The sequence below is a fragment of the Mauremys reevesii genome, linkage group 3 (assembly GCF_016161935.1).
Source record: "Mauremys reevesii isolate NIE-2019 linkage group 3, ASM1616193v1, whole genome shotgun sequence".
Classification (NCBI taxonomy): Eukaryota; Metazoa; Chordata; order Testudines; family Geoemydidae; genus Mauremys; species Mauremys reevesii.
The window spans coordinates 185,927,159-186,046,946 of NC_052625.1; the positions used below are offsets into that span (position 1 = coordinate 185,927,159).

General features: G+C 42.0%; 1 long non-coding RNA gene across 3 annotated transcripts; it reads left to right on the forward strand.

The window, feature by feature from the left end:
• The first annotated feature begins 14,106 nt into the window (after positions 1–14,106).
• On the forward strand, positions 14,107–71,254 carry LOC120400687. 3 transcript variants are annotated; one of them, XR_005595975.1, is made up of 4 exons: positions 14,107–14,412; positions 15,257–15,393; positions 55,887–56,019; positions 70,359–71,254. It is a non-coding gene; the product is annotated as an uncharacterized LOC120400687 (long non-coding RNA). The 3 variants fall into 3 exon arrangements; XR_005595974.1 differs by having other exon boundaries at positions 70,362–71,254; XR_005595976.1 differs by lacking the exons at positions 55,887–56,019; positions 70,359–71,254 and adding an exon at positions 22,283–22,418.
• Positions 71,255–119,788: the final 48,534 nt, after the last annotated feature.

Sequence of the window (119,788 nt, forward strand, 5' to 3'; positions counted from 1 at the left end):
TTGCTGGGTGTCTGAACAGGATGTAGAGGAATTTGGTGCGTGCAATGTGGTTGGTTATATGTTGGAGGTACAGTGCAGTTTGTTGCAGAAGTGAAAAGTCTCTGAAAACTGAGGGTACTATGATTGTTTGCATTTGGCTCACTTAAAAAGTTATTTCTAGTTCTATAGTTATTACCAGGTCTAGCAGCTTCTCCCATTTTAAGATTGGGGAATATCTCTGAAACATCTAATGAACCAGGTTCACAAGCCCAGATGCAGCTTCTTTCCACCACTCCAGTGGCATAAGGAACCATAACCAAGTTGCAAATGTTGAAGTGGAAATGTCCTGCATCTGTCACTGCCTTGCAGGGCATCTCCTCCACCCCCCGTTACAGAGTAATGGGCATGGTAAGGGCATGAGGGGTGTAGAGGAACTTTATTACATTACATAAGTCTTCTACTGGCACAGTGTCCATAATGCCCTATTCCAGTGGTGTGACTAACCCTAAGTATCATCAGAATGGATTCCCTGATGCCCCTGATTCCCTGAGCTCTGACACAGGAAAGAATCTTCCCCTTACATGTGGTATGTCTGCAGCAGGCTAACAACACGCACCAGGGGTAACTTGGAACCAGCAAGTTCTACCCATAGCTTGTCTATGTAATTGCATGACCTTATTACCATTACCTCTGACTCCTCGTTGTTTGTTACACTCATTTGTTGCATCTTCTTTCAAAGTATGAGCACATCAGGCTAGGGACTACGACTTCTCAGATGCTTGCACACTGCTTAGCAGGATGGACCCCACTTCTGACTGGGCATTTTAGGCAGTAGTGCAAAGCAAATAATAATGATAAATGAATTGCAAATGGTATAGATGACTACCAGGTTGCAAACTAGGCTTCGATCTTTGTTTCTGTTTGTGAGATTCTCTCCACTTTGTGTGCTCTTATAATCATTTCAGAGACATATAGGAAATCTCTCTTTTAGATTTGATCCATATAAATGCAAAACCAGATAAATGTTCATTTATAAGTAAAGAAACATTGGCAACCCCTGAGAAGTAGAAGAAAAACAGCATTTAAATCAGACCTTGAACCTATGTCATTGAATGATTTATGGCAATGGGAATTCACTTCTGGAAATTCTGAACCTTCTTAAAGTTTGTGAGTTTCAAATATCCCATTGGAGCTGGCCTATTAATGCTTCTGCTCCGCTCAAGTTCTGCTGGGCTGTTCCTGGACTCATCTAGCCACCAGGGGGAGTTTAAATCAATATTCCCTCATCCAGTCCCAGCCCTTCAACTAAACTGTAGTAGTGGTCAGACAGTCTTTATCTGTCAGAGACGGGGGGGTGGCAGAAGTAAAGTAGAAGGCAAGCAGAAGTGGCAAAATGTTGCATGGACAAGTGGCATTGAGCCAGAATACTAGCCTGGGTTATATACAGTAGAACAGTGCAGCAGTGGGGTATGAAGCTAGCATAGACAGGCAGCAAAGACAGGCCAAGGTAAAATCCATAGGAGGAGGCTAAGAGGTAGCCTCCATTGATGAATCCCTTTGGCAGTTCCTCCATGATCGTTCTAACAGGGTGCAGAGCTCCCCTCCATGGAATAAAGAGAGGGGCAGGCAGCCTTGTAGATATCTTTGAATCCATTTGGAAGATCAGAGTGAGTCCCAGGCTATTCAAACTGATGCCCTGTACCTCTGTGCTGATCCCCCCTCCCCTGGTTTTCTGACCGTGCAGCTCCAATGGAGCTGAATTACAAGGGACTCCTGTCTGAAGCTGTCCTGACAACCCCCATCCCTCAATGGAGGGGCTCAACGTAACAAGTAACACTGTTTAGTCCCTTCAACCTCCCTGGCATGGATCCTGAGCCCACAAAGGGCTCTGCATAAGTTCCTAGAATGTGGGATGTTGCTACTGAAATGGTTGATTCCTGTTCTGCCTGGGAGCAGGGCCAGCTTTAGGAAGTGCGGGGCCCAATTTGAATAGTTTCAACAGGGCCCCAGCAGGGATGACTATTAAAAAAAATGTAAAAACAAAACAAAAGACGTGGGGCTTGTACTCACCGGGCGGTGCTCTGAGTCTTTGGCGGCACTTCGGTGGCGGGTCCTTCACTCGCTCCAGGTCTTCGGCAGCACTAAAGGACCCGCCGCCGAAGTCCCGGAGCGCTGCCAGGTGAGTAAAAATTAAAAAGGTGCTTCTAGCCAGGGAAGAGATTCTCACTGGGCGCAGGGCCCTCTTAGGTGAAGGGCCCGATTCGGAGGAATTGGCGGAATTGGCCTAAAGCTGGCCCTGCCTGGGAGGAATGAAGTTTGAGTGGTAGGAAGTAGATTCTGTGTATCCAGATTCGGGGAGGGGAGTTGCAGACTCTGGCTTGAACATCAGAAGGTTTGAGGTTGGTCCCCCCCTAAAAAAACCCAGCTGCAGAGAAGTCCTAAATAGATGTAAGCAGAGTCAGGATGAGCTCTACCCTGACATCTGGTGGTAAATTTTGGGGAGTGCAGAAAGAAGTTTTGAGTATTCGCATTAGCATTTCAATTATTTGCATTGGCACTCCCACCCCACTTAGCAGAGAGCACAGCAGCCTGGGATGGTTATTTTCACAGCTGTGGGAGCCCCAATTTCATTGTTATTGGGGCAGGAGCAATAAAATGTTGTCACCCCGATTAAGTAAATGAGGAACTACAAAACTGTCTTATGATAGAAGGTTTCATTGTCAGCTGGATAGCGCTTGCTAGACGGGGGACATGGGTTCCAAAACCCATTGAAAAGAGAGAGGCTGGGGACAGATATCTGTACTTGGTGGTGCAGGCTCCTTGTGTGAGCCAGAAGCACCAGTTCCACCTGTGCCTCTCTCCACTGTGGAATGTCAGAGTTAATGTTTGATTCCCTTAAGAATCTAGATACAGGTTACTGAGCTGAACTCACTGGCACGGGGGCTCCCCCACTATGAGCTGGAATCACTAAGAGCTGAAATCACTGAAGAGCTGGACTTGCTGAGCTGAGAGCACTGAGTACTGTGCTAATGAGTGGGGGAGCCTGAAGCAATACTGCAGAGCAGCTGGCAGAGCGGAGTGGAGCAGTTTGTGCAGCCACTGGGTGAGTGGAGCCAAGCAGCTCGCGAGGATGGCTGGAGTGGCTCGCAGGACAGCTGGTGGACCAGAGCAGCTGGCAGAGCGGAGCAGCCCACAGAGCGAGCGGAGCGGAGCTGTTTGCGGGGATGACTAGTGGAAGCAGAACCCCACGAAGAGGCAGGGCAGTTGGCCCCGAAACCACGTAAGGTGCCCCTTTCTACCCAGGCTGGGGAGGGGACCTCTGCAGAGAGACACTTGAACTCTGGGGCTGCACTGACCCGGGACAGAGACTTTTGGATTGTGGGACTTTTGGGACTGTGGGTGATTTGGGGGTTGCTGGACTCAAGGGCCCCGAGAGAAGGACACAGCCCAATTTGCTGGGGTGGGTCTTTGCTCACGGTTTGACCTATGAACTCTAGCTGAGGTATTTTCCCAATTTAATGCTTGTTGTTTATCATGTAATTAAACCTTTTCTGCTACACCAAGACTCTGTGCTTGCAAGAGGGGAAGTATTGCCTCCTCGAGGCGCCCAGGGGTGTGTGTAAGATTTTCCCAGGTCACTGGGTGGGGGCTCGAGCTGGTTTTGCATTATGTTGTGGGGAAGAGACCCCTATGTATTGAACCCGGCCCGTGCTGCTATCATTTCGGCCCGGCAGAAGGGTTACATAAAAGACAGAGGCTAAGGAGGAACGTGAAGCGATGGAGTGGGGATGAGAGACGAAGAACAAGACTGATCAATCTAACATCAATGCCTACCAGAAATCTCACTTAAATCTTGGCCACATGAGATTCCCAGTCCACTTATTTAAAAGTCTGAAGGGGACTAAGCAGATAGATAATGCGAGTATCTAAACCCCTGTGTTCATTTATCTGAAGTGAACCTCCAAAAACTTGTTCAGGTCCATGCTTCATCATCGAAGATTCAGTATCCTTAGGATGCTTTTTCAATCATATGAACAATATATTATACAATTGCAAACTCCTGCAAAGCCCCACATTAGACCCAGACTTTACATTTCTGCTCAAGTCATTTGCTTTGTAGAATACAATCTATCTTACTGAAAAGCAGTGTCTGAGGGAACATATCACCCGTACGCACAGGCCAGGAATATGAATATTATCCTTCAGAATCAACTTTAGAAACTGAAGTAATTACAATGCACTGCACTAGAATAAGATGCAAAAAGATACTTGATATGTTAAAATTTCCTGTGTCTCTTCAGCATGGAGAAAAGCTGCCAAGAATAAGCAGGACAGCATAAGACATTTAGGCTGCTAACTGTGCCTATTTGTCAAAGAATGCTGATAACAGCTGAGTGGAAAAGAGCCAACAGAGATCACAGCAGGGGGCTGGCACAGTGATGATGGCACATGGGTCTGCCGTTTGGTTTTGAAAAATCTTTTCCTGAAGCAGTTGATCATGGTAGAAATGTACAATTCTATCTTCCATGGTATAGTTTTGCCTCCAAGAACCTACTTGACAAGACAAGTGCCTTATGCATTATTAACTGTCGGACTGTTTGGTATTTGGAGAGTGCCAATCGCTATAGTACCAAGGCAATTAGATAGTAAGAGAGCATCAGATTTAAATGTGGCCTCAGCTTTCATGTTTCTGAGATTCAGTTGCTTGTGTGTAGAGGTGAGGTGGGGGGGGGCATAATTTCATTATCTCCATAGCTTCTGTTATTGTGGGTCTGCTTTTGTGGAAACTGAGTTTTGCAGTGGGCCCTGAAGGAACAGATTACTTTCCAAGTTCCTCCAGGAAGGCTGTTCTACAGCCTAGGAGCTTAGGGACCAGCATCAAAAACACCCTGTCTCCAACTCCCCATAGTCTGGACAGATCCAGTTTCTATTTCTCTTTGGAAAGTATGGAGGTCTTGAGGGTCACAAGCAATGTGTTATCCTGATCCTATCTCATTAAAGACTTTGGAGATTAGGAACATGGCCTTGAATTGGAGGCAGCATATGATGAGGATCAAGTGGAGGGTGCAGCGCTAGGGTGATACATGTACTACATGAGGTATATGTTTCTAATGGTGATGAGTGAACCTCAAAAGACTGGCTAAACATCACTAAAAAGTTTGGATACTTAGCCAAATCTTAGATGAATCTCAGGACTCAGAAATGCAGGGCTGGAAATCTCACAAGAATGGGCTTTCTCACAGTATTTCAGGAACATCCAGACAGACCATAAATACTCATGGTATTTCAACAACTCTAGTTCCAACTCTGGCTGAAACCTGGTAGTGTGGAGAGGCACAATCTGAAAATCAAGGGGGAGAAAGGGTACCTAAAAAGATTAATAAACTTAAACACATATAGCTCAGGGAAGTAGTGGCTAAGGAGGGGACATGGTGCATTCCAAGGGCAAAGACGTCTACATGGGGAAGAATTATTTAGGGGAATAGAAAGGGAGTAAAAAGACAAACTTAAGAGAGGAAATTTTAAGAGAAACATTTGGGAAAAGAAAAGACATTTTCTGACAATGAGATCTGTTTGATTGAACTATCATCTCCCAAGGGAAGCAGCGAAGGCTTTATAGATTAAGACATATAGGACTTAATCCAAAATCCTTTGAAATCAATGGGGGTCCCATTATAAAGATATTACATATAGGTAGTAAAAACTCTGGCTGTTAGAGTAATCAGTCAAGGTTAGCACTAGCAGAGCTAGATAGAATGCTAGGCTGCTTCCCTTAAGATGGGCAAAGCTATCTATATGGTGTATCTATTCCCTGCATTATAGCAACAGGGACCACAGTAGTTAAGGCTGAATAACACTTTTCATTTCATTCTAATCCTTTATTTTCAGCCACTAGCAGTTCTCATCTTCGAGGCTGAAATTTGCCATATTTGGTCTCTGCTGGACAATGTATTTATTTTATTAGTTTGGAAAGTCTGAGCAGAAACTGATGAACTGATCGAGTACAGAGAGGATGGGAAAAATACTTTTGTCTTGAAGCTCTGTTCCTGCATGGCTCAAAAGCCCAACAGGATCAGAGCTCTTTTGAGGATTTCAGCTTGAGAACCCTGCAACACTGCAACTCTGTCCTCTGCTCTGATGAGAGCTCGGTGAGCCCATTGTCCTGCAGAGATAAAGATACCCACAGGATTTACATTGCAGCCCTGAAAAACTCAGACCAAGTTGGAACAGTACTGGCCAACAGCAACAATTGCAGTGGTGATTATTAAAATTGTTGTTGTTGTAAGCACTACCCCCATAGACCCATGCTTTCCATGAGCCTTAGAAAAGCTGATTTCTGATTACAGTTAACTGTGCTAAATGTGTCTTACACATTTCTGTGGTCTGATTCTTCACTCTTTCAAAATCATTATAAGTAAGTAATAGCACAACAGAGTGTGTGTGTTTTCCCAATCGATAGACCCTTAGTAGAAGGTACAGCTGAATGGCAGCATTTTAGTGCACTCATTTCTCCAGATCACCAATCACTCCATCTCACTGTAAGTCAAACAATTGGCCTCTGGTATGTTCAGCAGATGAATCAGCAGCGGTGCACATACAGCTGGTTCATATTTGATGTACAGGTACAGCATGTTTGCTTGTAATTACTAGCTAGCCAGCCAACAATGTATTTTTGGCAGAATCCTCAACCAGATGTTCTACAGTGAGAGAGTGGTCTTCATAAATTTAGCTGTCCACATTGCCTTGCAAGCCATCCTCATCTGCTGTGTCTGCCTAAGACAAGCAAAGATATAATTTGGTACATTTTAAATTATTGGTACATTTAAATTATAAAATCAGAAGATGGCTGTACTTAGAAAGCTTCTTTGGCCTATACCCATGCTGCCAACAGAACAGCCATGCTTGGAATATAGTGCGACTGGTGACTATACACTTTGAAAACAACATTTTCCCACAGATGGCCATCGCTGGTTCTCAGTAAAAGATGCACCTATACATCAAAAAGGCCTTGCATTAAAAAAATCCTCTTCCAATGACAGAAAATCAGACTGAGAACAATCTTCTCATACTCTACAGAGAAGACAAAAAATATATATCTCCATGGTCCAAAGAACCAAAAATTGACATGAGACACACTAGGGCTTGATTCTCATTTACACTAAGGCCTCCACTCAGGAAGTGTAAAGGGACCTCAAAGTAGGTACAAATGTAATTTCCATTGATATTAAGGCCCCTTTGCACTGCCAGAGTGGTGTAAAAGTGGCCTTAATGTAAATGAGAATCTACTAATATCTTTATGCATGAACTGTTTCTGATGATCTCAATGTAGCTATCACTGTTACATTAGTATTTTTCCTCATGCCTTTTTATATCTAAAAGATAGTTGGTTCCCAAGAGGTAGTTCTTAACTTAGATGTTGTGGAGAAAGAAGACATGATAGAAGCAGATATTGGAAGACGGAGGTTATCAGGTCTGTGACACTCCAGTTTTTCACTGGTTTGGCTCTAATGAATTTAGGTCAGTGGACCTTCATCAGCATAAAACTGGCATCACACAATGGTAAACCAGGGCCTGATTTAACATTTCTGCATTTAAGAAATATAGATCAATGTTGCTAATTACATATTCTTCACTTTCATCCAACCCTTTGGTTCTGGAGTTTGTAGACAACTCGCAAACTAACAAAACAACTAACTGTGTAATTGCAGCACTTTCTTCAGAAGACACAAACGGAGAGAGCATGGAGCTGTAACATATTGCAACCTCCTGCTGAGCTTGATTTTCCCCCTGCTTTTGAATCAGGAATCGCTAGTGAAAAGTGTCAGCACATCTTAATGTATTTCCAACGTTTATCATGCAAGAATTCATTGAGCATCAAGTTCAGTACAGTATGGTAAGTGAGTGAAACCACTGCCCTATACTGACCAGAATACTGTAGATCACCACAAACATGAATCCTGTACTCAGACTTAAAGGTAAGTCAGCCACTTAACTGTACTACAAATGCCGCAATAGGTCATCTAAACCCCCTCTTACAAAACTTCTCAGACGTGGGTTCAGTGTGTTTCCCACTGCTACTATTTAGTTTGGCAAAGCTGGCAGAAATCTGGAAGGTTTCCAGATGCACTGTGATGGGCATGTAACCAGCCCTAAAACCACTACTTCACATATCTGTGGTAATGTGAACATGACCCTGCTCTTGTCAGGGTGTTTTAACTCATGCATCACTCTGCCGAGTACAGTTTCAGAACACTTAGGAACAGTATTTTTCAGTGGTGGTCAACAGCAGCCATGAATCTTGGGGAAAAAAAAAGTTTTCCTAAACAGCAACATCAACCAACAGATAAGATCTGAAATATCCTTACTCCATGCTGGGAGATATTCACTGCAATATTGCTTTTATTTTGCACTAACCACTCTCACCAAGGTTCAAACAAACCATAGATATTTTAAGTGGTTGATATGACAGATGCAGGCACAAGTAGTTGGGTGTACAGTACATTAGTCACACTTGAAATGCTTCTACCAGTTTGAAAGTATACAGGTTTGAAAAATATTTCCCACACATATTATGGGGAATACCAATAGAATCAGTACAAATATTTAAAGCAGTAGAAAGACATTGTATGTGCATATACCTGAAATCTTTTTTATTATTTGCAGTGTTGTTGTAGCCATGTGGAGCTCAGGATATGAGAAAGAAAATGGGTAAGGTAATATTTTTATTAAATCAACACATTTTGCAAGGGATCATTCAAAATGAAGTGGACCGTTTACTAAATGGTCCCTTGCAACGTGTCAATGCCTATGCTTAACAATCTGTTCTACCTTGTATTCATCTGTGACACTCTGATTACCTTTCCCAGACCTGAAGAAAAGCTCTGTATAACTCAAAAGCTTGTCTCTGGGCTTGTCTACCCTTAAAACACTCCAATGGCAGAGCAGCACCACTGTAGCACTTCAGAATTCTCCCAGTGGCTTAGGCAATGTACCGCCTTGAGAAGCCATAGCTAGGTCAATGGAAGAATTCCATCACTCTAGTGCAGTCTCCATGGAGACATAGGTCGGCTTAACTATGCTGCTCAGGGGTGTGCATTTTTCACACCCCTGAGTGACGTAGTTATGCTAATCTAATTTTCTAGTGTACATCAGGCTTCAGTCTCGTCCAGAAACCTTATTTTTTATATTACAAATTCTAGGTAGGTCTGAAGGTAGGAGTCTCATAGTAAACCTGGGAGACTTTTTCTGTATGTGAAAAAAAAAACAATGGAATATAATAATCTTATGAATAGCTCAAACTCACTTGGCTAGCAGATGAACAGGTAGAAAAGCAAACATTATATTTTACTGACAGCTAGTACATAGTATTTAATAGGGAGGATGGCCTTGTTGGTAACACATTGGACTGGGTTTATTTCCAGGCTCTGCTACAGCAATTCCTGTATAGCTCTAGAAAGATGACTTAACCTTCCTGTGCCTCTGTCCTCACCTGTAAAATGTGTATAATACTTCCTTTTTCACACCCTTTTTCTGTCTTATCAATTTAGATTGTAAATTCTTAGAGAGAGACAGCTCCTGCCCCAATGTGTTTGCATAATACCTAGCACAGTGAGGGCCTGATCTTAGTTGGGGTCTCTAGATGATATTGTAATACAAATAATAAATAGTAGTCCCACAAGCGTCAACATATTTATGTGTTTTGTTGGAATGGGGTCATAAATAATGAAAAAGTTTAAGGATGTAATGGGTATAGGGACTGCATTACCTGCTAGCCCTTAGAGACGGCACTGGCATATCTGCATTGAGACATTTTGACAGGGAACAAGGAAACTTGCATTTCTGCTACCAGTGCTATATATGCCTGGTACTTAGAAGCTCAATCCAAGACCTATAAGAAATATTAAAGCAACTTTAATAAAATAGTGCAGTGCAGCAAAAAAATTATTATTTTAATTTGTTTGCCCTGTACATCAGTGAAAAGACCACCTGGTTGAAAAATCCAAAACAAGTGCTGTGAAAAATGTTGAGGTTGTTTTTTCACTGTGAAAGAATTCAAACAGGGCACATTTTATTATTTAAAAAAAAAAATCAAACTTTTAAATCAAAACCATTATGAATCATTGATCATTGCAGTGACATATTTTATTTACCAAACATCCAGCTTTTGTTATATTAATAATGATGATACAGATGTCAATAATTTAATAAAACTAAATAAAATTTTGCCTTAAACTAAAAATTTCAACCAGTTTTTGAAAAAAGGTTTCTAACAAAGAAGCTGTAATGAAAAAACAAAGTTAATATATTATGTGTCCATGCCTATTTGATATTTACAATCAACATAGTACACTGTTTTCACACAACCATATCAGGGAAAATCCACAAATGGTAGCCTGACTTAATTGGATGATAAAGTGTCAAAGACAATGGTCAATCACTCTAGATCTCTTAGCCTAAGTATAGAAAATTATAAATGTGATGCTATAGCATTTGAATGGGCAAGCCAGCAGTACATAAAGGTTAGAGGCATGTGAAGTCACTGCTTCTTCAAAAGCCTAATCTTCACTGCTTAAAAAAAAAAAAAGTGTATATTTTACCTCAGGATAACTGACATACATGAATCATCCTGAGGGAAAAACACAGTGATGACAAGGCAGTTCTAGTTTTACCTCAAGGTAAATGAGGTGAGCTCAACCCCAGGTGAGGGTATGGTGCTCACCTTGTCTAGTTTACAATGCAGTAAAACTAGAGTGCCTTCACTGTGTTTTGCCTCAAGATTGCTCTTACACGTTAGTTACTGAAATACAAAAAACTACATTCTTCAGCAGTGAAGACAAGATCTGAATTACTGTTTGAAGAAACATCTTAAGTGGTCAAATAAACATCAACATTTCTTAGCATTGCCTGGTTTGCCTAAGATAGTACCTCACTGAAAAGGGGCTGGAGGGGTGAAATGTATTAAGGTTTTGACTTCATAATGGGACTACTGTTACAGTAGTTTAAATGCTCATTCCATTAGGTCAAGGTTTCCTCCAGCATCAGTGGGTTTTTTTCACGCTATAATTTCAGCAATATACCTTGTGAGGCATGTTTTTAAACTACCCTTATGGACCAATTCATCTGCAATTTGCTATACTGTGAATGTTTAAAAGCCCCCACCTGTCTAAACTGCAAGAAAAGACTTCTGGGCACATCAATGAAGTAGTAAAGTAATCCAAAACAGCTGCATGTAAGATACCATTACATAAGATGTTACCATATTTTACCCCCATTTTTCTGTGATTATTTTAATCTTCAATTCTGACTGTAAACTTTATTACCTAAAGAGCAAATGTACAAAAAATTCTTGAATAAATGAATCTCAGCTACTGGCCTGAAATTTGCTTTTCTGAAACATTTATATGAATAAAGCTTTCTCAGCACAAATATACCTAAACGGTGAATAATAAAAGAATATTAACAGGCTGAATTGAAGCTCAGTTTCTAATTCAGCAAACTCACGGGAGAAATTATTTGAATTCTACCTCTAGTTATTTCTTAAATCAACAGATAAGTTTTCTATGCAATGTTCTTTATGTACATAAATAATAGTATTTAGAGACAAAACGTATGTTGTTGCATTCTGTCAAGTGGTAGCAGATGTACAGGGCCTTACAGATCAGCTTCCCAGATGATGAGAAATCAGTAACAGAACCTGGGTATTTACAAAGTGTAACTTGTTTTATTTACAAGTGTACACCAGTTCTTGAGCAGAGGTGGTCAATCAGCATGCAGGCAATCCTCTCTTTTAGGAATCTCAGCCCCAGGCCAATGCCTAGTTCCCAGGGAACAAATCTGCCTCAAGAATGGACGGTAATCAGAGACCAATGCAGAGAACAAAATTTTTGCTGCTCGCACAATTCCCTCTTCAGAAGTTGCCTTTAAGCAGAACCTTGTGTAACCTGAAGCTAACAACACAGCATGTCTTCCGTAGTCTGAACATTTGCTCACATGCAAACAGAAAGAACTTGGAGGATTATGTGTAACAGTGCAACCTTCCAGCTCCTGCCATAACACTATAAAACAAAATCATGTAACAATGTCAATGTTCTGTGTATTTTCCTCTAAAAGATTTATTTGAAGGGAGGGTGGTATATAAAGAGAACCCAAGGTAAGACACAATATTGTATCATGCCATAGATAAGCGTGTATTAGGTTTTAACATCACAAATTGGCATTCAGACAGATCTCTTAATTCCCCATTGCTCTCATACTCCCACGAGCAGGGCTTTGTGTAGATTTTGTCCATTAAAAATATTAAAGCAATATACTCTTTTCCCACCAAAACCAGGACCAGATTAACACAGGGGATTTAGGGGCTGCACCCCTGGGCCTCAGGCTAAGGGGGGGGCCCCCACAAAAATAAATCCATAATTATATACAGTTCACCAACCCATTGATTGCAATTGACTGGTTGATCCTGGAGTCTCTGCCAGTTGATCGCAATTTCCGTGCCGCTAGAAGTCCAACGGCGCAGCAGGGCTCAGGCAGGCTGCCGCATGCTGTGGCACCATGCCGCTCCTGGAAGCGGCTGGCTACTAGCACATATCTGCGGCCCCTGGGGGAGGGAGAGGTGGCTCCGCACACTGCCCCTGCCTCCAGAACCAGCCAATGGGATCTGTGAGGGTGGCACTTGTGGGCCCGGGCAGCACACGGAGACACACAGTCACCCTCCCACCAGGGGTGTGCAGAGACGTGCCAGCAGCTGACCACTTTCAGGCTACAGCATGCAGGCAGGCAGCCTGCCTGAGCCCTGCTGCACCATTGGCCAGGAGCCACCTGTGTTAAGCGCCTCCCAGACAGAGCCTACACCTTGCACCCCCTCCTGCACCCCAGTCCCCTGCCCCAGGTCAGAATCCCCTCCTGCACCCAAACTCCCTCCCAGAGCCTGCACCCCTCACCCTCTCCTGCACCCAAACTCCCTCCCAGAGCCTGCACCCCTCACCGTCTCCTGCACCCAAACTCCCTCCCAGAAACAAACTAATACAACAGCTGTTCTAAGGTAAGAAGTAGGCTTTTTTGAATTAACGTAACTGTATTCTACATGTTTTAAGACTGAAATGTAACCACAGAACGGCTTTATGTTAATGAAAAGGCAAGTTTAGTGTAGTGTTAATAGCCTCGATGCCATCATTGTGATCATTTTGTTTTAAATTAGGAAAAAGACTTGTATACAGGGACCCCACAAAATCTAATAGCCCCAGGCCCACAGGAGAGTTAATCCACCCCTGACTGAAACATAAAAAGGGTGGCAAAGAAGGGAACTGCATTTCAGAAATGCTCCAGCTGTTCCAGGCAGCCACTACTCTTTCCTTTTTCAAACGTATCCTTCCCTTGTTATGGAGAAAGAAAGGTTTGCATAGCACTAATGTCGCTATTTTTCATATGCATGCCTATCCAACTGCAAAAAAACCAAAACCCAAACCAAAAACGCATCCACTCTTTTGCTGTCTTTGGAAAGCCCACACTATTTCTAGAAGGATTACAGCCATCCCTGGAACTTCTGGCTCTCAGAAACTTGTATTTCTTCATATGACATGCCTCGACAGCCACCCTCTATTGTGGAGACCTCCCTGCCATCTTTAAACTCATTGTCCACATTATCTATAAACACTATGTGGAGTTGCTTTCCTCCTGTTTCTTACTAGATCTATCCCAGCTTCCACCCCTTGCACTCCACTGAAACAGATCTCAGAGTTTTTAATGACCTCTTCCTGGCTACAGCTCAGAACCAGTACTCCACCCTAACCCCTGTCAGCTGCCTTCAACACCATCAACCATGCTTTTCTTCATATCTTCTCCTTCATTGACGTCTGTGACTCAACCCTCTCCTGTTCTCCGACCAGTCTAATTGTTCTTGCAGCATGTCATTTGGAAGAGCCAACTCTTCTGCCCGCTCACATCTTTATGGGGGGGGATGCATGGGATTCCACCCTTGGTCCCTTCTCTTCTCCCTCTGCACCTTGCCTCTGGGTAATTTCAAGTAGCATGCCAGAGGGGGAATTTTGTCCAGAATACTGACATCAGCCACACACAGAACATTGCTGACATCAGCATCCGAAAGGTTCCGAACAGAACCTCTGACCACAAAGGTGCCATGACAGCAAATTGACGTGTATGCTAATAGGGTAACATCATATACACACACGCACGCACGCACGCACACTAACCTATAGAAAACGGACACCTTAAGGGGAGGAAATACAAATAAGGACCTCTACTGAATATGCATTGGACATGGCAGCGTCAGCATAACCTACTATAAAAATAACATCCCAGGGGCAGCAGTTAGGCTGGAGAGCTGTAGACCTTGGGAGAGGCCAGAATGATGGCCACCGGGGAAGATGAGAACAATGACAGTGATGAGAAAGATAATGGTTAACATTCCAGGGCGTAAGTATGATCGTCCAAATGTAGTTTCTGTATTATCTCTATCTGCTTTGTTCAGTGTAAGTGTGTGTATAACTTTGCTAAATTATATATATTTACAAATATATAATTTATTAATAAAGAGTTCCTATGGTGTGAGTGTTGCACCTGTGCACATCCACGTTCCCAAGTTATATGATAATTACTGGGCCTGATCTTGGGACAAGAACCTGTTAATCCTCAAGTTACAGTTACATATACCCAACTTTGGGTCAGGCTACAAAGGGCTACTGAAATACAAATAATAAATAATAATTTAATTGGCTCAATGATTTGCTATGAGTAGTTCTAATAGTTCATATACTAGTTCTTATTTCTAAATCCTCCGATGAAGTGCAGTGACTGGAGAGAAAAATAAAAACAAAAAAGAAAGTGAAAAACAAATTCAAACTGAAAACTGTTAAAGGAAAATACCGCAAAAAAAAAATCTCTTTACATATTCCCTTTGCTCTTTATTCTGATTAATTCTTTTTGGTTTTGACCCCAAAAAGTCATGGAAAGAATTCGTTAATGAGTCTCTACATATTCTCCTCTGTGTTGTTCATTGGTATTTCTTCATGTCTATCCAAGACAGATATTTTTGAATCTATAATTGAAAAAAAAGATATTTTACTCCCTCAGAGGTTACTGGGAGTTTAGCATGGTATAGTAAAGAAGCATCAGCTATAATGCTTACTCTTTCAGAAAAAAAATATGGATTCAGGGAGTTTAGTCTGATGTCTCAGCTGGTTTGTTATTGCCTTGGCTACATTTGAAAAAATACTGAATTCACAGACTTCAGTAAAATAAAATCTTCTTTCTCTGCCAGATATAATCAGAGCCGAATGAAAGGGTCAGTTCCACTTGGTCTATTTTATAAACTAAGCTAAATCTTAACTTACATGATCAACAACATGAAGATTCACATTGGAGAGGACTTGGACAGAGTTGAGAAATCATGTAAAGGTACAGCAAAATGTACTCTTAATCTGCTACAGCTGGCTAAATAAGTCTAATTTTCAGTTGTATTTTTTGTTGTTCAGACTGGAGAAGTTTGAAGTTACATTGTCTTCTTCAAAAAAAATAAATGGGTTGTTGTTAGCAGGCGAGAAAGAATGTTGTATTGATGAGAAGGTATTTATATTATTTTTGTTCTTCCAGAGAAATCCAGTAAAAAAATAAAATTAATTAATTAAAAAAAAGCTATAGCAATGAGCAAAAATAAAGGTAATTAAAAGTTTCAGGGATCATCATCTGGATGTTCCCATTAAAGCTGGGGACTTAGGGACAGGGGAAAATAGTTATTACAAGACAAGCAACTTTCTTTTCGGTTCCCAGAGTTTCAAGAGGCAACAAGGTGCGTCTCTGAAGTGTTAAAACATCAGCAATGTCACTGAAACAATGACAGCAACAGGTTTAACTACTGTATCCCCTCACAGGTAGGGCACTGGTGATATTGTTACAGGAGTGTTTGCAGTGGCAGTCCCCTCTATGGCCACATATATTGGGCCTGATTCTCCAGTCACTTACGGCCATTTTGCATGGCATAAGCAGCACAAAGCAGGCCTTAACTGTTTGGCAAGAGCTGGTGGAGAATTCTGTCTGCATAGAGAAACTATCTGCTGGTAGAAAGCTATTGGAGACAGTTCCTTCACCAGCTGCTTCCCTACTCCCAGTGTAAGAAGGAGGGGTTGTAACATGGGTAAAAAAAAACACAGGGAGGGAGGGTGCATGGCAGAGCAGATCTCCACTACCCCCAGTCCTTCATTGATGTAAGTGAAAGACCTTACACCAGTGACATAAGGGCTACCCCTGTGCAGCCCTGTTTGCAATAAGGCTGAGAAGCTCTGAATCATGGTCCCCTGCCTTCCACTCAGTGTAAGCAGAGCTCGGACGAAGTGGAGAATCAAGACCATTATCGTCTTGATTCATATTTCAAGGTGATTCATATTTCAAGAAATCTGGCCACAGATATTTGAGTAACAGTTAACAAATAGAGTCAGGGTAGAGCAACCAAGAACTCAGAATTTGCAACTTTTGTAATTGTATTGTAAGGTGGGGCGGGGGAGGAAGGGCTTGTAACCACTATCCCTTTTCAGGACCCTCTCTCCTCCAACATTTTTTTTTTAAACTTGTAAGCAGCTCCAGTAGGCAACCCTCATCTCTTGTACTCATTCAATATTACTGGCAAAAGGTTTAAAATATTGCTGAAGCAGCAAAAAGACCCAAGATTTAAATTGTATAAGAGTCTAGTGATAATAGCTTCTTCGGTATTTGGTCATGAAAAAATCTGAAGCATAAATCAAACACTGTCAACAGCTAATACAGCCTGATGAGAGTAAGAAGAGATAAAAGCTTTCATAAAAAGGCTTTGATAAATGCTTTGTTATTTATAAACTTGGTAGGCATCACTAGGAGTTCTTTAATTAAAGATTTAGTGCTTTTAGCCCCAGCCCTCTTGCCCTTGTCTCATAAGATGCAGAAACATCTAAAACCCACAAGTACTGAAACATCATTGCATGGTTTTAAATTTAATGTAGCGGGATAATTGGGTTATTGATCGCTGTTACACATCCACATTCTCAGTTACTGTACCTTCAAGTTCATTGCACGGTATAGCAGGAAATTCCTTAAATTCCAGAGAAATAATGCACATTATCAACATTACTTTGAGAGGTGGACAAATAAGGAAACAATTAGTGAAACTGCTCACTAGGAAATTCTTACCTCAGGACTATCCCCTCCCTGAAGCTGTCGACCCAGCTCTGCTCTTCTTCTGAGATCTCTCCTTCTCTAGACTGGTTCCTGAACTCTCTCTTGTCTTTGGGGTCTCTCCCATTTACAACTTCCAGGGGCAGCCCCACCTCCCATCTTACACCAAACAAGGGTACATCTGACTGGGAAAGGAGATCTGGGCCCGATTTCATCTAGGGCTATGTCTATACAACCCACAGAAACAAGCCTCCCAGCCCAGCTTGACTGACCTGGGCTAACAGGGATGGTGACAGTGCTTTGAAGTTGTGGTTCAGGCTAGAGCTTAAGCTCTGAAGCCCACCCACACCCAAGGTTCAGAGCTTGAGCTCTAGCTCAAGCCACACAGCTATTTTCAGAGCACTAGCACAAGTGGATTCTCCACTTCGTCCGAGCTCTGCTTACACTGAGTGGAAGGCAGGGGTCCACGATTCAGAGCTTCTCAGCCTTCTCTGCTAGCCCAAACCTGCCAAGCCAGGTAGGAGGCTCACTGCTGCGAGATGTGTAAATACACCCTGTGACAGATTTGCCAGGCTGGAGCCCAGCCGAGAAGAGACAGGACACAGAAGCAGCGAAGAGAACACCAGGCTGATCAGGCAGCCTGCTACAACAAAGGGGTCAAGGACCTGAGGCCACTATGCACTGATGGGCAGGTCTGAGGTGAACAATCAAATAGTCACAAAAATCAATGACAAAAGATATGGTGTTAGTTGGGAACATTTAGAGCCATTATTCAGTGTGGCCATTATGAGACATATAGCAAAGAGGTAACAATCTGTGTAAACAGGAAATAAAGACAGTCTTCATTCACCCTGACGATAGGGTCCTGAGGCTTTGCAATGTGAACAAAAGGAACAAACCGAGGCTGCAGTGGGACACAGGACATATGAGGTGGCCACAGACTCAGGGCAGCAGTGGAGATTACACTGAACACAATTGAGGATTAGTGGCAGACATAGTGGACTGAGACTACATAGTGACTACAGTCCACTATGTCAGTGTGGGCAGCCACAAACCATGACACATATTGTTGAGGACTGCAAAATGAGTTAACTTCCGGGAGGCCTTTGTGCCTTGAACATTGTTAAAACACTGTGGCTTGGCTTGACCAGATTGCATACGCCACATACATAGCAGCAGACAGCTGGTACTTCTGAACAGACCGAGCCAAGGCCAGGACAAGGAGGACTTAGAAAGATCCTCAGCCACCATTTGGCCTGATGAATGGCAGCCAGAAGAAACAGGGTATGTGAGGAGTGCAGAGCTCTAATAAGATACCAACCAACAGAATGAAGACAACAACCGAGTGGAAGCAAGTTCCCACCAACAGTGGTTGCATAAACAAGAAGTGGGAGATTGGTCTGAAGACCAGCATAACTGAAGGAATATGAGGCCTGCATCGGGCTGGTGGTAAAGTCTATGTCTATATAGTGAGCTACATACTAGTAACCTGTGGCCACAGCAAATCAGCAAATGGTGGCACAAAAGACACAACAAAAAAAGAAACTATTAAAAGAAAAATGTAACAACTTATATGGAATTTGGAGAGAGAGGTTCACAGGCTGCAGGAGGGAAGAGTTGGGAGCTGACACCAGGAATCCTGAAAAATAATTTAAAAAAATCAATAATTGATTTTGACCATTTTGAAGTGAAATAGTTTTAGCTTCTTAGTTTGAAACGACTTTGTTTTGAAATTACCTATAATTTAAAAAAAAAAGCTTAAACAAATGAAACGTTTCATTTCAATTCAGACCATGTTTCATTAGAGATTAGACAAAGTTGTTTGGGATTTCTTTTTCCAAACTTTTTGGTTTGCTCCAAATCCAAAACAATTTTTTTTTAATTGCCAGTGTACTGAAAAATCTGTTATCTGCCCAGCCCTAGATGAAACACCTGCCTCCCAGCGGTATTGTGAACTCAGTCTTAAAACTTTAAGCAGAAGAGTTACTGCTTTGCTGAATAGGAATGGACTTAAGCATGTGCACAAGGGCTTTGCTGGACTGGGAATTTGGAGTTCACAGCAGAAGCTAGCACTGAAAGACTTCCGTACAGATTGCCTACTGTGCAAATTGAACCTATAAATGTACTAAAGGCTTGCAAAACACCCATCTCCATTTTTACATACTCCATTAGTCAAATAGCTCTGATTCACCCTACACCCAGAAGTTGGTTGATTTTTGGCTCGGAGGAGATCGGAAGAGCCTGAAAATAAAAAAAATAAGCTAACCACATTTTGTGAGCAATCAGAAAAGTTTACGGTTGACTGAAGGCATTTCTGGGTTGCTTTTTCTGAGCTAGTTCTCCCAACCCTGGTTTGTTAGCTAAACATGTAGACCTTCTAATCCTTCTCACAGAATCACTATACAAATATTCATGTAGTTTGCTGTAATAAGATTATTACTTTATTTCTATTTTATTTTCTAGATTAAGTCTCAGATTCATAATTCCCTCAAGATGGGTCTTTTAGGATCGAATGTGTTAAAAATGTTGCACGGACTTAGCTGTGTTTCTTCAAATTCCCCTCTTTTTCTGGTTCATCTTCCTTCATTCTCTTGTAAAGCTCCATCTCTTACATTCTCTTTTGATGAAGTGAAGGTAAGAGGACCTACCACCACTAACAGGTAAAAGGAGCTTTTGAAGATGCAGGACCTGATTTCTAGTCCCAGGTCTCCAGTTGAGTGTGATTTATACAGTAATAATGTCTGTTTTCTGCAGCACATGGATTCATTAAAAAAGTGTGAGATGCTCTTCCTAAAATAGTGTAGGAGTAACAGCATACCATACATTTCTTCTTTTGTTAGTAATGTCCAACAGGCAACCAGGCATCTGTGCAGAGAACATGCAATAGCCTGTCTATTTATGTGCAAATAAGGTCTCTCTCAATGGCTCCTGTAAAGTTATAAAACTTTATTTATCCAGATATGCTAACCACTTCCCTATGGATACCTCTTTCTGAATGAAGCCAGTTGTAGGTAGACTTTCTGCAACAAAATAATCATATTTTTGCTACCATATGCATTTTTAAGGCTCCAAAATTAATCACAGCATTTTTCACTGTGACTAAAGTTTGATCTAAACCTTTTTTCCATCAAGTAATAATAACCCTTTAAAATTTAGTTAACATATTTTGAATTCACAGAACCATTTGCTTTGTCATAACAGAGACTTTTATAACCTTTTGTGTATAAATGGGGGAAATTAATTGCTTCTGGCAACATCAAAGTGTTGTTTTATTATACATTTAATCATTAGCTCTAAATGCTCCCAAACTGAAGGTCCAAGACATTGTTGATAGGTAATAAGTTCAAAGCAATATGAAACATAAAGCAGGACTCGGGAGTGAGTTGAAGTGCATTTAAAGAAAATCCTAAGAGCTTTCAAACCCATTATACAAAACTGCATAGGAATTTTGGCCAGAACTAAAAGAATCTTACCCTCATATTTGAAAGAATTACCAGATCCACTAGATACTGTATGTGCTGCAGTATCCACTAGATACTGAACAATCTGTCGCCAAGAAACAAAAGTCCAAAAACATCTAATTGATTCTGAGACGACATGTCAGAAGTTGTGCTTGTGATACATTGATGAATTTGATTAATTTTATGGTAATTTCATCCGAGGTCTGAAAACATTTGCTGTAATTATTAAGATGTAACAAATGTTGAGAACTGTCAATTTTAGCCTGAGTTTTTAAAAATGGTTATAGACACATTTTTGCAATTGTACATGAAGCTACATATTTACATAAAACATTTTGTATCAAAAATGTTTTCTACATATTGTACATCCCAAGCCCTCAAAAAATAATGCCCTGTTTGGATTGCAAGCATTCAGAGTACTGTAAAGATGTATGTACTAAGGACAGTCACAATAAGGTGTGGTGTGATTATAAGTCTACAGATAGTAGTCAGCATTGGAAAGTGTAATAGCAGCAAGCTAACAACAGTCTCATGTGCTTTTCATAGAAAATTAATGCCTCTTCCAAAGCCCATTACAGTCACTGGGAAACTTTTCACTGACTGCAATAGGCATGAATCAGGGCCTTAGTGCCATATACTGTCTTCAATCCATAGTTGGTCACATGAGAGAGAGACCAAAAGCTCAGATTTTTAAGAGTTTACATGCAAAACTGTACATGCAGGAGTTTCATGCTGAAAACATTTAATGATGGTGCATAAGTCAGGGCTTTGAGAGTAAATATATCTTTGCACATGCCAACCCCAAATTGAACATGTGTGCACATTGCACTTCTGCATGTGCAACTTTGAAAGTTGCAAAAATGACTTGCGTAGAGGGCATTGTGGTCTATTGAATGAGAAATTAAATTTGGAGCTCAGCGATCTGGTTCTAAACTTTGTCCTAATGCTAACTGGTTGTGTGATCTTGGGAAAGTCACTTCACTTTTCAGATCCTCAGTTTCCCCAGGTGTAAGAGAGTAGTAATGATGTTTACCTGCCTCACAGGGCATTATGAGTATTGTTAACTAAAGGATCTTTGTAAGGTGAGAGGTATTAAGGCTTGCAGATCTGGTAGTTCAATGTCCATATGGGAGCATTTGAGACCATATTTCATTGCAGCTTCTGAATTGTGCTTGTAAATCTACAAGACAAGTTGATGCCACTTCCAGAAATATTTCTATTGATCTCTAATGTACTCTTCACCATGTTATCTAGCCTCCAGTTTGACACTTAGGACTTCTCAGCCCAAGTAAGAGGACTGTTCCTTGGGCAGATTTACAGGGAAAGGGTTAAGGAACTCATGTATTGGTGTATAATCTAAACCCGCCTGCTGACAGCCTATACCCAACTACACCTGAGCACTGCTACAAAGTAAGTCCCCATGAAGGGGGCTCTGCATCACACAGAGGATATGCTCCTCCTGTGCTACCATCCCAAGCCCTGCCCACCTTTGCATAGCTGAACTGCACCTACAGCAGAGTGAATACACTCTTTAATACCTTCAAAGAAACAACCTATTACTAATTAAATAGCTCTCAGGAGCCAAAAGGAAGTTCTTTCCCTTGGCTCAACCAAATCAATTCACATTGTTATAAATTAAGAAATAAATCTAAAGGTAAAATGTTCTCCATATAAATCTGCAGAAGATCATCTGAGATAGACAGCACAGCATATGTTTGTAGTTGAGAATCTGGCAGCCAGAAGATGTAGCAACCGATGGTCACGATGTTCTGGTTCAGAACTGGAAAGTAAATAATTCCTGAGAGGAAGGATTCTACAGTTCTGGGCAGCTGATCCGGTGATAAAATAAATAAGCAATAAAATCCACTTCCTGTTTTGAGAGTTCACATTTCATACTGGCAAAAATTCACCTATTAAATTCAATTTCATGCTTCCATAAATAAACCTGGCACCTTTTTAAACACTTTCCCATCTGTTTTACAACTAGAAGTGTATTATTTAATGCACTCTCGGGATTCACACCAATGGGAAAAAGGACTACTTGTGAAGAACACAACATTTTAGTTGGAGAGAGTACAGAAAAATAATCACAAGCTTCCCTAAATTCTCAAACAATTCTATCAGGACCCAGATATAATCATTTTTACCAGGAAGGAGAGAGAGAGAGTTCTTTTTTCTTTCTTGTGTGTGTAAATGTTATTTTTGTTCTCCATAAAATGTCCTGCCGTGAGTTCAGGGGACTGGATTAGATGATTTCTCAAGGTCCCTTCCAGATCTATTATTCTATTTTGAACCCAAGGGGAGGCACCTCCCTTTTTTGTATATGAACCAAGATAGCATTCTCCTTTTCTTAAAGTGGCCTATACTTATGGCTTAACAGAGAGGCACCACATCAACTGAGTTATCCCCAACAACTCAGCCACTCAGAAACTGTCTTTGTTTATAGAGAACAATCATAGTAATAATTATAATACTTAGTTCTTTATAGCACTTTTTATCCATAGATTTCAAAGTGTTTTTCAAAGGAATTAAGCATCAGTATCCCATAAGAACACAAGAATGGCCATACTGGGAAGTTCAATGGTCCATCTAGTCCAGTATCCTGTCTTCCAACAGTGACCAATGCCAGATGCTTCAAAGGAAATGAACAGAACAGGGCAGTTATCAAGTGATCCATCCCCTGTCATCCAGTCCTTGCATCTGGCAATCAGAGGCTTAGGGACACCCTGAACATGAGGTTGCACCCTGACCATATTGACTAATAGCTATTGATGGACCTTCCTCCATGAACTCATCTAGCATTGGCCTGCTAAACCCTAGGTTGTGAGTTCAATCCTTGAGGGGGCCACTTAGGGATCTGGGGCAAAATCAGTATTTGATTCTGCTAGTGAAGGCACGGGGCTGGACTCAATGACTTTTTGGGGTCCCTTCCAGTTCTATGAGATAGATAAATAATATAAGGAGATATACCTATTTTTTTAACCCAGTTATAGTTTTGGCCTTCACAACATCCCCAGGCAATGTGTTCCACAGGCTGACTGTGTCGTGTGAAGAAATACTGTACTTCCATTTTACAGATGGGGTGATCAGAAACAGAAGAGTGAAACAATATGCCCAACATCATGCAGCAAACCAGTGGTAGAGCTCAAAGTAGAACTCAGGTTTCTTGAGCCCCAGTCCAATACCCATGGGTGATGTAAGGTCCTGAATATTCAGAAAACTTCAGCTTTGTGGACTGATCGGTGTATGGGTAGGGGTAATTAAATATTCACAGGGCCTCTCCCAGTTCCACCAACTCTGAGCTGAAATATTGCCTCTGAGATGAGAGAGCATTGTCCATTCATCTCCATGTTCATTTAGTCCTTGGACTGCTGTGATTGCTAGTAATTATTGTGAAGTATCATTTATTTGGAGAAGTGAATGAGGATAGCAACAGGTAGCATTATACCTGTTGGTGTGGATGGAGGCCTTGTTCTCTTTCCCGTTCTGTAGAGGGGCTCGGCTGAGGATCATCCCTCCGCGGGACTGTGGGGTATCCCACCACCTCGCACTAGTTCACTCTGGGCCCAAGCCCTGGGTCAGGGTGGGCTAGTAAACAAAAGTCAGGAGCTCAGGCTTCTGGGCATCGGGTGCGAGGGGGAGACGGCCACCCGTGAGTGGGGTGGCAGGGGGGACGCAGGCCCACTCGCTGCACTGCGTCCCAGCCCGGGGCCCTAGCAGCAGCAGAAGACTCGCTGCTGCATCAGTGGGGATCCTGACCGCAACACACTGACATTGGTTCTGGCCCTGCTGCGGCCAGGCCAGGGTCGACTGCCCCCGGGCTACTTCTGGACTCCCCCTCATAAGGTACCTGGGTTTGGCCAGTGTCCTCGGCAGTTCCCAGCACCATCAGTTTCTCCAGGTAACTAGCGAAGAGTAGGCTTGGCTCCTCCTCGGGGTAGCTGGCGAGGGGTAGGCGTGGCGGGCCCGGCCAGTCGTCGGGTCAGCCGCGGCCTGCCGGCGTCCCCTAACCCAGAGCTAGGCCACAGGCATCTGGCCTCTCCAGCAGCTGGCTTCCAACTGAGCTTTGCAGTGGGGCTTTTCTACTTCCGGTCCTGTGCCGTGACCTCTGGGGGGCGGGCGCAGGATCCACTGGCTCCGCCCACATTGGTGCTAGGAGAAGCTCGTCCCTCAGTGGGGCATCCCACCGCCTCACTACACCTTCCCAATACTGTTCAGAAACTTCACTCTCCAAATAAATACAGTCCAAATATTTAATGAGCCCACCCCTCCATCTGCAGGTTGCAAAATTGCAGTGCAAATCCACACATCCTCAGCATATTGCCCTCTACCTGATACAGGAAGGAAGAGTGGGTGCCATTTGTGTGTCATAATACATTGAAAGACCATGGTGCTGTATTTCATAGATATGCAACAGAAAAGGATTGGCAGAGGTTGAAGCAGGAGAGCTGAGACTGTTGTAAAACCTCAACTGAAATAGTGTCCTCATTTTACAAATACAAGAAGCTCCCTTGGCAAAGCAAATGCACTGAACAACAAAGGAGGCATGATCTAATTAAATGGATTTATGCTGCATGTTCTTGAATATGGACGTTAGAGAGGGTTAACTTACACCTTGGACGTATAGTAAGGGCCACTTTCACTGTTGGCAGCAATGCACAGAGATGAGTTCTGTTATATCAAATAAGGAAGATTGTATGGCGCCAGGCAAAGGATTATTCTGCTACAATTGTGAAGACACAGACTGTTGCCACCAGAGAGGAAATGCCATCTGCCCAAATGAACAATCAGGAAGCCCATAGAGGTGCTCAGGTGGTTCAAGGCACAGCCTGTGTCCAAATGGCTTCATAAAATGTAAGCCTACATGGACTCAGGCAGCAGAGAGCTTTGATCCAAAGCACACCTGCTTGGAAGGGACTTATGCAATTGATACAGTGAACCAATGCTGGAGAGCAAAAGGCATCTGCCCTGATGTCAACTAAAACATGCCAGAGCAACAACAGACACCTATGTTTTCCATCTGGCCCCAGGTCATTGGTACACAAGTATGTCTTTAGAAATACACTACAGATAAGAAGAACTCATAGGCAAAGAACACAAACTGCAGCAGGGTGGCAAAGACACTTATGAGCAACCAAGGTGACCCTATCTCTCCCGTGGCTACCTAGCACACCCTAGCCAGTACTAGTTACAACTACAACCACCTGCTGCTGCAGGCTCACTGATTACCAGTTTTACACAGGGACCTAGCACCTGTAGGCTGCAAGTCTTGTTTTTGGTGTTGTTTGGAGTTCTTTGCCTTCTCTTATGTAAAAAATAGGGGGTGGTTGGTCCCATTCAGTGTGTGTTTGAGTGTGCGCATGTGTGACTGTATAAATAAAAATACCATATTCAAATAGTCAGGGACATATCAGAAAGGATAACATGAGGATACAGGCATGAATAGTCACATTTAACATATGCTGTAGATGTCCTCATCAATCAGGGGCCCTAATCCATATACCTTAGACTTCATATGAGTTTGACACATTTTGGTCAGGCATCAAGAGGCATCACTACAGAAGTTTCAAATAAGATGCATTTCCTTGGCGTGCTAGGTCCAGATGATTTTCTTGTTGTTACACTAGAGAAATTCTAAATCAATCATGTTTTCCTTTATCAATAGCCAAGAAAACTATTTACTATTACACTTATTTGGCATCATCACACTATGTAGAATGCCTCTTGGCCAGTTCCAAAATTCATTCCTCAATTATAAGAAAAATGGATGTTCTTTGGTTTCATATAATTTTGTCCCCACCCGTCCCCATGCTTTTTTACCCTTCTTTCATGTCAACAAGCAGCCCAAGATGGCATCTTTAATGAGTATTGTGTGTTAGGTGCTTCTCTGAACCAAACCAAAAAGCTTGGTTACTTATCCAAGATGATTTGAAATTTTGAATGTATTCATCTTCTTCAATTCTTCTGAGTCTCTCTGGCTCCCAATTTTCTATTTCCCATTCTGCTGTTCAAATAACCCAGCAACACTTTCTTCGGATTACAGCCTCCAACCATTCCCTAAGCCCTAAAGGCTTCCAGCAGGCAAATTCCTCTGCCTTCTAAATTTGTTTTGGTGATCCCAGGAAGGACTCAGTGGATCATGCCATTTTGCTGGGTCAGAACAGGTTTTCTGACTAGATAGGGAGCTCTAAGGGGTACGCCAAAGAGATTTTTTAAAAAGATAGTAAACCAGCTGTATGAATGAACTGCTATGTAGGCCATCTGCCTAACCAATACTCTATGAATATAAAGTATCAGCACAGCTAATGCAGTTCTAATAAAGTTCTTTCAAACTATAGAGAGCAGAAATGTATTTAGAGCATTAAATGCTGATATTCAATTCATAGCTATGCATACAGCATTTGTTTTGAATTACCTCACATGGCTCAGTACGTGATGTAGCGACTGCCATGTGAAGGTCTGTTCAACCACTGGCTTTCACACTGTCACTGAACACCACTGTATTTCCAGCTGCAGTGTCAGTGGCAGACATGGCGTCGCTACCAAAAGTTACTAGTAATGACAATATAAGAAGAGGAAACCATTTTCCAAATATTTTGCCAGTGAAAACACGGTGCGAGTAATAATGTTGCTCTTGATGATGATATGATGAGAATGCAGTGTCATCTGTGATTTTCTTTTCACATTTTGGATCTCACTGTATTCTTCACTTCCATTTGGGACATAATTTACAATATTACACACACAAACTAGGTTAAAAGACTGCAAAGGCAAGCATTCAAAAGTTAGGAAATGCCAGAATTAAAGTTGCTTGTGCAGCCTTTGCTCAACCCCCTTGTGCTTATGCATTATGATAGTATGTGATCATATAATTAAAGACTTTTTCCCCAAAGGACCCCTGTCTCATTCAGCTAGACACCTTTTTGGATAGGCAGCCAACAAAGCTGAAAACCAGAGGGAATAGGCGTAAAGAACTAGTTGACGTATGGCAGCAAATAGTACTCATGAAAAAAGCATTTTAATCAGGTAATAGGATTTAAGGGAAGGAAACTGTCATTTTAAGTCTTTAGCCATTTACTTGTGGGAATACAAAGTAAGAGAATCTCAAGGTAATGTTTTATAAAATATCTAATGTATCTATAAGGGCTAATAGGCAGAGTATCTTCCAGCCTACAGAAGCCGGGCAATCATAGTGCTTGATGATCAAGAAAATAGATCATGAGATGTTTCACAGGAGGATATATAGTTACAGGATGCTGAACAACATGAAAATGTGATAATAAACACCTTTTGATAAGGGATTTTGTATTATTTTGTTTGCTATGTGAACATAAGTGCCTTTGGGCCAGATTTTGATTCCGTTACATTGAGTGATACCTTACTCTACCAGTAGTTCCACTAAAGTCAGTGGAGTTTCTTGTGCAGAAATTTACATCTTAATATGAATAAGGCTATTAGAATCTACCCCCTTAAAACTTACAGGCTATACTTATATGAACCAGCTACAGAGTTGTACAAAATGTTTTTTTTTTAAACAAAAATCAAGCAATTAAAAATTCACATGCTTCTTAAAAAAATGAAACTCAGCTTAGATTAGCTGAAAATTTTACTGAGATTTGAAAACTCTCAAATGAATTTGGGTCAAATTACCGTTTTCATTAAAGCCAGGTGGAACTCTGACCAGATGATTTTTGCTTTGATTGTTAACTCAAAACTCCAAGGTGAAGCACAGTGGCAGATACAACAACAACATCCTGTATTCTGATTGACTAGAGCTGATGAATTTACTATGCATCATCAATGTATCAAAATTTCAGATTGTTTGGTTATTTGAGCTTTGTCTGACAGTTTTACAGAAACACAGTATTTGACATAATGCATCACACCCTGAGTCAAAACAGTGGTTGGCAACCTTTCAGAAGTGCTGTGCCGAGTCTTCATTTATTCACTCTAATTTAAGGTTTCGTGTGCCAGTAATACATTTTAACATTTTTAGAAAGTCTCTTTCTATAAGTCTAACACATATAACTAAACTATTGTTGTATGTAAAGTAAATAAGGTTTTTAAGAAGCTTAATTTAAAATTAAATTAAAATGCAGAGCTCCCCGGACTGGTGGCCAGGACCCGGGCAGTGTGAGTGCCACTGAAAAAATCAGCTCATGTGCCACCTTTGGTACGCGTGCCATAGGTTGCCTACCCCTGAGTCAAAACAAGCCATATGGTCGAGACGATCCATGATCAGGGGCGGCTCTAGACACCAGCGCGCCAAGCAGGCGCGTGGGGCGGCCCTTTCCCGGGGGGCGGCATTTGGCTCCGGTGGACCTGCTGCAGGCATACCAGCGGGAGCTCAACCGGAGCCGCGGGAAGAGGGGACTCGCCGCGGGACCGGGGAAGGGCGGCGCAGCGCACCGCGCTGCTTGGGGCAGCCTACTTTCTAGAGCCGCCCCTGTCCATGATACACCATGAAAAATTATAAATAGTCAAAGTGAACAGTTCATGAACAACCCAGAGGATTGAAGTTTGTTAATGTAAAGTATTTCATGAACACTTGTGAACAACAAACAAGTTTGCAGGAAACAGGATCAATCAGAACCACTGCCTGAAAAAATTTTTTTAAAAATTGTCAGATAATTTATTCATAACAAATAACTTCAAATTTATCCATGAGTGTGAAACTTTTTCCTTAAAAATAGAAGTTGTACAAGTTTACATTGACTTTGCACATGGATGCTATGAGAAAATAATGGGTGGCATACTTGGAGCTCTATCAACCTAGACAAAATTTCTTTGTAACTTTGCTTGTAGAAGCTACATGCAAAGTTAGTTTCCTTTGTGATTTTGTATGAGAGAGGAGTGGAATTCAGTGAATCATCATGATTTGATGACCCCAGAGAATGAGACAGTTAAAGGGAAAATAAACTACATCCAACAGGCAAGACAAAATTTTGAGGTTGCTAGAAAAATTTGGACAGGATGTTATGCTTATATTGGTCCCATGAGCAGGTGTGAAATCAGAAGTCTGGCATCTGAATATTGTCTATATATTATAGCTTTCATACACCGGATATACCGAGTAGAGAAAATGGTTGAGGGAGAATTATAGTAATCAATACAACAAAAAGTGACCCCTTGTACTGACATTTTATTACCTTTCTGAGACATGCAGGAACACACATGAGCAATAATTCTTATAGTTCTTTTATGAAAATAATTACTTAACCATATTATCAACATGGGAATTTCAAATCACATTAGAATTAGACATAACCCTAATGAGACTTATTCTGATCTTGCTTATACCAATTTTACTATGCTTTAACTCCTTGAGTCAAGATATTCCTGATAATACAATGGTGTAATTGAGTGCAAAATAAGATCTAATATTTTTTAAGAAGGATTTAGCAAGACTAGGTCATTTCAGTGACAACCAGAAAGTATTATAGGTTGCAATTGTGCTATTCCCCTTCCTGATATGCCTCTAAATTAGAATGGATAAATGTTGTACACTTAATATACCATCTTACTGTGATCTCTACAGTAATCTGTATTATGGTTCATTTATTTCATTACTAAGATCTGGGGAAAGAAATAGCTTAAGTGGTTAATACAAGTCTGGAATATCTGAAAAAGAGTGAAAGTATAAAAATACTAAAGATTGCAGAACTTTTGAAACATCAAATCTGCATAACTCATTCATACTGGAAATACCAAAGGGTAGCCTGAACATTTAAAACTATGCACTTGCTACCACCACCATTGCCACAACTTTGTGTATTTAGGAAACACTAATCATGGACCACCTATAATTCTATAGGGAAGTTAATAACAGAAAGGTAGCGGAGGTGTCATTTGGTTTGTAAAAGTCTACAGAATCATAATTTCAAATGAAGTCAGCCTCTGATGCAAGAGTGGGGAGTGGGAGGGGCTCGCTGCCCCTACAGCTCCCAGCCTTAGGTCATCTGGTTGGTGGAAATTTTGATAATACAGTGTCACTGGAAGTGGGCTCAGTTGGGTATCATTCAAAAGCCCTTTCTCCCATGAACACAATACCAAATATGAAAAAGCTAGAACAAATATGTAGCTATCCATTTGAGAAAAAAAATTTAAATGCTTTAACACTGATTTTTGGTAATTCTGAGGAAGATTGATGAATAAAAGTCTTGATGTGTAGGAATGGAAACAAAGTCATCAGCAGTCTCATCTCCATTTGAGGTATCACTGCTAGACATGTCACGCTGATCATCATCCACTCCACACTCTTACATTTCTGTACAAGGCAGGCTGCTGGTCAAACATTTGCAGGGAGGTGAGCATCTGTTTTTTTTCACATAAGTATTTGATTAGCTGAAGGACTAATTCAGGAGTGCATGGTATTTTGCACGACTGGTGTGATCAGTCCATCCTCCAAGACCCATCCATACCCAATAGGAGAGGGTTTTGCTTAATCTGGGAGCCATTCCACTGGCTGATAGTTTGTGCCCTCTTGATAGCAGGGCTAAATGCTTTGTCTAGGTTGATAGAGCTCCAAGTATGCCACCCATTATTTTCTTATAGCATCCATGTGCAAAGTGAATGTAAGCTTGTACAACTTCTATTTTTAAGGAAAAAGTTTCACATTCATGGATAAATTTGAAGTTATTTGTTATGAATAAATTATCTGACCATTTTTTATTATTATTTTTTCAGGCAGTGGTTCTGATTGATCCTGTTTCCTGCAAACTTGTTTGTTGTTCACAAGTGTTCATGAAATACTTTACATTAACAAACTTCAATCCTATGGGTTGTTCATGAACTGTTCACTTCAGAACGAGGAGAGAGTCTTCAGAGGCTCAATCAAAAGACTTCCAGCAAGACAATTAGGTCTCTCCAGCCAATCTTCCAGTAGCATCACATAAATCAAGACTGGATAGTTCTCTAAAAAAAAATATGCTCTAGTTCAACCACAGCTATTGGAACAGATGCAAGAATCAGTTCAAGGAAGTCCTATGACCTGTGTTATACAGGAAGTCAGATTAGATGACCTCAATGGTCCCTTCTGCAATTAAAATCTATTAATCTAAATAGCTGGTGTGCAGCGGATGGTGTAGTCTGAGTATAATGCAGTAAAATCTCATTCCATGGGCATGTTAGTGATAGAAAGGCAAGGGAGGTGTCATCTGAGGCATAAAAATCTAGAGAACCAGCTACTGGGTTCTCATCACACCTTTGTCCACTATAGCTCAAAGAGCCCTCTAATATCAGATTTCTGTATTCCTTATCTGTACTTATCGACTCTGATCAAGCCATATCTTAACATTCTCTTTGATAAGCTAAATAGATGGAGAACCTTGACTGTTTCACTATACAACATAATTTCTAATCCTTTAATTATTCTTCTCTGAACATCCTCCAATTTTTCCATTATCTTTCTTGAATTCTGGACACCAGAACCAAAGACAGTAGTCCAATAATGGTCACAATAGTGACAAATACAAAAGGTAATATAACCTCCCTACTCTTACTAAATATTCCCCTCTAAGTATTCAAGGATTGTGTTAACCTTTTCGTCACAGTGTTGTTCTAAGAGCTTGTGTTCAGCTGCTTATCCACCATAACTTCCAAGTCTTTTCGGAACCATTGGCTTCCCAAGATAGAGCCTCTCACCCTGTAAATAAGGCCTGGCCTATATTCTTTATTTCTAGATTATGAACTTACATTTGACTGTACTGAAGATGCATATTGTTAGATTGTGCCCGAGTTTACCAAGAGATCCAGATCACTCTGTGTCAGTGTTAATTATTTATTACTCCTCCAATCTGTGTGTCATCTGCAAATTTAATCAATTATGATGATGTTTTCTTTCAGGTCATCGATAAAATAGTGTAGGGCCAAAATCTGATCCCTGCAGGACCCCTCTAGTACCACACTTGCTCAGTGACAATTCTCAGTTTACAATTACATTTTGAGACCTAAGTAGGTGAGGGAACGTCTTTTATTGGATCAACTTTTGTTGGTGAGAAAGACAAGCTTTCAAGTTTACACAGAGCTCTTCTTTAGATCTTGGAAACATACTTGGAGTGTCACAGGTGGTACAGATTGTTTAGCATACGTAATTAACATATATTTCAAGAACCATTTGAGGTGAAATGGCCCATTAACACCCCTCCAGTCAATGGGGGAGGGGAGGAAGGTTGTGCTAAACTATCTGTTCCATCTTGTATTTAGCAGTAACACCCTGAGTCAGGCCTGGTCTACACTAGGCGTTTAAATCGGTTTTTTTAAAAAAAAAAATTTTTTACAACCACCACCACACTAGGAGGGGAGGCATATCGATTTTATTTTTAATTTATCTTTTCTTGTGTTTCCCTGCCCGGCCCGAGGAGAGCGCTAATATCGGTATTAACATAATCGAATAATGTTAGTGTGGCGGGCATTGGCCGGTATTGGCCTCCCCATCCCACACACACACCACACCACTGAGCGCTCTTGGACAGCGGATGCACTGGGGATGCACTGGCCAAAAAACCCCAAAAACTTTTGAAACTTTTTTCTTTTCATTTCGACCAGCGTGAGAGCACATCACATCATCACACACACAGCTCAGCAGCACAGCAGCAACAGTTAACAATGAAGTCTCCTGAAGAAGAGCCCCAGCCCCAGCATGGAGGGGGATCTGATGGATCGAGGAGAGGGATCAGGAGAGGATTCAGTGCTCTAAAAAAAGCGAAAAAAAAAAAAAAAAAAAAAAAAAAAAAAAAAATTTCTAAGCTAAGGGCTAAAGGCAGCAGGCAGTGCAGGCAGTGCAGAGTGAAAAGGGAGTCAGACAAAAAAAGAGAAAAAGAAAAAGCAAAGCAAAGGGAAGAGGGTCGGGCATGGTCGAAAAGCATGCAGCTTTGCTGCTGAGCTGGGGGATTTTTTAGGGGCTGCCCACCTGACCCCACCCTGACCTGTGGATTCCGAGGGGTGGTGTCTCTGCCTATGCTGGAGGGGAAGATGGAAGAAGAGGAAGAAGAGAGAAAGAAGAAGAAGAAGAGAAGAGCACACAGCACCCCGTGCCCCCCCCCAGCAGCCAGGAGCCCTTTATCCTGATGGAATTATCACCCTGCTCCCAAGCAACTATTGCAGAGATTGCAGAGAATGAAGCCCTGGAAGGGTAGAAGAGTGTAGTTTGCAAAACTTTTAATTTTTTTTTTTTTAAATTTTTTTTTTTTTTTTGATTGATTTGCAGGGATGATGATGTATGCAGACAGAGTTTAGTTGTTTAGAAAGAGAGGTTTGTGAGTCTGAGAGAAGAAGAGAGGAAGCTCCAGGACATCTCGATGAAGCGCTCCTGTAGGTAAGCCAGAAGAGCAGTGCAGGGTTTCTGGGCATCAGGGCATCACATCCCCACCCAACTTACCATGATGCATGTAAGTAATCAGGTGCATGCATCAATCAGGTCAAATCATGCGGCAAGGGGTCATCTGATGGCATCCATTCTGGCATTCAGAAGCATCTTCCTGTTATCCTCAGCTTTATGATATAAGTCAAATTCAATTCAAATAAAAATGTAATAATCAAAGGTTTAAAAAAGGTTTTTTTCTTTTTGGTTTTTCAGGGGGTTTCTGGGTGAAAAAACACTTTCCTGCACGTAGCGAGGGGAGGGGAGGAGGGGATTTCTGTTTGGTCACTTCTGTTTGATCTTTTCTAAGCCCGGCTCTACCAGACAAGCGGGGGGGGGGGAGGGGGGGGGGGTGGGGTTGGGGGGTTGTATAGCCAGCTTAGCGGGGGGGGGGGGGGGGGGGAGGCAAATCACTGGGTTACCATGTGTGACAGCTGATCATGTGATGTGAGCCCTGGGTGTGTGTCTGTGTGTGTGTGTAACTGATCTGTAACCCCAGAGATGCAAGCAAAAAAAATTAAAATGAAAATCCTGTGTGATGTAAATGGTGAATATGTGCTATCTGTGTGAAAGTATAACTTCAGTGTGAAAAAAATAATCTGTCTCTGTAAATATATCTAATGCAATAAATATCATCCCAAAGGCAGCCTCCCCCATCCCCAAGCCAAAGCTCCAAGGCAAGAGAAGAACCAGATAAAAAGGAGGAGAAAGGGAAAGAGAATGAATGAAAGATGAGATATTAAAGATGAATGAGAGATGAAAGAGGAAATGAAAATGAAAGAGGGGAGGAAAGGGGTGAGAGAGGAGAGGAGGGGAGGAGAGGAAGAGGGGGAGAAGAGGGAGGGGAGAGGAGGGAGAGGAGAGGGGGGAGGAGGGAGGGCAGGAATGGCAGCGGGCGGCAGGAGTGGCGGAAGCGGAGAGTGGCCGCAGTGCGGCTGCTGCGCATGGCACTGCACCTCGCTGCAGAGCTCAGCAGCTGCAGCATCCCGCCAGAGTGCCTCACAGCCCACAGCCTGTATACCCACCCCTCCCTGCAGCCCCCCCCCCCCCCTCCCCCCCCCCCTCACCCTCCCCCAGGGATGCCCCACTCACCCCACGCCTCCCCCTCCCGCCCACTCCACCCCCCACCTCCGTCCACAGCCCCTTCATTTACTTTTCTCCTCTCCTTCTTTTTTTTCAATCCATCTTTTTTTCTTTTCCTTCTCTTTTTAATTCAATCCCTCTTTTTTTTTTTTAAATTTAAAATAAAAGTTCTTTTATTTAAGAGTGACTCGAAGGGGATAAGTTGCATAGAGTCAACTGGGTGGGGGGGTGGGGAGTGAGTCAATCAAGGGGTTGGGGTACCACATCAGTGTGTCTGCAACAATGAAGCTCTGGCCACTGTGTCTGCTTCCTGTTTCTTGTCTCTCTGCCCCAGCTGCCTCTCCTGCGCTCTCTGCTGGTTGCTTCTGCTCTCTCCACTCCCTGGCAGCTCGCAGCCTCAGCCCAGGGTCCCCATTCCTCACTCCATAGAGATACATAAGATGCAGCAGCAGAGCTGGAGATTGTGGCTGGCCAAGGAGCCAAACAGCTGCACAATGCGCAGGCATTGGCGCATAGGGCCTTTTGGTCAGCCTGCATTCTGATTGCACTTGCATTCTGCACCACTGAACCTGTGTACACCACTGTCCAGGCCACCTGTGTATGGCTCTGATGGCCATCACATGTGAGGCAGGCTGGTATTGGCTTCCCTGGCCAGGCCAGGTAGCATGCTCAACCACCCCCCATGTTAGGCATTGTCACAGGAACACGTCCCCACTGAAATTTTCTGGGAAATGAGTGTAGTGCTTCTGAATCGTCGTCATGAACGCCCCCTGGCCCCATCCGCGCCAATGAACCCTCCTCCTTTGTGGATCAGATTGATAGCTTTGAATCCACCCCTGCAAATTGGAGTTCCGTGCCACGTGCTGGTGCCCCCTGGTGCCTGGGTGCGTATAGGGTGCCCTGGTGCTGCGGTGCAGGGTTAGGGACATGGCCCCCATCAGTAAGTTCCATCCCCAGCAACAGTGCACATCAACTTTCCACTGCACGTTTCCAGCCCACAGCCAAACGTCCAGTTGCAGCAGCTATTGCATTGGCCTGTTGCATCACAGCAGCCCCCACCACAGATTTTCCTGCAAACTCAGGTTCTTCCCATGAGGGCTCTGTCTGTTTCGCTCCTGTCGCTTCTCTAGCGCTCTGCGCTCTGCTCTCCAAAGTATTATTTGGCTCATCCACAGGGTCAGAAAAGGCATCCAAGTCACAGCCCATGAACACAGCCACCAGGATGCGTCCCAGGCAGCAGCCACAAACCTGCCCACCAGTCAGTGCTTGTTTCCCCCACATCCCCGCGGTCCATCAGGGATCGCCCAATGGGCCCACCAGAATCCAGTGCCTCCACCATCATCATCCATGTCCATCCGTGCCTGCCGATCCGCCTCTCTCACTGTCCCACTGTCATCGCCGTCCCACTGCGCCGCGCCGCCCGCCGCGCCTGGCGTGTCCGCCTGTTGCACGGTCCTGGTACTGGTGCAGCTGCTTGCTGCACGCGCGTGCGGTTGGCTGAGCACAAGGCGCGCAAACTGCAGAGCTATGGCGTGCAGAGGCGCTGCTAGGGGCTGCGGGAGTCTGAGCAAAAAGACCGCGGAAGGGAGGGAGGTGAGGTGGTGTTGCGGGAGGGGAGGGAAGGATGGGTGAGGGCGCCCCCAGGGGCGGAGGGATAAGAAATTTTGGGGGGGGGAGGCTGCGAAAACAGTGGGATGGAAATGGGATAGCTACCCACAGCGACCGAATGGCTCACCCCAGAAATGCTAGTTGAAGATGCACACTAGCCTCCTACCGATTTGTTGTGGCCACCGATTTAATGTTGATTTAATTGAATGAGTGTTGCCACAACAAATTGTTTAAAATCTGTTTTTACCATAGTTTCCCAGACCTGTAGAATAGTTCTGTGTAAGCTTGAATGCTTGTCTCTCTCACCAATAGAAGTTGGTCCAATAAAATATATTACCCCACCTATGTTGTCTCTCTAATATCCTAGGAGCAACATGGCAACAACACTGCATGAATTTTGAGACCTGTCAGCTAATTTTTAAATCAATTTAATGTGCGCCATTATTGACTTTATCATTCTAGATTCTAAAGTGTCATGTGGTACCAAGTCAAATGCCCTATAGAAGTCTAAGTATATTTCATGAACACAATTACCTTTATCAAACATGTAATCTCACAAAATATATCAAGTTAGTTTGACAAAAATCTATTTGCAATAAGCCTATATTGATTAGCATTAGTTATATTATCCTTGTTTAATTCTTAATAAACAGAGTCCCATATTAGTTGTTCCATTATTGTGCTCAGGATTGATGCCAGGCTGACAGGCCTGTAATTACACTGGACTTCCCATTTACCCTTTTTAAATATTGGCACTTTTTTTTCCCCTTCTAATACTCTGAAATGTCTCTAGACAGCATCTTAGCCAGCTCTTTTAAAATTTTTGTATGCAAGTTACCTGGACCTGCTGGTTTAAAAAGGTGTCTAACGTTAGTAGCTGCTGTTTAACATCTCCTTTGTTATTGCTGAAATGGAAGTTATTTCATTATCAGTGTACATCATCTGGCTCCCCCCCCACCCCCACAATACAAGGTGAAATATTTTTGAACACTTTTCTGCATTATTATTGACAATTCTACTACACCTCTACCCCACTATAATGTGACCCAATATAACATGGGTCCGCATATAGCGTGGTAGCAGCGGGGCTCCGGTGACGCTTTAAAGGGTCTGGGGCACTGGTTGCTGCGGGGATCCCTGGGCCCTTTAAATCCCACTGCTACCCCGAGGCTGTGGCAGCGGGGCTCGCTGGCGATTTAAAAGGCCCAGGCTCCCCACAACAGCTGGAGCCTGGAGATCTTTAAATCACCACCAGAGCCCTGCCACCCCTATCCCCAATATAACGGGGTTCAGCTATAACGCGGTAGGGATTTTTGGCTCTCCACGACCGCATTATAGTGGGGTAGAGGTGTATTTTCATCTAATGTAATGGACTAAAGCTATTGTTAGGGTTCCTTTTGCATCCTTCTGCTTCTCTTGTTTCTGAATCATCTTCCTTGTGTCTATATATCTGGAACCCATTTCTGCCTTGGTTCACTCTGCCTTCAGCACTCTCCTCTGAGTTCCTCTTTAAAATACACCTTTTTCAAAGAGCCTATAAACCCCAGTCATTCTCACACTGAAGAACACAGAGCATAAAAAACCCAAAACACACCTTAAAATTGGTGAACTGAAGATACTAACTAATAAGGCACAGGTTCAATTGCATTATGGAGCCTTTATTCCAACCCTCTTCCTCCATCTCTGTGATTTCTGGAGCCCAGTCCTGCATTTACATCACTACAGTATATCTCAGGCTTAGAATTTCACAGCAGTCAGGAGTTTTTGAAGTGAACTATTTGGGGCCAAATCAGTTACACAGTGTGAATCTCGAGTAACTCCACTGAGGTCAATGCAATTACTCCAGATTTACATGTGTTACCGAGAGCAGAATTTGGCCTTCAGTTTTAATGCTTTGAAATCACAATATATATATATATATATATATAAAAAACGGAAAAGCACAAAAATACTGACCAATGACCAAGTGCTGTGGCTCATTCTGGAGAGAAGCATTAGAGAAGTAATGTTGGTATAGTGCATTTGTTTTTGCTCCATTATGCAAAAGCTCTTAGGACAGGTTTGTAGAGCTCTCTTTTATTTTACTTTATTTTATTTTAATGTAGGACAACAACAAGCACCAATCCACAGGCTCTAAACATCCTGCCAGTTATTTAAAAGTATAATAAACCAAATGCACAATAAAGCCAGCTCACCCTTTTGACTAATAGCGCCGTGTAATCCAGTGGCAACACCAAGCTGTTGCTTTATGTCAGACCATCATATCTTTCGGCTTCCCCCCACCCCATTTCAAAGACCGAGTGATTATAGAAAGTGGAAAGACAATCCAAGTCTCTAAACAAGTCTCCCTTATGAAGACACACATTGGCCTACACTTCAGTCCCCCTATCTTCAAAGGCCAGGTGAAACAAGTGGTATGCTGAAAAATCAATAAACTCCGGCTATTTTGGTCAAGAGGGCCCCGGGCCCCTTAAGGAAAAATCCCTGTCATTCTCATCTATTCTAGCTAGGTGATCTAGCATCAGCACTACTGCAGACCACAACTGTGGCACTGTATCATGGGAGGCAAGGAGCTGTCTCCTGAAGCACGCCATGCCACTTACCAAGTGGGCGGTCACCTTCTGCAACAATTCCAGCTTCCAGATTGGTTTAAAGTGGAGAAGACAGAGAAAAGGTTCAAAATAAGGCCATGAGGATTCTTTCCTTTATTTACCATACATGTAAATATCCTACAAGATGGGCGCAGGTTTGTTTTAGACCATAACTTGAACACCTTTTGTACTCAAGCTATCTGAAATTGCTTTGCAGTGTAATGATACAGCACCTATCGACAAATACAACAACATCTATCATCCACTCAACAGTACCTCATACACATCACCAAACAATAGAACCTGTTTTTAACATAAAAGGAATGCTGGCCAGAACATCAAGTTATCCCCTAATCTTTTCAAAATATGCTTCAGAATCATTAACTTCTATCTTGTCCCATCCCTCTCTTTCTGGTGGTTGTCATGTGTAGAATTGTTAGTGTTTCTTCTGAAGCAACACAGCACATAAGCATTAAATTCCCATCATACAATTTGAAACATTTTAAAAGCATTTTGTTTTTCTAGGATATGGTTCTTTTTTGGATAGCATTCCCAGTAGGGATGGTACATGTTACTTCTGGGAATAGCATCACAGCTGGTCTATCTCTAACAGTCTCCTGCTTTGGCTGAAATGAGTTTGCTTTCTAGTTCATATTTAATAAAGCTTCCTGAGTGTTGTTTTTTTAATTCTGTTTTTTCTGTCGTTTATTTCTAATCTGCCTTCCAGTCTTCACTGACTGCTCTCACAGATCTCAACCATTTAGTCTTCTCTTACTTGATGATTTTGTTGATCTGTGATTGAGTTAGCTTTTCTTTACGTCATTCATTATCAAATCCTCATCTTCACTTCCGATAGCCTTGATCCATCAATCATCTGCTTCCTCCAGTTTCCCCAGCTGTTTTAACAATGCCACCTATAATATTTGCTAATGCTGCTCATTGTCGTCCTTAGAACCTTCTCTTCCAAAAGAGCTTGGAAATCTTATGTTTTCTATTTGTCTCAGATCTGAGTGTTATTTAACTTGTCAGTGCAACAAGAGTCAGACATTTTTTGCTTGACTTTGGCTAATCTCGCTTGATGTTTCTCAGTTACAAGCTTTTTAATGATTACTGCTGCAGTATCTCTGATTTTATGATTGGCACAGCACAGAGCTTTTTAAATTAAAAGGAGCTGTACAAACAAGCTTAGCCTTTTCACTTCCACCTCAAGACTGTATATCGTTGGTATCATGCTATCTGGTTGCTTCATTAACTGCACTGACTTCTATACTAATAGGACAAGTTCAACTTTGTCTTAGGATATCTACAGTTCCATAAGACTACACAGACTATAATAATTGTACTCCTGTCCATGCACCTTAGAGTCACATATTGCATTATCTGTAGGTTCTGTCGATATTTGGTTTATAAATTAAATAATCTATAAAATGGTGTATAATTTAGAATTGTATTTTTGCAAATATTTAATTTTGTTACCTAGAAGATATTCCTAAAGAAATTGAGTTTTAAGAAGTTGAGGCCAGGAGCTAAAGTTTGTTTTTATTTGCACTAGTGAGTGAGTCACACTTTTATTATATGGCATCAAAAGTAAACTGAATGGAGCATAGAGCACCTTCTGAATAACTCTGTCTGGAAGGTTTCAGAGTCTGGTAGGAAACAGAACTGGGGGAGTAGTTGCAGTGCTTATATTTTGAGACAGACCATGGCATTGCAAAGAAGGAGGAAAGGATGGCACCTTCCACACTTTGTGGCCAAGAGAGATAATAGTCAGTATGCACATGAAAGGGACTGCAAACTACTAGATAAAGTCATTCAGGAATTTCAATAATTGTGATGTAATGCACCAATATCATTTGTAAAGAAAAGGTGCCTTTCACAAGAAGCCACCTGCCAGGTGAGACAGCTGAGCATTATGTTACACATTTACATAAGATGTCAGGTGAATTTTTTATTAATATTAGTGGACAAGGAATGTCTGAACATCTAACCCTTAAACAACCATTTCTGCACGTGCCAATTATGGACCAGATACTCAGATGTGTAAATGAGCACCAGTACATTGAAGCTGTGCCCAATAATCTCTGAATATCTGTGCTTCCTATAAAATACTATTTTTAGGAAGGGACAAGGCATGGGTGTACATAAGAAGCTGAATGTCTAAAGTGACATCAATGGTTGCACATAATATTAATATGGCAGACAAAGCATTCTAAAAGGCAGAAAGCATTTCCTCAAAGACATTCTGTGTCATGATCAATAAACAGCAAGTGTCCTAGTATTCCAATTATTTTAGTATTAGAACTGGTGATAGCCTAGCAAGACGAGAATGAAATCTTACAGACTAGGATAAACTTGACCTAAAAGATGATGGGCCAAATCCATCCCTAGTGAAGTTTCACTGGCTTTAAGAGGATTATACCAGGGCTGAATTTATTCCATTATAATTTTTCGTAATCTGGCATTCACCCATTCTGCTGTGCTTTTTCATTCAACTTTAAAAGTGACAGCTTTTTACATTATAGCCTTCTGTTGGTGATAAATGCTTCTCCAGGACTCAGAGTCAAGTCCCGGACCTTCTGGGATTGTTGTACATGGAAGATTCTTCCTCCTGCTTCCTTCTTCCTGGCAGCAGATGCTAGTTTTGTTCTTTGTCAATGTCCTGTCCTGCTGTGAGTGAGACTCTCTTGTAACATTCATCACTACCATCATTGTGAAACATCAGGAGTCCCACGTCAGGACCCTCTTGTCTTTCAGTGTTGCTTTGTGTTTGTTTTTTTTTAAAATAACCCATCAAATAGTTAAAAAAAAAAAAAAAACCCACAGGTTCTAAAAATCTTCTACAACTCCTGTAACTCCAGCACAGCCATGAGTGCCTCATAGGTCTGGCAGAGCAGTCACTCACATTACATGCCACTATACATAGACACACACAGAGTGGTAACACCATGCTCTTTGCTGAGGGCTATACAATTATATGCAAAAGACGGTTTGAGAAATTACAATTCCTTACAGCAAAACTACATTTTAAATAGTATTTCCATAGGTCATACTTCTGGGACTGAACATACAGACACAGGGAGTTGCTAAGTAAGTGGAATGTTGAGTAACTATTGTAACAATGCAGAATTCTCAGTGCAGTTTTCTGGTGATGTAGACCTCAGTACTCCTGCCTTTCCAGGTGATTCTGTATCTGCACTAGCAGCAAAGAATCCTGTGGCACCTTATAGACTAACAGACGTTTTGCAGCATGAGCTTTCGTGGGTGAATACCCACTTCTTCGGATGCAAGTAGTGGAAATTTCCAGGGGCAGGTATATATAAGCAAGCAAGAAGCAAGCTAGAGATAACGAGGTTAGATCAATCAGGGGGGATGAGGTCCTGTTCTAGCAGTTGAGGTGTGAAAACCAAGGGAGGAGAAACTGGTTCTGTAATTGGCAAGCCATTCACAGTCTTTGTTTAATCCTGAGCTGATGGTGTCAAATTTGCAGATGAACTGGAGCTCAGTTTCTCTTTGAAGTCTGGTCCTAAAGTTTTTTTGCTGCAGGAAGGCCACCTTAAGATCTGCTATTGTGTGGCCAGGGAGGTTGAAGTATTCTCCTACAGGTTTTTGTATATTGCCATTCCTAATGTCTGATTTGTGTCCATTTATCCTTTTCCTTAGAGACTGTCCAGTTTGGCCGATGTACATAGCAGAGGGGCATTGCTGGCATATATTACATTGGTGGATGTGCAGGTGAATGAACCGGTGATGGTGTGGCTGGTCTGGTTAGTGTATCTGCACTAGAGATGGTCAAAAATTTTCCATCAAAAATGTAGTTTTTTTGGAAAACAGGATCTTTGATTAAGTGAAAGGAGTTTCTGGTTGCAGATAATGCCTGTTTTCCTAGGGGGAGCGGGGAAGAGGCAGGGGAAATACCTTTTGGTATTTGGTGAAAGCTTTTCAGTTCTAGGGGTTTCTATTTTTCAGCAAAAACCCCAACATTTTTTCTGAGGAAGAAGTCAACAATTTTTCTCCATTTTAATTGAAAAATTTCCAAACAAAAACAGTTCTTCGACCAGCTCTGACCTGCATCGCTTTGGAACACCACACCCTGCGGGAGAGTACCAGTCATTTATAAGCTTTTTGGAGCAGGGACCATCTTTTTTGTCCTGTGTTTGTACAGTTCCTCCCTCAATGGGGCCCTGTACCATGACTTGGGCTCCTAGGCACTATGGTAATACAAATAATTAATCTTGGAAACAGAACAAATGAGTGATGGGTTGCCCTGCCCCCGTCCCACCCATTCATATGGAAGTGGGATTTCTATAGGTGTTTTACATCATTTTTAGGATTATCAGCATAAGCACTTCAAGGAAGGTTTCTACACACAGTTTAGTGTGTGTGTCATTGCATGCCCCTTTGTAAAGCCGTTCACATGCCTTATACATTTAACGGTAGAAATGTTCTATGAAAAAATCTCTTCATTACTTTTATTTTAGCCAGTAGGTGTTTACCTATTGCCAAGGTACCATGGTGAGTGAAATATACTTCGAGTTCATTAAATATCGTAACATGCAGTGAATACTAAGTTATAAAAACATTAAAAAGCAGATTTAAAACACAGTCTGGTGGCAATGTACCTCCACAAGATGTCAGCAAAGCACTCTCTGTACACTAGCCATCAGTAGCTTTTAGTCTTCCATAACCATACAGAGATCATAGAAATATCTTGCAACATGTTTAAGCAACTTGAACAACACTGTCAATCACTACAATCCCTTCAGATGCCACAATACACTTCAGATGAACAAGCCAGTCTTTACGTAGTTGGGGAGAAGATTTTCTGACATGTTAGAATGCTGATCACTGCTTTATCTCATACTTTCCCGTATTCTCCAATCAATTGCACAATGCTAACTTAAAATGCTGATGACATTTCAGAAGTGTTGTCATTAATAACTTTGGAGCCAGATCACACAGAAAAAGGGAATACTTATTATACAGAAGACAGTATAGCTTCTATGTTGGTCTACCTACTTGATACTCGTTACTACTGACAGCCACCTAAAACCTCATATTCCTGCATTCCATATGATTCAAAATGTCTCTCTGTTAAACAACTTTAATCATATGGAATGCAGGAATAGCAGATTTTAGGTGGCTGTCATTTTAGTAACATTTAGAAATTCAGCCTTCACAAGAAATTCAGCCATGCCTTCCAAACCAAATGTCATTTGCTTTCACTGGACTTCATCAGGGTTAGGACCGGCCAGGGGAAAAAAAAAAATCAGTTTTGTGAAAATTTGAGGTCATTTATTTAATTGTTTTGGTTTAAAAACAAAGAAAGGCAGAGATGCAGCCATGCCAGAAGAGCCAATGTCCCAGTGGTTAGGGCACTCACCTGGGATGTGGAGGTTCGGATAACAGAGCAGAGATACCCGGCCAGGACTAGGAGGAGGAAGAGAATGACGAGCCCTGGGCAGTGGTGGAGGCCACCCTGCTGCTGAATGGCTCCTGTGGCAGTGCCAGGAGCCCTCTGCAGCCCTGCTGTCATGGGAACGAGTGAGTGGGGCCATGACAGCAGAGCTGCAGGGGGTTCCCTGCACTGCTACAGGGACAGTGACATGTCATCCCTGCAGGTGCAAGATGCAGGGAAGGTCCAGCCATGGCTCTCTGCTCTGCCCCGCACCCTGTGCCTGCAGGAATAGGGGTCACTGGCCCTCCAGCAGCAGGGGGAACCCTCTGCAGCTCTGCTATTGCATGAGTGAGTGGGTCAGAACAGACTCGCCCGACCAGAACTGCGAGGAGTAGAAGGAGAATGACAGGCCCCCAGCCACAATAGAGGTCACCCTGTTGCTGAATGGCTCCTGCCCTCTTGATTAGCTGAACTCCCAGTTATCCAAATAAAATCCGCATTCCCTATGCTGTCCAGATAATCAGGAGTATAGTGTATGCATGTATGGAGAGAGAATCCTCCAAGTCTGTCAGGCTCCCAAGCCTAAAGCTAAATTAAAATCAAGAGACCAAGGCCTAAAGCACTGATTCAGTTTTTACTCAGTCCTTGTTCATCCCAAACTCCCTTTGACTTCAGTAACAGACGGGCTGGTCAGAACTGAGTAAAAAACACAGCAAGAACTTCAGAGTTTGGTTCAGTGTGTGGAGGCAAAAAAAATGAGCTCTTAAAAATGGCAGTCATGGAACGTGCATAAATCCAGTAAGTCAAAGTATGAAATATTTAGAAATTCATGGCTGGGTGGGTTTTTTATTAGGGCTTCTCTAAAACAAAAGGGGCTTGCTTAGCAAGGATCCAGGCATACTTTTTTTTTATTTCAGGCTCCATGGCTTAATGTAGTCCGAGTTTCACTTTGAACCTTGGGTATCAAAACATAATAAAGCAAGTTTTGCATCAAGCTCAGATGATGCCATAACTTTTGAAGGTCTGTAGCATCACTCAGATCTGGAAGAGAAACTACCAGATTAACTTCCAGCGCTATGTGGGTACAGAGGTTATGGGGAACGAGTAAAATGGATCTGGGGACTGAGTGTGTAACTAACTGACTCAAAGCAGGGAATGAATCAGAAGTTTCCAGAACTGAATGCATGGGCCTTTATAGCTTGAGTTAAAAAGCCAGGATTTATACCTGGGAACTATAACAGATTTTTCCTTTCTGCATGAGAAACAGAGGTGAATACTTAACTCACACTGAGCAGGGGGGTAGAGCCTACCACTGGACACAGAAAGCTGATCCTGAGAATGAGGCCCACAGCAGTTTGAATGCTGGGTAAGTTCTCAGTTATGTAACAGCCACCATCTTAACTAACACTGGGGCTTGAAGTAGGGACTTCTCAAGCTAAGCAGCCAGCCTCTACAGGTAGCAGCTGTACCAGATTCACATCTTGTGCAGACTGAGCACACCTACTAACCAGAGGTTTACATTTTAAGGGAGACAGTTTTCTGACCTGCTTGGGGTTCAGTTATAGGGCTGGATCAAGGCTTAAGCATATTCTAATGAGTCCTGGACCAGTTCCCCACAAAAAGTTACTTTTAGGTAGTATGGTGAAAATTGATCCACCTAACACCTTAAAATGATTGGCCAGCTAGGGATCTCTACCACATCAGCATTAAATGCCATTGCTGTAAGAATCAAGGAGAAATACCACAGCTTCTCTTCAACGTCCTGAAGAGAGTAGCGAGAAAAACAAAGGTTGACAGTGTTACAAACCTTTTCCTTCCTCACTGTCCTCTCCGAGTAAAAACCAGAAAACACCCTGGCCTGTTCTCAAATTGATCGCTACAATAATCTGATCCAAATGAAACTTTCCTACATTGGTCCCCTACTACTAATGGTTCTAAGACCTTCCATTACCTGAAGAGTCACTGGGTGTTTATTTTCTATTGTTTTTCTTATGTAAACTCTTTACAGGTGTCACTATTTTAGTCTATGCTCTGTAAAGTTACATATACACTTATTGTGTTATTTTAATACAGAATCAGATTTTTGCTCTCTTCTATGCTGCTTCACGTGCTTAGGAAGAGCTCCCCATAAATATATGCAAAGCTACCTTATTAACCACCTTCAAATCCCTCCTTTCAACTCTCCTTTGCTGTAATGCCCACACAAAAAACTTGGCAATGGTTAGGTTGTTGGTGTGCTGAGGCCACTGCTTATCATGGCTACCAATGGCATCTCTTTGTTTCCTTTTGCTCCCCTGTCTGGGTCTGTATCCATTTGTCTTCTCTTCTTTGATTGTATCCTTTGTAGCAGAGACTGTCCTTTTATTTTGTATTTGTACAGCACCTAGCACAATGGGGTCCTGGTCCATGACTGGGGGTCTCCTAGGTGCTACTGCAAGCACTATAATATCCCTCTTCACCTTTCATTTTCTGGTATAAAAAACTTTTTAGTTCCTGGGTCCCTGCCTGCTTTCCTTATCTCCTAGATGTGCTCTTCAACCTATCCCTGGGACTCAACATTTCCACATAGAAATTCCAATGTCTTACCAAGCTTTCATTCTACTCAAGGGAAGTGAAAACATTTTGCTCTGTGATGTGTTTCTGATTTGACTGAGAAGCTTGATCCCACATGCTTTCGTCATAATTACAGTACCTAAATTTACAGTTGCTTTGTTGGAACAAGTGCAGCAACAATACCATCTAAAGCAGTGGCTCTCAAACTTTTTTACTGGTGACCCCTTTCACATAGCAAGCCTCTGAGTGCAACCGCCCTTGTAAATTAAAAACACTTTTTATATATTTAACACCATTATCAATGCTGGCAGCAAAGCGGGGTCTGGGGTGGAGGTTGATAGCTTGCAACCCCCCATGTAATAACCTCGCAACCCACTGAGGGGTCCTGACCCCTGGTTTGAAAACCTCTGATCTAAAAGGAAGCACCAATATCATCTAAGGAACCAAAAGAAATGTAGTTGTCCAGCTTAGCTCAGATTTGGGTTAGAAAATGCCTGCAACAACAGGAGAAACTCAACCATCTCCTAGATCAGTGTTTCTCAAATTGGGGTCGCCGCTTGTGTAGGGAAAGCCCCTGGCAGGCCGGGCCGGTTTGTTTACCTGCCCCATCCGCAGGTCCGGCTGATCGCAGCTCCCACTGGCTGCCATTCGTTGCTGCAGGCCAATGGGAGCTGCTGGAAGCTGCGGCCAGTATGTCCCTTGGCCCACGCCGCTTCCAGTAGCTCCCATTGGCCTGGAGGAGTGAACCGCAGCCAGTGGGAGCCGCGATCAACCGGACCTGTGGACGGGGCAGGTAAACAAACCAGCCCAGCCCGCCAGGGGCTTTCCCTACACAAGCAGCGACTCCAGTTTGAGAAACACGGTCCTAGATGGTCACGAGATGGTGCATTTGTATGATACTTTGTGTGGTCAAAACATTTTAAAAATATTTGAGCCAGATTCTGATTCTCATCATTCCTAAGTGTAACACCTTATTGTGAATTCTCAGGCTTCTAAATGTTCTTTTTCTCCTGCCACCTCTATCCCACCCGATATTGTAATTAAATGATTTTCAATGCTATGGATTGGTCTTGGTTGGTAAGATACAATAATTGGTATTATTTTAGAAGTACTTATTGTGAATAGTGTGATGTTCTTGATATCTTACTTCTTAACAACTCTAGCCTGCAGCTGGCTGAATTTAACTAATCAAAATTTGATAAATTTGTGATATCCCCTTTTTTATTTTTTACTGTCTCTAATGCTATTTTACTAGTTACTCTGAATACTGTGGTTAAAATGTCATGGTATCTTTGGGCTGGTCTACACTACGGGGGGAAATCAATCTAAGATACGCAACTTCAGCTACGTGAATGACGTAGCTGAAGTCGAAGTATCTTAGATCGAATTACCTACCGTCCTCACGGTGCGGGATCGATGTCCGTGGCTCCCCATGTCGACTCCACTACCGCCGTTCGGGTTGGTGGAGTTCCGGAGTCGACAGGAGCTCATTCGGGGATCAATATATCGCGTCTAGATGAGACTCGATATATCGATCCCCGAGAAATCGATTGCTACCCGCCAATACGGCGGGTAGTGAAGACGTAGCCTTTGACTACATTTTGCTGCATGCTCATTTGCTGGCTAGTTTGAAACACTGTTTGAGACTTTCTTCTGTTATCAAGGAGTCGGACTTAGTGTGGAGGATGTAACAACCTAAATTTTTATATAAATGTTTGACACTAAGTATAATCCAAGCCTTTACAAAGGGAGTTTCACATATAGATTGGGAGCTCTCATGAATGAAGCCACTAGGAGCACTTTGGGGGGAGGGGGAAAGAGAGGAAATACACAATAAGTGGCTTTCCAAAATTCACACAGAAAGTTTGTAACAAAGCTAGGAACCTAGATGCCCTATTTCTCGTCACTCATAGGCTAAAGAGGAAGTTTACCAGGTGAGACTCGGAATGATGAAATGTATCAGTGGCTGGAAGAACTTTAGACTGATGGGGTAACACTAGTGCAAGAGTGACTCACAGTTATGGAGAGTCATGTGCAACAGAAACAAGGAGAAAAGGGTAGAGTTTTTAGAGCTTCGAAGGTGGCAAGCTGAGGGCCTCAGTACAACAGAGCACTTACCTTCAATTGCTTAAAACATGGGGTTACTCGTGCTTAGAACTAGGTTACTTATATGAACCCATTGTTGAGGTATCTGAGCTCCTCACAATCCCTAATGTAGTTATCCTCATAACAACTCTGCTCAGCTGCCAACTAACTCTGTAAGTCCCTAGATTTTTGCTTGTTGAGCCTGATCCAGTGGGCATGTTCTGACTGAGCATGCTTAAAAAAAAAAAAAATCACACAAAATAGCCAGAGATGGACTCCCAAGTGATTAGAGTACTCCACCAAGATGTGAGAGACCCGAGTTCAATTCCCCACCACGACCAACTGATGTGAAGGAGTTTGAACAGAGGTTTCAGGGCATTTACCTGAGAAGTGGAAATCCCCTGTTCAAATTCTTCATCGTCATCAACTAGAGAGGGGAATTGAACTGGGGTTTCCCATATCCTAACCACTGAGCTAAAGGTTATAAAGGAAGCTGCCACCCCTCCTCCATTGTTCTGTGTAGATTTAGGCATGCAGTGCCACTGTTTTTGCAAGAAACAGTTTAGACACAGTGGAGTCAGCCAGGAGAGGGCTCCCAACTGTGGATCCAAAGAGAGAGGTGCCTCCCTCCAGCCTGGACTTATATCCTAAGCCCAACCCCTTTCTGGGACATACCACTCATCAGCAACTGCTATTGGCAAGCTTAGGCTGTTTCCTGCCTAGCATGCTGATTGTTATGGATTCCACTCTCAGGCACCTCTCTCTCTCTCCCCCTGCATTTTAGAGGGAGCCTAGACACCTAACCCATGGTTTGTGGTTTCATGGGTTGGATAGGCACCTAAGAGTTAACTGTTGAAATGCTTAAGTGGCTGCAATGTATATGGATTGAAGGAGGCTACTCCACACGTCTTTTGCTTTCAGAAGCCTCTAGCACAATGGGCTCCAGAATAGCACAGCAAAAATTTTTGTGCCACCCTTTGTTCAATATAAAGTTTTCCCATCTGATTCCTAAACGGCAAAGTACTTTCTTGTGCACCCCAGGTACACACAGTCATGCAATATATGCTGGTAAACTATATAGGAAGCAAATAGTAAAACATAGCCCAGTAACACACACAACACAACACGGTGTTGTGCTGTGAAGTATAGAAAAAGCTACTACATTGTTGCATCTCTTCGGGAAATATATATCAGAAGGTAGGCACTTAAGCTGAGATGCAGAGCCTTTGAATTATTATATTTATAAGGTTTATTTGGGGTGGGGGGGGACAACATTATCACAGATGAAGGTTATTTTTCCAGACAGCTACTTAGAGTTAATTGAGAAGATGAAATATAGAGAAACACACAAACTATAATAACAGACTATAATTGAAATAGAAAAAAGTCAATATACATAAATATAAATACAATGAAGTGGTTTCCAACATCGCTCATATTTACAATCTTATACTGTGTATACTTCCTTAATGGAGACCATTGGGAACAAAGATAGAAAGGAAAGTAAGTGGAGCCCATCAGAAGGAAGTTCCAGATTCAGTTTACACCATCTTGAGAACCAGATAAACCCAAGAAATGAGAACTGGGTGTGGTATTTTATACCATTCTTTACGGTTAGGTATGGATAGATATCTATATTTTATCCTGGTTATAATAAAAGTCAATACCTGCCTCCCAATCCACATGTGGTCTTTGAACTGCCCATAATTAAGCATCAAGCATTAATATTCATGATTAACATCAGTCATGTCTTAATTCCTATACATAAACATAATTTAAGTGCCTAGATGCTGCACAGCAACCTGATCGCTAAAGCCCTATGACCACAAACTCCCTTCTTGCAAAATTCTGTGTGCTGTACCCTTTGTGGTTACCTGTTTGTTTGCCCAGAAAGAATGAGAAGGCATAAAATGATTTAGGCCTGAGGACATAACCTCAGGTCACAATTTAACTCAAAACCCCAGCCTAGCATGACTATCACCACACCCCTCACACTAGGCTCCACATCAACAAGTCAGGCTTTTAACTATAACAAATCCTGCTAACCCAGTCATTTATGTTCTCCTACTTCCTAGTACAGCCTTGATTGCTTCCATTATTATTTCTATAAGCATGCTTAGCAAAGTCATGTTACCCAAAACTATAAATCCTCCAAAAACAGTTTGAGACAGGTTGGATCACAGAAACCCCCCTGGGAGCTGCCAACTGATGTGCCAAGACTACCTCTGCTTCTGTTTTCCCTGCCAGCTCAGGATTCCAGCACCCTGTCTTGCTGAGCCAGACACTTCCGTCTGCTCCAACGGAGACCCAGGGTCTGAATTACTTGCCCTAAAGCTGCAGGTTTACCTGAAATCAGCTAACAGAAGTGTGCTTGTCTTTAGCACTCAGATAGCCAACTCCCAATGGGGTCTAAACCCAAATAAATCCATTTTACCCTGCATAAAGCTTATGCAGGGTAAACTCATAAATTGTTTGCCCTCTATAACACTGATAGAGAGATATGCCCAGTTGTTTGCTCCCCCAGGTATTAATACATACTCTGAGTTAATTAATAAGTAAAAAGTGATTTTATTAAATACAGAAAGTAGGATTTAAGCAGTTCCAAGTAGTAACAGACAGAACAAAGTAAGTCACCAAATAAAATAAAATACTTAAACCTATGTCTAATCAAACTGAATACAGATAATCTCACACTCAGAGATACTTTGGTAAGTTTTTTCCACAGACTGGACACCTTCCAGGCCTGGGCACAATTCTTTCCCCTGGCACAGCTCTTGTTCCAGCTCAGATGGTAGCTAGGGGATTCTTCATAATGGTTCCTCTCCTCGCTTTGTTCAGTTCCACGCCTTTAGATATCTTTTGCATAAGGCAGGAATTCTTTTGTTCCTCTCTGGGTTCCCACCCGGAAAGACACCAGGTTAAAGATGGATTCCAGTTCAGGTGACATGATCACATGTCACAGCAAGACTTCATTGCCCACTTGCCAGCACACACGTATTCAGAAAGACTTACAGGTAAAACACACCCATCTGCAGACAATTGTCCTGGTTAATGGGAGTCATCAAGATTCCAAACCACCATTAATGGCCCACATTTTGCATAATTACAATAGGCCCTCAGAGTTATAGTTCATATTTCTAGTTTCAGATACAAGCGTGGTACATTTATACAAATAGGATGATCACACTCAGTAGATTATAAACTTTGTAATGATGCCACATTAGCATATTTTATAAAACCGTATAGACTGCAACTGTCACACAGGTCAGGTGGGTCAACAGACAACAGCTGCTAGCACAGTGTCAGCAATTCAAGGTAAGAGAGGCTAAGCTATCTTTTCTAGGTATATAGTGTTTCAGGTGCTATGGGCTGATTATCTAATCCACCACTCCTGTGCTCTATGGAGGCACCCCTTGTACCAAAGACTATAAGGCTGGGCAGGGTGGGGTCATTCTGCCAGCTCTCTGTACCACCTGGGGAGCCCCCTTACACTAAGGTTTGTAATGGGGCCAGGGCAGAATAAAAATATCAATCCTATAATTCCCTTTGAGGGCAACAGTTTCTACAGACAGTAGTACAACACACAGCAATGCAGGTACAAGTATGGACTTTCTGTACTCTAGTCAGTTTGGAATAGGCTGCATTCCCTCCTTAGAGCTGGTTAAATAAACTTGAAAGGTGGTGGGGGGAGTTTAATCAAAAATCAAGTTGGCACTTAAAATGTCATTTAAAACTTGAAATTTGGAAGATTCCTACCAGCTCTACTCAATACATAGTTCAGATATTGCAAAGTACAGTGCCTCCCCACTAGAACAGCCATCCAAGAACTTACCCACCATCCAGCCAATCTGCTTGTCTTTTCTGAGTGTGGCCAGGGACTGGTATTATAGAAGAAGGAAGGGTGGGGGGAAGCCTCCCTGACTGCACCCAAATATAGAAACAATTTCCTTTCAGATTTATCTTCCTGAACCCAGCAGCTAATCAGTAGTTTCCCTGCAGAATGAGGAATGCTAGCTCTTCTCATTTGTATCCTAACTAGTATAACTACCTGCAGATGCTGTTCCGGTGCATGCATTTCCATTTCTTCTTTTGAAATTTAAAGGGAATAATCCCAACCTGCTGTGCACGCATATGCTAGGGTAGTGGGGTGGGCGAGAAGAACAGCAAAACTTTTCTCCCTCATATGGATTATCCAAACTACAGACCCAGCATGGTTGTTTTTTTCTTTTTTATAGCTGGGGACCTGATTAATGAAGCATGTGTTGCCCTGTGATCCTAAGGTGGTGTGATTAGTGGGCTTGGGGGTCTGGGTGTGGCCAAGCCCCCAGTGTGTCTGCTTGCATGTTATCATTGATAGCAGATAGTAGGATAAACATACACTACTGTTTTTTTGGAGCAGAGTCAAGAAACACTTGTGTCCTACTTCCTCTAAGCAATCTTGCCTGGCATAGGCAGGATTATTAATTGTTTGTATTGCAGCAACATCTAAGTGCCTCAGACAATGTTGGAGCCCCATTGCTCAAATCAGACCTAGTCAGAAAATGCACCTGCCCCTCCTACCATGGAACATTTCAATATGTTGTCAAGAAGAAAAAAAAATAGTTTAAGGCCAAGTTTTTTGGGTTTCCCCCTTTTCCTCACCCCAGGCAAACACTAAGGCAGATATTTTGAGGAAATCAGACACTTTCCACACAAATTTCCATTTAGTTGGAAACCCAATTTTCCATTGATAAGGAGTTCATGGAAAGTTTTTGAGCAGCCCTAGTACAAACACATAGTGAGAGACAGCTCCTGCCCTGAATAACTTAGAGTCTATACAAAGGAAGTATGGTCAGCCTCATTTTATAGATGGGGAACTAAAGTAGGATAATTTAGGGAAGCTGCTACTGCTCTGCTTCCACCTCTACCTAAGCACAACATGCCTCATGCTACATGGGCTATGTTATTGGCTCTTTTGAAGCCAGCAATATGACACTTGCAGCTGAATGAAGCTACAGGACTCATTTGGTTAAATGTGTTTTAGCATGTTTGAGGGTTCTACAATGCTCCAGTTAGCCTGTGTTTTTGGCCAACACAAAATACGTGAACAAGAAGCATATGGAATATCACCAAATGCAGAGCATAAGATGAAGGATCATATGTTCCAGCAAAGCCTAAGTTATAAATTTAGTCAATATAAATTGACCTAGAGTATATTTCATCACCTCAAAAATCTCATTACTGACTGCAGCAAAAACCATTCATGGGCTCAGGTATGCTGCTTTCCTGGGGAAGTTTATTCAGTATTTACACCAGATGCTGTATAATCTCCATTTTCAAATGTGTCTGGTTTTTTGCTTCTTTATTCTTCACGTTTTAATTTTATTTATTTTAACTGTTCCTTCCCTTCTTCCAAACACAAAGGAACTTCAGAGGTGTGTGGAGAGAAAGGGCGGGAGAAGAGAGCACATTTTTTTCCTATGCACTTCTGGACATGTCTATCACTTGGTCAACAGCAGGGAGAGGCCTGATTCTCCATTTGCATCTTGTGCTCATTTATGCCTGTGTAAAGTGGCTGTAAAATGTTACCATTCTGATTAGGTAACACTTTAGACCTGCAACCCATGAGAGAGAGAGTGTGTGTGTGTTTGTGTCAGTCCCCTATGGGCCCACTCCACAGAGGATGTGAGTCTATTACAGCCCCCAGCTACAGAGCCTAACTTTTTATCTCAAGCTGCAGACTCATGGCTTTAGCTCTGGAGGTTCCCCAGTTCAAAGCTTGGGTTAGCCACGACAGTGGCAATCTCATACATTGGGACATCAGAGGCAAAGCAGTGACAAATCAAGCCTGTGTGGGTAAAGTTTTCAGAAGCATTTAAGTTCAATTTTTAAAAGTGGCTTGAACACTTTGAGGCACCTCAGGGTATGTCTACACTGCAGAAAAAACGTGCATGGCTCACCAGGGTCAGCTGGCTCAGGCTTGCAGGACTCTGACTGCGGGGCTGTAAAATAGCAGTGTAGACATTTGAGCTCGTGCCAGAACCCAGGCTTGGGGACCCTCCTCCCTCGCAGGGTCCCAGAGTTCAGACTCCAGCCCAAGCCTTAACATCTACACGGCAATTTTATAGCCCTGCAGCCCAAGCCCCATGAACCTGAAATCAGCTGACTTGGGCCAGTCACAGGTGTTTTATTGCAGTGTAGGCATACACTTGGTCTTATTTAAAGTCAATGAGAATTAGGCTCCTAGGTGCTTTTATAACATTTTTATCCTGTGTACATACTTCACTACAATACTTGAATGAGAGCTACTCAACCTAGCTGGATCACTCTACTTCATCTCCATGAGCCCAAAGACAGCTATTTTGTGAAGACCAGGAACTGTAACCCATTCAAACTATTCATTTACCACCCACAGCCCAAGCAAGTTCCTCTCCAGGCAACCTAAAGCATTTGTTCCTTTTCATAGGTTATGAGATTTTTCATTTGTTGGATCACATCTCAACCTTCACTCAGTTTTGAGAAAAAAGTTACATTAACTGTACCATGGGGGGGAAATTTTACTCTTGGGGGGATTCTGTGCCACTGCACATGTGCAGAATTCATGTCCCCTGAAGATATTTTTTTCTTTGCAGAAAATACATTCTGCTGGAGCGGTGCTGCAGTTATGCCTTTCGCTCACCAGGGGCTGCTGTGGCACCAGAACAGAGGGCCACCAGCTCAGCCAGCTGCAGAGAGACTGCATTCTTCACAGTGTACTGCCCACAGGTGAGGAGACGTGGGATGGGGGGGAAGGGATGGACAGAGCAGGGCACGTAGGCTGCTGGGGGGTCACATAGACTGGGGTTCAGAAGAGCTAATGGGGGACGACTGGGTGGGGGCTGAATGGTAGTTGGGGTGCAGAGACACATGGGGGTAGGAGGAGGGGTGACTGAGTGGTTGTGCAGGGACACATGGGGATAAGTAGATGTGCCTGACTGAATGGGAGAAGCTAGGGGTCAGCCAGGGTTTGCATGGGGGAGATTCCCCAATTCCCTAACAACCCCCCGCCCAAAAAAATCCCCATACTTCTCCCACTCACACCCATCAGCCCTCTAGGTTCACTCCCAGGCTTCTTCCCATCAAATACTTTCGTCTCTCCCAGCTCTTCCATTACCCCTGACTCCTCCAAGCCTTTGCACTGCTTCTGAGGAATGCAGAAAACATGTACCTGTATTGTAGTTTAAGTGAATTATTACTAAAAGTTCTGTATTAATATTTCTAGTAAGGAATCTATTTGTCAAAAAAACTTTTCCAGAATCTCTTTTGTTATCGATATTGTTACAGAAATGAAATACTTGAAATAAATTACCAAAATAAATGAAACTGGTGTGATTATATGTGTTTTTTGACAAATAAAACATGAAGAACTTTGCAGAATTTTAAAATATTGTGTGCAGAATTTTTAATTTTTTTGGCACAGAATTCCCACAGAAGTAAAGTTTGTACCCCAAATGCATTGAGAAACCAAGAACAATTCTTTAATATTTCAGGACAAAAAATTGTTTAAAAGTCAGTGTCATGGGACAGTTACATGAACTGTTCTTTGGGGGACTAAGAACAACTAAGAACAATTCTTCAATGTTTTAGAAAAATTATGTAACTAGCAAATCGAAAGAACTAGCAGGAGTCTCATTCAGTGTGAGCCTATATGCAATTTTCACACAACAGCATTGATATGGAGTGGTCAGTGCATACAAATTCACTGCATTCTCTACATTGCTGGCAGCTCTTCTGGTCAGCTGACCTGGGGCAAATGTGGTAGCAACCACTGCTAAGTTTGCTAGGTGTTTCTGTGGTGGCTGGTTTTTGATGGCAGCCAAGGGACGAATGTGCTGCTTTGATGGGCATGGTGAGATGATGGGTATCAAGGATTCTTCTCTTTATATTTACATCTATAAGTTGTTCTCCTAGATTGAGAAGGAACAAGCACCTTCTTTATCTTGGTCGAGTGTGGTGCCAAGAAGGGTTGTTGCTGGCCCAAATGATGAAACTTGTTGCTGCTATTGCAAATATGTTGAAAAAGAACCATTGGCCCCCTATTTATCTCACGCCTGCAGGAGTATATTCTTGCAAGATGGTCCATGCTATCAATACCACTTTTAGTGTAATTGTAGCAGAGAATTGTGTGGGGTTTCTTTTCATTTCCTTCTACAACCTTACCATGATGCGTTGTCAATAGTATTATTATTTATTTGCCCTCCTTTGGAACATAGGAAACCAGGGTGAGGGGCCCAACAAATGTGAACACTGATGACAATTTCTCTGTATTGTGATGTAGATGAATCTCACTGGATATATCAGGCTTGTTTCATTGGCTTGAATGAACATATGTCAAATTTACATTGAGTAGATCTTGACCAAGCTGAATACCGGTTCAGAAGTTATCCCCAACTACATTTCTTCCAGTCTTATACCAGGGCTGAACACGAGCTCCTCACTGGCCAAAGACAAACTTGATGAACAATCAGCAGAAACATGGTCTTCCTGCTCAGAGGAACTTTTGACACAATCTGGCACAAAAATGTTGTCATCACATGACAACTTGCTTTCGGAGTTTCAAAATTATTTGGATAAGGTCAGAAGCAGAATATCATGCCTGTTTGTTTTCCATCTTGAATTGCATAACACAAAAAAATCCCCGTAAGTCTCCTGAATCTGCGGTGTTTGAAGCACAATGCCTAGAAAGACAATCCCCTCAAGGGTGTTAGGCAAAGGGAGCCAGCATCAGTCAACTCTGTGTTGAGGATACCTAAAAAGCCTGGATTTGAAGATACAAGCTTCCATGGAACACCTTCTACTTTAGGGTGACCCTATGCAGCAACCACTGTCACTGCAATGAATTGTCAGTTATATATGCTAACTATTACAATACAAGATACTCTTACAAGAAGCAAACGTACATAGAACTACTAAAATATAGGGATAACAGTGCAACATGTTTGGGGTATATTTGTACCCCACATACCTTTTTGATACAGAAAAAAATATTTTTCATGCTAAACTAAACCAAAAAATAAAATAAAATGCTGAATTGTGTACATGTGCCTCGATGTCCTGAAACAGCACAGTTGGTGGACCATTCGTTCACAAGCTATGCTTGTGTGGTACAACATTACACCACAAATGTAGGGGAGAGTTAAGATGCTCTTCCAGAGGTCAGCCCCTCTTTCCATCCCCCTGCCTTGACCTGCACAAAAACCCCACGCTGAAATATCCTAGTTCTTGTCCACAATGTTGACCCCTTATTACTACTGGTAAGTAGTTACTCACATGAGCAGTCCCATTGAAGTCGGCAGAATCACTCATGTGAATAACTGTGAACTACTTACTCCCACGGATGAGCAATCTGGCCTGTCAGGTTTCACTCTGTTCATCGTCATTTTGTCCCTCTGGGCTCACTGTTGAGAAAGATATTATCACAAGAAAGGCAGAAATCTTGCAAATTTTGAGGGTGTTTCTGCTTCATATCACTGTCAGGCAAAATCATTTAATTCACCTCTTGTATACATAGTGGGCTAGCTCCCCAGCTGGAGGGGTAAACTAGCAATGTTGGTGGTGCTACGTTGACTTACACCATCTGAGGATCTGGCCCAGTGTAGCTAGCATGTAATATCATGCGCACTGTATATACATAGAGGTTATACGTTTGAATCAATTAAATATTAAATTCATCATGTTTAGCAGCTACAGACCACAGTGAACAGTTGCTCTCTAATGGTTAAATGCCCTTTAGATTTGAAGCCCTTTGATTTATTGGAAGAAACCTGCTGGGCAGAACATACTGTGGAACTGATTAATGTCAGCTTCTGTCATCAGTTTCCACTTAGATTCTTGGCCAGCTCTGACATCTCCTCCCTTAAGGATCCAGAAGAATTCAAGGACTGATCCAAGAGCTTTGCTGGCATGGGATTTGCAGAATGTGGTGCTTGCAAAATAAGAAAGATGAATGGAAGTAAAATTCCGTGTTCTCTACTGGGCTTGTTTCTTTAACTCATTTCTCTAGAGAAAGAGACCAATGCCAGGACCACACCAGCAAGGGAAACAAATCAATAGCATGTTCACTGGTTTTGTTACAGATGTCTTGCATTTCCTTTGCTGCTTTATATGCTCCCTCATAGCTTGTCAAACTGGAAAATGACTACAGCAAGAATGCAGAGCTACCATAGCTGTCTAGATTTACATTTACCATTGCACGAGGAAACTTACAAAGTACAAATCAGTTGTTACTGCATACAATGAGGGGAGGATATTCCATTATCTAAACTAGGTTAATAAAATATGTGGCATCCATTGTGATTAGCAGTTCTGATTTCACCAAAATTGTGCACATTTTTTCTCTCTCTTTATAATAGAGAAAGGGAATATCTCTGCCCCGTCTCCCAACAATAATTATGACCTATTGGATTCAAATTTAAAGCATAAAGTCTCTCTTTATGTTTGACAGACTTCTTTTGAAATTTATTATTTTGAAGACATTATAGTTATAGTTTTGACTAAAGAATCCTCCTATTCTCTCTCTCTCTCTCTCTCTCTCTCTCACACACACACACACACACACACACACACACACACACACACACACACACACACACACACACACACACACACCCTTTGATACAAGATTCATACGTTTTTATGGAAATCCTAAAAGGATCATACCAGTTACCTAACTGATGTAGCACTGGCCAATAAAAATAACCTGAACACTCTCTAATTCGCCCACAGTTTTATATAAATAGCCAAAAAAAAAAAGTTTCAAAATATCAGTGACTTTGGTAATTTTGCTATGAGAAAATAAACTGCCTGAGAAGACTTATATGAACATACTAGCTTCTAATAATCCAGAGTACAAAATTCACTTAATCTCCTGATGCTGGGATTTCTCATCATGCATCACACCAATGCCAGTAAGGTGACATGACAAAACAGCGGAGATTAAAGGGTTACGTGGATTAAGAATAATCATATTCACTCCCCCTTCAACCAACACAAGTGTTTTACTCATAGTAATCCCTTTCATAAAGGAGTCAACCTGTTAAAAGTTCTCTCCTTCTCCCATGCTCACAGTGAATGTAATGCTTCTTGAGATAAGATGTAGAGCAGAGCAAAAAGTTCTGGCAAAGTCTTCCTCAGTTCCTCGATTTCATTTAAGTCTCTCTCATCATCCTTTCTTTGACTAGTGGGAGAAAGAGGGTAGGTTTTTTTCTTAAGGATAAAATAAAGAGATAAGATCCTGTAGTATTATTCAAATTTTCTTTAAAAATCAGGTTGTGGGTTTTTTGATCCCCTGTTGACGTTCTCAAATCTTTTCAGTCATGGAGAAACTGGCTGACTATATAGGGCAGGGATCTGCAACCTTTGGTACACAGCCCACAGCCTGCCGCGAGTTGAGGCACGGGCTGAGGGATGTGCTGGTCCCTGCTTCCTTGCCACCCCCATTGGCCTGGAGCAGCGAACCGTGGCCAGTGGGAGCTGCAATCGGCCGAACCTGCGGACACGGCAGGTAAACAAACTGGCCCAGCCCACCAGGGGGCTTACCCTGGCGGGCTGCATGCCAAAGGTTGCCGATCCCTGATATAGGGGAAGATTAAAATGACCTCTCCATTTTCCCACAGACTGTGTGTTCCAAAGGCAATGGAAGTCAATGCAAAGATTGCCTTTGACTTTAATGGGCTTTGGATCAGGCCCAAAATAGTGTCAAGTGCACAAAGTAAACACATTTTTAAAAAGAAAGAGTTAATTGCTAACTTCTCTCAGCAATAGTATTCTCAGGTGCCTCTTATAACTATGGTGAGTAGAGAATTTTCAGATAGAAGTGAGATGTTTTAAAAGTGGAATAATCACAGAATAGGGTCTTCCTAGTGGGGTTATGTGGGGCTTGGTGTCAGGCCTGATGCTATTCATCATTTTAATCAATGATCTGGAAGGACTGGATCCCCAAAGGGACTTAGGTATTGTGACATTGAGTATTGCAACACCTAACTTTCCGTGCCTTGACAACCACAGGAACAACAAGGCCTGATTTACAAGGCCTGAGTTAGGCACCTAGACTCCCAAGGAAGAGCCAGAACACTAGACAGGGAGCCACACAGGTTAGCCAATGGGAGATGCCAATGAGACGGGTGTATGCAAAGCCTTGCCCCCCTCATGGAGCCAGGTGTCTAAGTCCAGGCTACAGGGAAGCACCTATTTCTGCTTGTGATGCATAACCAGGAACCACGTGACTCCAGGAGGGGGACTTGGGCACCCATGCCATTTTTTTCTGAGAATGTTAGGTGCCTGCCTCCCCCTACAGAAAACAACTGAAGAAGGTGGGAGTGGTGCCCACCATTTGATGTTTAGCCCAATGGCTAGAGCACTCATCTGGGATGTGGGAGAGTCAAGTTCAATTCCCCTTCTGTGTGATGGGGAGAAAGGATCTGAACAGGGCTCTTCCACCACTCAGCTATGGGATAGTCTGATGTGCATCTTTTTCAATCTCTCCTGTTGAAGATGTTCTGCTTTGGATAAATCCTTAAGGAATGATTAAGCCAGAGAGAGCAAGAGACAATTATCTGTAGCTTGGTGGATAGGGCACCCTGGGGAGGTGGGAGACCCACAGTCCAGTCCCTCTATTCCAAATGCTCTTTAATTATTTATACACAGTGGAACAGCATCAGCAAGAGAGACTGTGCAAGCACCACATCAGAATATTATCAAATACTGTGTCATTAGAGCACTCTCTGAGATGTAGGAGACCCCTGTTCAAATCCTCTCTCTCAGGCAGATGGAGAAATTGAACCTGGGTCTCCCACATCTCATGCGAGTGCTCTAACCATTGGGCTAAAGTTATAAGGTGGACATTGGCACTACCACCATCTTTTCCCGCTCTCGCCCGATTCTGAATGGGACCTGATTCAGTAGGCTTGCTTAGATGCGGCCTACTGGATCAGGTCTCAAAAATGAAATAGGTGGTTATTCTCCCAGGTCATGGATTGCTCTGGGGTTAGGCAGGAGACAGGTGTCCAGATGCCTAGAGTGAGGCAGCAGTGCACCAGCCCAGAGACAGAAACATAGTCTCCTAGGGACTTATTACCCCAAAAATGTAGTTGCTGAGCAAGTTTAGCCACTTACAGTGGTCACTGAGAGTTTTGTAGATTGCAGTGAGGCCTAAAATTGGGAGTTAGGCACCAAAACCCTAGAAATAGGTTGCTATGTCTGGGGCATAGGCACCTAAGTACCTATGTGGGTCTAGGCCAAAGTAAATAGAAATTCACTGCTGGTAAAATTTACAGATGACACAAAGGTTGGTGACGTGGTAAATAATGGGGACAGGGTAGTCATACAGAATGATTTGGATCACTTGGTAAACTGGGCCTAATAACATATACATTTTAATATAGCCAAATGCAAAGTTATACATCTAAGAACATGATATTTATGTAATGGAGGACTGTTTCCTGGAAAGCAGTCATTTGTAAAGCTCATAATGGACAAGAAACTAAGCATGAGCTCTGTGATTGGTGTACCGGGGCCTTTGAGGCCCGCTGCTGGAGGCCTCATGGTCCTACCACACCCCATCCCAGAAAAGGAGGAGTGAAGGTGGCGCCTACAGGCCTGCCTAAAAATGCTGCTGGAAAGCAGCCAATCAGAGCCCAACCTGATGAGGTTAACAGCCATGTGGGGGGTACCAGGAGCAGAGAGAGAAAGAGTGCAGGTCGCACCCAACTGACAGGAGGCACTCACGAGAAGTGAGTGTCCCCCATCACAAGTTCTCAATACAATGCTGTGACCAAAAGGGCTGATATGATCATTGGCTGTATAAATGGGGGAAGAGCAAAAAAAGGAGTAGAGAGGTGATTTTACCTTTGCATATGGCATTGGTAAGCCAGATACTGGAATACAGTGTCCAGTTCTGGGCACCAAGTTCTAACCACACTTTCACAAAGGATGCTGGGAAATTGGAGGGTGCAGGAAAAAAACAACACAAAATAAATTGAGGGCTGGAGAAAGTGCCTTAGGGCAGGTCTACACTAGAAGCACTACATCAATGCAGCTGTACCGATGCAGCGTCTCTGGTGAAGATGCTCTATGATGACGGGAGAGCGCTCTCCCATTGGCATAATTACTCTCCCTCCACAAAAGGCAGAAGCTATGTCAGCGGGAGAGTGTCTCCTGCTGAAATAGCGCTGATATGGACTGCACTTAGGTTGCGTTGCTCAGGGGGTGTCCTTTTCACACCTCAGAGCAATGTAAGTTAGATTGACTTTAGTGGTAATGTAGGCCTGTCCTTAGAGTGAGAGAAGAGTTCAATCTGGTTTGCCTATCAAAATGAAGACTGAGAGGTGACTTGCTTACACGGTGTAAGTACCTTAATGGGGAGAAAACACAAGAAAACACATGCTTTCATCTAGCAGAGAATGGAACAAAAGGAGCCAATGGCTGGAAGCTGAAGCCAGACAGATTAAAATTGGAAATAAGGCACACATTGTTAGTAATGAAGGTTATTAGCCTTTGGAATAATTTGGAATCCACCACTACCAAGAGAAGTAGGAGGGTAGGGATAGGATACAGAGGGACCTAGACAAATTAGAGAATTGGGCCAAAAGAAATATGATAAGGTTCAACAAGGACAAGTGCAGAGTCCTGCACTTAGGACGGAAGAATCCCATGCACTGCTACAGACTAGGGACCGAATGGCTGGGCAGCAGTTCTGCAGAAAAGGACCTAGGGGTTACGGTGGATGAAAAGCTGAATATGAGTCAACAGTGTGCCCTTGTTGCCAAGAAGGCTAATGGCATTTTGGGTTGTATAAGTAGGGGCATTTCCAGCAGATCGAGGGATGTGATCATTCCCCTCTATTCAGCACTGGTGAGGCCTCATTTGGAGTACTGTGTCCAGTTTTGGGCCCCACACTACAAGAAGGATGTGGATAAATTGGAGAGAGTCCAGTGGAGGGCAACAAAAATGATTAGGGGGCTGGAACACATGACTTATGAGGAGAGGCTGAGGGAACTGGGATTGTTTAGCCTGCAGAAGAGAAGAATGAGGGGGGATTTGATAGCTGCTTTCAACTACCTGAAAGGGGGTTCCAAAGAGGATGGATCTAGACTGTTCTCAGTGGTAGAAGATGACAGAACAAGGAGTAATGGTCTCAAGTTGCAGAGGGGGAGGTTTAGGTTGGATATTAGGAAAAACTTTTTCACTAGTAGGGTGGTGAAGAACTGGAATGGGTTACCTAGGGAGGTGGTGGAATCTCCTTCCTTAGAGGTTTTTAAGGTCAGGCTTGACAAAGCCCTGGCTGGGATGATTTAGTTGGGTTTGGTCCTGCTTTGAGCAGGGGGTTGGACTAGATGACCTCCTGAGGTCCCTTCCAACCCTGAGATTCTATGATTCTATGATAAGTGGTAGATTCCCCATCTCTTAATGTCTTAGGATCAAGACTGGAGGCATACTTTCCGGAAAGGCATTAACCAAACACAAGTTATTGAGCTCAATGCAGGGTAACCAAGTGAAATCTAATGGCCTGTGATATACAGGAGATCAGACTAAATGATCTAATGGTCTCTTCTGACCTTAAACTATGAATCTATGATAAAGAAACTGACAGTGATAAGTGAAAACTGGATAGCTAAAGCTGTGCCACTGATTATATATTTAAAGAACATAAATAGAAAAAATGCTATTGGACTACATTAAATTAAAAGGACCAGGTGCCCAATATTGCTCCCATTAAGGTCGATGGGACCTTGGCCATTCACTTCAGTATGAGCAGGAACAGCCCCTTAACCACAAACAACTTGTAACACTAACTCCAACTTCCCACTTTAAACATTTATTGAATTCCAACGTGTAGTTTGTTAACGGCCAGATTCTGATCCCATTATTCAATTTGAATATTACATTACTCCTTGAATGGTCCCATTGAAGTCAATGAGTACTTAAGTAAAAGGATCAGAATCTGGCCAACATGAATAGTGGTATCTAGCCCCAAATTATCAGATAATGGCGAACTGGCCATTGGGCTAAAGGGAAGTGTCACACATGTAATATTTGCATGATTAGGGCTGATGGTTCTGACAGCTGATTCTACTGGGTGCAATGTGTAATCTAGATTTTAAACGTAAAATGATTAGAATACCACTGAGAGAGACTTCAAGACATCATACTGGGGGCATTAATTCTCCGGAAGTGTCCTGTCAAATCTTCATCATCAACAAAAATTATACTATGCCCATACTTTTAAAGCTTATAATAGCAATAATGACCCTGGCACAGAGCATTTTGGGAGGGATTAATGTCTAGTTGAGCTAATGGCTCTCGGCTGAATCCTAGGCCCCAACTACTCCCAGGCAGTCATTAATCTTCAGGAAATAACCTGTTCTTCAATCATGATTGCTTACATATCTCTGCATTTTTAACTGCATTTTATGTGCCATATCTGACTTCAGCTGGATAGCAAAACATCTGGTGGGTTTCTAAAATAACCAGGAACTGACTGAAAAAAATATTAAAACTCCATCATTAACTCATTCCATACTCACTTTCATACTTGCAAGCCTGTTCTCTTAAGGCCCTGCTCTGCAGTCGTTACTCCTGAAGAATTCTCATTGACTTCAGTGGCTGGCCCCCTGGAGGAGTTCTCAAAAATTAAGCTTTCAAAATGTGCCCAGAATTGGTCTAAGTCTGTTCTCACTGAAGTCAATGGGAAAACTTCTATTGCCTTCTGTGGGAGCAAAGTTGGGCCACGGCTGAACACTTTGGGAGAGAGGAGGGGAACCAAAATTATGCTCACAATAAATCAGAGTACTCATATAAAACCTCTAATATTCATAGATTTTAATTCTGGGGTATCCTGTGCTCTCCCCATCATTACCCCTATGAAATCAGATGATTGACTCAAACAACACTCCCACAAAAAATACCCAAACCCAACAGCCATGCTTTTTGTCTCATTTGTTATGGCCCTCAGCAGAACACACAGGGACTTCAGGGACATAAGAGAACCATAAAGTGTTATTTTTCCATCCAGCATAGTGCCCTGAAAATAAGTTCTGGGAGTTAAGGAGAATCAGGAATTTATCATAAGGCAGAAGAGGCATTTTTGAAAATTTGCTATTTAAAAGAGAAATGATAAATGAAAATCTGAAAAGTTTTGATACAAGTTTGATAAAAAAGTTTCCTAAATTGAAATGTTTTGTATATAATTTAAATTTTAAAAGGGCTTTTCTTCTTCTTCTTTGGGGGGGGGGGAGGGCGGAGGATGACAAGAAAGCATTTTCAATTTGAAATATTTCAACCAGCTAGTATTATTTGCGTTGTCACTTTATAAAATGAAAATTCATAAAGTAAAGGATTTACTTAAATAGAAGGAGAATGTTTATACTGAAATCTGCTGAAAGCAACCATCTTATATGTATCATACTGTAAATTAAAAGTGAATGCCCGAGGCAGCACCAGCTATCACCATGCAGCCTACCATGGCCACCTCTTGCTGTGTCGGCCTTGTCTATTTAGATTGTAAGCCTTTCAGGGTAAGGACAGCCTACTATTGTGTTTATACAGTGCCTAGCACAATGGGGGCCCACTCTTGGTTGTCTCTTAGGCAAATCATAAAATTGCACTAGTGAAGAATCTCCTGTAGTAGCAGTATTATTAGAGCACATGGTACACCTGAGAAGATCTGATGTTCCAGGCAGCAGAAAGGCCAGTAATGCATGTAACCAGTTTCTTGTAAAAGGAACGAGATATTGGAGAGGGAAGGGCACAGGAATTTCAAAGGCACAAATGACAGGCATTTAACTCTCGTTGACTTTCAATGACAGGTAGGCACCTAACTGCCAGTGATCGTTTTGAAAAATCTCCCCATAAGTAACCACTTGTTGCATATTAGTCATATTAATTCTTAAAAGAAGATAAGTTGAGGTTTTTTCCCCTGTGGCTGTTAATGTACCGTTCCTTACACAACTAACTGTTTGAGAGGAGGGCATCAGAGAAGAGAGATTGCCTCTTAGTCTCAAACCTCCAGCCTAGAAAGTTTGAGCTAAATATAACTAACTGCATATATCAGTTCAGTATTTATTTTTGCTTCTTCCAAAATTATTCATGGTTCTCAGGGCAGCTCTCACTGAATGACATACGCATTCATTAGTCCAGGCAATGGCCAATTTTAAGGGAATTACCCCTATCAAAAACAGTAATCCATGGTTTACAACAGCAATATTTTTTAAAGGTTGTGGAGGGAACAGCTGCTTCATAAAGTTATTAATTTCCTGAGGAGAATTCTGAATACTTAGCAATCAGAATACAAGACAGGATGTAGTTATAGAATCATATTATGTACATAAATGCTGTATGGAACTCCCATTCCTTTTAAATGGTAGATCTTAGTTCTGCTATCAGGACCCGTATTTTTGCTTAACTGGGCTCTGTATATTGTAAGTCTGTACTGCACAAGTCCATATTACATCACAGCCAAAGGTAGTTAGTTTGGGTTGGGGGGAATATTGGCTGAACTGAGCTATATTTTCAGGTTGGTAAATATGATTGATGAGAACTTGTTTTCACAGCAGTCAGGCCTACAAACATGCAGCCATACCACCTCAGACTGATTATTTTCTGATCTCACAAGCTAAACTGGTGTTGCTGTTCTCAGTTAGGCTCAAATCCTGCCCTGAGTACCTGGATCAGTGGACCGGTTGGAATCCTCTCCATCCCCATAAACCATGGAGAGTCTGTAGAGCTGCTTCACAGAGGTCATTTCAGTTTGAAGGTTATTGGAAACCTAAACAGACCTTTATGTAGACAAGGGCTGTAAGATCTGTGCAGCCGCCCTCCCCCTGCGTGTTCCCATATGCACCTGTGATGGGGGCAGCCTTCCTCTCCTGAGGCTTGTGCTTGTGCATTCACATCTAGGGTTGAGTCTACACTACTTGGTGGATGCTCATTGATGGGGCTCCTGTACATGGCCCACAGTTAATCTCTCCATGGTCTAAATTTAGCATAGCAGTTCAGTCCTCATCCAAAGTAGTTTCCACAAATCTTGGACACTCTTCCCTGTACCATCAAGTACATTCTCTGTCTCCATCCTATCTCTTTTCCACCATAGAATACTGTATGTGGAAACGTATGCATTTAAATAATACATTCCCCTCACTTGCTGGCCCATTCTCTTGGCAGAGGATTACCGCCAGATACCTTCATCCCAAATGAGTATGACAGCCACTAGCACTAAAATAAAGGTAGCTCCTATCTCCCCTGGTATATTTATGGGGAGCTGTGGGAGAAAACGTTCCCATTTGGCCCTTCTGATGGGAGATCTGCTCCTCAGCCTTGTAGTAAGTGAACAGTTCTATTGCAAGGTTCTGTTCCCACCTGATCCACTAATGAACATTCCACTCCTTTTCCTTCTAGCTCTACTTGCTATTTACAATGGGGGACATGCAGCACTAAAACATGGCGGAAACAGGCTCTGTAGTGCCTGGGCCATCAGGCACTGACCCTGGAAGGGATATTGCTTATTTGTTGCATTGCTGAGGATGGGCATGTTTTTTTCCTGCAGAAGAGAAAGTGTGAGCACTATGAGATGGAAATTACAGCTAATAAGAACATGGGAAGGGAAGTAAGGCAGAGACTGAGATTCAGAGAACTGAAAGGGGAAAGTGCTCAAGAACTCATGAAGCGTTCTAGATTGAGAACAGAATTTGGTACTGTTTAGAAACTTGAATTGAGTCTGACTGGGTATATTTTCCACACCATAATGCCTTCTTATTCTTAGAAACAAAGCAGGACTAATTTGTAAACATAACTTTATTGTTTGCACGGAACCGACTTCTGTTTAGCTAGGAAAATATGTGTTAATTAAAATTATATTTCTGTTGAAAATAATGGTTTAGATTAAGGGAATCAGCTAGAGAGATTAATTCAGCTTGTTAAACCACAAATCCTAGATTGCTAAGGCTAGATTCTCCTTGGTGTTCCATCTGTTGGGTGCTGTTGTAACAGGACAAAGAAGCTGAAAATCAGTCAGATCTGTCCACTTAACAAATCCTCCCAGTGTGGGAGCTCTCAGTGGGCACAAAGGCAGCATATATGGCTCCTGCACCACCATCATCCCACTTAGACCTGGTGTAGGACATGTGCCACAGATGGGGAGGAGACATAGCTAACTATGCCTCTAAATATATTGACTACAGTAAGGTGCATGAGGTGAGAGTCAGAGCAGAATTTAGCATGGATTGTTGGCCTGTGATTGTTTTTCTTTTCCAAAGTAAGTTGAGCCTTTTCTATGGTGTATCTGTAATGGAAGGAAGAGTGTTATGTGCTAGTATTGGATAAATCAAGCAAGCATGCTGAAATAAGCACTATGCCTGGTCCCTCTGTTTCCAATTTCTCCTTGCAAAACAGAAAGGGGCCCCATCACGTCACAGCACCATAAACATGTTTTAACACCGCACCCATAGCTATCATTGCAAAAATGCCTGGCTCAAAAGGACAATTCTAAAATGAGAATGGAATTTATTGTAGACATGGCAGTAAAACACCCCTACTAATCTAACTTGTCAGTCTCCTAGAAGTGCGGCTCTCAAACACACATAGATGAAAAGATATGTGAAACGTGTAAGTATGTAAGACTAGTCTGGAAGTGTGAAAGGCTATTCAGCATAATTGTATGATTATCTGATCAGGGTAAGTGAAGGAGAGGTGAGAGGAAAAAACCTTAACTTTAATATTATGTATTATTATTTAATAGTGACATCTCAAAACGCCTTTTCCTGCTACCATTGAAGTTCAAGGGAATGTTGCCACTGACTTCACTAGGAGCAGGACTGGCCTCTAATTATGTATGAAAACTAAGGGGTTGTTTTTGAAAAGCAGCAGGGCTATTAATCAGTTATTTTCCAGACTGAGAAATGAAGTTGACTTGAAATTTAATCAGAATTAGACTCACCCAGTGTTGTTTTTGCACAAACATTCATGCCTGTGTAACTCACCAAGTTTTTATAACCACCATCTTGGTCAAGTTAAACATCCACAACTTAAAAAAAAATCTGTGGTAGCTTGAGCTAATGAGTAGCTTCTTTTAGCAGGAAGTTGCAGCAGACTCATATCTTCTGTGGATTGGACACACGACTGGATGGAAGCATAACACACCAAACAGCGGGTTACTTTTGTGTGATATTTCACATACGTGTTTTCAAAAGTCCAGAGGGATAGATGGTGCCAAGTCAACCCTGATCAAGAGGTTATGCATTAGCTACGCCACTTCAAGAACTGCCCAGGAGGTGTTGCGACTCAGAGAGACTATTCTTCCCCTGCTTCCTCCTTGCTTCTGAAGGGTAGGAATGTACTTCTAGGAAAGCCCAGCAGTATGTACTACCCCACCACTTCACTGCACTGGCCCAGCTACTTTCACCAGAAAGCACAGGGAAATTGAGCCCTGGCCTACACATTCCTCCCCCAGCTGCTCCCAGGAGAGAATGAGCAGCCAAGTAATCTTAGTCCTGTGCAACCAGCCTCAAGGACTTGATTGCTCAAGCAAGGTGACAGAGGATTATGACTTCTGACTCCCCTATGCAGATGCATTGTCCGAGTCACAATCTAGTCAAAACTGGACAACCACAATTTGTGAGAAGCATTGAAGTCTATAGTACCTGGTGCTGTCTTATGAGTTAGTAAGTTCCTGTGTCAAGTACCAATGGGAATGGCCACTTAATCCTTCAAAGCATTAAATATTTTGGCTGCAGTATGCATTACTGTGAATAAATGACAGAGTTTTGCAGGTTTCCTGTGCACCTATGCCCCTCTGATGAGGGACTCATAACACGTGGCTCCCAATATTCAAGACGATGTAATCCTTCACTTGTCAGCACCATACTAGAGGTCAGTCTGGTTTTTCTCACTTTATAAATTTCCATCTGTCAAGGCATGCTTAATTCACAGCTTATTCTCACATCTACCCCAAGGCTGTCTAAATTTAAAAACAGCAACTTGTTTATCATGATCCATTTAAAATGAGCTGATATCTTGTCCATTGGTTTGTCTGAAAAAATTGTTTAAAATAATCATTAAAAATACAAAAGAAATAAGTAGCTACATTCCCTTTTTTGATTGAGGACAGAGCAATTTTGATACATAACACAGAGCAGTCAAAAAGCCATCAGCTTTAAGCACTTAAAATGTGTAATACCTAGCTCTTATGCACTGCAATGATATAAGGTGACAAAGGCCTGGCTGATGACAATGACGTGTATCTGAAATAAAGGGTTGCAGCATGCTAGCCAGGAAAAACCATCCTCGCTGGTGCCATTACCCAATTCTCTATCAGCAGCAGCTGGGAATCTAACCAGACCCACTAGATTGTGAGCTCAAGTGAGGAAAGAACATGTATCTTCAGTAACAGTCCTTGCAGCAATGCAAGTAGGGTGATACAGTCCAGTACGCCGTACCAGCAAGATATTTATAGCTGGTACAGCTTACCAGAAAGACAGAGGATGAGCAAAACCTGGGGCCTCTCTGGCACAACTATACCGCTCTCCTGGTTCAGGGCTCTCCTGGGAACCATAGCAGGGAAAGAAGCAGACCATGGGGCCCCAGTGGCCCCACATTCTGCTCCTTTTGCCGCTGTGGTTTCAAAGTCTCCAGCGCAGTGGGAGGAGGACAGAGCCCCCCGCTCCCCAGGTAAGGGAGGTGGATCATGGGGAGGGGACAGAAAGAGCATGGGGGCCTCAGGCTGGGGGTAGGCTGGGGAGGAGTCACGTGGAGGGTCCCATGAGGACGTCATGTGTCCCCCATGGAGCCTTCCGTACTGGTAAGAAATGGATTCCACTTGCACCACTGAATCCTTGACATCTTTTGCTTGTTTGTCCTGGACCACCACCAGCACCTCTGTCTTATCCAGATCAAGCGACAGACAGCTAGCCTTTGCCTATGACCCCACTTCACCCAGACACTAGGTTAGGCAACCTCTAGCTTTGTCTGCCTCAGGTGAAAATGAAATACAGACCTGGGGATAAGCACCAAAGACAGGGAATGAATTAGAGTGATCCCAGGGGTATAACTAGAGTGAAGGGATGAAATTAAGACAATAATATTTAGGCTAAATATCAGAGAAAACAGTCCAAGATTGAAATTGACTAGGTTGTATAATAGTCTTTCAAGTGAGCAATGGACATACTCTGCTCTTACTTACACTACTGCAGAGCCAGAGTAAAACCACTGATTTCATAATTTAGCTCACAGAGGTTCCATAAACTATACAAATAACCATTAAACCTGACCCGATAAAAAACATTTGATTTTTATACCTTTTTTTCCATACTTTAGTATTTTTCAGACAGGCATCTGGGGCCTGAGAATAGATTTATTAATCCCCATGGTAGCCATTGATGGCCACCTGCCTATACAGCAAGTCCCTTATCAAAGATACAATGCAGGTCAGAATAAATGTGTACATGAAACTTCAGAACTGTCACTAGTAGATGCCACCCATCTTGTGTAATCACTGAAGAGAATCTTCAAGGTTTGCAGTACAAGTTGCTGCACTGATTCTGGTCTGAGTTTCAAGTTGCTGCACAGCCTGGTCTGAGTTTCATTCAACCTTTATTTAAAATCCTTCTATAATGGGCAACTATTTGTTCTGCTCTAATCTCCATCACATCCTAATAAACACCTACCTTTAGGTACAAAACACTGCCCTGCACAGCAGCAGACCCTATTTTAAATTAAGGAACTGTCAAGAAAAGTCATGTTTTCACGTTTTATAGTTCCTGGGACTTGACCCAGCTGAGAAGAAAAAGAAACACAATGACAGTGCCAAGAATATACTGAGTTAGAGTCTCCATGAGAGGCTTCTATTAATCATGGGCAGAGCACTGCAACAAAATAAGGAACATCTTTTTTAGGTTCGGTTTTGTTTAAATCTCCCAGAGGATTTCTACAACTCTTCTGCCTCGCATGAACCCAAAAGACACATTCTCAAAAGGTCACTACCCCACCTGCAGTTAAGCACACATATAAAAATATGTAAATTAAAACTAGCTTATGTTAATTTCAAGTGTTGTAAAAGAGTACCATAAACTGCATTTCAAAGGGTTTTTCTTGAAAAACCTAATCTTTCCATTTTTTGCAATATTTTCTATAGTTGGAAACAAAATGCTCTCTCCACTGATTTCATTCTTTTCCATTTGGCAAACACTGATAGCTCTGGGCTCCTTCTCAGTTTTATGCCAAATGGGCTCATTTGGTATATGTCCTTGCTTATGGGTTAGAATCAGCAGTAAGAAAGCTGTTTCTGCTCTTGAATTCATGCAGCTGTGCCTCCTTCATATAAGTGGCTTCCTTTACAAGCTTACTTGCCAACCCCAAGAGTTCAAAAGGAATTATGACAACTTACATGAGCCGAGGATCCTTCGCTTTCTCTGGGGAAAATTCACTCCTGTGAAAAGGGCCAGCACAAAGGCTATGTGCCACTTATATCCTACGTAAGCACTGAAGAGGTGGCAAATTTCACCCGATGGGACAAATTCTCCTGGAGTAGCTCTATGTTCTTCAGGCTAAGGTCAAACTGATTATTCAGACCTACCTCTCTACATTTTACCTCGGTGTTTATTTTTTTAAGTGATACATAAAGGAGGATGTATAATAATAGCTGTTAAAGAGGAATATTAAACACCAACTCTACAAAAAATCATGGGGAAGAATTTTCACTGTCTAAGGCTGCATCCTAAGCTAGGCTCAGCTGCTGGAGTCACACAGCAGAAAGGTGCCGTGTTAGTTAATTTAGGAACATCTGTTGAAAGATTTTTAAGTCCTGGTTTCAGTGGATTGTTCAGTGCTCAAAATGGTATGTTCTTCTTGAATGAGCTCTCTCCACTGATCTGGTGGTCCTTTCAGATGTTAAACTCTATGAATCCTTTATTTACATATTCACTCCCTCCCCAAATTATTCTGTTCTTCTACCACAATGACAGCCCTAGAATCTAGGCACTTTCAAAATGCTTGTGAGCCTAGAAACTACAATGATGTAATCCAATACTGCAGTATTATTTAGAGTAGATGGTAACCTTCCATTCTGTGCAGTTTCCTCAGATGAACCAGAGGACCTGAAGATTAATCCAGGTTAGCAATGGTAAAGTTAGAAGAAGTATCAAGGCACCTATGATGTGTTCAGCCCTTCCTAAATGAGATAAGGTCTTTGTACAAGACGCATCGTCCTGCAGTAGCCTCTCTCAGCAAGACCTGGCATTGTGGCACTTCCATCTCAGCTTCAACATCATGCTCTTCGACCTACTCCAGCTGTCGATATGACTTTGCCCTCTGGCCAAGCCACTTAAGAGCATTCAACCCTTTCTGTGGTAATGGAATCCTTCAGACAAAGTCCAACAACAGCATAAAACCAAAGAATCTTTGGCCCAGCTGAACTCAGCATCCAGCCCCCTTCCTTACAGGAAGGCCCTAGCTTTAACAGCCTGTCTCAACATCCACCAACAGGTACCTAGGCTCTGGTCCACTCAACAATCCAACCCAGATTCACCCTTCTACAAAGAGCCCTGGCTGGCTAGCCCTCAACTAGGCTTCTTGCTCCCAGGTAACAGCAGCTTGTCCACTCTCCTCCCCAGTAACCCCTCAACTGTAGGGCTTTCCTCCTCAGCCCCTAAACCTCTGACCGCCAGAAGCTGGGACTGATGACAGGTGATGGATCACTCAATAGTAGCCCTGTTCTGTTCATTCCCTCTGAAGCATTTGGCACTGGCCACTATTGAAAGACAGGATACTGGGCTAGATAGATCATTGGTCTGACTTATTATAGCAGTTCTTATATTCTTGTGTAGATAAGGAGAAGTGTCAAGTTACTAATTCAGAAGTGGCTATTCAAATGTAATGTTAGTTTGTGAAGGACTAGGCTAATGCCTAACATGAACTAGATATTTCCAGAAGCTTGAGTGAGCTCTTACTGATAGAGTTTGTGCAGTTAGTAAAAGTGTTTGGTCTTCTTTCTCGCAAACATGACAGTACTTGTTGATTATTTGGCACAGCTTCCAGTGTTGCTAATTCTCATGACGTTATTGGAAGTCTGACAATATTTGGTGGCTTATTTAAAGACTCAGCTCCTGGAGTTGTTACTAGAGCTGGGTGGGAATTTTCTGACAAAACAGGTTTTCACTGGAAATGATGATGTATTGAAACCAAAATGTTTTCATGAAAACGTATCAACTGATTAAATTCTGATGGAACCCTGCCTTCCCCAGCATGGTCAGGAACTGTTTCTGGATCAGTTTATTGAGGATCTCTACTTGATTCTGAGCAGGGACTTGAATCTGGATCTCCCACAAGCCAGGTAAATGCCCAAACCACTGAGTTATTAGCTCCTGAGAAACAAATACATTTCCACAAAAAGTTTTCATTTGATGAATAGGCCTTTTCTGATGAAAAAAATGTTCCATTAAATAATTCCTGACCCACTCTCATTGGTACAAAAATTGTGTTTAGACAAGCCTTCAGTTACTCAACTAGTCAACTATACCTTAAATTCCTGTGTGTATCTGGCTGGTTTTCCAAGGCCACAGCTGCTACCAGAACTCACTCCATACTAATTCAATGGTGATTTAATTTCAAGAATACCTTGATCATGCAATGTTGGTGATGCAGATTGCAAACTATTCTATTCTCTTTCCTCTCATTATCATCTTTCTTTGGACATCCATATTCACTCCCAAACACACTAACCTAATTTTATATATAGATAGGGGGCAGAGAGCACTTCTGGTACAAATATGCTTGTTCAGATGCAAATATGCCATAAGAACTTAACCCTAGATATTCATGAAAGCAAAAATCAACATGCGGGTTTGTGTAAAAGTTAATGAAAGAGGATAGGAATTTAGTTGGACTGAAAGACAGTTTTTGCATTTCAAGGAGTTTCTCCATGAATCCATTCTCCCCACTATTTACCCACTCTTAGTATTTGCTTTTTCTCTTTTTATATATTAAACTAATCAGTCTAATTGCTATTTAAATAAAGAGATGTGTATCCTTTTAATTCCTAATCCTACTCACTTCAAATCCTGTTTCCAACTATGGAGTAACGAACAGAGAAATATTGAGTATGTTTGAAGTTGTTCTAACATTCTTTCCCCCTTTGTAAGAAATGTTATGTTTACCAGTAGCTTTAACTTTTGCGGATGTACAAAGGGATCATCATGTCAGTAGAAGACTTATAGCCAGTTCAAACAGTATCAACGACATTAGCATCCTACTATTGACAGAGCCTTAGAGTTTAACACTAAAGATAGCACATGCATGCTTCATGGAAGTAGCACTACTGAAATATAAACAAAACCCCTTCATCCAGACATTTTTGGTTATGTTTACAGATTAAATCTCAGGATGTGTATATTAGATGTTCTTGTTTCAGGATATTAATGGCAAAATGAACCTGTTTTTGATGTTTAAGTCACATTAACGTCTGATGGACTGTTAAAATGTTAAAAGGGTACATCAGACATGCTGTAGTATGTGACATATGTTAGTCATACCATACTAGCTAGGAATTTGGATTTGTTTATAATGAACATAAATTGACTAAATTTAAATCCCCAACAGTTAAATCATATTAAGTTACATTTCCTCTGAAAGACAGTCTTGAAAAATTAAATGATACATGAAGAGTAGCTGTATTATAATTTCAAAGTAGTATATAAAATATAATCTGGTTACTGTTCCATGTGGATTTGTATTTTCTACACACAATAATAGGATGACATTAGAACACTCAAAATGTAACTTCGTCCTCTTCAAGAAACTTGAAGTGCCAGTCTTCTTAACCCTTTCATACCATTTTGGGACTAGTAATAAATAATTTGGTTTCAGAGTGATAGCGGTGTTAGTCTGTATCAGCAAAAAGAATGAGGAGTCCTTGTGGCACCTTAGAGACTAACAAATTTATTTGAGCATAAGCTTGCATGGGCTACAGCCCACTTCATCGGATGCATGCAGTAGAAAATACAGGAGGAAGATATATATACACACAGAGGACATGAAAAAAAATGGGTGTTGCCATACTAACTATAACAAGAGTAATCAGTTTTAGCCCATGAAAGCTTATGCTCAAATAAATCTGTTAGTCTCTAAGGTGCCACAAGTAGTCCTCATTCTTTTTAATAAATAATTAGAATCAACAATAGTTTTAATCCTGTATGTGCACACACACACCCCCATGACTCTCAAGGGTGCCATTAAACACTTAGTATTACAATTATTAGAAAACAACAAATATTCACTAAACTGAAGTCTACAGAAGAAAGAAATGCAGGGAGTATTAAAGGGAGGAAGAAAACAGAGAAAGGTTCTGTTGAAGGATCTAGTACCAAGACGGCTATCATACTGACCAATAATGTCTTACTGTTTCCTTGTTACCTTCCTCCACACCCTTCCCTGGTTTGCCTGTATCTATGTGTTGTCTCTTGTCTTATTCTTAGATTATAACTCTTTGGGGCAGGGACTAGCTTTTTTTCTGTGTTTGTACAGCACCTCGCACAGTGGGGTCCTGGGCCATGATTATGACTCCTAGGTATATTTAATAATAAAAGTTGAAAATTATCTGATTAAAAAAACCCCCACAGCTTTGAAAAAGGTCATTTTTAAGGTGTTTCTAGGAACAGATGACCAAGACAGCTCTCAAGGGGCAAGGAGTCCCACACATTAGAGCTACGGTAGCGAAGGGATTGTAACTTGCTCTGGGAAGGCCCTGATTCTATATTCAGGTCTGCACAGAGAGACAGCAGTAGAGTCTTATAAAAGTCAATGGCCTTCGCCATGGGTCCAGGAGTCCAACCTACATGGATCCAAATGCAAGAACACGACCTAAGATCCGAAGTTGGGATCAGTAAGAAGTAGGTCATGTCTAGGCAAACGGAGGGAATCCTGAGCTCAGTTCTCCACTGTGTCTAAGTTAAAATTGTTCACAGTGGAGAAGAGGGCTCACAGAGAGCCCTTCCCAGCTCCCTGAACCTCAGCTGCCCTGCCCTGGCGCAAGCAAAACCTGCAGGGACAAGCATTATTTTATGCTACTGATATAAACTCTTACACTGGCAAGGCTCAGGCAGTGGAGATTTGTTCTGCCACACTCCATGCCTTTCTGTACATGGAGACATCCCTGCCCTATGCCAGGCAGTGCAATGGAGGCTACTACAGGTCGTGGATACAGCAAAGCCAACTCTGCTAACTCGATACCAGCCAGAGATTCCCCCTACATAGAGGGAATACTCCAGGTGGATTCTCCAGCCAGTACATGTTCACTTTGCATTGTGTAATAAACAATTAGCTGTGAAGCAGTGTGAAGTTTGCTCAGTGCACTAGAGAATCTGGCCCCTTGAATTTCATTTTTATTTTCATGCACAATTGCACAACACATTAACTATTAAATGCATCTGCTCTGATACCTAAGAATGCATAGCTCTATACATGCTACTTATGTAGTCTTCCGTTCAGTTTCTAATACCATGCCCATCATATGGCATCCAAGGACCTCCATGGTATTTAAATGCTCAGAAGTTTTAATGATGAAAACCAACAATGCAGTAACCAACAATTAGAGGCAGTAACATCCCATTCTATTCTCTGTATCCCTTTACATTTTACAAGGTACTGCACAAAAGACAAACAATTAATCCTCAACATCTCTGGGAGGAAAGTATTAATATTCCCATTTTACAGATGGGGAAACAGACTTCAAGTTTTGGTCCAGTAAAAGTAAAAGTCTTATTCCTCCTGAGACAAGGTTTTTTAAAAAACTTGCTAACAGGACATGCCTGGCACACTTTTGCTGTTCTATTTATGATTAGTAGAGCTGCACACTAAATGGAATGTGTGTAACAAAGGATTTCATTTGTTGTTGTTGTTCTGCTCAGAAATGAAACCCAAAAGTTTCAAAATGTTCTGTTGAAGACAATTCTTATTTTTTCTTAATTGAAATGTTTACAAAATTGAAAAGTTACATTTTGATTTTGACTTTATTTTATATTTTAATGTAATACAAACATTCAAGAAAAAAACGTCACTTTGAAATGAAAAAAATCAATGTTTCATTCTGGAACTCCCCCCACCCCTTTTCTCCAAAATGAAGTTTCTGTGAAATCAACACAATTTTGTGAAGTGTTTCTGTTTCAATGGAACTGGATTCTCCAATAAAAAGTAGTTCTGTTGAAGTTTTTCTGACCAGCTCTAATCCTAAGAATTAATGATAAAGTTATATCCACCTGCATGTGTCACTAGTGACCTATAAGCTAATATTTCTGAAATATTTCTAGTCACATTTGTCTCAGGTATTGACGTACAAATAGTTTGCATTTTTTTTAAATTTTAGCAATTGAAACTCTATGGTAAGAATGTCAATAAGAACATGACTGCCAACATCTGCACATCAAAGTTGCCACAACAATCTGAACATTAGATCAATAGCATCAAAATACAGGTCTGTATCGGGACAGTCACCCCGCTCTGGCTCAGAAAGGGTTAAAAGCCAGCCCTTGGTGAGGGCTGGGGCTGAGAGCCAATAGAAAAGACTGAGAGGCAGTCAATCAGGGCCAGGCTGGACTCTATAAAAGGGCTGCAGGGCCAGAAGGAATGGAATCTCTCTCTAGCTGTGGCTACCTGGAAGTTCAGGGTATCAGGAGTAGAGCAGTGCTGGGGAAAGGCGAGAGGAGCTGGGGAGCTCCAGCCTGGCAAATCTCCAGGCTGCAGGCTTTGCTAAAGGCCAAAGCAGGTACTGGGGTTGCAGAGGTGCTGCCCAGGGATAGGCAGAGGCAGCTGGTCCAACCCCCTTACCAATGATGAGTGGCCTTTACAGGCCACAGTTTGTCCCAGTGAGAGGGGGCTAGATGACAACTGGCAGTAGCCACTGAGGCAAGGTATATGTAGAGGGTTGGGGGTTCCCCTGGGAGGGGAGACCCAGAGTGTGGTGGTACTGCAGTGGGCAGAACCCCAGCGTAAGGGGCACTAGGGTCCAGGAGTGACATGGGGGCCTGAGGCAGGCAAGACACTGGCCAGCAGAGGGCACTTCTCAGCTGGAGTTGAGCTAATTCCCAGGACAACCAGCAGGAGGCGCTGCGCTGGTGAGTCTCACACTGCTACAATGTCAAACAACAGCTAGGTCTAGATGCTTCAGAATTTGCAGTGCTGGAAAGGTTTCTATAAGACTATGAGATAGAACTTCCCTGACCCCTCTTCCCTGCCTCTGCTGTTTCCCTCCAACAACTTTTAAATAAGCAACCTTGATCCTGAACTGAGATTCCCCTCTGCGTACATGAACTTCTACAGATTTCATTGGTGGTCTGCCTGCACCTGATTGCAGGAGTAGGGCCTAAGAACATACTTAGTTCTATATGGACCTAAAGGTAGCTCAAAGAAAAAAAAAAGGTAGGATTAACCAAAAGTAGCAAATCAAAGTATATGCCAAGTTTCCAAACACAGCCAGGAGTGGTATTAGAAAATAGACAAAACACATAACATAACCTTTTCCTTGATGTGCTTACAGTTGTTTAACTGTTCTCAGGTCACGAGCTAATGTGCCAGAGAGAGGTTAACTTCAGTGCACAGAGGGATAGTTTCAAAAATTCCAAATGTTCACCATCCAAGCTGTCTCCAAACCTATGACATTCAAGTGAGTGCATTTTAAGTCTTTGTGATTTAAATGAAGTGGTGATTCCCTCTAAAATCATGGGATGTTTGGATTCAGGATTCATTTTGTCAAACTCTGACTAGAGTGCTAGGAATAGAGGTAAAATAACACACAGGCTCTATATACACTGGTATTTTTTCAGGACATCTTATGGGAGCTCTCCTATCAGTGCCGTTCAACCAGTAGTAGTAGTAGTAATAGATGCACTAGTGAAAACTTAAGACAGGTGTTTTTACCACCAGGTCATCTAACCCTGCTCAGAGTTGATCTAGATTACACAGCAGTAGAAATGTCTGTGCCACTAGTGCTTCCATCATTGATTCCACTGATTGAGCTGCATTTTTGGTAGGCAACAATGGGAGATTTTTTGAAAAATCACTAGTGTAGTCAAACCTACAGAGTTTTAGATAAGATGCCTTTCCTATGTGTTCTCTCCATACACACACTAAACTCCCCATGATGATACCTACGTTATGCGTAGAGGTGAATAGACCTGAATCCAAAGAATTTCTGATTTTGATAAAAAATCTGCCCCACGTTCTATCAGGAATCATACCAGGAAGAACAGCCATTTTAAGATCAAGTCCTTTCAAAGTGTTTTCCCCAAAAAGGAACAACATAATCCACTATCTGTTAAGACCAGTCCTTTGAATAGAACTGGATTTAAACATAAATAGTTGACAAATCACTATTAGAGTCATACTGTATATTGTACACTGTATATGGGGATACAGTGGAAAATTTGTCTTTAAATAAATCTGAGTAGAATATAGAAACTGTGGATCTCAAATTTGTCTTCAGGGTAAACAGCAGTTCATAAGATTGCTACTTTTTTGTGACATAGCTTTTATGGGGGTAGAGCCAAAATATTAAGCTCATTACTTCCAGATGCAAGGGTTGGACAAGACAAAAATCCTTGGCATTGAAACCATGGACAGAGTGATGTGATATGAACATGACATATTGAAGTAATCTAGATAGAAGATATGACATTAGCCAAGGTTGTCAGATGGATACTCTTTAAAACGTTCTATGGTTTGTAACAAGGTATTGTGTATCCCCTGAAGCAACTCCAGCTTGAAATCCTGGAAAGACTGTGAGGAAAATTGTGATTATTTTGCTTCAGTTACTAGAGTTCATTTTATATATATTAAGAGCTTGGCATTGTTTGCCTGCAAGAAATTTTAGGCCAGCAATTTATACTGTACTAGTAACGTACATCATGCTAGCAGCTCTTAAATGACTCCAGGTGCTCATTTGTAACTCAGGATCTGGTGTGCTCTTTTATTCGTGGGATATACTGATAATAGTGCAGTGCCTCAAATGAGTCTCAAATATATTTAATAAATCAAACTTCTGCCTACAGAGATGACTGTGCATGAAATGTTTAACATTACACTGTAGGATTTTTCCACCAGGGGGCATCTAAAGCCCACAAGATTAATCATTATGCACAGTATATTTTAATCTGGATGGAAATATGGAAAATGCTCAGGGCACTTTTAGAGTTAGAATACCCATTGTAGATATTCAAAATGCAAACTATGGCCATATTAGTTAAGGGGGAAAATGGGAAGAAGGGAAAGCTTTCTAAGCACTGCACAAGGGGTGGGATTTGGATTCCTTTTTCTTAACCTCTTTATCCACTCTGTTTGTAATGGAACATTACATCTGCTGTAGGGTTCAAATCTGCCATTCTTATACCTGAAAGTCTCCCATTTATTTCTATGGGACATTTGCACACAAAGGCTGCAGATGCAGCCTCAACATGCCCTGTATGAAGCAAATGAGAGCAACTCCTTTGGTGCCAACAAGTATAAATTAGGACAGAATTTGGCCTTTTGGGTTGAATATGCAAAATATAACACTAACATGAGATGCTGCATGCATGTGAATTTTGGTTTAAAGTTTAGAATAAGTACTGTGTGGCATTAGTTGTAGCGCTTGTATCTGTTTTATACTTGTACTTCTCTCTGTTTGTATTACATCTCTCTCTCATAGGCTGGTGTTAGCCATAGTATGGTGATTAAGTCTCAGTATCACAATGTTCAGAAATAACACTTGTATTGCAAATGGCAGGGACCAATGAGAACAGACAGAAGCATTAGATTTCTTCAAGTGACTGCAACTTCCTTATGACCTTTGTAGCCTAACTATCTCATTCAATCCATGGCTCTAGTGGGCCAATGAAATTCCATGACCTAAATCCACAGGAGATCAGGAATTCATGGACCAATGCCCAATTCACAGGCAAGGACTTCAGTCTTTCGCCTAATCTATGTGGGATTAGGGGACACAGTCCCTCCTTCTGCCCACATAATTCTACAGCCACCAAGGGAAGCTAACCCCTGCTGCCAGGACAAGCCACCAGACACACTTCTGGTCTTGCTCTTAGCTGGGATACCTCAAATTTTGCAACTATTTCTGGATCCAAGACAGTACACTGAAGACCTCAGTTCCCACATCTGAGAGGCGTGGGTCATTCAGGCTGCTCCCACAAAATAAATCTGAATCCACACAAAATAAATACCTTTCTTGAGCTGAAACTATGTGGTGAATTAGTGTCAAATTCATGAATACTTTCAGGTTGACTGACGCTGCATTTTTCAGCCTCTCTGAACGGCTTCACTCAGTGCTAATGCAGAGTGTTCCAAGAGTGCTCTGTAAGAGAGAGGTCTATATATACACAAACAAGCAGTTAATATATAATGTGACAGTAGGTGGCGCTCAAAAACATGCAACGTTGTCAGAGGGTTTTGTAGCGCCAATAACAGTTACTGTTGCTGTGCCTTACAAATGGCTTCTGATGTGGAGTTCTTGCCATGGAGCTCTTAACACAAAGAGGAGCAATGGTTCTGCTGCATGGTCTCTTATCGTAAGGGTGTCCCTCAGTAGAGCTATCACAGAACTGGGGCTCTGCATTTCAGAGGGGGAGTATTGCTATGTGGGGGGAAAGCAGAACAGAGAGGTAGCTACCATATACAATATACCATGGTCCCAGAGGGCCCAGCATTAACTTCTCCACTATATAATTGGCTGTGATCTCAGCACACCAGAAGCTTAACTGTGTCAAGTTATGCAGGAGGTCAGACAGGGTGATCATAATGACCCCTTCTGACTTTAAAATCTAGTTATCTTTCACTCAGGAAGACAAGGCATACCAGCACCCTCTATTTCTGTGGAAGGCCATGACGGAAGGACAATCAGCTATGTTGGAGTGATTGGTGAGAAACCATTTTAAACAAAGTCTATACCTTGCAAGATTACGTTTTAGATTTTTAGATGTGTGTTTTTCACTTTTATTTGCTTGTAACCATCTCTACATTTATTTCTTTTCCTTGGCATCACTTAACCTATCTCCTGCTGTTAATAAACTTGTTTTATTTTAATCCAAAAGAACCCAGTGCTGTATTTGAATTGAGGTGATCGCCTGGAGTTAACAATGTGGCAAGCTGCTAGGTAGCGATTCTTTAGAGGAGCAAACAAACCATATTACGTCTCTGAACGGTCCAGGGGAAGGCTGAACATTGCAGAGTGCATGGTTTTGGGGAAATATGCTGGAGTCATTTGACTGGTAGTACCCAAGTTTGGTGGACACCAGAGTGTGGCTGGGGTGTAACAGGCAGGCTGCTAGAATCAGAGCAGATAGTCAGGGCCATGCTTGTCTGCTGGCTGTCAGTGAGCCACAGCAGCAGATCACTGAAGGCACCCAGTGCTACAGGGCAGGTGGTCACATGAACACTCGCTGGTCTGGATTGCGCCCCAGAACATGACATCCCACTTGTGACAGTAACCACCAATGATCTCTAACACGTTCCATTTACAATGACAAGCACAAGCTATAACTTTGTCCTGGGGATGCTTTCTGCACACAGAAGGCATTAACAATAGGGATGATTTTGTCAAAGTTAGACTCAGGACTCACAGTTTGTCAGACCACTCTGTTTTATTAGCACAACGCTTTGCTAATAACACCCAGATAATGTGAGCCCCCATGCAAGAGCCAAACAGTCTTATTTATACAGATAAAAGGGCGTGAACTAAACAAAGGGACAAAGAGCAAAATTGTAAAATTTACCTGGAGCACAGCATGCATATCCTACTTCCTTACTAATTCTTATCGATCTAAGGCTAATACTTCACCAATCGCCCTTAAGTGGAGCAATTGTTCTACCTTAATGTCTGCTTTCCTGACACCTGGATCTCAGCATTCTTTTCATTTCTACTTAAAGGCACATACGGCATTCTTTAATTCATTCTATTTCTTTAATATAATTCATTTCACTTTCACAATCAAGATATAGCTTTGTCCTGGGGATGCTTTCTGCACATAGAAGGCATTAACAATAGGGATGATTTTATGAGCGGACTGTGCAGATGAGCTATTCCTGCATCTCAAGAATCCAACAAGCTGGATACCTCCTCTTCTTGGTCTACCAGACACCTAAGGGTCCTTATCGCTTGAAATAAGCCACATCAAGTGGACATACCCATGAGACTGGAGTCAGTATTACTATTAGCCATAAACTAAGAAAAGAGATTGCTACTTACATAGTCATAAAGGTAAGTGTGAAACCTGTCCAAAGTAGATTATTATGACTACACTGCAAATTAAGGAATCACTATAGCGTATTAAAAAGCTAGAGTGAATATCCATCCATGGCTTCCCTACCTGCACTAGAGCTTTAGTCCATTACCATATTTACATTTTTCCATGTGTGACTGTAAGCACAATATGAGCTTACAGTCTAAACAGATAAGATGGACAAAGGGTGAGTAACAAGAAATATTATCCCTACTTTGGGACACAGGGAACACAAGAACTGGTACATTTTTCAAAAGAGGCTAAGTGACTTATGAAATGAAGACCCATTTTCAAAACTGAATTAAGCACACCAGAACCATTGACTTTCGATGATACTTCGGCACCTATGTCACTTAGGAGCTTCTAAATATTTTATCCAAAGTGACTGGCCCAAGGTCATCCAGGAAATATATGGTAGAACTGGGGAATAAACCCGGATCTGAGTTCTAGTGACAGTCCAATACTTTAACCACAAGACCATCATTCTTTATAAGAGGCCATAAATATGTGATGAGTTCTTTTATAGCCAATTTTCTTTCCAATGCCTTAAAAGTATTTTAGTTGCAATCATTAAGCTATTAGCTGTGCACTTTAGCATTCTGTAGGAATCCTTTCATGCCAGAGCTATCTGATAATAGGCATGTATGAGGCTCTAAAGTTACTTTTTCCATATTAACCTTTCATTTACTGATTATATTTTCTCCCAGTCTGCATAGCTCTCTTCCACTCCCGACTGTATGTTTATAATCACCTAAAACCTCTGAGCATTTCCATTAGTTTCTATTCTCCCTCAGATCAAGTTTACACATGTGGGCTGAGTTCCAGGAGAATTTGGGCAGGATTAAAAAATGGAATTGGCTTCAGTGCTTGGTCTGACATTGCTTTAAAATTTCCCTCACGTTTTCTTATCCTTCTGTGCACTGGCAGTCTAGGCTATGCAGCTGTTTCGCTGCAGCAAGCCCTGGGAGGGAGGGGGGAGGAGGGAGAACACAATGCGCTCCAGGAAAAGGCGTGGCCGGGGTAGGGACTGGGCAAGGAGTCCAACAGGGGCAGGGAGGGGGCGGGGTTGGGGCAGGGACTTTGGGGAAGGGGTTGGAATGGAGGCAGGGTAGGGGTGGGGCTGGGGGCAAACACCCACTGGCACCAGGAAAAGTTGGCACCTATGAGTTGGGATTGTGTTTAAAGTGTCCTAAATGCCATTTGAATCCCACCCCCTCCAGTGTTTAAAGACAGATCTCTGGACACAATTGAGAGTCCCTATTTCTTGTCAGCTGAGGAGGCAGGAGCAGTGCGGTTCCCCACTGCCAGGGGCGGCTCTAGCCATTTCGTCACCCCAAGCATGCCGGCACGCCACAGGGGGCGCCGGTACTGTGAACGTGCCTGCGGAGGGTCCGCTGGTCCCGCGGCTCCGGTGGACCTCCCACAGGCGTGCCTGCGGATGCTCCACCGGAGCCGCGGGTCCAGCGGACCCTCCGCAGGCAAGCCTGCAGGAGGTCCACCGGAGCCGCCTGCCGCCCTCCCGGTGACCGGCAGAGCGCCCCCCGTGGCATGCCGCCCCAAGCATGCGCTTGACGTGCTGGGGTCTGGAGCCGGCCCTGCCCACTGCCCTGTGAAATCACTCAGAGTTAAGATCATTAAGGAGTGGGTTACATGGAGGACAATCAGAACATGGCATCACAGCTAAAGGCATTGGTTTGGGTGAGAAAGCAATGGGGGAGGCATTACTTGACTATGATCTTCCAGGGCCACAAGATGAACCCATCTGCTCCGGGACTTCACTGACCTTAGATAATCAACCATGTGTTGGGTGAAGTGGAAGGAAAACGGGGAGTAGCATGTTAAAGAGACATTTATCCATTGGACTTTTACACCACTGAGTGGAAAACTGAGGCAAAGGACTACTTGGGAGAGGGTTTGCTTATTGTTTGCATGCTATTGCCTCATTGTTGTTGTGTTTTTTCAAATTAGTGCTGAGTTCCCTCTCTCCTTAATAAAAGGGTTTTTTTTTGTGTGTTATACACAGACTCAGTGCGTGCCAGTGGGAGTTTGAGCTGGTTTTGTTTTATAATATTAAGAGGAACCCCTGGGTATGGAACCCGGCCCTTGTTGCTGCCGACAGCACCTGGCAGAAGGGTTACATATTAATTTTGTTTTGCTTAACCACTCAATTTCAAAATGCTTTATGTTTATTTTTTATTCTTTTTCTCGTGTGTATCCGAATCAATAAATCTCCAAACTTCGGCATGCATTTTGGGGAGTGCTTGCCCTGGGACTACCTGTGTACTCCAAACTCTGAACCATGCTTAACTATTTAGTGTTGTACACTGACAGGATCACTTTAATACCTTTGACTCTCTGGGCCCACTTATTCTGTCAAAATTAAAACAGGTCTGATTTGCAGAAGTGCTGAATTCTTACAGCTACAGTTGAAGCTGATGGGAGAAATGCTATACGATGCTACGCTCTCTGAAAAATCAGGTCCTAGGCTTCTCACATTGGGCACCCAAAGTTAGTGGCTACTTTTGACTGTGATCTTTCTGTGTGTCAGTTCCCATGTGTAAAATGGGACTAGTAACACCTACTCACCTCACATCGGGTTTTCTGAAGATATATTAATTAATGTTTGTGAAACACTCGGAAACTATAGTGATGAGCATCATAGAAAAGCCCACAAGGAAGTTAATTCTATCTGTCTAGCAAAGTTTGAATAGTTTAAAGTAAATAAGCAATGGGGATGCACATTGAACAAACAGGAGAAAACAAAACATTGAATAGTTGCTTATTAAGTGAGACCTATCCATTCTATGCACTGAATGAGGCAGGGCTCTGATGGAAAAATAGTATATGAATGCTTGACTTTGCAATCTTAATATATTGAACATAGTTTTTGTGTATAATTTTATACAACAGTAAATCCTCCATCCATATATTATACAAACAAATAAGTACTGATAAAATGTTTTACAGTAGAGATGCTCAGAAAACAGAATATTTTTCCTGAACATTTTTTTCAAATTATTGTTCTTATTTTTCATCCATTTTTTTCTAACAAAAATTATCCAACTTACTCTAATTTACAGTAACTTCTGCAACTGGATGTTGTAAAATATACGTCTGCAGGGCTATGCAGCTGCTATTCTCTGTGATGCAGGTTATTCTGTTGGTGATGTCTTTTGATCTATGAGCAATCACAGACCTCTCTGAAGCTGATGGCAGTGCTAGCCACCTTTCATTCAGGCTAAATGGAAGAAGCAATTAAGCTCCTTTACGAAGTAAGAGAGTTGAAACAATAGAAGCCACTGCCCAAGTTGCTGGGCCACATGGGAAGAAGTAAGCAAGCACTAATTCAGGCATAATAAGGGGTTTCCCTAGACTGACAATGCAGGGGCTGAGACACAGATTGATGCAACTCTATGTGTCAAACGAAGAAAGCAATCAGAAAAACCAGGAGAAAGCCAGGAGAAGCTCTGGCAAGCATGACCCTAACAGGGAGCAGAGACAGAGCTCCTTGGAGCAGGAGACTGGCTGGAATGCAGGCTTAAATAATGAACAAGGAAACTGCCTCCTGGTGCTTGTTCCTATTGTGTTCAGGGAAACAGGACTTTGAAAAATAACCCCAACTATACATACAACATGATGGGGGCTAATTTAGCTACAACGAGTCAGGAAAAAGATCTTGGAGTCATCGTGGATGGTTCTCTGAAGATGTCCACACAGTGTGCAGAGGCGGTCAAAAAAGCAAACAGGATGTTAGGAATCATTAAAAAGGGGATAGAGAATAAGACTGAGAATATATTATTGCCCTTATATAAATCCATGAATACTGTGTACAGATGTGGTCTCCTCACCTCAAAAAGATATTCTAGCACTAGAAAAGGTTCAGAAAAGGGCAACTAAAATGATTAGGGGTTTAGAGAGGGTCCCATACGAGGAAAGATTAAAGAGGCTAGGACTCTTCAGCTTGGAAAAGAGAAGACTAAGGGGGGACATGATAGAGGTATATAAAATCATGAGTGATGTTGAGAAAGTGGATAAGGAAAAGTTATTAGGATGGAGATGGATGGCAGGAGAGAGATCACTTGATCATTGCCTGTTAGGTTCACTCCCTCTGGGGCACCTGGCATTGGCCACTGTCGGTAGACAGATACTGGGCTAGATGGACCTTTGGTCTGACCCAGTACAGCCTTTCTTATGTTCTTATGTGTACATTTTTGCAAATATAGGATTGCATCAAAGGAAACCCTGGCTCATGTATTCAGTTTCTTCTGCTAACAGAAACAACCTGGCAAGGCTCACCACACATGCCAGTGGCAACAGTAACTCTGAGCACATATTGACTCAGTAACCTAGCATAATGCTAGGAGCCACTACTCCTCAACATTGAAAGACCCATAGCATTTTTGTAGAGGAGTAGTGGTGTTAACATTGGTGTCCTGGCAAAATTCCAACAAGAAACATCTATTTAACTATGAATTTGTTCAGGTAATTGAATTTATAATCAAATATCTACAAGTCAGATACTTTAGGTAATGATTACCTCATACACAATAGTAGGTACAAAGGATGAGAAGTAGATCACCTAATCCAGAGGGTTGTAGAGGCCAGGGACGGGTTGCAGGGCGAGGGAGGGGCAACCCTTGCTCAGGTATCTATGGATAAAATGGGTATGTTCTGATTTTCCTAGATGGTAACGATTAGCACAAATTTAGATTTTGGAATCAGGAAGGTGGTCTCCCAGCTATGAATTCCCTTGTTCTTCACCCCCTACTCCTGGGCCTTCAGAGTTCTGTTCTCCTTGCACTAAGCAGTGCCTCCCAGGCTGCTTTCCCTGGAGTCCAGGTCTCCCTAGCAGGTTCCCTGCCTGCCTTCCCACCCAGAAACCTTGCTGCTTCCTGCTGACCCTTCCTCAGGGCCTCCCACAGGAGCCTAACCGGCTCCCTCTAATTTCTGTCACAGCTTCCTCTTAACTGGGCTGTCTCAACCCTTTTTCTGAAGCCCAGGTGTTCACCGTGCTAACATTAGTCTAGCCCCACAGGCGGGAAGGCAGTTAATTATGGCACAGATGGAGCTGATAGAACAAGGCGGGTTGGTCCAAGACCCCCCCGGCCATTAAAGCAACAGGCTGCCGTGTTATAGATCCCTTGACTAGGAAACTGAATTTTATCATCTTTTGTCCTCTAATCCATGAATGGAGTCAGTTGCAGGTCAATTTATATTGAAAATCATTGTGAGGTGAAACCTTACCTTGTATAAATAAGAAAACATGACTGGGGCTGCAAGATGCTACCACAATACATATAATTAATAATATGAATATAACCCAGTGTAGACATGTGGACTCACCCCTGCAGCACCTCCTGCTGGTGACTCCTGGGAATTAGCTCATTCCAGCTCTGGAGCGCCCTCTGCAGGCCGGTAATCCGCCTGGCCTCTGGCCCCCGTGTCCCTCCCTGGACCCGGTGCCCTTTTACATGGGGTGCTGCCCCCTGGCAGTAACCTCTCAGTCTTAAGGTCTCCCCTCCCCAGGAAACCCCCACCCACTATCCCCACCTCACATCAGTATACGGCTACTGCTAGTCATCATCTAGCCCCACACCCTGGGGCAGACTGCAGCATCAGCCTACTCATCACTGGCAAGGAGAGTTTGGACCTGTGGCCTTGGCCTACCCCTGGGCTGCCCTCTGCAACCCCCAGTACCTGTTAGCCCCAGGCTGCGGCCTAGCATTGGGCTTTCCAGGTGGGAGCTCCCCAGCTCCTCTACCTTTCTCCAGCCCTTCTACACTCAGGTACTTTGTCTCCAGCTCCCTGTAGCCAGGCCCTTCTCCCTCTACAGGCAGAGGGAAACTGTTTGGGCTTCTGGCTCCCAGCCTCTTATAGGGGCCAGCTGGGCCTGATTGGGGCATAGCCACAGCTGAGCCTACTTTCCCCAATCAGCCCAGGCTTCTTGCCCCAGCCACAGCCCTCTTCCTGGGCTGTTTTAAGCTCTTCAGGGCAAGAGCAGGGGACCACCCTGCTACACCCAGCCTATCCCCTCACCTCCTTCTTTATGCACTCCCTATCTGTGGCCCCACAAAGTCGCAGGACCTCCTGGTCAACCTCCTCCTCGCCCTGGCTAAAATGGCCATCTACATGACCAGGGAGAGGCGGTTGGCCAATGGAGACTCCTGTGACTGTGGGGCTTGGTTCCAATCCTCTGTCCGCTCACGTATCCTGGCAGAGTTCCTCTGGGCGGCATCCACTGGCTCCCTTGACACCTTCGAGGAGCAGTGGGCACTACTGTCTGGGGTTCTCTGCTCGGTGTCCCCGTCAGGCTCCCTTCGTATGACCCCCTGACCGCACTCCTGTCCCTGTTATCTCATTAGTTGTCCCCCGGAATCAGTTGGGTTTTTGAGGTCCAGTAGATCCTCCCCTTAGGCTGGGGGGGTGGGGATCCTTTAGCATTGGGCGGGCTTCCGCCCGCCCAGTTCCCAGAAACCCAATAGATACACCCAGCCTATAATGTAATATAACAGAAAAAAGGTGGGGAGCCAAGGAAACAAACAAAATACAGCATCCCGCCACTTTAAGACACACTGAGTGTTTTGTGTGGAACATTTGCCCACCCCAGTGTAATGTACTGGGAGTCTGAACCGGAGTTTTCTTAAAACAACAAAAAGGCATAGAGAGCTGAACCTTGCTTTTGGCAGAGGTAGGAACCAACAGCCCACCATATGGACCAGCATATGGAGGAGTGGAGCTTTGGGGAAAGAGTAACATTTTCATGGGATTTTCAGAAACTTTATACCTTTTATTTTTAAATGAACATTTTGAGGAAATGTTTTGATTGTTTAAAAGATACAACCATTTCTGTAGCCAGTAGAAACTTCTCCAAAATGGCAACAAAATGTTCATCAACATTTTTCAAAGTTATCAAAAAATGGTTTTTTAGATTAAAATTTTAACTGAAAACTTGAAATTTGGAAAATAGCATCTAGTTTTAGATTATGATTCTTCAGTGTCCCAGTACCTTGCTGCTGACTGAGCACGTGAGGTGGTTGGGCTGGGACTCAGGTTTTCCATTCAGAATTCAGCTCCCAGTGGTTCATTAGCAGGAAAAACCTGTGGGATCTCTGGCAATAAAGTGATCTGTGTGTATAATATTAATATTTTATATTATACACATATTTTAGTAATATTAATGAGCAACTATAATGAGCAATTATGAATGTGTCAGGATGCTGAAGTGGAGGGAGTGACTGGATAAATTGTGTCTAAGTATTAACAGTAACCAACTTTCCCCACATGTAAGCTTTATATACACATTAGCTCTGTTCCCCAACAAGAGCCCCCACAAGGAATACTCTGGGCATTATAGAAAACAACCCAATACTGAGTGATATGAAAGTTCAAGTGTATGGGATGTGCTAATATGGAGACACATAGGAAGGTCCATGGAGAATATGCATGAATTGCAAGAGTGCTGCCACCTGGTGCTCATAAGTGGAATAGCAGGGATTTGAGAGAATGACAGAGAGCGAGTAAAAAGAACAGGAGTACTTGTGGCACCTTAAAGACTAACAAATTTATTTTAGCATGAGCTTTCGTGAGCTACAGCTCACTTCTTCGGATGCATAGAATGGAACATACAGACAGGAGATATTTATACATACAGAGAACATGAAAAGGTGGAAGTATGCATAACAACAGGAAAAGTCTAATCAATTGAGATGAGCTATCATCAGCAGGAGGAAAAAAAACTTTTTGAAGTGATAATTAAGATGGCCCATAGAAGGTGTGAGGAGAACTTAACATAGGGAAATAGATTCAATTAGTGTAATGACCCAATCATTCCCAGTATTTCTTTCCCTTAGCTCAAGGAATATTTTACAGTATTAGTAGATGAATAGACCCCATTAGCCATGATAACAGGGCAAAGTTTTAATTTCTCCCACTGTAATGGGACTGATGGAGTAGCAACAGTATTTTCTGATGGATGAGTTTCTTCCAAAGGTACCGGGAGGATCTTGTGTTAAAGCCAATCCAAGGCCGTAATTCATTTGAGATTGTAAACTGGAAGTCTCCAATTCATATGGGCTTTGAAGGTGCCTACATTCTTAATTCTTAATGAAAGTGAAGATGGAAAAGGCATGTCTCTGTATTCATATCAATCCCATAAGGAAGGCTAACAAAGCAGGCTCTTTGTGGGAATTGTAGGCTGACCATATTAGTAAGTAGATGCCCGTAGTAAGTATTATGATGGTATTGCCACTAGCATAACATAACAAGGTCTCAAAATGACCTAACAATGTAATTGGTATAAAGCTGGGTAAGTGGGTTAGTTGGGGATTAGGTCCTGCTTTGAGCAGGGGGTTGGACTAAGTGACCTCCTGAGGTCCCTTCCAACCCTGATATTCTAAGTGTGAGAATGCCCCTGTACATCTACTTCTATCACTTCATAGGCATTTCACCTATGGGATCTTGCTTACCAAACAGAAATGTGTCTGCATGCAGTGTGGATGGGACTTTATGAGCCTGCCTAGCTCTACCCTGATCTTTCTGGTGGCATAGATAGCAATAGAGCCGACAGGGGTGTGACAGCAATATGCAGACCACAGTGGGACAGGTTTAATCAATTCCTGTTCTATAAATACCCAGCCTGATGTCCTTGAACAACTCCTGGTTCCAGTGTAGGTCCTGATAGAATGTAAAATATTTATATTACATTTTAGGGGCTGGTGAACCTTACCCTTAGCTGTCAGCAAGTATGGCTTGGAGATGGACAATTTAGCATCTCCACCAAAAACCAATGATTATAATAAAGTAAACTTGGAGTGTGCAGACTGGAAGGGAGTTGGGGGTGGACAGTAATCAGGGCAGGTCATTCATCTTAATATTCACCCAACCTTTTAACTGCAGGGTCCGGGCTTTCCTTTTTCAGATTATTTTATATTGTGCCCAGCAATAGCTAGTTTAGGTACACTCTGGCCATGACGCCCAACTGTAGTTAAACACAATGAAGCATTGTTGCTTACGTTTGTAATTCACAGTGGTCCAAAGATGAGGGATCAAGGACTGTGGCTGGGAAATCAATAGAAAATAGGGTGACCAGACAGCAAATGTGAAAAATCAGGACAGGGGTGGGGGGTAATAGGAGCCTATATAAGAAAAAGACCCAAAAATCGTGACATCTGGTCACCCTAATAGGAAAGCATCAGCAGCCTATATATGATCATTGTCTATCTTCTTAATCTCATATATATTGACAAATGCTGATTGCTCATGTTTCAAGAGAAAAGGGAACTCTTACTTTGTGTCCTGGATGAGAGTGAACTGGCTAGAGGTTAGGTCATTCACGTAGGTAGTGGCCAACACCTCTCTGTAAAGGTAGCTGACTCCGGAAAATCATTCAAAACCATGTGTTTGAAAACGGGTATTCTTGGCCCATGCTATCAAAGTCTTCCTCCTTACTTGAGGAGATGTTGGCTGCTATAAGTCCTGGAAGTCTCGAGAGATGGATATTAGAGGTGAAATCCTGACCCTATCCTGGCAAAACTCCCACTGACTTCAGTGGGGCCAAGATTTCATCCTAGATTTATTATCACAGATTGGCACATTCTATATATGTGTTTAAAGAATCCAATCTGACTGTACACACCAATCCATTCACATGCTTCTATGTTCACCTTCATTGTAGTATCTCAGTGCCACATAAGCCTTAGTAAAATTATCCTCACAATACCAGCAAAGTATCATTATCTCCGGTATACAAATGGGAAACTGAGGCACGGGCAGATTAAGTGACTTGCCCAACACCAGACAAGAGTTTTGTGGCAGAGCCACCTCCTGGTCTCGTGCCTTAACCACAAGACCAACCTTCCTCCCCAGGGAGAGTTCTCCCCAGTCTCTGTACATATTTTTGCCAATATATTAGTCAGCGTCGATCAAGAATTTTGGGTGGTATCTGGCATACAGGTCTGGGCTTTGGCAGTAATAAGATAGGGTGGTTTACATTGTGGAAGATAAACCTTCTCTTCCTAGAGACATATTAAATGTGCAGTAAAGGGAGGCAACTGTTTCAGAAAGGTATTGGTAGAAATTTATCAAGAAGCAATCATTTCTAGGAGCATTGCCAGATTGCATGTTACGAATTACTCCCAGCTGCTACCAGGATGATGGGCCTCTAGCTTTTCTTGGTCATTCTTGGGCATCAGATGGAGAGAAAGGGGATCAAAGAATTCCAAAAGGGTGATCAGAGTGGAGGGAGAATGTTCCAGAATATAGTGATCCGTGGCAGTGGGTGCACCTCACAAGTTACAAGGTATGCAGGCTCCTTCGTGGGTTTCGGAAGGCAGGGACTGCTTTTACTTTTCCGTAAAACCAGTTTTGAACAGATAGTTAGTGCAAAACAAATAATAATCACTCTGCTTTGTGTAGTATTTTGAGATTCTTAGAAGAAAGGATAACCATGTCCTGGGACTGTAGCTGGCTTATTATGGGATACCCAGTGCGGTGGGTGAAACACGTTTGCATTTATCTGCAAAGTTGGGACATTGGCACCACATGGAGCTTGAATATTCCACATTAAGAACTAAAACTTTCCATGAGTCTTAAATATATTAATTTGAAATTTTAATATCTGCCCTGTAAAGTATAAGAGCTAGGAAAGGCCTTATAGGAGCAAACAACTTCAATGTATTTTTTTTAACATTCATGTGAATTTTCCAAATTACTGTTCTTAGAATTTTACACATTGTTATAGCAGGTGGTGTACTGCAATAGAGCAAGCTGAGCACAACCCTGTCATAGGGAGGCAAGTAATATCTTATTATGTACAGTAAATTCTGCACGCATCACCTCCTGGTTATGAATGGCTTTGTTTACTAGAGAATCTGGTCTGTGTTTATCTTTTGTATCTACTGTACTGTATTCATTGCTGTTGGCTTCATTGCTTGCACTAATTCACAGATTCCTCCATGCCACAATATTTGTGGAAGGCTTTATCAAGGGTGACAATGATGGATTTGAAGAAAAATGTCTGCCTACATTTTGTGGTGAGGTTTGGCAAATGTTTCAATTCCACCCTTACCGTGTCCTCCAAGACGGCAGGAATTACGTTTAAGAGGCTCTGCAGCTGTTTGGCATATAATATTTGGAGCTTATTATTATTATTAGCAATTTGTGGTGTCTGGCCAATCAGATTGCTTGGTTCTCTAAACATTTTCCACTTTATTTTTGTCACAGCACATGTAAAATTTTCCTCTTTCACAGGCAGAAGAAGGGAGGTGAAGACATTTTAAATTTTAATAAAATGAACTTTATATTGTTATTTCAGAGCTTGGTTATAATATTATTTATACCTTGCAGGTGCTTCTATACATATTATAGGGTGTTTCATTTGTGATGCAGTAGGGATAGAACAGTTCCATTTCACTTAATAGTTCTACAGCAAGAACCCAATTGTTCACAGGACACGATGTAATATTAACAAAAGTTCCTCTGGGCCGTGTATTCATTTATGCTTTTCCATTCTATGGTAGGTGTTTTACCAAGAGAGATTTCTATTTGCAAGATAATGGGCTACATTTCTCTCCAGCATAAACTGGCACCATTCTGTGGACTTCAATGGAGTTGCAGCCTCTTCCACTGGCAGATGATTAGGCCCACTAATCTCTGTCTCTAACCAGAATTATTGGGTGAATCTTAATGCTGGACTTAGTACAGGCATCCTCGGTGCAAGCTTCCCCATACAATTCTGCTCATGTGAATCAGTCATGCTGTTTCTGTCATGCAGTACAGCTGAGCAAAAAGTTCCCATTTGTGCTGAATTGTACTATACTCTATACTGGTTTTATGCCGTGGACAAATAATATCATCTTGGAACTGAACTGAGATCTGTACATGTATTTTCACAAACAAATTAAGACAAATATGAGCACAGGTCTCCAGAAGTGAAAAGCTACTGTCATCATAACAGCCGCGTTCTTTGAAATCTTGTCCCTTTTACAGTGTTAGTCTATGTGGAATTAATGAAATAAGCAGAAAAGTTACGTACACAGTATATTTCTTAGGAAGATTCTAGACTACAAGCTTCCATTTTGTGATGGTGCCTGATATAGTTGATCAGACTAGATGAGGGCAGTTTGGAATCTATGAATATTTACCAAAACATTATCACACACATATGATACATGTTGGAGAGTAACTAATTATAATACTTTGCTCTAACTTAACACCTTTCATCCAAAGATCCCCCCAGGGGCTTTACATACATTATTTAATCTTGAGACCATCCCTGGAAGTAGGCATTACTCTCCCTGTTTTACGTATGGGTAAATTAAGGCATAGAGCAGTCAGACAACAGTATTAGGAATAAAACTCAGCAGTTCTAATTCCTAGTTTCTTGCCCTAACCACTAAACTATACATTAAGTCACAGGTACTGGGTCAAATTCTTTTCTGACTTATATCTGTGCGATTTAATGGGGTTGCACCAAAGAAACTGGCTGGTTGTGTCAGTCTACCCAGTGCAATGCTTACAGAGACATGCTCACAGATAGTTTTGCTGACAAGGAACTTTTCTATCTGATTCTTTGTTTTGTTCCTTGACTTCACTTCCAGGACTTTTTGTTGTCTAACATGTACTGAGATCTGGTCCTTTCAAGATGAGTCTTGAGCAAGGAACTGCTCAGATGTCCCTGTTCAATTGTCAGAAGCTTTTTGCCAATCATGCCAGCCAACAGAAAGGGCAGACTGGGGTCAGGGAGATGGCCAGTTTTCAACTGCCTGCTGGGAAAACCTGAAACCACTTCAAGGAAAGAGGACGACTTTAAAAATAAAGTTCAGGCCCCTTTCAGCTGATGGTGCAATTGAAAATAACATATGTGTGTGGGAGGCTCCATTGATACCAGAAAAGAAACTATAGAGACTGAATTTAATTATTAAATTAATTAAAAAATTTAAATTAATCTGTTTTAAAATTAATTAGAACATGGCTCATGTTAACTGCTAAGAGAGGCACTGTAGCTCAGTGCCTAATGCACAGGACTGGGACTCTGGAACTTCTGCCACTGGTCTGCAGTGTGACCTTGGAACAGTCTTTTGGAGCACTGGGTTTCCCTCGCTATACGAAATGGGGGTAATTATGATACTTTATAGAGCACTTTGAGATTGACACATAACAGTTGGGTATTATTATTATATTCTATTGATGTTCTTATAATTTACCCATTACAATGGTATGTGAGTGTCATCCAAGGTAAAAATAAGCAAGGTGTCTAATATCAGTCAAGTAATGTTTTCTCCCCATTTCTCCATCACAAGGGGGGACATGCATGTTGTTTTTAATTCAGTATTAACAAAACCGATGTGCTGTGCATGACGATTCAGGAAAGCAAAGAAGAAGAAATGAGTTTTGCATTTGGACTGGAAAGTGGTGAGCTCTGTGGTCATTCTTAGTTCCCACAGGAGTGAATTCCACAGGCATGGGCCAACCCCCAAGAGAGACTGCCTCCTATGCAAATGAGCTTCACCTCAGGGGAGTTAATTCCACCATTTTTTAGTAACAGAGTTGCTGTGGGTTGCTGATGTCTTGAAGGAGAGGAAGTCAACTAGGTCTTATGGGCCCTGTCCACAGGGGAAAGGAGGGCTTTGGCTTCCCTGTGTAGGATCAATTAGTGCCTACTGATGGCCTGATCAGTGAGGAAGGATTGATATTTGACTGAAGATGGCTGCAAACTCGTCATCTGCCAAACTATAAAGCCAAGTAGAATGAGGATTTTATCTGACCTTGCAGCCTTGCTCTTTGGTGACTGATCACAATTAATGTAGTCACATATGCAGATTTTGCTTTTCTGCTGTCCAGAACAAATTTCAGACACCTTAGTTTTCCTAGAAATACTCAGCATTTCTTGAATAAATAAAAGAGTCACCTCCACTTTTGGGTGCATCAGGCTTGGAATAGCTCTACATAGCAGCCATATAATATTGTGATGTATGTGATGGTATTGCACATTTTTATATCTAGCAAAGGTACTACTATGACCCCCATTACAGCAGCATGTTACAGTCTTTAATGTATTTGTTCTCAGAACACCCCTATGAGGTAAGGAAGTGCTACAGAGAGGCTATGCTCAAGGTCAAAGAAGTCTGTGGCAGAGAAGGGATTTCAACCAAAGTCTCCCATGTCATAGGCTCATGCCCTAACCACAACACACACCCATCTTTCCTCTCTATCACAAGCCAAACAGTGACACTTTAATATTATTAGAACTTGTGTCCTGAGAGTTGAACCATGGCAATCAAGCCCCTGTAGACAGTTACTTTGGAACTACATGTAGTTGGCTTTGTCTATGAAATATAGCTTTGATCTGACACTACAGCAGGGAATAGCAATCTTCTTCTGGGAGTGGGAGGGCAGAAGATGATTTGTATTTTAGGTTTGTTTATTTATTTAACCACATCATGTGCTTAGAGATTGCAGCCTCTTCTGTAAATTAGAAAAAATGTGGAACCCCTGGTGTGTGAGTTAAGGCTGCAGAGTTAGCTCTCACTCTGAATTGCTCCACAGTCTTTATCATCATAACCTTATTATGTCTATTCTGGATGAAGGCCTCATCCAACTACCCTATTCAATGGGTGAGATACACCCATTTAGGTTCAGTCATGAAATCAGGTATTCTCTTTATCTTATTAACTGGCATCCTTTGCTTCATGTACCATTCATTGGTCTCTATCTTTTCTTTTGCAAGGAAGACAATCACAGACCTTCTCATTCCATCAATTTCTTTATTTTAACAGCATTCAGTAATAGAGGGGTGGGCAAACTTTTTGGCCTGAGAGCCACATCTGGGAATAGAAATTGTATGTCAGGCCATGAATGTTCACAAAATTGGGGTTGGAGTGTGGGAGGGGGTGAGGGTTCTGATTAGGGGTGTGTGCTCTGGAGCGGGGCCAGAAATGAGGAGTTCAGGGTGCGGAAGAGGGCTCTGGGCTGGGGCGGGGGAGTGGAGTGGAGTGCAGGGGTGGGTGAAGGCTTTGGGGTGGGGCTGGGGATGAGGGATTTGGGGTATAGGAGGGTGCTCTGGGCTGGGACCAAGGGGTTCAGAGGGTGGGCAGGAGATCAGGGCTGGGATCGAGGGGTTTGGAGTGCGGGAGGGGGATCAGGGCTGGGGCAGGGGGTTGGGGCATGGGGGGAGGCTAGGGGTGCAGGCTCTGGGCAGCGCTTACCTCAAGCGACTCCCCAAAACAGCAGCTTGTCCCTTCTCTGGCTCTTATGCAGAGGCGCAGCAGGCAGCTCTGCACGCTGCCCATCCACAGGCGACACACCCACAGCTCCCACTGGCTGCAGTTCCTGCACTTGGGGTGGGAGCAGAGCCCCCTGGCTGCCCATATGCATAAGTGCCAGAGGGGGGACATGCCGCTGCTTCTGGGAGCTGCCTGGAGCAGCCCCCAACCCTGCTCCCCAGTTGGTGTGCCAGAGCAGGGCAATCCCCAGACCCCGCGCCCCAGTGGGAGCTCAAGGGCTGGATTAAAATGGCTAGTGGGACGGATCCGGCCCACGGGCCGTAGGTTGCCCACTCCGCCATAGTAAGACCATAATTAGAACCAATACAGTGTCCTTCATTAGAGAATTTCAAAATGCTCTATAAACATTTCTCAATGAATTAAGCCCCACACATTCACCGGTTGTTAGATAAGCAGCATTATCCCCATGTTACAGATCGTGTAAACTGAGATATGGGGAAGTTGTCTCGAAGCAAATCAATGGGAGAATAAGAAAACCCCGATCTCCTGTCTTCCAGCCCTGTGCTCTATTATTAATTGTATTTATACACGACCCCTAACCCTTAGCCCATACCATCTGTGCGAGTCACTTGTTATCTTTGAAAGAGTAACTGCTATCAGAGAATTACTCCTCACAGTTCCTACTGGCTCAGCTCAGGAAAGGCTTTTGACAATTTAGTTCTTAGCTTCTGCGCCATCCTTTACAGTGAGTTTGGGCAGGGGTTTATGCTTCTCCAAATGACTCAGCTCCATTTGAGACATCAATAACAGTGGATAAGGAGACAGTTAGGTTATGACTCTTTCCATTCCACTACTGCACTGTGCTGAGATGGAGCTGAAATCCATTGTCTGCTCCAGACATACATTGACTACAACTTATATCACCTTTTTTTTTTTTGAGATGACTTGAACCAAACATCCTGGCCAAACACCCCTGAGCTTTGGAGAGGTCTGCACAAGGATCTAAACATTGCCACTGGCCTGGTAGCACTACAATGGGCTGAATCAAACCCCACTGGTCCTGACTTTTTAGGGAAATGCAGATTGGCAGGCAAACTTTGCAGTTTGGACTCCCCTCTAATTACTTTACAGCATCTAGTGCAAGTGATCATTAGCTTTAATTTAATTCAGTATTAATATTAACATCTTTACATTTACATAATGCCTTTCTTCCCAAAGTGATTTATAAATGACAGGTTACATCCCGGTACCAGGTACACAAACACAGCTCCTCTTGATTCTCCATTGAAGTCAAAGGGAATTGGGGAATTGCACCTAAATATATGACTGCAGAATGTGGCCCAGTATATACAGAATTCACTTCACCCATTACTGAAAAGGAGCAGCTGGAAGGAAGCAACAATTAAACAGTGCACAGCAACTGCATACCACAGTTTAGGATAGGAAGTAAAGAAGAAGAAGGTGTCTAACTGAAACTGCAGTTATGTAGTAAACATAGTAAGTTATGAAATGTTTTGGCACTAGGTGATTTTTTTTGTTTGTATTCATTTATTGTGTAGGCAAAAGCTGCATCTAAGGTCTGGTCTACACTACGGGGGGCGGGGGTTGAACTAAGGTACACGACTTCAGCTACGCAAATAGCGTAGCTGAAGTCGAACTACCTTAGTTCGACTGACTTACCCGTCCAGACGCGGCGGGGTCGAACTCCGCAGCTCCAAGGTCAACTCCACCACCGCCGTTCGCGGTGGTGGAGTTCCGGAGTCGACCGGAGCACGTGGGGAGTTCGAACTATCGCATCTTGATTAGACGCGATAGTTCGATCTCCGAGAAGTCAAACTCACCGCATCGACCCGCGCGGTAAGTATGGACCTACCCTAAGAAATGATTCTTTCAGGAGTACAGCAGCAAACAGGGTTTACTTGTTAAATGATTGTTTCCCCAAAATAATTGCACCACAACTATCAAAAGGCATTCTCTGAGGTACATGCAGCCAATTAAACAGAACTTGCGAGGCTATCTATAATAGTGCTATTCAGTAACAGACAGGCTAAATATAATCTAGTCAGTCTCAACCTTTTAGATGAGTTAGAAGATAATTATTTTTTTGAAATGTTAATTAACAGTCCTTCAGATGTAACACCAAAATACAAGGAAGCTGTGTTTTCTGTGCAATAGTTTAAGCGTCTCCAAATGACTCAGCTCTAAAGACATCAGAAGCAGTGGATAAGGAGGCAGCTTGGTTTACATTTTCTTTTTACACTGTGTTGGGATGGAGCTAAAATCCATTGTGCATACGAAATGATATTATCCTTATAGCTACTTTGTGTCAGCCAAGGCATATGGACTGTACATTTGAAGTCTGACCTCTGTTCGGGTTATATTTTCATAAAATTTAAAAAACAGCAGGATCTTTTCCTTTTGTTTATCTATTCCCTTGTTCAAATAAAAGAAGTTGAAATAATATGAAACATGTCAAGTTGTGTTATCAGTTGGACCAACTTACATAGCCCGAGAACTATTCTAAGTATTTAGAGTCTTTAATTAGTATGTTTTCATAACTGGACATTTCTAATCTCCTTGGACTTTCAAGCAGATGTTTGTGAATTAAAATCGTTTTGTTTCAAAAGAAATCACTGGGTTTATTATAATATTTAAGGAATACGTTCCTTTTGATCACAGTACTGTGACATAACTCAGACATCATTGTTTGTGCTATTTCTCTAACACCAATGAAAGATGATACCATTCTGGCACTGAACCAGCTGGTTATGCTGGGCACTGGTCTATGTTACATAGTGCTTATTGAAACCATCCTGATAAACAATTTAAAGTTATGGTTATTACGCAGGAGGCTTTTAAATTAAGTTGTGCTGACAGAGAAACTACAAATTATCTGACTTATTTCAACAGTCTGCTTGAGAAAACAGTTTTTAATAATCTATTTAAAAGGAATAATCCTGTGCTACCTAGCACCTGTTCCAGAAATGACATATGAATGAGAAGGATGTTTGGCAAAAACAATCATTTTGGCTTTATAATCACTCTAGGAGCCAATTAGAAGCTACTGTGTACATTCAGAGAGATCTGGCAAGGTCACTTCAGTTTTTACTCAGTCACCCTACAAATAAAAAAACCCCTTCATTAATTAAAATACCAACCATGCAACATATGCTACTTTGCTCATCATTGCTGCAATTCTATCCTTTTTCTTGTGAAAACAAAACTGATAATCATTTGGAATTGCTCTATGGCTGAATAGTTACCACAGCTGAATTGCCATTTGGAATACCTGCTTTACCTGCTGAAAAGCAATCATGCTTTGTAATTGAAATGTTCCAGTGTCTCCTAAACACTTTGCATTTAAAAATAAAAAGAGAGATCAATCACTTTAGAACCTTGACTTTAGTAAGGCTTTTGATACTGTCTCACATGACCTTCTAGGGAAATACAACCTAGATCAGTGGTTCTCAAACTAGGGCTGCCGCTTGTTCAGGGAAAGCCCCTAGCAGGCCGGACCAGTTTGTTTACCTGCCGTGTCCGCAGGTTCAGCGAATTGCGGCTTCCACCGGCCCTTGTTCGCCGCTCCAGGCCAATGGGGGCTGCAGAAAGGGCAGCCAGCACATCCCTCAGCCCACGCAGCTTCCTGCAACCCCCATTGGCCTGGAGCAGTGAACTGCAGCCAGTGGGAGCCGCAATCGGCAGAACCTGCAGATGTGGCAGGTAAACAAACCGGTCCGGCCCACCAGGGGCTTTCCCTGAACAAGCGGCGGCCCTAGTTTGAAAACCACTGACCTACATGGAGCTACTATAAGGTGGGTGCATAACTGCTCTCTCTGGGAACGGTTTTCCAATCAGTTATCAGTGGTTCACAGTCAAGCTGGAAGGCATATCAAGTGGGGTCCTGCAGGGATCAGTTCTGGGTATTGTTCTTTCAATATCTTCATCAATGTTTTAAATAATGGCATTGAGTTTGTGGACAATACCAAGTTGGCAGGGGTTGCAAGTGCTTTGGAGGATGGGATTAAAATTCAAAATGATCTGGACAAATTGGAGAAATAAATAGGATGAAATTCAATAAGGGCAAATGCAAAGTACTCCACTTAGGAAGGAACAATCTGTTGCGCACATGGGAAATGACTGCCGAGGAAGGAGTACTGCAGAAAGGGATCTGGGGGTCATAATGGATCACAAGCTAAATAAGAATGAACAGTGTAACACTGTTGCGAAAAAAGCAAACATCATTCTGGGAGTTGTTGTAAGCAAGACACAAGAGATGTTTAAAAGCAGGTTAGACAAACACCTGTCAGGGATTGTCTAGATAATACTTAGTCCTGTCATGAGTTCAGGGGATTGGATTAGATGACCTTTTGAGGTCTCTTCCAGTCCTATAATTCTCTGAATGAACAGTTCATTAATTATGACTTCTTGGATCTTTATCTCAGACAAAAATAAATAAATAAAACATAAAGGTGCCCTTTGTTGATCAAAGCTATTTTGAATACAGTATATTTTTATCCATTTATTCCAACTCTCTAAAAAGATCAAGGGATAGATTGTGTCAGGATTGCATTGTTACAGGGGAAGCACTATAGTACACTGGGGAAAGCACAATGTGTTACACCTCTTTCTGTGTACAGGAAAAAGTCTTCAATTTGGATGGAGAAACTGTTTACTCTGAATTTCTTACAGTATTTTACTTTATGCAGAAAATCATAAAACACATGTAATGTTCAAGATACACAAAATCCATCCTCCATCAGGGCCACCTAGAGGATTCCAGGGTGCTGGGGGCCTCGGCGGTGGGGGGCCCCCGCTTTGGCAGTAATTCGGGGCAGGGGGGTCCTTCCACTCCGGGACCCACCGCCGAAGTGCCCCGAAGACCCGCGGCGGGAGCCCCCGCCACTGAATTACCACTGAAGACCCAGCTCTTCAGCGGCAGGTCCTGGGACGGAAGGACCCCCTGCTGCCGAATTACCGCCAAAGACCCAGAGCGGAAGGAGCTTCGGGGCCCCGGGGCCTGTGAGAGTTTTCCAGGGCTCCCAGAGCAAGTGAAGGACCCCGATCCAGGGGCCCCGAAAAACTCTCGTGGGGGCAAATTGCCCCACTTGCCCCCCGCCCTCTGGGCGGCCCTGTCCTCCATCTGAAAGCAGCTTAGCACTGTTCTTATTATGCAAAGTACGCTTCACTTGATTTCAGTGGGTTTTAAGCATGTGCTTCAGTCCTTTAGTGTATCCCTTCACTGCAGAGTTAGTCCAGGCAAGCTTACCATGGGTGAAGCATCACCACTGTAAAGTCCCACCTGTGCCAGACCCAGGTGGTTGGGTCCACCGTGGTGCTATCCTGGTCACCTATGCAGAAGTGCTCTAATGGGTCTTGCTGGTGTCAGCTTCTGGCTAACCAGCAGTATGGAGAAGGATTTCTTGGCCAGCCTCTCTGTTCAAATATTGTAGAAGTGCAGCAGAAATGGAGCAGGCAAATCTGAGTTAAAATGCAGACGGGGGGAACAGGAAAGAAAGTATATCCCAGGTGAAATTCTGGGATAGGATTGAAGGATTAACAGCACCTGGACTTGATTAGCCTGCATTTTCACTGCAAAATACGCAGGGTACCAGCCTGAGCTCAAGCCTGTACCTTCAGCTATGCTACGCCTGCTAGCTCAAGGCACTCTCAAGTCCACGTAAGAGGTTTTTCTATGTGGATGGAAGAGGTTAAGAGGCAACACCCAGGCTATAACCTGGGCTAGCTCTGTAGTGAAGACCTATCACTGATGAATAGGGATGCTTTTTTGATCTGAGGTCTTCACTGTTGGAAGGCTCCTAGTTGGCTTATCTGGCAGCACTGCAGTGCTTATACAGCAGTAGGCTCCAGATTTGATTTGAGGATAGAACAGGCAGGGTACATACATAGTGAGTTTAACCAGATGGGGAAATTTTACTAATAGGGCAAATCTATAATTGCTCAGACAGTTAATTACAAATAGAGCAGTGTTGTATTCCTATGAGAGATTTCTCAAATAGGGCAAGTCCCCTCTAGTATCTGGCCTCCATCACTTGTATTCCTATGTGCGAAGGCATTTTGCATAAACATTTAAAGGTGACCTGTAAAGGATTTACTTTTAATTGAACTTCTGTCCTCTTTTGATTCTTTATGATGTATAAAGAGGGCCTGAATGTGGTTTTTATTATTATTTTTTCAAAGCTGCTGTTTTCTACCTTTTTTTTAACCTTAGAAATATCAAGAACATAAAGTCTAGATCCCCCTGCCTTTGTTGGAGGGGAGGGGAGCGGTATTGTTTATTGTGACATTGCTGAATGGGTGAGAAAGTTTACTAAAGGCTTCTTTTCTTCAAAATGTTAATTAATCATTGAAGTTAAATAGGTGTCCAGAACAAAAACAACAACCGTTTTAAGCTGCCTTACTCTAATTCTATACCTTCTTTACAGCTCAATTTTTGCTTGTAAAGCACTTGTGACTTCACCATTCATAAGTTCTCCAGTCATCATAGAGTCTTCCAGCCTAGGTAATATCTGAATTGCTAATGAATAAAAAGCAAGCAGAAAAAAAAGTTTATATTTTAAATCAATCTATTTTAAAAACTTTGATACATCAAGAGGGAAAGGGAGCACAAGCCCAATTTTTTTTTAACTTTGCCAGTTATCTTTGAAGTTAGAAAACCCTAAATGGTGTTCTCAAGGAGCTAAGTGAACATGGCAGGGAGATATTAAACAATTTTGTTTCTTCCTGGGAAACCAATTAGCTAAAACACTAAAATCAAGCTGGAGATCAATGCATAGGGAGTAATGAAGCAATGTTATAGTTTCTGAACAGAAAGCAGAGCCATAAGTGAAGTCTATGTACAAACATGTGGAAATGCCCCACTGCAAATTTCAAACAATACGTTTTATAAGAAACAGTCAGTTTGCTTATTTCTAGGGAATTGGCAGCCACTTTGACTTGCTGAAAGATCCAAAACAACGTGATTTAAGCTCTGTGTTTAAAGTTAATCTAGTTAACAAAAAACAGGACTAAATTCTCCTAGATTCAAATAGTAAATTAGATGCAAATTGACAAGAAAAGTGGCATTTTAATGAAGTACAGTATCATACACTGCAGACGAAGTTAATTCACAGAAACTGACTAACAGTTGACACAACATTTCATGTTATGAATTTTAAACATGGAGAAAAACCCATTGGGGCTCATTGTCTACCCCCCATCAGTCCAGGACTGAACACAATGATGGTTATTAACAAATAATCATAGAGGAGGTTTTTTTACTTGATTGAGGAGAAAAGATTTCATTGAAAGTCATTGGGATTTATACTCCTACATTTTGTAGATGCTTTTAAAAATCTGCTACAATGAGAATTGGGAAGTGTTGCTAACTAGAAATGTTGAAATTTAAGAATACACTTCTCTAAAATTTATAACGCTTTAGCACTCAACTCTGGCCTAGTAACTGTGGTGGCACAGGGGCATAGGGGGGTGCAAGGCACATCAGAGAAGCATACACTGCACTAGGTACAGGGCTCAGAAATATGCTCCCTCTCAGAGCAGTAGGGGAACTGTGAAGGAAATTTTGACTTTGTCTACACTAGTACTTTTGTCGGTAAAACTTTCGTTGGTCAGGGGTGTGATAACACACCCCGACAAAATTTCACCGACAAAAGCGTCAGTCTGGACAGCACAATGTCAGCGGAAGATGCTCTCCTGACAACATAGCTATCGCCTCTTGTTAGGGGTAGTTTAATTATGCCGATGGAAGAGCTCTCCCCCCCGGCATAGAGCAGCTACACGGGAAATCTTAGAGTGGCACAACTGCAGCGGTACAGCTGTGCCACTTTTAGGTGTGTAGTGTAGACAAAGCCTGTGACTCCTTGAATCACAATATCCCGGTCTGCTTCTGAGGTAGCACAACAATGTTCTGCCTTTTATTTTCTATTCCATATAGGTACTATGCTGCACTCATCAAAGCCACGATCAAGCCCTTCAGTTATATTTATTTCCATCTTTGCACAAGTCAAATCAACAGCACGACAAATAAATTATTAAGTCAAATCAACAATACAAATGCATTTCTCTTACTAGATTAACTACATGACCACTTTATGCTATTTTAATTATCTTTTGGCAACAAAGCCCCTACTTGATAAGCCCGGGGTTTCCTGCTGCAAAAAGAGAGCCTGGAATAAATCAACATTTACATGTGACATTATTGCTGTTCACATTGTTTTGTAAGCTGCATTGTTTGTATTCCAGAAAGTGAGTAAGAACCTAGGGCAGTTGAGTTCCAGCATTTTTTAACAGCAGCTGAGAAGAATTTGTGCTTTTTTCCTAGTGTAAAAATATATGTTTTCTCTTGTTTCACTTAAACAATAAAGATGATGAAAGAATAAAAGAATGTAAAAAGAGAGAGGGAGAAACATAAAGGAAGAGAGGGAGAGAAATAGTCCGTAAAAGGGTCTTATGAGAACAGTTTTGCAATGCATATTTCTATTTCAAAATATATTACCTGTACACTACTGAGATCAGACCTACTACTACAGCAATACATGAGTTCCTCTGTTTTCTTTGAGCACTGAGGGATTGTTTATATTTGTTGTTTCATCAAATATTGTTACTATAATAAATTATATAAATTACTCTATGTGGTCTTTGCCAAAATTCCTAAATTAGTGTTCAAAGAGACAGATCTAAGCAATCTTCTTGATAAAATGCTGAACTTATAGTGCATTAAGAATACTAGGGCATCATTAATTGCAGATGTCTGTGTGTACATTCATTTCCCTAGCAAAGTCTGCTGCAGTGACCTTTCTTTGTCAGAGCTCTGTGGAATCAAATTAGACCAAGAATAATAGATGTGTCAAGGACGCATTAGTTATATGTGATCTCATCACCTGGATCACGTGCAGAAGTGCACATCAAAAATCTACAGTGGCAAAACAAACTACACAGAACAAAGGTTAGCCAGACAGCCAGGTGCTAGGAAGTATTTGTTTGTCATATAATGTTTAAACATCTTATAGAGTGATGTAATAAACATTGTATGTGCCACTGAAGGTGATGATAATAAAACCTAATGAAAGCGATGATGAATCCCCACTGTGAGCGTGCAATGAGCTTTGTGAATCAGCTACCATTTCAAATGCTTTCCAACACAAGTGCTTCTAGAGGTGAAAATTAATAACAATGCTAGTCTTGCCAATATTCAACATTGCGTCAGTTTAACCTTAAATTGATTTAAAAAAAACAATTAAAACTGGTGCAAAACCCCATGTGGGCACTCTTAATTCAATTTAAAGCTGCTTTATATTGGTATTTTAGCTTAACTTGGTAAGGAATTGATTTAGACCAGTTTTAAAATAAATTAAGAGTATCCACACAGGGTTTTGAATCACTTTAAATAAATCATTTTAAAATCACACATTTAATTAAACTGGTGTAACTTTGAAGATAGACAAAGCCTCAGTAGCTTCAAAAAGTCAAGTATGTACATTAAAAGCAAACATCCCACTTAAGCACATGCATAAATACTTTGATGAATAGGGATGAACTTAAGCATGTGCTTAAAGTATTTTGCTGAATCGGGACCCAAAACCTCTCCTAGCCTGATGGACAAGTGAGAAAGAAGATGTAGGGGCCTTTTCCATCCATAAGCAGCAGGGCAGGATCCTATCTGGGAGCTCAAGGCAGAACTAGGGGACCAAAGCCCATTGGAGTCAATGGGAGTCTTTCAGTTGATTTTATTAGGCTTTGGATCAGAATCTAGGAGAGCAGATGAGTTAATATGTCAGCCTGTTACCCGCACACTCTCTAGCACACCCATCTTTACCCTTCTGTGGGCTCAAGACATAACCCTGTTAATTTAGGCATCCCCACCCTTCCCCAGTTCCTAGGGTTCTGGGTTTAAGGCACCCAACCTTACCTCTCCGTGGGCTCTGGGCTCCACCCCTCCATGGGCTCAGGACTCTAGGTATAACACCCATTCCCTGTGGACTCAGGGCTCTACAGGTCTGCGAGGTCTTTTACCAGTGAAAGAGCCTTATACAGTAATATCCTTAACTTCTATTTATTAACAATCACCATAACAGAATCCACACTGAGCATACAATGCTCAGCACTCCCAATAAGGCAGATGAACTTTTTCTTCTGGCCAGTCATGATCAGTTTATCTGGGGACTCCAGCTGCTGCATAGTGTGATTGGCAGGGAGTTGAGGTCTTGCAGCTTTGATCTTGGGGCTGTGTCCTGGAGTTGGTTCCAAAAGAACTTCCTTTTGGACCCCAGTTTATATAGTGAAACTTGAGTGCTGCTTAGCTGTCCCGTAACCAATCATTTTACTAAAATATTACTAAACAATTTTCTAACCAATCCTAACATATTGTAAAACAATTCGCTAGCCAATCAAAGTTTTCTTTAACCATCTTAAGATCTGTTTCTTTATCTGGTGATGGTGGGTACTATTAGGACAGCATTGCCTTCTTAACAGCCACATATTACATTGTTTTAATGTCATTTAGATGGAATGTGAGGATGTGACTTCCTGCTTCTTAGCTAATGGCTGCTGGTCTCCTTATATAGCTGCAGGAAAAGGCTTGTCTTACACGCGCATGCATCACATCTGCAGCTTAAGGGGCATGTCTGGTCCTAAGCCATTCACAGAGTAAGCGACTGCCAGCAGATAACAGTGAGTAGTGAGTTAGAGCTACTTCTGCTCAGTGGACAAATTAAGTAACCCCCTCCCCCTTCATTTTTGCCACAGCCTATTGTGAAGGATGCCCCTCTAGACAGCAGAAAGTCTACAGTGTAGGGCTCACTGAACCCTACCACTGCACCAACCAGGGGAGGATCTGATATTAAACTGATGAATGTAATGAATTCAAATCAGATATCAAAGGAATGGAAAATGGATTCACTTCCTTTTCTCACCTCTGCATTGTCTCTTGTGCCATTTGCAATCAAACTCCACTTCCTAACACCAGTTGTGTGATTATTCCATTCTTACTTATTCAATTCTTAGGGTAAAAGACAGAGATCAGGATTAATTTTAAAGAAAATATTTAGCTTGTGGGGTGAATTTTAAAAGCACCTCCGTGACTTAGGAGCACAAGTCCCATTGAAAAATCCCACCATATGTGTATATTTCATGTGATTTATAGGGGGAAATTGCAAAGTACAGTAAAGTAATATCAACTTTTTAAAAATGTATTCCATATATTATATTGTCTTTATTTCTCTCCCTCCTTACATTTGCAATTACTCTGAATCTATAACTTTTTGATATAGAACTGTTAAGAATCCCATGGTAGCTAAATAAACAGAGTGAGGTCTCGCGAGGACCATGGACCATTTAGGACAACAAGGTGTGGGAGTAGGGAAGTGACTTTACTTCTGTATAAGGCAGACCGACAATGGGATTCTGGGGTCTACATTTTAAAAAATATATATATCCAAAAAGTGGAGAGGGTATAGAGAAGATCCACAAAAATTATTCATGAGCTGGGGAAAAAAAATGCCATAGAGAGATTTAAGGAGCTCCATCTGCTTAGTTTATTTAAAAAAACAATCAGATCTAAAGGTGACATGATTACAGTGCATAAATATCTTCACAGGGAGAAAATATTGGGAACTAAAAGGTTCTTCAATCCACTGGAGAAAAGCACAAGAATCCATGGCTGAAAGTGAAAGTCAAATTCAAACTGGAAATAAAACAGTGAGGGTGACTAACCATTGGAACAAAATACCAAGGGAAAGGGGTGGATTCTCCATCTCGAAATTCTTTTGCCTGTGTTATTCAGGAAGTCAGTCTAGATGATATAACGGTACCTCCTGGACTTAAAAGAGAAACTGTGTAATTCTATCATCCTGAGGTCCATGCTAGTGGATCCAATTCCAAAAGCAGGGCCTTAATTTGGAAAAGGAAATACACAAAAATAATGGTATGTTGATATTAATAATGGTTCTGATACTCTAACCACTTGCAGACTCAATCAGGAGAAATTGCTCTGAAGTCAGTGAAGTTTCACCACTTTAAAATTGGTGAGAGACAAATCCAGCCCAAAATATTTATTCTGACAAATCTCTGAATTCTATTCCATGACATGTAGCTGAGACCCTCTCATGTATATTTTTGACACCTTCTCTTTTGCATTCTTGGATTCAATTGTACCATGTTCTTTCCAGTGCATTTATATTTATCTGTAACTCCTTCCTGTCCTTATAATATAATTCTATGCGTGACTTTTATTTCCAGGGTTCATCAATGAATGTGGTGCTTTCATGAATTTTAAACTGGCCTTAAAACTGAAAAGAAATAACTCACAAAAAGGACAACAGTTAGAAATTCAACTATATAATTAACAAAAACATTAAACAAATCTAAAGGAGAAAGCCTTTTGAATGGTCAGCACTAAATCCCATACACGATTCTGTTATTCCAAGGTTATGCTGGTATTGGTATTGATTTCAGTGAAGTAACTGTCATAGAACTAGTAGAGTTCATGTGGTGAATCAAGACCACAGACTTGAGGCAAAATGTTGATCTGACATGAGACAGACAAGGTGGGTGAGGTAATATTTTTTATTAATATTCTGGGACCAACACGGCTACAATTGCACTGCATACAACAATCTGAATTAGGGTCAATAAAAGGGAAGATTCTTAATAAAACCACCATGGATTTGGCAGGCATGTTTTGTATCCTATACATTTCTTTAATACTGTGCTCATTTTAAATTATCTACAGTCCCACCATCGATAGTTTTGCATGAGCCCTCTAAAGTTCAATCAACCCAGCTGCATGATCAGTAAAGATACAATGGTTACCACACACAGGGTTATTTGGATTAGTGAATACCACACACCATTAAATCATCTGCCAGATGGCATCAGAAGAAAGCTGCAACTCTCACACTTTCATTTCAACAGCAGCAAACAATGTTCTGTTTTTAAAATAAACTCTTCCAGATGAGCAAAAGATAAACTTTGTGGTGCTTTTGCTCAGTCTTCCCTTTTGACTCTAGCTTTAACAAGGGTTCTGATTGGTTACATTAATGTAAAATCCCAGTTTAGACCACCATAGTACAAAGCTGTCCCTCTAGGCTGCATCAAAATTCCACGCTTCTTACTGAATGCAATATTTTCACTCATCAACTTCTTTCAACAGAAGCCTTAAAATTGAACACCTCCCCCGTTAAGCCATTTCCTGTCATTTTATGTGTTTTCCATAGCAAACATGTTGCTGTGTTGTTGAAGCAATGACCATTTACACTTTTCCCAATGCTTTAACCCCTTTTAGAAATAATAGATGTCCAAAAGCAAACTTTATTTAAATAAACAAATTCAAACAGCAAAGTAGGTTGATAGGCCTTAACCTTTGTCGCAAGTATGCTTAAGGGGACATCACTGTTGCCTTTGTTTTGTGGCTAATACATCATCTCCTACTCTGCTTCTACTGTGCCTGGGCCTCAGGCTTGGTTGGAGCCTCAGTGCTACTGGAATACAATTTATTAATAACAACACATGACCATAGATACATGCGATATTAAGAAAAGTGTTTTGAAGTTGTTCATTTAAGGAAAGTATTATGGCCAAAATTTTCAAAAGTACTCTCTGAATTAGGATGCCTCAAGATTTGGGGAGCACAATTTGAGCCACTTTTGACCTGATTTTCAGAGGGTTTGAGTAGAGCTAATCGAAAATGAGGAAAATGCAAAACATTTTTGCAAAAAAGGTCCATGTTTTTCCACTGAAAAACTTTAGAATCCAACATTTTCCTGCTAATTGTAGTTTCGATCAACTGCAGTTCCTGTTGACTTCAAGTGGCGTTGCAGATATTCAGCACCTCAGAAAATCAGGCCTGGGGTGTCTCAAGTTGAGAACCCAAAAAGAGGCCACCTTTGAAAATGTGGCTGTTAATCTTCAATGTTTGTATTGTAGGCTTTGTCACCCCCATGCATCTCAGCCCAATCAATGGTCTTTATTCGCACAAGAGGTCACTTGGGCTCCCAAAGGACTATAGGATGAGGATTACAGGATTGGGCACTTCATATGCAGGAATCACTTTACTCACCACTGAACTGCAGTCACCTCTGGTGTGGATGGAGGGTAGTAGCCAGCTAGAGAATTGACTCTCGGAGCAACAGCATGGTGGAGATAATAACATATTGGCAAAGGATAACCATGGAGTGGACCCTAACTCTTACAGAAAAGGCCTTGGAATCTTTAATGTCCACACAGTAAAGACTATGTTTTTTTAGGTCTTTTTGGAAAGGTACATACACAATAATCTACCCAAAGATTAATGTATCTAACAAAGGGCAAAAAATGCTGGGCAGGATTGGAACATGCACTTCCAAGCAGTCTAATGGCCTGACCCCACAATGCATAGACAATCTTAAGCTCCCATTGACTTCACTTTAAGTCGATGGGAAGTGAAATCCTGGACCTATTGAAAATTATCATTGATTTCAGTAGGGCCAGGATTTCATCCTGGGAGTTTAGGATCCTTGGCAGCTGGCAAGGTGTTCAACACCTTCCAGAATTGGGCTGTATTTCAAGCTTGATGCTTATGGTGGCAGCATTTCATTTAGTGTTGTTATACCATACTGATCCCAGGATGTCAGACAGACAAGGTGAATGAGGTAATTTTTATTGGACCAACTTCTGTAGGTGAGCTCTTCTTCAACTCTGTGTAGCTCAAAAGCTCGTCTCTTTTGCCAACAGAAGCTGTTCCAATAAAAGATATTACCTCAGCATCTTGCAGCACTCATGGCATCCAGGCCATCCGTCCATTGTCCCCCACCCCTCCTAGTTACAGTGAGTCTTCTTCATTTTATCTGCAAATATTTAAGAAGTAAAAAAATTCCAACTTGCAGGAGAGGTTTGTTAACCTTATTAGATGGCTGGTGTGCCAGCCTTTCTGAAGGATGATTAGTAACATGTTCCCTTCACTATGCTTTTTACAACAGTGGTTCTCAAACTTGAAAATTGCTGAGGGTCTCGGCGGACCACTTAATGATGTTTCCAAATGTTGTTTGCACCGTTAGCTAACTATTGTAACATGTTTGGATAAAAGCGCTATATATATAGATATAGATATATATAAATATATATATATATATAAACAAACTTAATAATTACTTTTTTTGTTCTACAAATAAAAGCACACAACTCATATTTTAATATCAGTAGTCTTGCCTTTCTAGTGCAATGAATGTGAATGTGCCCTTTCTCCCCTGCTGTGGCAGTCCCAGAGCTTGGACTGGGAAAGGGGGGGGGGCTCTCCCTTTCTCCCCTGCTGCTATGACTGGGAAGGGGGGGAGGGGTGTCTCTCCACCACCATAGCAGCCACAGAGCTGAGCTAGGAAGGACGTCTGTCTCTCCCCAGCAGCCCTGGAGCTGGAGAAAGTCACCTCTTTCTCTAGCTGCTGCAGCCCTGCACCTCCCAAATTCCCCCCACCCCCTCTTCTCACCCCACTTCCCCCTCCCACCTACCCAGTATTCCCCCCAAGACTACCACCTCACCTTACATGTGTCTTTTCCAGGGTCTAGGCACCTAATTAGTGGAGCCATACCTCCACGGCTCCACTAATTAGGTGGGTGGCCCTTCATTCTCTTGTGTGCGGCTGCCCACGCACACACCTTATAGCGACCACAGTTTGAAAACCTCTGGTTTAGAACATTTGGAATCAATTAAATATTCAAATATAAGTTCTCAAATCTGAGTCCAGTCACAACAGGTGCAAGGGCACTTCTGGTAGCTGAGGGGGTGGGTAAGAAGCCTGTAGGGAGGCAGTTTTTCTGTTATGAGAAATATCAGTTCCACTCTGAGACACATCAAAAATAATGATTTGGTTGTCTAGGCCTCCTGGATGTTTATGCCAGCCAAATAGCTCCTTCAGGATTAACGTGGGAAAATGTATATGTAAAGGGGAATAGGCCTTGTATACTAAAATTATTTGAATGACTCTTGCAAGTTATTTTCTTTATGGCCTGAGGTGGAAATAAATCAAATGTATTTAAACTGGGAACTATCCATATCCACATAATCCCCTCATGCCCTTACCCTATTTTCACAGGACTCAGGCTTTGAAGCCTGTGATGCTTTCTCATAGTAGGAAGCGTACATGGGCAAAATGAGCAACCACAAAAGAATGAAATGGGAGTTAAAACAATATTTCTTTTTTCTCTGCATCATGGAAAAACTGATCATTTATCTCATATTAAGATGGACAATTTGTATTGGAAGTCTCATGCTATGTACAGCTGCCCCCTCACAGTTGTAGATTTTGGGTCTTTTTAGAGTAAGTGTCCCAATGGCCAAAGACTCAGTATTTTCTTCTGTACTCTTTTTTTTTAAAAATATTAAATATGTACACAAGCCCTGTTTGCATGAACAAAGACAGCAAAAAATGACAGTCTTGATTCAGCAAAGTATGCAAACTTATTATTAAGCAAAGTATGCCACTGACTCCCTGTCTAACCTTCAACAAATCTCTGAAAATCTCCCTAACATGCCTGTGCCTAAGGGATTAAGGTACAGAATTCCCACTTAAGTGCTTTTCAGCATGGCACTTTTCTTTGCAAGCTATGCCCCGGTAGGCATCCATGACCCTCTTCTAACATGCACACAGTGGTTTTGACGGGGTAGCAATGGAACTGTGGATCACAGATCATAAATTTGAGTTCTATTTATGTTACCTTGTTTTTTTACTGTTTCACCAAAGGAGCTAAACGTATCTTCTGGTCTGTAGGGACTTGAGAGAACCCATCTTGTTTTTTGTCAGAAGAGTTTGTGCCCTGGTACAATTGGTCAAAACTTCGCCTTGCCCTCAGTATTATGCTGCATGGTAGTTGGTTGGTGCCTTCCACTCCAGCCAGGGTTGCATTTCAATGGTATTACATATAGTCATTTGGGGATTGTTTTAGATGAAAGACGCAAGGTAAACGTAAAATAGGATTTCACAGGTTGAATACCTGTTTGTTCTCTAACCATATTTCCATCCTCTCTCTGGGATGGCCCTCTGCATTATTTACAAACAGCCTGTTTGTGTCAAACATTCAGCGTACACAATAATCACACACTTCAGTTCTACTCCTACAGGTTCTGTTGCCTAAAAGTGAGCAATATATGCTGCAATTACAATATAGTGAGCAATATATGCTGTAACTATTGTTACAGGCACATTAAAAAAAATCAATTTTCTCCCTTAACTTATGATCTTCTAGATTTCTCTGTCTTCCTCCCAAAAGCATGGAGCTCCTGCTATGCCTCTTTCCTATATCCACAGCACTGCATCTCTGGAAAGAGGTGTGGAAGGGATTGAGCACAATACAGTGTGTGAGTTAGAACATACAGAACAACATGCAGTGAGTATGAGTTAGACCACATACATTGTAAATGACCTGAGAATCTCAAACATGGTGTTACCTCAAGTGTTGAGCCAATAAGGATTTATAGTGTGATAGATTAAGCTTCAAACACTTCAATCTTTAATATGTATATATAAATTAATAGTAGTAATCAAGACCCCAAAGCACTACTTTCTTCATATTCATTAAATTTACTTTTACCTTAAATTGGTACTGTTAAATAAAATTACTAAAGAGAGACAAGCAAATCATAATTAACCAGAAATAGTTACTGAAGTTATATATTTATTTTAAAATAATAAGGGAGGCATCTTTATGTAATATCCCTATATTTATTTTTGGCATATTTTAATTCCATTATCTCTGCATAGTAGAGACTCTCTAAGCCTATGTAGGATAGTTGCCAAGGCTACTTTTGTCAAGTTTGTGTATTAGTTTCTTGATCATATTTGTACCATGTACACATTAGTGAGGTTAAGGAAATAAGTATCATCAGTGACTTAGATATTGGCATAGAAAGTACGCTTAAGTTTGCAGATGATACCAAACTGGGAGGGATTGCAACTGCTTTGAAGGATAGGGTCATAATTCAAAATGATCTGGACAAATTGGAGAAATGGTTGGAGGTAAACAGGATGAAGTTTAATAAAGACAAATGCAAAGTGCTCCACTTAGGAAGGAACAATCAGTTTCACATATGCAGAATGGGAAGAGATTGTCTAGGAAGGAGTACGGCAGATAGGGATCTAGGGGTTATAGTGGACCACAAGCTAAATATGAGTCAACAGTGTGATGCTGTTGCAAAAAAAGCAAACATGATTCTGGGATGTATTAATAAGTGTGTTGTGAGCAAGACACGAGAAGTCATTCTTCCGCTCTACTCTACCTTGGTTAGGCCTCAACTGGAGTATTGTGTCCAGTTCTGGGCACCGCATTTCAAGAAAGATGTGGAGAAATTGGAGAGGGTCCAGAGAAAAGCAACAAGAATGATTAAAGATCTAGAGAACATGACCTATGAAGGAAGGCTGAAAGAATTGGGTTTGTTTAGTTTGGAAAAGAGAAGACTGAGAGGGGACATGATAGCAGGTTTCAGGTATCTAAAAGGGCATCATAAGGAGGAGGGAGAAAACTTGTTCATCTTAGCCTCTAAGGATAGAACAAGAAGCAATGGGCTTAAACTGCAGCAAGGGAGGTTTAGTTTGGACATTAGGAAAAAGTTCCTAACTGTCAGGGTGGTTAAACACTGGAATAAATTGCCTTAGGGAAGTTGTGGAATCTCTATCTCTGGAGATATTTAAGAGTAGGTTAGATAAATGTCTATCAGGGATGGTCTAGACAGTATTTGGTCCTGCCACGAGGGCAGGGGACTGGACTCGATGACCTCTCGAGGTCCCTTCCAGTCCTAGAGTCTATGAATCTATGCACTTACACAGAAGATGACTTATCAGGAAGAATTGTGGGGCATATTAGACTGAACCATATGCACATTTCACTATGAAAGGCAGTATGATAAAAATCTATAAATAGACAATTCACAAAACAAACCATAGGATCAGATTTTGGGCTCTGACACACCCTCCAGTCACATAAAGACCTACTGAAGTCAATGGTGGGGCATCCACCAGCCCAAGGCTTAGTGCAGGATAGGGGCCTGGATTC